General features: G+C 37.3%; 6 protein-coding genes across 18 annotated transcripts in view; 2 read left to right on the forward strand and 4 right to left on the reverse strand.

Moving 5' to 3' along the window:
- LOC139746641 (protein fantom-like) overlaps window positions 1-7,479 on the reverse strand; it is a 30,538-nt gene extending 23,059 nt beyond the window's left edge. For 2 of the 6 annotated variants that reach the window (XM_071658065.1, XM_071658060.1), the window contains exons 1-8: window positions 7,380-7,479; window positions 7,205-7,261; window positions 6,427-6,500; window positions 6,089-6,193; window positions 5,081-5,210; window positions 3,556-3,715; window positions 1,378-1,605; window positions 267-374 (exon numbers count right to left, since the gene is read on the reverse strand). In XM_071658065.1, coding sequence (XP_071514166.1) covers window positions 267-374; window positions 1,378-1,605; window positions 3,556-3,715; window positions 5,081-5,210; window positions 6,089-6,193; window positions 6,427-6,490 — 795 coding nt within the window. In that variant the 5' untranslated portion in view covers window positions 6,491-6,500; window positions 7,205-7,261; window positions 7,380-7,479. The remainder of the gene's footprint in view (window positions 1-266; window positions 375-1,377; window positions 1,606-3,555; window positions 3,716-5,080; window positions 5,211-6,088; window positions 6,194-6,426; window positions 6,501-7,204; window positions 7,262-7,379) is intronic. The other 4 variants (XM_071658061.1, XM_071658062.1, XM_071658063.1 and 1 more) reach the window with 4 other exon arrangements.
- Window positions 7,480-14,102: 6,623 nt separating this feature from the next.
- On the reverse strand, window positions 14,103-29,023 carry LOC139746526 (uncharacterized). Of its 3 annotated transcripts, none has more exons than XM_071657847.1 (7): window positions 28,936-29,023; window positions 26,350-27,175; window positions 25,866-25,971; window positions 24,266-24,803; window positions 21,276-21,372; window positions 18,364-18,695; window positions 14,103-15,377 (listed from the first exon to the last, which is right to left on the reverse strand). In XM_071657847.1, exons 1-7 carry the CDS (start codon window positions 29,007-29,009, stop codon window positions 14,360-14,362), a joined length of 2,991 nt encoding a protein of 996 aa, XP_071513948.1. In that variant the 5' UTR covers window positions 29,010-29,023; the 3' UTR covers window positions 14,103-14,359. The 3 variants fall into 3 exon arrangements, with proteins under 3 accessions (XP_071513948.1, XP_071513949.1, XP_071513950.1); XM_071657848.1 differs by having other exon boundaries at window positions 14,178-15,377; window positions 28,914-29,014; XM_071657849.1 differs by lacking the exon at window positions 28,936-29,023 and adding an exon at window positions 28,648-28,712 and having other exon boundaries at window positions 14,214-15,377.
- Window positions 29,024-33,567: 4,544 nt separating this feature from the next.
- On the reverse strand, window positions 33,568-75,210 carry HBS1 (translation elongation factor EF-1alpha (GTPase) HBS1). 2 transcript variants are annotated; one of them, XM_071657851.1, is made up of 15 exons: window positions 75,151-75,210; window positions 60,232-60,309; window positions 58,825-58,937; window positions 58,561-58,632; window positions 56,918-57,110; window positions 54,550-54,765; window positions 52,282-52,423; window positions 50,585-50,723; window positions 48,189-48,295; window positions 47,144-47,373; window positions 44,932-45,165; window positions 41,499-41,672; window positions 39,893-40,092; window positions 36,721-36,966; window positions 33,568-34,665 (listed from the first exon to the last, which is right to left on the reverse strand). In XM_071657851.1, the coding sequence occupies exons 2-15, from the start codon at window positions 60,233-60,235 to the stop codon at window positions 34,654-34,656; spliced, it is 2,082 nt and encodes a 693-aa protein (XP_071513952.1). In that variant the 5' UTR covers window positions 60,236-60,309; window positions 75,151-75,210; the 3' UTR covers window positions 33,568-34,653. The 2 variants fall into 2 exon arrangements, with proteins under 2 accessions (XP_071513952.1, XP_071513951.1); XM_071657850.1 differs by lacking the exon at window positions 75,151-75,210 and adding an exon at window positions 61,640-61,762.
- On the forward strand, window positions 68,039-78,387 carry LOC139746530 (lathosterol oxidase-like). The gene is made up of 6 exons (XM_071657853.1): window positions 68,039-68,385; window positions 73,471-73,688; window positions 74,114-74,362; window positions 75,492-75,675; window positions 76,537-76,709; window positions 77,103-78,387. Exons 1-6 carry the CDS (start codon window positions 68,193-68,195, stop codon window positions 77,295-77,297), a joined length of 1,212 nt encoding a protein of 403 aa, XP_071513954.1. The 5' UTR covers window positions 68,039-68,192; the 3' UTR covers window positions 77,298-78,387.
- A 3,638-nt stretch (window positions 78,388-82,025) lies between these two features.
- Window positions 82,026-99,653, forward strand: LOC139746529 (28S rRNA (cytosine-C(5))-methyltransferase-like). The gene is made up of 8 exons (XM_071657852.1): window positions 82,026-82,383; window positions 83,649-83,801; window positions 86,079-87,302; window positions 88,344-88,443; window positions 89,671-89,810; window positions 93,373-93,579; window positions 95,166-95,278; window positions 97,094-99,653. The coding sequence occupies exons 1-8, from the start codon at window positions 82,234-82,236 to the stop codon at window positions 97,182-97,184; spliced, it is 2,178 nt and encodes a 725-aa protein (XP_071513953.1). The 5' UTR covers window positions 82,026-82,233; the 3' UTR covers window positions 97,185-99,653.
- Window positions 99,654-112,272: 12,619 nt separating this feature from the next.
- mbc (myoblast city) overlaps window positions 112,273-144,179 on the reverse strand; it is a 99,331-nt gene continuing 67,424 nt past the window's right edge. For 2 of the 5 annotated variants that reach the window (XM_071657890.1, XM_071657892.1), the window contains 7 exons: window positions 143,639-143,748; window positions 139,057-139,203; window positions 119,790-119,942; window positions 119,013-119,139; window positions 116,184-116,313; window positions 115,451-115,575; window positions 112,273-112,425 (listed from right to left, as the gene is read on the reverse strand). In XM_071657890.1, the coding sequence (XP_071513991.1) occupies window positions 112,330-112,425; window positions 115,451-115,575; window positions 116,184-116,313; window positions 119,013-119,139; window positions 119,790-119,942; window positions 139,057-139,203; window positions 143,639-143,748 (888 nt within the window). In that variant the 3' untranslated portion in view covers window positions 112,273-112,329. The remainder of the gene's footprint in view (window positions 112,426-115,450; window positions 115,576-116,183; window positions 116,314-119,012; window positions 119,140-119,789; window positions 119,943-139,056; window positions 139,204-143,638; window positions 143,749-144,179) is intronic. The other 3 variants (XM_071657894.1, XM_071657893.1, XM_071657891.1) reach the window with 2 other exon arrangements.

A 144,179-nucleotide genomic window follows, 5' to 3' on the forward strand; every position in this document is an offset into this window, starting at 1 on the left:
TTTGAGTCATGGATGCAAGAGAAATTCAAGCACTATGGCAACTATGTGAGTCCTCTCTACTTTTCTATTTATTAAGCTTAGAAAATGGTTAAAAACATGAATCATGGAATCAAGAGAAATTCAAGTATCTCACTGTGATATAAGAGAAAACTGGTTTCTAAACTTGCACACTTCAAAGGTCTATCCAGTATGGTTCATAGTATAACCATCCAAACAATGTAATTGCAATGAATGTCTAAAACACACTAATTATTCTATACCCTTACCTGTAGTTTATCATTAAGCTGTTTCTGAAGATTTTCTCTCTCAGCCTCAAGAGCCAGAATTCTTTCTCTAGCTTCTTCTAGAATTTCATTTACTCTTTCTGGTAAGGCCTAAATCAATAAAACAAAAGTCAAAATGAACATCTAATACAACTTGAATTGTATTCATATATCAAACTAAGTATTTTTTGCAAGTTTTTCAACAGCTTTCAAGTGTAAATTTCATACAATTAGTGGTTCCTCTAAATTTCAAAATAAATAATTGTCAATGCATAGCTATAGTCATTCACTCACACTTCCATCTCTTGCACCATGATCCTTTATTCTGTTCTATCACTCAAAAATGAATCTCTCTCTACTACTATTCATCTTAATCATAATTGTTCTTTTAGTCATAAATAATAAACTCTCTACTACTATTCATCTTAATCATAATTGTTCTTTTAGTCATAAATAATAAACTATCTCAGTATGATCATATTAACAAACAACCTCTCTCTCTTCATCATCATATTTCCTTGCTATGCCAAGGTCAACTGTGGGACACTCAATCATTTCTCACAAACATCTGTCTGTGCAACTTAAACCTGGCTATCCATCATCCCTTATCAAGTACAGTATCTTCATTCTCTTTTCTTACCTTCTTTTTCATCACTGTACTAATTATTGATATTATCCTTAGTTTTGTCTACTTTAAATCAATCTGTTAAAGGCAGCAGCTGAAGAGTAAATTATTCTGCCGTACCTCAAATCACCTTTGCATTCCCCATGTAAAAACCTAGCTAGTCAATTGTAAATGAAACTCCATTTTGAATACCTTAAGAAGTGTTATCAAAGAAAAATGCCAAAATAATCTTTTGTGCATCATCTTTTCACCGTTTAATAATATTCTGAAAAGAATCAAATGACTAGCATATTCAGCCTAAACTTTCCAGGCAAAGTACCATAAAGGAGATCTGTTACCAATGACAGAGTTAATCCAGAAGCCTGTACCTACTTATACAACCCATTAAAATATTTCTCAAGATGCAATATCTTATGGTACAGGATTATACAACAGGTGTTAATATTCAGTTTAGAAATTTTTTTGTAACCTGCATAAAAGAAAACTTACATGGTCTCTTTGCTGGTGAGATGTCAATGATGTTGGGGTTGTAGAATCATCTGATGATGAAGGTTTTGGGGGAGATAACTTGGGCTGAACCTGCTGCCGTACCTGAGGGACGACTGATGAGCGTGTTTGCTTCAGTCCACTATCAACTCTTGCTCCAACATGCCGAAACAACAAAGGTTTATTCTTCCTTGCAGTGCTCAACTGAATGTTTGCCAATTTCAGCTTTTTCTGTAAAAAATGCTGATTTGTCAAAATTTATTTAAACCTCTAATCTTCTAAAGAACTGGGGGCCTTAAATCAATTGATACTGATTCTGAACTGAAGATGTAACATCTTAAACTTTTTCTTTTGTATTATCCCTAAGACAAGGAGGCTTTGGCCCTATCCCTAAATAATCTGTAAAGGGAAAGACCACTGTACTTGCAACCCAGTGAGCCTCAGCAATAAAATGTATAACAAAACAATAGAGTATAGATAGTATAGATTTCCCGTGGATCTGCAAGTGAACAAATTTTGCTGCTTCAAACCAATGGATAGGTGCAAGTATGTTTTTTTCCTCATTCTTCGAGTTTTACATAGGGGAGATCCATTTTTCCATTGTGACATTACACAGGTCCAAAAGGCCTTTTTTGGATATCAACAACTGTACTGTGAATCTAAAAATTCCTTAATCATTCATTAACCAACATACAACAGGTACTATGGGCTAATAACAGACTGACATCATGGACTATTACTTACTTTCTTACTTTCCTGCACAAGGAACCCCATCTCTAGAGCTCCTGTAGCTCACAGGTAGCTGGACACATCCACTGGGCAGGATCACAGGTCAAGAAATGTGGTGATATTGTGTTTGTCTGTGTAACTTAAGTACAAGAAAACAAAGGAGTAGTGTTTAATGTCTTCAGAATGAAAGTTATATCCTAGATTTAAAAGGTTTTATATGCTGAATCTGTGTCTGTAGTGGTGAGGTCAGTCATGACCAAAAAACAGTGATTCTTAATTATCATCCACATTTCTTTCTTTCTTTTAAACTATTCGCCATTTCCCGCGTTAGCGAGGTAGCATTAAGAACAGAGGACTGGGCCTTTGAGGGAATACCCTCACCTGGCCCAATTCTCTGTTCCTTCTTTTGGAAAATTAAAAAAAAAAAAAAAAAAAAATCTTGTCCATTACATTTTATTGGTTTTTCATGACAAGCAAAAAAGTCTAATTCTAACATGTCAAATCTTATTACAATACCTGTTTACCTTTTTTTGCCTAAGATTCCACTTTACAGACCAACTCATTTTCCCTCTTCTCTTACTCTAATAGTAATTCTCTTTCTCACACCAAACATATTTCTTCTCGCCATTCAGACTTGTGCAGCATCTAAGATTGAAGAAGTAGTAAGCTGGTTAAATTCAGCATACTAAGATACAACTTCTCCCTCTATCTCTTTCTAAGTGTCACACATTTCCTCATGTTCAATTATAAACACCAGAATTCAACCCTATAATAATATGAAAAAGTTGGGCATCACAATATCCTCCACTTTATCTTGGAAGCCCCATATAATTAACATCACAAAGTCTGCTTCCCCAGATTTAAGGGTGAAGTGTAGGAGCCCCATTATCATCTTTCTTGTAGGTAGCTGTTCCATGTCTATAGGGGCTTCATTTGCCCTAATATGTTTCAGAAGTGAGGGATAGGAAATGGGGGAGACCAAATTAGACACACATGCAATGATCGTTTACATATCTATTTATTTTCTTACACAGTGAAACTGTGGAATTCTCTTCCTCTTTTTTAGAAATTTTCTAACTTTGTGTCAGGTCTACAAACACTTGCAAGACCCTGATTACTTTCTTCATTCTTTTCCTCAAAGTTTTCCTTCTCACCTGAGATGGCCTTGATTGGAGTATGTTTTGCCAGTGCCACATCAATCAGTATAGAAAAAGGTTTAACTGAGCCTTTGAGGTATGAATTGGGACTTCACAACAGTGGACTCTAAGTGCTTAATGACTTGTACTGAGTGGTCTAATGATAACTTTGGCTAGGTTCTATTCTAGTTCAAACACTGTAATACAGAGAAACACAAAGTCTACTATGCTGAAAGAGGAATTACATCTTGTGTAGCCAAGACCAGTCTGTTGATTATAAGGTTTACATGTTTCTTTCAAGGTTCAATGTTTTTACCTCTAAATGTTCATTCTTCAGATGTAGTTCTCTGATGGACTGACGGTGTGTTTCTAGAGCATCCTGATATTCCATCTCTTGAACAGTGAGTGAAGTATTTCCTTTACCGATGCTATCTTTCTTTCGATCTGCTATCAATTTCCGCAATTTAGTTTGAAGCCTGCAACACAAAGTTACAACTTTACAGGATATCCAATATATTACCGACAATTATTTGCTCTTATGTTGTTCCTTTCAAGTTAAGTTGGCAGTTCTCAAGTACTTTTGATCAGAAACTACGGCACTGTATTTTTCAATCCATAAACACTATATATGCATTTCCCTGCATTATGTGCTGGGCAGCAATCAGAAATCTTCACAAGCAATTTAAGAACTTCTGTAACCATGCATTCATATTTTGAACATTAAACAGGGATTCTTGGCATCTGCGCAAAGGAAATTACTACCTTAATCTGAATATCTTGCAAGTGCAGCAAAGGCCAATTATTTAAAAAAAAAGGAAAAAATGATTGTGAAAACTGAAAACTCTTTTCAAGGCAGAATCCCACAGGACAGAGAGATTCCCTGAGACATCATTAGGAATACCAGGGTTAGAACCTTTCTCTCCTAGTATTTATGGTGAAGAACAATTGACCTTCCCACTCTTTCCTGACCAAACATCCCTGGTAACCACAACTTGTTGATTTCAGGTTGACACTAAACCAATAAGAGTGGTGGATGAAAGGAGCAGCTTGAATGAGGAAATGGTTAATGCAGACATCATACATAAATTTAAGAGGTAAAGATGGTTAAAGAGATGGGGCCCTATGAGTGCAAAACTCTCTCCTCATACAGTTCTAATAGGTAATTATCACCAAAGGGGTAACATTACTGACCCACTCACCCAGGGCTGACAGACTGTTGGCATCATCCTAAAAGTGGTCATAGTCAGTATAGAGAAAAGTTACGTAAAGAAAGATAGGGGAATGGGAGGGCAAGGTAAGGAAACCAGGAAATAATGCTAATGGGATATAGGTAAAGCTGAACATCACAACTAAATCTAAAGTTTCCACCATATTGTGGCAAATAATGCAACTGTTATTAACAAAGAAGTACCAATGTCGTTATGAAATGTCAAGGTAAAAAATATAAATAAAAGGCAAAGATATCAATCCAACATCCCTGAAGGCCAGAAACAAAACTGGAGACACCTCAAGCTAATGTCAGGCAAAGGTCAATTTCTGAACAGTGCCAGATGGCATGTAAGTGAGGGGCCACTAGCACCACTTTGCCTCTACATGATGTAACAGGTACAGAAGGGTTGCAGTATGGTTGCTGAGTCCTGCAATTGAGCATCTGCCTTGCTCAAATGTTTCATAATGACAAAAGGGGAAGAATCCTTATAGATATGTCCATATTAAGGAGTAAAATTACATTTCAAATGCACAGTGAATAGGTGCTCTCACACATGATTGTGAAACTCATTAAATAGGTGATAAACAATAATAGGAACTTACTTCTTAAAAAAGAATTATTGGGAACTTACTTTTTTATCTTGTCTTCCTGTTTACAGGTAAATTTCTTTAAGGTGTAAAAATCATCCCTGAGACCAACATATTTCTCAAGGAGTTCTTCCTGGCTCAAATGGCTTAACCAATACATTTCCTCAGGAACAGCTGAAATATTACACAAAAACTAATTTATAAAATCTATATATCAAATCCCATTCTTCACACTACACTACAATGATGCTGCTTTCCATTCCCCTAACTTCTTTCCATTTACTTCTATATCTCTTTGTCTATTTCTACTTATCATTTCTTATTCTCCTCTCTTTTGTATGCTTTCAAAAGATCAATATATTTCATTTCCTTCTAGTGCATGGAAGTACTTGCAGCTTTATGAACCTAACTACCAAATCAATATGCAAAATCTTTCAGCAAAATTTTTAAAGTTCTCTTACTGAATCTTTAACACCTTAGAGAAAGAAGAAATTCATTCACTAAAACGTCTGGGGAAGATCTAGCGAGTTAAAACCATAATACAAATGAAGAAAATACCAACATGATACAAATAAAAATAGAAATAAGTACCGATAGTCAATCTATTATGCCTAGAAGCTTTTCTCGCCTTAAAGCACACACTTAGGTTCTATCTAAGGCCCAAAGGGACTTAAAAGACCAATGTTCCATTGTATCCATGCAAAATAAAAGCTAAGGGTCCAATCTAGCTAAACTTACAACAAAAGCTCAAGGTAAAGCTGAATTTAAAATGAAAATTGAAATTCTGAGGAAGCTTGTTTCAGTCAATTTCATTTGGAAATAAAGGAAAGCTAGGGTTCTGTTTACTACATACTACCAGAGCTCCTATGAAATTCTATACTACTCAGAATCTGTGTTCTCTCCCTAACAACAAATGGCTGCAACAGCATTTTAACAGCATATATCAATGAAACACAACAGAAATGACAACCGAAATAAAGAAGATTTAGTGGAGAGAACCATCACGCAGACAACACTTGCAGGAACTAAACATTTCAGCTACATGAACTTACATCTTAAGATTTCAGGATACCATTTCACATCCCCTTGTAGGCCTATAATATGTTTACTGGGGCTTTCTGAACAAACATCAGCTGGCCTCATATCTATTACAGTGGCTGCAGGTGAAATATTTTGGTTACAATACATTTATGGAAAAAATAAAGAAATGAGTCTTAACTTCTCTGTGATTAAGTCCTCTCTAATGCTTACAGAATTCCGTCCAGCTGTAAGCAGTAGGAAAAACAGGACAAAAGAATAAATACATTCCACTGAAGAACAAAAACAAAATATAAAAGTAATGGCAAGCACATGAAATGCTCACTACAGGTACAATAATGCCAAGACTCACTATGTTTTGGATGTAGGGAATGTCCATCTCGAACAGGAACTTGATAATCATCACTGGTAGACATAATTACAGATCTGGAATGAAGATATTTAATCAGATCACTCATGAGAGTTTATGATAAATTCACAATGAAGATGAACAAATGCTTTATACTATGCATCATAAATCGCACAACCATATGAGTATAATACAAATCTTCATAAATGAACAAACAACTTGAATATCATATCCCAACAATATCAAAAGAATTCATAATCTAATCAGGTGAAGCAAAGTACAGGTATATATCAGTCGTATAATTTGACTATAACAAATATAAAATAAATCTTGGATGCTTCATAAAGTTAGGTGATGTTTTCATTGCACATGTTTATCTTATAAGTGTGTAAGTTACTTTAACGTTCATCAACGCCATTATCTCCATGATCTTCATGACTCTCACAAGTGTCATCTACCATCAAAGGATACAAAGAAATAATCCATATCACATAGCACCAATCTAATTCACTTCTAGTAAGTGTGTGCAGTCCATAAACAATTATTGTTTTCAAATCCAGGCAATTTCTGTGGTCCCGCAAATATCTTCTACAAATATAAATCCGATAAACCTAAACCAACCAACTTACACAGACCTAATAAATCAGTTTAACATAATCTATAATCTTGAATGATCATTAGAGCTGGAATAGCGTTCTACTAATTTTCACAAATCCACTGACCTCTTGCTACATTCACCGCGTCTCTAAAGCAAATAAGAACTCACACAGCCGCAGCTTACCAGCTTGAGGTAGTATCCAGGAGCCACTGCCGTCTACATTTCATTGTCTCATCTACTCTGAAGCAGATCGAGAGAGTTAGATATACAGTTTAACTATTTCTTAAATGGAAAAATATGTTTCTTCAGTTATACGGTATGACAAACAATGAGAATGCAATGAACAAGTTATACTCACATATACACATTTCTAAGTGGTGTCAGGAATTTGTTGACATAAGAAATGAACAAGCAAACACTTCCAACGACTACGTTGGCGACCAAATGTGTTAGAGTGCATTACAAAAAAGAGCAAAACATTTTAGCGAACAAGTAACTGAAGAACATAATCAATCAATATTCTTTTATAAAATGCTTTTACCTCCGATTCTTTAGTACATTTCGTTTAAACTGATATCAAAGTGTTACAGAGATGTACAGAACTACCTTATACAAAGAAAGCACTACAGAATTAAATAAAATTTTTATGTCCATGTGTTATTGCATGAAGATGGAAGAAAATTGCAGAGGTGTCGGGAAACTTTATAGAATCCCGATAGAGAGAGAAACCTATTCATGATAATTCCAATGGAAATAAAGTTCAAATAGCTTCCTTAAGCTATCTTTAACTACATCAAACCTACTTTTCATCTATACATATATCCTGCTTAACATGGTTTTTATAAAGTTAAGTCTTTCTAGTCAATGATCCATCATCTGGGAGTTAAGATAAAGGATGTATATAGTACGATAAAGATAAGCAAACGGGAACTCAAACGGATTTTCCAAAAAACCTGCTAAATGAAAAGAGGTGTAGTTTAGAATAGGATTAAAAGGATACAGAATTACATGAGAAAAACATAAAGATATGACCGACAGTGCTATCATAAATTGGTAAATACATACAAGAAAGGAATACCTGAGAACTGATTAAAAATCACTTAATCGGGCATGGTAAAAATAAGATGTAGAGAAGTACACAATAATGGGGAATACGAGATATAAATATATGATGGAACTCCTTCAGTTGTTCATATTATGAAGAAAATGAGTGCTTAAATACTTTTCTGCAATATATATGAAAGCCTGGATGGATACGTATTCCAAAGTATTGCACAGATCCAATAACAACTGACGTCTATGGATGCTAATTAAATCTTGTGTTGGAGTTAAATGTAAAGATTGTTATGTCTTTATGGGAAGATTTTAAGAAGCATGTACACAGTGTAAAGCACCTGTTAAAGGTTAAAGTGGGCCAACTGACAGATTTAACTTGGAGTTAGAGGCCTTACTGACTAACAGGCATTTAAGTTGTTCTCCACTGCATCACTGAATACTTATTTATCTGGGTATATTACTTTCTATCTACATTCCCTTGTTTAAAACTTTTCTTTATATTCAATCTTCCAATAAATTTTTCCCATTTCTCCATTCTTACAAAAAGTATTTCACAAATCTGCATCATCATCCATCCCCAATTTTGTAAGTTGAATTAAATTTCGTACACCAAGGTATCTATCCCAAACACAAACTCCTTGCTTTCATATATATTTACATTAAAATATATATCAACATACAATAATCTTTATCTCCTACTCTTTACAAAAATATATTACTAGCATACAACATCACTTAACTTCCATTTTAATTTCAAATACTCTGCCCATACTATATAAGCATTCTCTCTCATATTACTGCATCAGAGAGAAATATGAGGAACAGAACAAAACACAAGACCATAACACAGTCTTTCCCAATGTTACCTTCGAAGTTCCTACCACCCATTCAGTTGCACTGAACTTTTAAACATATTATTCTTCCATATCTGTCATACTGCCTTTCAGATAAATAAAAGTTAGTAAACCATTTCCTTTCTGACATTTTCTACACTGATATTTTCATGATCCTCATGTGGATTACATATCTCACTTCATAAGTTACTTCTACCCTCCCCATTAAATAAGGAAAGACGACAATTCACAGTGATGAAGGAATCACGATGGGGCAAACCATAAAACTAAATGCATCTCAAATTATGGGCTGAAAATGTGAAAAAAAAGATATATCAATTACCCACAATTTTTCACGTAAAACTCTTACAAAACTATGGGAATTCAGTAACACCAAAGTAGATTGGGGCTTCACAAACCAACTTCTCTGTTCAATCATATGTGAACACACAATTATCTATTGTACATATGGGGAGGAAGGTTTACAGAATGGGGGCTCATCTTATAACTGTTCTTCCTTTTTTTTTTTTTTTTTTATACTTTGTCGCTGTCTCCGGCGTTTGCGAGGTAGCGCAAGGAAACAGACGAAAGAAATGGCCCAACCCCCCCCCCATACACATGTACATACACACGTCCACACACGCAAATATACATACCTACACAGCTTTCCATGGTTTACCCCGGACGCTTCACATGCCTTGGTTCAATCCACTGACAGCACGTCAACCCCTGTATACCACATCACTCCAATTCGCTCTATTTCTTGCCCTCCTTTCACCCTCCTGCATGTTCAGGCCCCGATCACACAAAATCCTTTTCACTCCATCTTTCCACCTCCAATTTGGTCTCCCTCTTCTCCTCGTTCCCTCCACCTCCGACACATATATCCTCTTGGTCAATCTTTCCTCACTCATTCTCTCCATGTGCCCAAACCATTTCAAAACACCCTCTTCTGCTCTCTCAACCACGCTCTTTTTATTTCCACACATCTCTCTTACCCTTACGTTACTTACTCGATCAAACCACCTCACACCACACATTGTCCTCAAGCATCTCATTTCCAGCACATCCATCCTCCTGCTCACAACTCTATCCATAGCCCACGCCTCGCAACCATACAACATTGTTGGAACCACTATTCCTTCAAACATACCCATTTTTGCTTTCCGGGATAATGTTCTCGACTTCCACACATTTTTCAAGGCTCCCAAAATTTTCGCCCCCTCCCCCACCCTATGATCCACTTCCGCTTCCATGGTTCCATCCGCTGACAGATCCACTCCCAGATATCTAAAACACTTCACTTCCTCCAGTTTTTCTCCATTCAAACTCACCTCCCAATTGACTTGACCCTCAACCCTACTGTACCTAATAACCTTGCTCTTATTCACATTTACTCTTAACTTTCTTCTTCCACACACTTTACCAAACTCAGTCACCAGCTTCTGCAGTTTCTCACATGAATCCGCCACCAGCGCTGTATCATCAGCGAACAACAACTGACTCACTTCCCAAGCTCTCTCATCCCCAACAGACTTCATGTAATTATTTCTTTAACCTTTTATTGACCTTTCAACTCACTGCCTCTTTTCTTAGCTTGTTCCATTCTATCATGCACCACTATTTCTTCACATCTTTTCTGACCTGTTCCTTGTTTACTTTTTTGTCCGATCTTTTACCTGCTATTACCTATTTCAAAAACTGACCATTGTATACAGACAGTCATCTTGACTGGGAAACTTGAAAGTGGTGCTCAAGTCTTCCTTTCACTCATGTAAAAATAAATAAATGAATAAATAAATAATGGTTTATTGGATTCAGACATACAGGTGACACTGTGTGTCCACATATGCCTGTGTATGTGCATGTGTGAATTTAGGTGCACACATACAAATTTTTTGGAAATGAGAAGTTATACTAGAAAGGATCAGCAAGAATGCCAGAATAAGAGGCAAACCAATCCATATGTTTCTTGTAACAAAAGTTTCATCACCCAGCAGGAGATAATGATATTGGATTATGGGAGAGTTAATTAAAGAACAACCTAATTATAAAGAGAAAGTGATCCTGAGAACTTTTTAATCCTAAATTGACATAATGTCAAATGATTTTTTTATATTTTCCCCACCTGTTATATTACTGACCTATGAATGTCTCTTCCATTGACATACAGGCAAGGAAAAAATTCTGCTCTCCTCAGTACCTCTACAATCACCACTATAAGTGCAGGTGAGTCAGTGGAAAATACACAAATCATTGGATACCCTAAACAGTTTAATAAAGAGGAGTACTAATCACATATATCAGTTGGTAAAGAAATTGAAGAATGACGTGAAAAATGGGAAGAAATAAATGAATGATAGAGATATTTACCGGATTACCTATGTTTATGGCCTTGGAATATGTAGCAACTGCACATATTTTCTTTATTTATTCATCATTCATTTATTAAATCATATCTATTCACTGTCTCCAGCATTTGCGAGGAAGCGCAAGGAAACAGACGAAAGAATGGCCCAATCCACCCACATACACATGACATATATACACAGACATATATACACATGCACACACTCAAACTTCCTGCCCCCATCCATTCCCGTCACCACCCCACCACACATGAAACAGCATCCCTCCTACCCCCGCGCGCGTGCGTGAGGTAGCGCCAGGAAAAGACAACAAAGGCCACATTCGTTCACACTCAGTCTCTAGCTGTCATGTGTAATGCACTGAAACCAAAGCTCCCTTTCCACATCCAGGCCCCACAGAACTTTCCATGGTTTACCCCAGACGCTTCACATGCCCTGGTTCAATCCATTGACAGCACACCAACCCCGGTATACCACATAATTCCAATTCTATCTATTCCTTGCACGCCTTTTACCCTCCTGTATGTTCAGGACCCGATCACTCAAAATCTCTTTCACTCCATCCTTCCACCTCCAATTTGGTCTCCCACTTCTCATTCCCTCCACCTCTGACACATGGATCCTCTTTGTCAATCTTTCCTCACTCATTCTCTCCATGTGGCCAAACCATTTCAAAACACCCTCTTCTCCTCCCAATCACACTCTTTTTATTACCACAAAATCTCTCTTACTCTTTCATTACATACTTGATCAAACCACCTTGCACCACATATTGTCCTCAAACATTTCATTTCCAACACATCTACCCTCCTCCACACAACCATATCTATAGCCCATGCCTCACAACCATTCTACAGCCCATGCCTCACAACCATATAACATTGTTGGAACCAAAAATACCCATTTTCACTCTCTGAGATAACGTTCTCACCCTCCACACATTCTTCAACGCTCCCAGTACCTTCACCCCCTCACTTCTGCTTCCATGGTTCTATCCACTGCTAAATCCACTCCCAGATATCTAAAACACTTCACTTCCTCCATTCTAACTTACCTCACAATTAACCTGTCCCTCAACCTTATTTTCTCTTTATATAGTCCTGGGTCATGGGGGGCTTTGGTAACAGATGACGGTAAAGAGCTAGGATATTTTCAAACAAGGCATAATTTGTAGAGTAGTGGATACTGTAACATTTAGAATATGTTGTATAATATTTTTACACATGTCCATGTTATTTTACACCAGCAATGTGTGTGTCCAAGAAATAAGAGTTGCAAAAGATACAAAACAGGAACTCTGTGTCCTTCCCTATTATTTCGAAGGTGATGAAAGATCAAGGATCAGCCTACACCTGCCAGTTACACATCCTCCTCAAAGTAATTTTTGATGTGTGTACTGTAATATTTCTAAGTACATTCATTTATTCACCACAATGCTGTGCCTGTGTATAAAATCACAGCAGTGTGAAATTACATTCAATAGAAAGAAATAACATCTCCATATCCTTCCCTCACATAACAACAACTCCCACTCCTTTCACTAATGTATGAAATATGTGTTCAACGAAAAACCATAGTTCACAAAAAAGAAACTAACACTTCCAAATACCTCCCCCACTTGTGATAGCCACACCCACTCCTTTTTACTGTGAGCAGTGTAATACTTCTCAATATATTCATGTTATTAATCACCAAAACTGTTCGTTTGTGAAAGAGTGAAATGATACCGTTATGTCCTTCCCCATTAGAGTGAAATGATATCATTATGTCCTTCCCCATTAGAGTGAAATGCCATTATGTCCTTCCCCATTAGAGTGAAATGATACCATTATGTCCTTCCCCATTATAGGAAGCTGCCATACATGTGAACACTCACTCATTCTTCCTGTTGTCTTATCACTGAATCAAGCCAGCACACATTCATATTCCTTTTTGATTACTCTCACATTTGTAAGACAGTATTTCATAATTTTTATTTTCATACACTGATGGATTTGCCTGACCTATCCCAATCTCGATGGATTAAGAAGCATCTTAACCAAGCCCCTTGCCTGATATGCTCAAGCCTGAGTTGAGTTTTAAGAGATCTTCCAAGTACATCCACACCAACTTCTATGTTAAATGAAATGCAGAACCTGCTTACTGCCTCTCCTAAGGCGTAAACCTGACTGCAGCAAGATGACACTCATGTTTACTCACCCTCAATCTCAACTGGGCCAGATACCACTTCCTAGTACTTCAACTTATGTGTAACCACTTACTGCCACCTTACTCTACATAAAACTTTAACATATTCATACAATGTGAAAATAAAGCATCACCCATTAGCTTATATTTCATCTGATCTGTTTTCAAGTACCCTTGTCAACACTGATATCCATAATCCAGCAAAATCTACAAATTGGCAACTACTCAGCCTTAGGATTGCCAAATATATAATAGTAGTGTAATAATTCTTGATGTTGAAGCTGTTCCTTATAAACCTAATATTCCTAAATGTATACATTATCTCAGGCTGTCTAAATTTTTATCTTTAGTTTAAAAAAGCAAGAAAGTTTGCTGGTCTTTTATGATATCCAAGCTAGTCATATAAAACTTAGATTATATTATCAGTAGATATTTACTAAATACTCTGATAAAAAAATCAGAAAACTAAAATGAACTTAATATTCCTAAAAATGCAGTGAATGATGATATACCTCTTACAAATGGTTTCTACAAAGTACATACCTGCCCATATTTGTATACACTAATTAACAAAACTCTGCATTTCCTCCAGCATACTGTGTCCAATCATAGCATTCATACACTGAAAATACAATCTTTATTCACATACAAGTTTTTATTCATTCTCATCTATCAGTAACTTTACATGCCTTTCTTTTTCTAACTACAACTTCTATCCTACCTCTAAATGTCCTAAAAGTAATTTCAGTCATCAAACCTTAGGCCATCCAGTTTACTACGTGCTTTCTGTTCTTATTCCTGTTCTTGTCTTACTTTTCTGGCACATCAGTGAATCCACATGATCATCTAAACCTTAACTTAATATGCAATTTAAGGTATCTGTTTTAATCACCTTATTCAAGTTCATCTACACTTTCAAAAGAATTATTTGCCTTTATGGGAACAAATAAGGAGCTTTCATCATCTTTAATGTTAACCTGAAGTTCAGAATTTTCCTGGACCCTTGTAGACTCTAGTGGATTACGCACACCAATAACTGAGTTACTAATGTCTTCAGCATAATCAATTCTACTTTTTTCAGACATTGGGTTTCTACTTTGTCTTGGTGCTTTAATTCCCTCTAAAAAAGACGTTTCATTAGTCACTGAACCATCTTGAATCTGATCACTAACAGTACTAAAGGAAGAGTCTGTCGGGTATTCTAAAGGTACCCATGGCTTTGGACTTAGATCACTAACTCTAACACCCACATCGTTTAAAATTCCTCTGGTCTTTGCTAAGCATGACTTTTGGGTACTAGGTGTTTTGGTTGTCCTTTTCCTTGAGTTTCTGAGAAAATTTTCATGGTCAAATATTTTCTGAGCCTCTGGACTCTGATCACTTGTAGAGGACCTGGTTTCTTCAGATAACTCTTGGGTCTCAGAAGCAAGTTGCTGTTGCATCAATTGACTTGTGGGTATAACTGTAGAATTTTTGAATGCATATGGCATTGTGCTATCTTTATTAATGTGTTTAGTTTGCAGGAGAGCACTGCCAGAAAGAATATCATCTACATTTAGCACTTTCTTATCTCTGTCCACTTCATTTTGCTGTAGCTGTGGAGATGAAACTTTTGCAAGACCAATACCACAGGCTTGCCCTTTCTGTTTATCTGAATGAGGAGAACTAATCTTGGAAGTTAAGTGAGAGCCAGTTTTTTCTTCATATGCAGAATCAGCCTCACTCTCACTGCAATCAGATGGTGCTCCAATATGTGTTGACTTATCATCACGTGTTGTTGTCCTTATCTGATGACCTACTAATTCCAAGTTGGGTGCTGAACCAGAAAGTTTTGAAGCAAAAAGCCTCAATTGTGATCGTCGTTCCAACTCCAGCAAGTACTTTGCTTTTGTTAACTGGATCTCCAAATTCCTGTAAAAAAATAATATGAGTATATATATATATATATATTTCATTTTATTTATTATACTTTGTCGCTGTCTCCCGCGTTAACGAGGTAGTGCAAAGAAACAGACGAAAGAGTATAGAAAGACAGATAGGTAGATAGATATAGATAGATATATAGATAGATAGAGAGAGAGAGAGAGAGAGAGAGAGAGATAGAGAGAGAGAGAGAGAGAGAGAGAGAGAGAGAGAGAGAGAGAGAGAGAGAGAGAGAGAGAAAGAGAGAGAGAGAGAGAGAGAGAGAGAGAGAGAGAGTTGATAGAGATGCTCTGTGGAAGGTATTAAGAGTATATGGTGTGGGAGGTAAGTTGCTAGAAGCACTGAAAAGTTATTCATCGAGGATGTAAGGCATGTGTATGAGTAGGAAGAGAGGAAATCGATTGGTTCCCAGTGAATGTCAGTTTGCAGCAAAGATGCATGATGTCTCCATGGTTGTTTAATTTGTTTATGGATGGGGTTGTTAGGGAGGTGAATGCAAGAGTTTTGGAGAGAGGGGCAAGTATGCAGTCTCTTGTGGATGAGAGGGCTTGGGAAGTGAGTCAGTTGTTGTTCACTGATAATACAATACAGCGCTGGTGGCTGATTCAGGTGAGAAACTGCAAAAGTTGGTGACAGTTTGGTAAAGTGTGAGTAAGAAGAAAGCTGAGAGTAAATGTGAATAAGAGCAAGGTTATTAGGTTCAGTAGGGTTGAGGGACAATTGGGAGGTAAGTTTGAATGGAGAAAAACTGGAGGAAGTGAAGTGTTTTAGATATCTGGGAGTGGATTTAGCAGCGGATGGAAACATGGAAGTGAAAGGGACTCACAGGGTGGGGGAGGGGACAAAGGTTCTGGGAGCACTGAAGAGTGTGTGGAAAGTGAGAATGTTATCTCAGAGCAAAAATGGGTATGTTTGAAAGAATAGTGGTTCCAACAATGTTATATGGTTGTGAGGCATGGGCTATAGATAGGGTTGTGCAGAGGAGGGTGGATGTGTTGGAAATGAGATGTTTGATGACAATATGTGGTGTGAGGTGGTTTGATCGAGTAAGTAATGAAAAGATGTGTGGTAATAAAAAGAGTGGTTGAGAGAGCAGAAGAGGATGTATTGAAATGGTTTGGTCACATGGAGAGAATGAGTGAGGAAAGATTGAGAAAGAGGATATATGTGTCAGAGGTGGAGGGAACGAGGAGAAGTGGGAGACCAAATTGGAGGTGGAAGGATGGAGTGAAAAAGATTTTGAGCGATCAAGGCCTGAACATACGGGAAGGTGAAAGGCAAGCAAGGAATAGAGTGAATTGGAACAATGTGGTATACCAGGGTCGGTGTGCTGTCAATGGATTGAACCAGGGCATGTGAAGCGTCTGGGGTAAACCATGGAAAGTTTTGTGGGGCCTGGATGTGGAAAGGGAGCTGTGGTTTTGGTGCATTACACATAACAGCTAGAGACTGAGTGCGAACGAATGTGGCCTTTGTTGTCTTTTCCTAGCACTACCTCGCACGCATGCGGGGGTAGGAGGGTACCATTTTATGTGTGGCGGAGTGGTGGTGGGAATGGATGAGGGCAGCAAGTATGAATATGTACGTGTATATATGTATATGTTTGTGTATGTATATGTATGTATACGTTGAAATGTATAGGTATGTATATGTGCATGTGTAGGCGTTTATATATGTACATGTGTATGTGGGTGGGTTGGGCCATTCTTTCGTCTGTTTCCTTGCACTACCTCGCTAACGCAGGAGACAGCAACAAAGTATAATAAACATATAAATAATATACATCAACATATACATACACATGCAGACATATGCATATATATACACATGTACATATTCATACTTGCTTGCTTTCATCCATTCCTGGTGCTACCCCATCCCATAGGAAACAGCATCGCTACCCCCCTGCTTCAGTGAGGTTGCACCAGGAAAACAGACAAAAAAGGCCACATTTGTTCACTCTCAGTCTCTTTATATATGCTACATACAACATACAAACAAATCTCTAGCTGTCATGTGTAATGCACCAAAAACACAGCTCCCTATCCACATCCAGGCCCCCAGACATTTTACATGCCCTGGTTCAGCCTACTAACAGCATATCAACCCCAGTATACCACATGGTTCCAATTCACTCTATCCCATGTACACCTTTCACCCTCCTGCAAGTTCAGGCCCTGATCGCTCAAAATCTTTTTTCACTCCATCCTTCCATCTCTAATTTGGTCTCCTTGTTCCCTCCACTTCTGAAACATATACCCTCTTTAACAACCTTTCCTCACCTATTCTTTCTATATGTCCAAACCATTTTAGCACACCCTCTTCTGCTCTGTCAACCACACTCTTTTTTTGTTAACACGCATCTCTCTCACCCTTTCATTACTTACTTGATCAAACGACATATTGTCCTCATATATTTAATTTGGCCATTCTTTCGTCTGTTTCCTTGCGCTACCTTGCTAACGTGGGAGACAGCGACAAAGCAAAATAATAATAATAATATTTAATTTCTAATAAATCCACCTTATTCCGCACAACCCTATCTATAGCCTAAGCCTTGCATTCAGGTAATATTTTTGGGCCTACTTTTCATTCAAACATACACATTTTTGCCCTTCTAGATGTACGTTACTATGATTACTTTTTCCTAAGTCATAGTTAGTCACTGTCCTAAAAGGCTAAATTCTGAAACATTAATTTCATCTTCAGGTCATATGGGGTTACATGCTATGGTGAAATCAATGATACAAAATCCACTACATTAAGCTCCCATTCTAATTTCAGCCTTCTCTAAGACTACATCCTATACTAATGAAAAAGTTTGTTAAAATCTCACAAATACATACAATAAAAGAGAATGACAGAAATGTGTACCAACAATATTTCCTATCTACTTTTTTTATGATAATATTCCTAAATTGTTCAGTGTCAACTGGCTTTCTCATCTGTGCATAAAACATTATGTTTCACTTACACTACAAGTTCACGCTGACTCCTGACTTCTCTCCTTAGGGTCTCATTTTCTGTTTTGAGTAGCATTAAAATGGATTGATATTCTTGTTTAGTATGATTCAATGTAACTGTATCCCTCTCCTTTGAATCTCTGTCTTTATCACTGCATGCAGCTTCTTCTTTTTCACATTCTCCAGACTGTGCGACTTTAGGAACTACTATTGACTCAGATGATTTTTCTCGGCTCTCTATCCCAACTCCACTGTCTCCATCTGTCACAGGATGCTGGGCACGTATGCAACATTTACAGTTCAAAAAGCCAACTTCAGCCTGCTGCATGTTTTTTAAAGCTATCTGAAAAACAATCAACTTTTTAGTTCATCTAAGTTATCCAACTTTCAAAGAAAGCATTAAAAAATAGTGATACTTATGAAGCTACCTAAATTAAAACAAAATAGTTCCCGATCATTAACAATGCAACTTAAACTTAATGATACATGCATTAAAGGACATTCACAATCCTCATGTATAAAAGTTGCTGTAAACTGCCCCATGCATACTACCAAAACACTTTAAATTTCCAGTGCATCATGATCCCATACATCTCACACTCTCAAAAGTCCAGTGCAATTGTTCAGGATTCTGCTCAGAGTGATTAAAAGGGGTAAGGGGATCTTACCTTAAGGTTTCTTCTAACCTCATATCTAGGATGGAAACTACAGCTCTATGTGTGTTCACACCCAAAGCATGATGCATAATTCAAAGGAAGATTTTTACAGGAGTTGTTGGGTTTTTTATGCACCGAGTGATTATGGATGACAGCCAAATAGTTGACTGTGATTCTACAAATGCCATCCTACTGAGAATATACATGGAAGTGACATCTAAGTGCCAAGTTTTCCCTTTTCTACAAAATTTCATCAATTCCTTGATCATTCACATATTGGATTATATTTATTATTATATATTCTTTATTATACTTTGTTGCTGTCTCCCGCGTTTGCGAGGTAGCGCAAGGAAACAGACGAAAGAAATGGCCCAACCCCCCCCATACACATGTATATACATAAGTCCACACACGCAAATATACATACCTACACAGCTTTCCATGGTTTACCCCAGACGCTTCACATGCCTTGATTCAATCCACTGACAGCACGTCAACCCCGGTATATCACATTGCTCCAATTCACTCTATTCCTTGCCCTCCTTTCACCCTCCTGCATGTTCAGGCCCCGATCACACAAAATCTTTTTCACTCCATCTTTCCACCTCCAATTTGGTCTCCCTCTTCTCCTCGTTCCCTCCACCTCCGACACATATATCCTCTTGGTCAATCTTTCCTCACTCATTCTCTCCATGTGCCCAAACCACTTCAAAACACCCTCTTCTGCTCTCTCAACCACGCTCTTTTTATTTCCACACATCTCTCTTACCCTTATGTTACTCACTCGATCAAACCACCTCACACCACACATTGTCCTCAAACATCTCATTTCCAGCACATCCATCCTCCTGCGCACAACTCTATCCATAGCCCACGCCTCGCAACCATACAACATTGTTGGAACCACTATTCCTTCAAACATACCCATTTTTGCTTTCCGAGATAATGTTCTCGACTTCCACACATTCTTCAAGGCCCCCAGAATTTTCGCCCCCTCCCCCACCCTACGATCCACTTCCGCTTCCATGGTTCCATCCACTGCCAGATCCACTCCCAGATATCTAAAACACTTCACTTCCTCCAGTTTTGCTCCATTCAAACTCACCTCCCAATTGACTTGACCCTCAACCCTACTGTACCTAATAACCTTGCTCTTATTCACATTTACTCTTAACTTTCTTCTTCCACACACTTTACCAAACTCAGTCACCAGCTTCTGCAGTTTCTCACATGAATCAGCCACCAGCGCTGTATCATCAGCGAACAACAACTGACTCACTTCCCAAGCTCTCTCATCCCCAACAGACTTCATACTTGCCCCTCTTTCCAAAACTCTTGCATTTACCTCCCTAACAACCCCATCCATAAACAAATTAAACAACCATGGAGACATCACACACCCCTGCCGCAAACCTACATTCACTGAGAACCAATCACTTTCCTCTCTTCCTACACGTACACATGCCTTACATCCTCGATAAAAACTTTTCACTGCTTCTAACAACTTTCCTCCCACACCATATATTCTTAATACCTTCCACAGAGCATCTCTATCAACTCTATCATATGCCTTCTCCAGATCCATAAATGCTACATACAAATCCATTTGCTTTTCTAAGTATTTCTCACATACATTCTTCAAAGCAAACACCTGATCCACACATCCTCTACCACTTCTGAAACCACACTGCTCTTCCCCAATCTGATGCTCTGTACATGCCTTCACCCTCTCAATCAATACCCTCCCATATAATTTACCAGGAATACTCAACAAACTTATACCTCTGTAATTTGAGCACTCACTCTTATCCCCTTTGCCTTTGTACAATGGCACTATGCACGCATTCCGCCAATCCTCAGGCACCTCACCATGAGTCATACATACATCAAATAACCTTACCAACCAGTCCACAATACAGTCACCCCCTTTTTTAATAAAAAATATAGTTTTCATCATTCCTATGCTTTTTGGGCTTCACTAACTGTCCACTTGAAAGACTATGCTATGAATCAAGCAGCATGGAACAAAAGTTTGAATACTGGAACAGGAATTTTCAATACAATAACTGGGGGCGATGTAGTTACACCAATAATTCAAACCTGATCAATAATCAAACACTGTACTCAGTGTAATTTCAATCCAAGAGACGTAAATTTACAGCCTCTGATTTATCAAACCAATTCTATTACCACTACACCAATGTTTATGCTGACATCTTAAAAGAATGGTACTTTCATTATTGGTGTACAGCAAAACAATACATTACCTGCTCCTGCTGAGCTATCAGTTGCGCACAAAGCTTTCGCAGCTCAGTGATGTTCCTTTCTTGATCTGCCATTATTTCCTTTTGTTTTGCTATCTCCCTGACATATCAAAAGAAGTGAAAAGAAAACTTTATATAAAAAATAATAAGCACATGAAGGTATTTCAAATAAAGAGGAAAATATAAACACAAAGAACTAATGGTAAATATGTGGATTGAGGACACTACACAAGTAACTTATGGCTGAGAAAGAAAAGCATATCAATAGACTCCTAATACTCTATAGAAGTAATTTAGAAGGTCCTAACATATTATAATAATAGTACATAATCCTTCAATAGGAAAGATGGTAGTGAGTAGGGCTCTGAGGATCACTGAAAATGTGGGTTCTTTATTAATTTGAAAAGTCAGAGAAAAGTCTAAAACTCAATAACTTACCTTATGTTCACTTAGTCATAATATGCCAACCCTTTCATCTTACCCCCACCTAAACAGCAATGAATATTTGCAGGTAATGGTTATGTGAGGTGGGATGAATTATAAACAAGAGGCACAAAATCTGGACACAAACAGAGAGGATAAGTTGAAAGTAAACATGAAAGACCAAATATCATATATTTTCCAAGAATGTATGTGAGAAATACTTAGAAAAGCAAATGGATTTGTATGTAGCATTTATGGATCTGGAGAGGGCATATGATAGAGTTGATAGAGATGCTCTGCGGAAGGTATTAAGAATATATGGTGTGGGAGGCAAGTTGTTAGAAGCAGTGAAAAGTTTTTATCAAGGATGTAAGGCATGTGTACGTGTAGGAAGAGAGGAAAGTGATTGGTTCTCAGTAAATGTAGGTTTGCGGCAGGGGTGTGTGATGTCTCCATGGTTGTTTAATTTGTTTATGGATGGGGTTGTTAGGGAGGTAAATGCAAGAGTTTTGGAAAGAGGGGCAAGTATGAAGTCTGTTGGGGATGAGAGAGCTTGGGAAGTGAGTCAGTTGTTGTTCGCTGATGATACAGCGCTGGTGGCTGATTCATGTGAGAAACTGCAGAAGCTGGTGACTGAGTTTGGTAAAGTGTGTGAAAGAAGAAAGTTAAGAGTAAATGTGAATAAGAGCAAGGTTATTAGGTACAGTAGGGTTGAGGGTCAATTCAATTGGGAGGTGAGTTTGAATGGAGAAAAACTGGAGGAAGTGAAGTGTTTTAGATATCTGGGAGTGGATCTGGCAGCGGATGGAACCATGGAAGCGGAAGTGGATCATAGGGTGGGGGAGGGGGCAAAAATTCTGGGAGCCTTGAAGAATGTGTGGAAGTCGAGAACATTATCTCGGAAAGCAAAAATGGGTATGTTTGAAGGAATAGTGGTTCCAACAATGTTGTATGGTTGCGAGGTGTGGACTATGGATAGAGTTGTGCGCAGGAGGATGGATGTGCTGGAAATGAGATGTTTGAGGACAATGTGTGGTGTGAGGTGGTTTGATCGAGTAAGTAACATAAGGGTAAGAGAGATGTGTGGAAATAAAAAGAGCGTGGTTGAGAGAGCAGAAGAGGGTGTTTTGAAATGGTTTGGTCACATGGAGAGAATGAGTGAGGAAAGATTGACCAAGAGGATATATGTGTCGGAGGTGGAGGGAATGAGAAGAGGGAGACCAAATTGGAGGTGGAAAGATGGAGTGAAAAAGATTTTGTGTGATCGGGGCCTGAACATGCAGGAGGGTGAAAGGAGGGCAAAGAATAGAGTGAATTGGATCGATGTGGTATACCGGGGTTGACGTGCTGTCAGTGGATTGAATCAAGGCATGTGTATGGGTTGGGCCATTTCTTTCGTCTGTTTCCTTGCGCTACCTCGCAAACGTGGGAGACAGCGGAAAAAAAAAAAAAAAAAAAAAAAAAAAAAAAAAAAAATCAAAACTAATATAAAATTTGGCTGCTGGGGAAAATTGGATGAGATTTTCAAACATTCTGATGATTTCAAAAAGTGTTTCACTAACTTTTATGTTAATTACACATCATTTCCCCTGATCACAGTTCCCCCCACTATCATCTTATTCATTATGTTAAAATTAATAAACGTCATTATGTCTCAACCACTCTTCTAAATCACTTCAATTAAGTTTTAGGAGTCCACTGACATGCTCTTCTTCACTTTTATAAGCTGTGTGGTTTCCTTAAACTTTATCCTTACCGAGTTAATAAACAAAAGTAATCACTTTGTTCACAATAAACATAAAAGTAACACTTTTGTGTCAAACTCAAGATCCACTACAAATACATTCGTCTGATTTCCTACCCAGTTATTCCATCATGCAGAGTTGCACTGCACTACAATACAAAAGAAACCTTCTCAGATGATCAATGTTTAAGGGCAAGCATAATTTGAACAAGTTAATATCCATCTATTGAAAACCAGTGTTACTGATATTAGCTGTAGAATATTCTTTAAAAGAAAAGTATTCCTTTATCATTCATAAATGATTTAATACTGAAATCAAATTTGCAAAAAGCAATTATAAAATGCTCTTAACGAACCTAGTTCATTTCCCTTCTCACTTTACAATTTCTCATGAGTACATTTTAAAACAAGTATTATGAGAAATCCTACTTTGCTTCAGTTTTTGAGACCATGCAGTCATATCATCCATGTAACAGTCCAGCTAAACAATTCCAAAAACATTTCTTTGATACCCTCTGATCATCTGTAGGTGCACATCCAAATACTACTGTAACCTTATTATTCCTAGTTTCATCTCACCTAAAACAACTTAATCTATACTCTCAAAAACAATTCATCAATTATTCTATTCTGCATTAGGCACTCATTGCTTTGTACACAAAGAAAATGAGAACATTCATCTGAAAAAGAAAAAATTCAAAAATATCCAATAATAGTTTTTCTCCAAGAACTTCAAATATATTTATGGAAAGAAAACTAAATAACTGAAAACATAATGGATGAACTGATAGGATTAAACAAATGATTGTACATTCATCGTCCTTACCTGATGAATTTATTGAGGTCATTCACTTCTTGATTCTGAGAGTGAAGATCACTTTGTGTGGTGTGAGGTTCACTAGCTTGATTTAAGTTATGACGATCAGGAAACTGTTGTAAATTGCTTTCACATGGGTATTTCCTTAGGGTGGTTGAATGATCAGGAGATTGCTGAGGATTCTCATTATCCAACTGTTGTTCACCTTGTAAATGTTCTTCCATTTCATCTTTACTTGTCTGCTCTGGATTGGGTTCAGGTGCTATTTCAGCATCAGACTGCTGTGTGATGCTTTGATGGCATTCATTACACAAACATGCAAGGATTCTCTTCTTCGAGCATTTATGCTTGTGATATTGTGGCAATCTATTATGGGGTGAATGAAGAATATTACCTTGGTCTGTGGAGGGAGGAAACACCGGGGGATAGACAGGAGAAATAGCTGATATTAAACGCTGTGGATTACTTGCACCAACACCACCACAGGTGCCCTGTCCACTTATAAAAGCCTCAATTACACCCACGAGGTCAGTACCTTCACTGTCACCTGCAAATGCAAACATTTTCAGAATCACTAATAAAGTAATATATAATTAAAGAAATACATAATTAATATGCCCTTACCTATCAGCCCAAGGATCCACTTCTAAATGAATTTTGCACTGCTCAAGAAACACTACAGTCATCAGACAGAACAAAGGGTCAAAAAGTGTGGTGATGTGTGTGTCTTTACACGATGAGCACAAGAATACAAAATAAGTTTTCTGTCTTCATATGAAAAATGCATCCTAGGCAAGACAGGTCTTAAGACAAATTGAATTAGTCTATAAAGTTAGAAAGGTGGATGGTATCCAGAATGCACATGAAAGTGGATAACTAATATATGTAAGGGGAGTATAGTTTCAGATCAGTGGATGTTTGGTGGAATGGTGATTAAAGCTGGATTGGAAAAGTGAATGTTTAGTGCATGTCAGGTCATTTCACTCTAAAATTTTTTTGTCAATGACAGGTTTGCTGTATCAGGGTGCATCTGTAAGCAATGGTTATTTATATTTGGAGGTTGGCAGTTAGTTATGGAGTGATTTGGGTGGAAAGAGTCTTGTGTTCTATTTGTACTGTAGGGGGATGGAGTTTTACACATGTGGGGCCCCATATCTTGAAAATTCTCTATCATGCAACTTCTTAATTTTCTGTATGCTACCCTATGTGGTGCCCAGCAAACTGAAATTTTGTTGAGCACGAATGCTCAATTATTTAGTGTGATGGGAGGTTAATATTTTTTATAGTAGCTGAGACAGCATAGACCACTGAATGCCTTAATCACAGTCATCTCACATACAATATACATATATATGTTTCTATCTTTAATACTTGTTCACCATTTTCTGTGCGAGTAAATTAGCCTCTAGAACAGATCACTGAGCCATAAAGGAAAAGGATGAGGGTGGGCTTTTATGTAAGTGAGCCACCAAAATCATAAGTGACTGGTTAAATGAAGGCTAGCACATCACCAGAAATACTGAGGGTTAGAGGGGTCCAAAGTGAAAAGAAAGGGACCTTTGAGACCTAAGAAAGACTATATCATTAAAAGGGTTTAATACCAACTTACCTCTACTTTGAAGTCTCTCCCTCAGTTGCTGAAGTAACTGCAGAGCACTTTCTCCAAAGGGTGAAGCATTTACATCATCTGAAAGAAGCCTCTCATTCTCATGTACCTAGAAGCCCACACAAAAGTTTTCAGTTTAACAACATATCTTCTAAATTTTTCATTTCCAAGTCTTGTGTTCATCTACAACAATAATACAATACTGCTTAGCATTCCCAGCCTGAAATAAGCTAAGGTATGCATGTATAATAATAATGATTCTTAATATAACTAATTGCAGCACATGATATATGCCATGTTAATGGAAAAGGAATTAAAAACAACAAATAGAAAGAAAAAAATTAAAGTGGGTTACCTTGGCAAGTACAAAGAGGGTGAATGCAAAGAATAGTCACACTACCATCAAAAGGAGACATCAATCTTGGCTAACTACAGCTACATCTTTTCATGAGCTTAAGTCTCCGGTGAAACTGCAATCATAGCTTACCCTTTCTTGTCCAGACCGAGACTGAAAATGAAGGTTCGGTGGTAGAGATTCAGCATCTTGGTTCTTTGACTTGTTCACTTGTGATTCTCTCACCATATCATTTCTTTTTTGTGATGAAATTCTAGTACCTACCTTTTCAGATATTCTATCAGTTTTTTGTAAATATTCACATTCGTTTAAGGAATTATCACTATGTGGCAGAAGTTGGGTAGGGCTGAATACAAGAGTCTGTACTGAACGATTATGCTGATGGGGGTTTCTTTCTGTCTCTGACTGTCTCTTTCTGGACTCTGAGCATCTGCTTTCCATTCCTTGGGAGGTTCTTTCACATACATTTACTGGAGATTTTTCATTAACTACAATTCTACTGGACTCTGATGATGCATAAAGTGCAGTAGAGTGTGCTGGCATATCACTTTCACTCTGACTAGAAACAGTACTACAACTCTGCAGCACAGCCTCCCATGTGGCATCATGAGGCACAATATTATGCTGCTTTTTAATGGATTTCTTCCTTGAAACTTCATATGTCACTTGACCACCAGATGTCTTAGTGTTTCTATTATTTAGTGGCAGCTTACTTACTTTTTTGGGACCTACATTACAAGTATTGTTATTCTTTTCTTTCATCACATTTTGTATTTCCTTCTTTAAAGCACAGTCTCTGACAAAAGGTGGAGGTATGACAGTAGATGTTAGGTTTTGTAATGCAGACTTTGGAATTGCCCTTAGAGTCATCTCTATTATTTGGCTGCTATTCTGGAAGGTCTGACGACGAACAATTTTAGACTGTCTTGAATCTCTTTTACTGGCCATGGAGATGAAACTGGAAAAAATATCACAATCATTAACCTTCTTATCATTATTACTATCATCATCATCATCAATATTATCAAGCAGTATTGGAGAGTGGTAACTGACAGGGTGGTGGCATACACAGAGCATCAAACAGGGGAGGTACATGGATTTAGGAGTAGAAGAGGATGTGTGGATCAGGTTTTTGCTTTAAAGAATGTATATGATAATTCCTGATAGAACAAGAAAGACTTACATGTAGCATTATTGATCAAGGAATAACGTATGATAAGGTTGAAAGAGATGCTTTGTGAGAGGTGTTATGAATATATGTTGTGGAAGGAACATTACTATTAGTAGTAATAGGTTTATACCAAAATAATTTGGCATGTTTGTGGGTAGCAAGAGATGGTTGCTCATGTGCCCCCCACCATTAGCTACCACACGTTACTCAGGAAGCAGCTGCATCACATAATTATAATGTGGCTATTAGCAACTCAAAGATGGTTCATTTTAATATGTTTCTATCCTTACACCTCAAAGATCTGGAACCCTCTACATGCTTATGTTTTATTCTAAAAAGTATGACAGGCCCTTTTTCAATGGAGAATTGTCAACTTATGCTAAAATTCTTGAAATAGCTTTCTAAATTTCCTATTTATTACAAACCCTCTTCATGTTTCAGTTAAAGTCCAGCCTCGATGTGGGCTTTCATCCATAACAAGAGCATCAAACAAACAAAAATTTATGAAAAATTAACAGAACCTTTGAAAACCTAATGTAACCGCACACTGTATCCAACATTTATTGAAGTTTTCATCACATTCATAATATATTGCATACACCTATAACTGAATATTCCACACGTGCCTACATATTTAAACAAATGAATGACACTGTAGATAACTATTCATTACACTGCTTTACCTCTTCTCAAGCAGCAATTCCATGTGCTTCTCAGCATCAGACCATATTAATCACAAAATGTGTCGACTGTAAAATCAATTTGGTTGCTAGAGGAGGTTTTCATAGAATCGTTTGAAGTTTCATGTATTTTCACATCAAACATCCTAATCTTTTTTCCTGATCTTCAAAACCGTCAAAGCTATTGCCGTGTTTCATATAAAATAAAGTATAATACTTTTACCTTAAAATCTTAATTCTAATACATAGCGTGCAGTCATCAGACATTGTATATATTGCTCAGGGTTTAAATCTCAACAGTGACCAACAGAGTACCTGACCAACCCGAAAGTGGTGGTTATGGTTTAAGGGTCACGGTGCCTATCAGCCTAAGTGGTTCCAGATGCAACGCAACATGACAGCCTGAGTCAAGACTGGCGAGGAAGATATACCTTCGGAATTATTTCAGGTGTAATTATGGACTTTTTCTCAATATTACCTGAAAGTAAACTTACGCATTCTTACTCTTTACATTCCATGCAAATATATACATGCTATGGTGAAAAAACTATCGAGAAAGCGAAGCTCCTCAAAAATTACCATAAATCCAAAGTACATTACTGACAAAAACCTTGAACTTTCTCAGCGTCTCAACTAACTACGAAATACACACGTTTCCAGACGCTCTGCCCTAATAGCCTATAAAATTAGAAATAAAAGAAAAAATAAACCCCGCAAAAGCTGGATAATGCACCGATATGAAAAATGACACAAAATGTAAAGTATTTACTGATAAATCTAACGGGATTATTATGTATTCATACTCTGTGAAAGTAATTCATACACTCCTTTAACACGGAACAAACCCTGACTATGATGTTCACGAACCCTTCTTCCTTCTTTTTTCCATTAAATAAAGGTCCACCTCTGTAGCAAATCGTATTTGACAGTACTTCAGACATAAAGTGGTTTCTTAAAAACAGGTTTCTTTACCTGTTATTCTATTCTTGGTAATCTTATATGGCAATCATGATTAAGAAAACGAATTGCAATAAGTATTCTTAGTATTCATTTTATATGTCTATGCATTAAATGGTAGTACTTCAAATTTTCATCAGTAATATCATGGAATATCGCTATCACATGACTTGGTTCTAATAAGATTTTGCGCGGGTTTAATTTTTTCTCCCAGGATATGCTTTTTGCCTAGATGTCCTTCAAGCTTCATTTCCTCTTTGTCTAACACAAACAACCAAGAATATTCACTGACAGTATATTTTCAAATTATAAAAGCAAAAAATAACACGCACAAAAAAAGGGAAGTTAAAATGGTTGTCTCTTTTCTCCTCATTCCGATTTTATCTAATTACCATATTTGGATTCCTCTTTTAGTTGATCATATAAAATACATAACTATCGTTTATATCTGAGAAAAATTAAAAACAGTCATCTGCCATCTACCTAATCATTATTATTGGAAGCGTTTTACAGCTCCTTCAGATTATTTACTACAGATAAAGACCACAATAAATAGGGATAATGCAACATCCCTTGGAACAATGTTTCGAATACTGGAGTTGGCAGCAATGAAGTAAATAACACTAACACAACCCTTCAGTTCATCTTGCGGAAATTCTTAATTTCCCACTAATAAACCTTCCCTTATTATCATTATTTTTTTTTTTTTATCAAAAACAGTCTCCCTGAAATAGCTCATCTCGTAAAACTGTTTCATCATACAATATCTTCCATAGTATCACAGCCTTTCTCTATATCAAACACTGATAAGCATATCTTTTCATATTTATATCAAGGCGTCTGTAGTAATGGGAACTTTCTGAAACCATGTAGGAATAGAAATATAAGAATTTCTCTCAAAATACTAAACCATTTAATTGTGAATATTATTTTTCGCCATCAGTTTGCAAAGATAACAAGTCAGCACAATAGCTTGTAACATTGATAGGAACTATTGGCTTAAGTATGGTAAGGACATGGCATATCTTCAAATTACACTGAAATACACTAAGCAACCATAATAGGTAAAACAAATTTAGCCTTCTTGGATAAAATTTATCCGAGTCCGCCATTTGAGTACCTTTAGTTGCTGTTAGTAGGACGGGACTGAATTCAGGACATGAACTCAGATTTATCTTGATCGAACAGCATAGATCGCAACTCAAATGTCTACCATAATTGGATATTGTTCAGATACTATTAGTATAACGAAAGTCGGATTTTCTCATTTCCAGGAACTCCAGACTATATTGCTTTGTGAGGATTCAAAGAAAAGTGTGTCCCTATCATTTTCAGGATCCCTGCCTGAGTTGTCCGTCACTTGCTTAATATAAAGCAATTCGTCTCTTGACTTTCAGAGCACTAATAAAACAAAATTCTATTATACATCTTTTCAGTGACCCGGATACTATCGACCCTGAGCTCCGGCCGCCCCTTCATATGCCCTCGTTAAGTTGTTTATAGAGTAAGCTTAGGGTAATTAAGGGTAAGTAAGCGCTTAGTTTCCACGTGGAAGTTAAATTTTGAGCATGAAAAGTCTTGTGGTGTTAAAATTTTGCTCGTAATGTTAGGGTGATGGTTTGCATCTCTATGTAAACGTAAAAAGGTAACTAGTATCTGAGTTTATATTTAGATATCCCTGGGAATAGGGGATTAAGAATACTTCCCACGTATTCCCTGCGTGTCGTAGAAGGCGACTAAAAGGGGAGGGAGTGGGGGGCTGGAAATCCTCCCCTCTCCTTTTTTTTTTTTTTTTAATTTTCCAAAAGAAGGAACAGAGGGGGCCAGGTGAGGATATTCCAAAAAAGGCCCAGTCCTCTGTTCTTAACGCTACCTCGCTAATGCGGGAAATGGCGAATAGTTTAAAAAAAAAAAAAAAATCTAATGGTGTACGTCACGTGGATTGGGAAGGCGGTTGTTTTAGTGTTTGTCAGGTCATTTCAGCGTATCTATAATTTGTCACTGTTGTGTTTGTGGTGGGAAAATAAGTATGGGTTGTTCAAGTGTGAGGGGGGGTAATTTTTTTTCATTCTTAATTTGGCGTTGGAAATTGACTTGGATGAGAAGGGTCTTGCACTGTTGCGAAGAATCAAGTACCAAGCATATCGGAGAAAATTTATTTGGAGTATTTTTATTTCATAATGGATTGTTGGATATTTATGGCTGTAAGGCTGCCGGTGATTATTCTGTGCTTTGTTTTATTAACATGGTAGGTGAAGTTTTCTGTGGTGGAGTGGATTTGTTTGTAAAGAATATTTTCTTTATCCGGTCCAAAACTATAAACAATTATCAGAGGGGTTAGTTTGTTTATGGCCATTGTGTTGAAATTTCTGGTGTGGGAGTTAATGTTGTGTTGTATATGATTACAAATATGATTGGAATTTTATTGTGTGGGAGTGAGTGACCACTCAGGTTGATAGGAGGGTGCAGGTTGTTTGATGTAGCGGTATATTTTTATTGCTATTTGGGAAGTAAGGTTATATGATTACGAGGTCATCTGCATATGACAGAACTTTCAAGCTGTTCTTCGGGAGGTGATGTAGGAAGAGAATGAAGAAGGCTAAAGAAAGAAATGCTCCTTTTGGAGACTCCACCTTACAGTCTATGAGTATGGAGGTGAGACATTTATGGGTGACCCTGGCATGGCATCTAAATATGAAGTTGACTAATCATTTTTTGTTAATGTTGTGGAAAGTGGTGTGGAGGACCTTTGTGTGAGGTTTTGTCAGGTAAAAGTGAAGAAACCTTTGTAGTATCTATTACTTTAAGACTGTGCATGAGTTTTAGTTGGTTCAAGCCATCCAGGATGTGTTGTGAGGTGGTATGTGTCCTGTATGATAGATAAGTGTCTGGGTCTGAAGCCATGTTGTGTTTGAGAGTGGGATGTTCTGATTAATTCAGTTGTAGATCAAGTAGTTTCGGTAATAAAGACAGTGGCGATATTTGGCAGTATGACAAAAGAAAATGAGTGCTTTGGAGGGTTTTAGGGATGTTACCCTGTTAGCAAGCTTCCAATGTTTGGGATTTTACTGTTCAATCAAGAGAAGTTAAAGATATGTGTAAACTTCATTTGCAATAGGGCCAAAGTGCTTTACATGGAAATTTGAAATGTCAAGGTCAGTTGGAGTGAGTTCTTAAGTCTTCATAGTAATATTAGCAAGTGTTATTAGGAGGAAAGGGTGGGTCGGTAGTTTTGATAGATTCTTAAAGGTTTTTCATGATTTTCCTGCGCAGGGTTTTGATTGGTTTGTGGCAGATTTCTGAATATGCTTGTATATTCTGTGGCAGAAGGAATGTTGTTTAATTTTTCATTTTCATGAATTGTATTTCAAGGGTACTGCCACTGTGATCTGATTTGTCCTTTGAGTGGTGTTTGTGAATAATCTGTGGTCCACAAATGTTACAAAAACTCCTTGTCTTTGTTGTCTGTCTTGTCCTAAGTTTGTGCTTTTATTCACCATTACTCTCAACTTTCCTTTCACATACTCTAACAAATTCAGACACCAATTTCTGTGATTTCTTACTAATCTGCCACTTGTGCCTTGTCATCAGCAGGCAACAACCAATTCACCCCTCAATAACTCAAAAGACTGCATATCAGCTGTTATCTCGACCTTTGCATTCGCCATCCTCACCAAAAAATCCATAAACAAATTTGACAGACCAGCATTCACATAGACCACTCACCCTATTCTTTATCTACTTGTTAACATACACTTTACTCTCGATAAAAACTCCTCGCTGCTTCTAATAATTTTTCTGCCACACCATACACTCATAACATCTTCCATAAGGCATCTCTTTCAGCCCCATCATATGATTTCTCAAGTTCCATAAATGCCACATACATATATGTTTCATTATTTCTCATACACACTGTAACAATCAAACGTGATTCACACATCCTCTACCATTTCCAAAACCAAATTGTTCCTCTCCTTTCTGATCCTCTTTGCATGCCACCACCTTCTCAATCATCACTTTTCCGTACAACTTTCCAGGTACACTAAAAAAACATCACTGTAGTTCCACTGTAGTTTAAACACTCATCTTTGTCCCCCTTGTCTATTAATGTATTTTGTCAGTCCTCAGGCATCTTACCTTTGATCCATACACATAATGAAAATCCTCACTAACCAATCAGAAACAGTCACCCTGTTTCTTGAGAAATTCAACTTCAGCCACCTAGCCATATTTCAGCTTAAGCTTTCACATCATCCTTCTTCACCACATTATTTTCTATGACTCACTCGCTATGCATACCTCCCCAACCCAAATACCCTACATTTGCCACCTTATCATCAAATTCATTCGATAATCCTTCAGAGTACTCACTCTGTCTTCTCTTCACCTCATCACTGCCTGTTACCAAGTCATCATATGTCCCCTTCACTGATGTCCCCATGTGTTCTATTTTCTCAGAAATCTAAAAATAAAAAAAATGTTACATTAGCAAATTACTGCTGTCAATAATATATAAATGAAACAGTAAATCACGCCAAAAACGTTTGCAAATATCTTTAATAACATGTACAGATAATGAGGGTCATTAATACAAGGAAAGACAAAACACATACCACTCTCATAATATATTATCATGTTGTTAAACAATAACAACACTACATGAGGATTATCACACAATAAATCTCATATATTAATCTATGATATTTTTCCATCTTTTATAATCAAGATGAATTAATATTGAAGGAAATAAGTTATAAGAAAACTATATTCACTTTTTCCTGTTTAATCTTTCATTCTTAACTATTTATAACTGAATACTTAGAATCTGGCCATGCACACCACTGAAGAGAAAGAATAGTAATAGCCACAAAGTAAACCAGTATTCAAGCTTCATGCTGGAACAGCACTACACCACCACCTATAATATGACTTTAACAAAACTTCCATTATCACTACTGAATCTAAATGCCAAAGCCAGTCATTGCTGTCATCCAATAAACTATATGAGCAAATTACTTCTTTGAAAGTCCAGATGTTTCTATTACATTCATCAAAAATTTCATATATAAGATTCTCTTTGTGATCTTTCACACTATCTGAGAAATATATCAATTTTCATAGTCCTACAAAAAATAAAAGGCAAAGGTAGTTGCACTGATCTAATGATTTTTAATATAAAGTTATCAGTCTTCTTCATATCTATAACATTATCTACTTTAGAATATCCTGAAAACAATAAGCTAAAAAATTATTTAAAACCATTACTAGAAAATCCTAACCCTCCAAATTTATAACAATTGCATGAACAGGCAACAGCAATAAATTTATAAGATAACCCATCATCAAATGAATAAAAAATTTAATGCCAAATTTCAGATACTGAAGAAAAGCCTCGCCTGCAACTTACTGAAGGACATCTTGTCAATTTACCATGGCCACAAGACATAAATAAGGATATTCCTATGTGGGTGCAGTTTAAAATTTCCAAAATGTTGGGTACAGTAAAGGACTGGAAATTAACGTCTTTTGCTGATGGTATGCAAATGTCAACTTTTAAAACCATATTCTTATTCCAAGGAGGTCTTTATCACTTTTGGGTGAATCAGAAAAAGCATTAAACTGTATCTAGGCCAGGATCTGAAAAAAAAAAAAATATACATATATATATATATATATATATATACACACATACACATATAAAAACAAATTAGCAAACACATATTGCTTTAATTCAAACCAAACCTTAATCATGACAGTTCAGATGATATCAATAATGAAATCCTGAGTCCTATGAAATACAAATTTAAACATCTTCTTTCATACTATTCGCCATTTCCCGCATTTGCGAGGTAGTGTTAAGAACAGAGGACTGGGCCTCTGAGGGAATATCCTCACCTGGCCTCGTTCTCTGTTCCTTCTTTTGGAAAAAAAAAAAAAAAAAAAAAAAAAAAGAGGGGAGGATTTCCAGCCCCCTGCTCCCTCCCCTTTTAGTCGCCTTCTACGACATGCAGGGAATACGTGGGAAGTATTCTTTTTCCCCTATCCCCATACAGTAGTTAAATCCTACAGACGATTAAGAAAGATATCTTAAGTAACTCTAGAAAGAAGAGAACTCTTATGACAATACAATGAAAATGTGAATGTTTCAAAAGAACTTAGAATCCCTATCCAATTACCTTGAATGCATGATTTAAATGGCTATTTCAAAATGAAATATAGGTGACAATGATGTTCTTTAAAGGATACGGTAAGATATTAAGAGATTCATCCCTTTGCTATGGTTCACAGCTGCCAAGATCTGCATCCTACAAAATGACCCTAAAAATGACCCCTAAAGCTGAGGCACTGTTTAATATGTATATTTACATTAGCAGATATATGTACCTTAAGAGTAGGAATAAATTGCTAATTTCATAATGTCAAAAATGAATTAAACATAATGTACCCAAAGTCACTGAAGCATGATGTAATAGTCGATTTTTTCAATCTTTTAAACCTAAGACCCTTTTATCAGAGCTGCTGCAGCTTCAAGGATACGCTACATCCAGTAGCAGAGAAATGATGGACTCCACAGGAATGAAATGTTACTAGATGAGATTGTACTCCTTTTTGTCCAATGATAAAACCTTGCTGAAGGTATCTTTTCAACTGTGGCAAAACCACATCTAGGAAAAATCCAGTAGTACATACTGGATATGTTCATCTTCTTTTGTGGTGTTGGCATGACACTGTGAGTATGAAGTCACCTCTGACAAGGTTGCATCATCAACTTCAGAAGGAAAAGAGTAAAGTGTTCTTGAGGCCCACCTTACCCCAGAAGAGCCAAACTAACCCTACTCCTGCATGGACAACAACCCTGAACAGCAGAAGCTCCGTAAAAAGGGTCCAAGGGTTTCATAATAATAATATCACATTTTTAAGCTCCTAAGTATGGGCCCAGTAAGTTTTGTTTCACTCATGCATGTTTTATGTTTCAAAAACATATTTCAGAGTAAGTGGGGTGGGTTTAACCAACATATGGTAAATGCCAGAACAGATAGAGGAGATACGTGTCAGAAGTGGAAGGGACAAGGAGTAGGGGGAGAACAAATTGGATATGGAAGGATGAGGTGAAAAATATTTTCAGTGATCAGGGACTGAGCATGCACAAGGGTTAAAGGCATGCATGAGATAGAATGATCTGGAACAATGTAATACACGGGGGTCAACAAGCTGTCAATGGACTAAACCAAGTTGTGTGAAGTGGCCAGGGAAACTGGAAAAGTCTGAGGCTTGATTGTGGATAAGGGGATGTGGTTTTGGTGCATAGCATATGACAGCTAAAGAACTGATGTAAGTGAATGCTGTGCTTCTTTGTCTACTTCAGGTGCTAACTTGCTATTGCAGAAAACAGTGATCAAGGTTGAAAAATTTCCTCATGACTTCTTTCATAGAAGTCGTCCTGGTGTTATCCAGGAATTCTTCCAATAGCATGGAAGAGTGGACTCCTTTAAGTATGAAGTTCTTTGACAAGTCTGTACTCTCAGTGACAGAGCCTCGCCAAAGGAGACTTTTCACATATAATGTAACCTTGTGCAGACAGTTGGTAATAACTAAAAATAAAATGATTACATAACCCCATGACACTCACAAACTCCTTCATACACCTCTCTTTCCAGCCTCCCGTACCATTTGTAACATGTATTCACTTACTTGTGTAACAAGTCCAGCAGCAATAGTGGAGCCTCCTGTTCGAAGCATAAAACGTCCTAATTCCTTGTTATCTCGGAAAAGCTCTAAACACAGAGGTCGAGTGAATTCCAACTCTATCACAGCAGCAGTGTTCTTAACAAGTGCTCGTGGTTTATTCTTGACAATCTGTCCAGTAGTCTTGTGCAGTTGGGACACTAATTTCCGGATTTTTGCTGGTTCCGTCACTGCTTGATAATGGAAATCAACCTTGAAGGAAAAAAAGAAAGGATTATTTCTTCACTGTATTGTCTAAGACTGCCTGTGTATACCTAATATGGAATTCTAGACAGTGCATCAAATCATGAAAAATTTAACCACACATTAAATTGGATGGCTGCAGTGTTAGCAAGAGGAATAAACTATGTAATGTTAACATGTACAGTACAGGACATATAAGATGTACGAGAAATGAAATAACAAATCGTATGGTGTCATGGAATGGTTTAAACAAAACCTTAAAAAGAATGATTTGGTTACATGGATATGGTGCAGGGTGCAGGGTTTGTCAAGTTAATATACAGTTGTGAGAAAGAGGGAAACGGAGTAAAGAGATAACACTCAGCACCCTAGAATGAAAAAGTGGGGTAATATATCAGGAGAAGACACAAGAAGATGCAAGGAAAATGGAGCATGCTACAAAAGTGAGTTTACACAAGACAGCCAAGAGATTTTGCTACCATGGCCAAAATATCATGGGATTGTTTCCTGGAGGAATGAGGCATCAGAGATACAGACAGATAGATATAATAGCAGAGAATACTTGTCAAAGCCACCTAAACTACTGCACTGATTTAAAACCCTTTCACACCAGCCCACTACTGACAACCTTACCCTTAGTATGACTTAAGATCACACGAGCCTAACAGACAAATGGAGTCAACATACACAAAGTGATTGCAGACACCTTGGCAAAAGTAATAAGTATTTTCTTTATAAAAGCCCTATATGCACTATATTTCCATGCACTTATGGAAATTTCCAAACATTTCTGGTTACACAAAACAATCTCAAACATCTGGAAACTTGCTAACATAGCACCAATTGTGAAATCCTCCAAACCACTTAATTCCCCTCCTCCTACTGCCCAATAATGTATCACTCTTGTCTTCAGTAGCCAAACTCCTAAAAAATTGATCATCATCACTATCAAGCATACTATCCTACTCTCACTAACACAGCACAGCCACAGACACAATTACTCCACCACCACATAACTGAAGATTCACATAACTCATCCTGGATGGCTTAATCAGCCATCCCATTCCAAGCACAGTTAATGGCAATAAGTACCAACAAAGCAATTGAAAACATCCAAACAGACCCTGAAACTCTATAATGGAGTTCTAAAGCATCTTCAATCATTCTTACGTGACCTCCTGCAGGGCCAATGTGAAAGTCCTCTCATATGCAGATGACCTTTAAATCATATCACAGCACCCCAACACTACCCAAGCAACAACAAACATGGAACACTACATTACACAGTTACAACACTAGCTTGCCTACAATAAAATTTCTGCATGACTACAGAAGTCCTCAGTCACCCGTTTAAAATCCCATTCAGACAAATCTAACATGCACTTGTGTCATCCTGAATGGTCAACCAAATGCACTCAAAAAACTACCAAATATATTGGGCATCACACATAACACACATTAAAATCACTTCTCACAACACAAACAAAATAAAGGAGACAGACAAACAAAACTCCCATACAACACTTGCCAGTTGCAAATCTGGCAAGAAAAAGAATTCCTCAGTATACTCTACAAACAATTCATTCACTGTACTCTAAACTATGCATCACCCACCTGATCATCCACCTTGTAAAGAGCAAACATGGTGAAGCTGCAAACTGCACAAAACAGAGCACTCAGAACAATTACTGGCTGCCTTGTAACTACTAGCATTCAACATCTTCACAACAACAAAAAAAAAAGATGCACCAAATACAATCTTGTCTCAATATGCTCAGCACTCAAATCTCCAACTGCTCACATTCGCTCTTTTGTTTTCTGAATACTACACTCTTTCAACATTCTTTTTTTTCTTGAAGTCTGCCGATGCTCTCTCATACTACCTCTCATATTTCCCTTTTCTTGTCAGCTCCCATATCTTCCTCTTGACCTCCTGCTACTTTCACTCTTCTCTTGTAGATACCATTAATCTACCTCTCTTTTCTTTCACAAGCAATCTGAGTTCTTCCCATCACTCACTAACCTTTCTCATATGCTTACATCACATCACTATACCACACACTTCATGTGTAAGGGCTGCTTCCCTAAATACCTCCTTATCTTTTGTTTTATTTACTTTCACCCAATGCAATTCTTCATTAAATCCTTCAATTTCTCTCTCACAGAGGCCTCTCTTCCATGCTCAATCACTTTTACCACTTTTTCCCATATGTCATTTTCTCTTTTCCTAAAACCACTACAAACTTTCACACTCACTTCCACCATGAAATGGTAATACACACCGCATGCTGCCCTTCTCTGCATATTCACATCCAACATTCTCCCTTTCATATATGGTACTTAGCACATAATCCAATAACATCTACTGACCCTAACCCCAATAATTCATGTAAACTTATGTTAGCATCTTTTTAAACAAAGTATTCTCAATTACCAATCCTTTGTCAGCACACAACTCAACAGTGTTTTCAAAGTTGTAGCACTCACCTTCTCTCAAAGCTCCCCTTTCTTTTACACTCCCCTCTGCCAGGTGCATGTGACCAGATAATCCCCTACATTTTGATCTTTTTTTAGGATACTTTCACTTTCATCTACATGACTGATATTTTTGCAATGGACCAATGTTTGTTCATGACACTACCTTGCTAAAGGACAAAGAGTAATGCAGTACTAAACAAAAGGATGAAAAGTTCAAAATATACTGGAAGGAAAAGGAGAAATATGACTAAATAAGTCAAGAAAAGATACTATGCTACGAGGCAAAACTTGTATCATCTAAAGATGATAGTACTCTTTTTGGCAAAAGAATGATCTAGTTTATGTTATGTGCATCCCTTCTTGAATTCAAATCATGAGGGAAAAGACCAACTAACATGGATAATGGTCCTGTCTGAAAGATTTAGTACATACCGTTAAATTAAAATCTATTACCAACCTGTGCTCCTTTAATCAGAGGAACTATGATGTTAAACACAACAATACGAGCCTGCACTCGCGATGCAAGTGGGATAGGATGGGCTGGATCACACAAAAAGTCACCAGTATGAAGCACATTAGGGTCAACACCACTAACTGTCAGTGTTACATGGTCACCAGCAAAAGCTGTAGAAGATGAGCTACTATCTGCCTGCACACCTGCAAAATCATTGATGGAGAAAAATGTGCACTTAATTTTTTCATCAAAGTAATTAAATGAAAAATAAAAGTAACTATCTTCATACAAAAAACACATTATGTAAATGCAATAAACCTATCAGGATGTGAATAAACAAGATTAACAGCTTGGGGTCTGGCATCTTATGATGTACTCATAATATAACAAAGTGAGTAAAGATTCATAGTAATTTTTTTCTGGGGAAAACAAAAAGTTACCTGTAAAGCTGAAATACATTTTTGTTGCATATAGGAGCTGAACACATCAGGAACAATAAATTACCCTAAGTCTTCAAATAAACATTCGCAAACCAAATCTTTGGCAAAGAGAAAATTTTCCTTAGTAGAATACAGAATTTGGGTTAACAAAAGGAAATGCTATGCTTTTAGTGTATGAAGTACACTACACTACTTGACTTGATAATCATGATGTAGTATTTTACATGAAATATGTGCATTAGTCAATCAGATTATTGTAAATGTATATCATTAACACAAAAATGTACATTGATGCATGTGGTATAAATACAGAGAAGACATGGTTCAAAAGAGTAAAGTAGATTGGAATTTGATGAGGAAGAACAGGATAAAGTGTGGGGCCAAGGAGAAAGCAGCATTGTGAAATGAAATACAAAAATGATTCATTTAGCCCTAAGAATCTCACTGCATTTCCATTACCATTCTCAACCAAGTCAAAAGGTGACTCCCTATCTAATGTTGATGCTCACTTTGGTTATATAATTCACTGGAAGTCACATCCACCTCAAACAAGAACAAGGTAATGGATGAAGCTTAACTGATGAATGCCTGTTCAGTGGCAGAATCCTTTATTCTCTTCAGAGATTCATAATTATAAAGTATATAATGTGAACTCTTTGGTGGACAAGAGTGAAGAACCACACGATTTAGTTTACGTCTATCACCAGGCTGCATTTTGTAACAGCTGATGGCAATAACTGTTAGCTTTGAATTCTCTTAAAGCTTTTACACGGCTACTGACCTAAGTAAATTGCTGTATAAGATCAGACTAGTGTCTGCCAGGCAGAAACACCTACAACAAGTTTTACAACTTTCTGGTAGGTTTTGGCAATTCCACAAGTCTTTGGCTAAATAGTGGATAAACAGCTAATGAGTGGAGAGCTTTTTTGCAGTAGTTCTGGGGGAACTTTTAAAATCTTTTAGAAGCATACAAATTCAAAAAGATTTCTGGACTAAACTATCCATGTGAGTAAAAATACTTTCAATTTAGTATCAAGGTAAATAAAATAAATAGGATAGTCATGATTAATTATTCAGAACAGTATGGTAACCAAAACAAAGCACTGATTTATAAAGAGCCACCAACAGAACAGGGAAAAACTTCTGCAATAAAAAAAATAAATACTTACCTTTGACATTAAGTAAATCTCCTTGTGGAAGTAAGAGTAATCGGTCATTACTCTGAATGTACCCAGTTTCTAGTCTTCCACCAACACACATGTTAGACCCCTGACCTTTATATACATCACTCACACACATCCTCACTGGTCGTGAAATACCTCGTTCCGGTACTTTCATTTTATCTGAAAATCAATAGATACGGGAGGAAATGTGCAATCATGCATAAAGTTTCTTTAGAACATTCTGTAAGATGACTAAGAACTTGACTGTCCACAAGAAAATCATCAAAGAACCTGTTTTATATATGTAAATAAAATTTTGTTATTTTCTATCATACTTGATCGCTGTTCCCCATGTTAGTAAGGCAGCGCCAGGAAACAAAGAAAGACCTATCCTCACATATACACACACATATATATATATACCATCCATCCTTGAAATACGGCCGATTTGTTCTGGCTACCAGTTGGATCTCGAAATGGACGTAAGTCGAATATATGTCAGCACGGCATGTAGAATTCATTTACCTGTACAGCGTTCTTTTATCCTACTCAATTTATATCATGATTATCTCATTTTTCTCAACTAGCTTTATTTATAATTCTGTAGTTTCTTTTTAACTTTTATTTATGATTCTTTAGTTCATATTTCAGAATTTTTATTTTTTACTTTATGCAAATTCTACTGAGAATATCTCATTTTTGTTTAACTAGGTGTGTGAACTGACATTTTTTTTAATTCACACTACGGTTTATCAAAAACAAACTCTCTGGTTTATTTTTTATCTTCTCAGCAGCTCTTTTGTCAGCACTTGCTGCTTCACCTGTGACTCTAACACTGTGCAAGCTATTTTTTTTTTTTTTTTTAGCTATATCTTCTTTTAAATCTACTGAACCAACCATTACTTGCTCTGAAGTTGTTTCCTGCGGGGTGGGGTGGTGCCAGGAATGGATGAAGGCAAGCAAGTATGAATATGTACATGTTCATATATGTCTGTATATGTATGTATGTTGGTATGTATATGTATGTATGTATATGTGCATGTATGGGCATTTAAGTGTATATATGTGTATAAAAGTGGTTGGGCCATTCTTCATCTATTTCCTGGTGCTACCTCACTGATGCCGGAAACAGCGATAAAGTATAATCAATAAAAATAATAATAATAAATATTGAGTATTCCTGGTAAATTATAAGGGAGGGTATTGGTTGAGAGGGTGAAGGCATGTACAGAGCATCAGATTGGGGAAGAGCAGTGTGGTTTCAGAAGTGGTAGAGGATGTGTGGATCAGGTGTTTGCTTTGAAGAATGTATATGAGAAATACTTAGAAAAGCAAATGGATTTGTATGTAGCATTTATGGATCTGGAGAAGGCATATGAAAGAGTTGATAGAGATGCTCTGTGGAAGGTATTAAGAATATATGGTGTGGGAGGCAAGTTGTTAGAAGCAGTGAAAAGTTTTTATCGAGGATGTAAGGCATGTGTACGTGTAGGAAGAGAGGAAAGTGATTGGTTCTCAGTGAATGTAGGTTTGCGGCAGGGGTGTGTGATGTCTCCATGGTTGTTTAATTTGTTTATGGATGGGGTTGTTAGGGAGGTGAATGCAAGAGTTTTGGAAAGAGGGGCAAGTATGCAGTCTGTTGTGGATGAGAGAGCTTGGGAAGTGAGTCAGTTGTTGTTCGCTGATGATACAACGCTGGTGGCTGATTCATGTGAGAAACTGCAGAAGCTGGTGACTGAGCTTGGTAAAGTGTGTGAAAAAAGAAAGTTAAGAGTAAATGTGAATAAGAGCAAGGTTATTAGGTACAGTAGGGTTGAGGGTCAAGTCGATTGGGAGGTAAGTTTGAATGGAGAAAAACTGGAGGAACTAAAGTGTTTTAGATATCTGGGAGTGGATCTGGCAGCGGATGGAACCATGGAAGAGGAAATGAATCATAGGGTGGGGGAGGGGGCGAAAATTCTGGGAGCCTTGAAGAATGTTTGGAAGTCGAGAACATTATCTCGGAAAGCAAAAATGGGTATGTTTGAAGGAATAGTGGTTCCAACAATGTTGTATGGTTGCGAGGCGTGGGCTATGGATAGAGTTGTGCACAGGAGGGTGGATGTGCTGGAAATGAGATGTTTGAGGACAATATGTGGTGTGAGGTGGTTTGATCGAGTAAGTAATGTAAGGGTAAGAGAGATGTGTGGAAATAAAATGAGTGTGGTTGAGAGAGCAGAAGAGGGTGTTTTGAAATGGTTTGGTCACATGGAGAGAATGAGTGAGGAAAGATTGACCAAGAGGATATATGTGTCAGAGGTGGAGGGGACGAGGAGAAGTGGGAGACTAAATTGGAGGAGGAAAGATGGAGTGAAAAAGATTTTGAGTGATCGGGGCCTGAACATGCAGGAGGGTGAAAGGCGTGCAAGGAATAGAGTGAATTGGAACGATGTGGTATACCGGGGTCGACGTGCTGTCAATGGATTGAAACAGGGTATGTGAAGCGTCTGGGGTAAACCATGGAAAGTTCTGTGGGGCCTGGATGTGGAAAGGGAGCTGTGGTTTCGGTGCATTATTACATGACAGGTAGAGACTGAGTGTGAACGAATGGGGCCTTTGTTGTCTTTTCCTAGTGCTACCTCGCACACATGAGGAGGGAGGGGGTTGTTATTCCATGTGTGGTGGGGTGGCGATGGGAATAAATAAAGGCAGACAGTATGAGTTATGTACATGTGTATATACGTATATGTCTGTGTGTGTATATATGTACACTGAGTTGTATAGGTATGTATATTTGCGTGTGTGGACGTGTATGTATATACATGTGTATGTGGGTGGGTTGGGCCATTCTTTCATCTGTTTCCTTGCGCTACCTCGCTAACGCTGGAGACAGCGACAAAGCAAAATAAATATATATAAATAAATTAATATATATGGTGTTAATGAGATGGCCTAGAGTAGGGCTTCATTTGTCATGCTGTCTCAGCTACCATAAAAAAGAATTATAAATGGGAAACAGCTTGGGTATAACAGCAAAGGTTGTGTACTACAAACCTTTTGGACTCCTAACACAGAATAACACCCTAATAGAAGAATGGGTGTGTGGCTACAGGAATTATGAAGGGTTCACTTACACAATAACAAGCATTTACGGGAAATCTAACTTCTGGTTATACAGACTGGCTTGTTTGGTGCTCTATCATCTCTCTTAGACTTTAGTTCAATATGTAATCCAATCCTACAAGTGATACAAGAGGGAAGCTACTTTATCGATAACTTCCTATAAAGTGCAAAACAATAAAGAAAATACATACACTGCATGGGATTTTCAAAAATTTCAAAAAAGATTTTACCCACAAGTGATGTGTTCAAGTTCCCTACAAGAAAACTATTCAGGAATACAACATATCTGTACAGCTTACTAGTAATCTATATGACTGGAAAAGACATTGCAACTTACCAATTGCTTGTAGTAATGTTGGGCCAGTATACCAAGAACACAATTTATCTTCTGTACTGGGCTTGGTAAGGTTCTCTCCAGTAAGACCTGAACAAGGAATGTACACCACATCGGCATCTTTGAAACCAACAGTCTTGAGAAACTGCTGCAGATTACGTTTTATATCTTTGAACCGGTCTTCCCTCCATTCAGCTGCATCTAATTTGTTTACTGAAACAACTAACTGTGAAACACCTGAAAAAAAAAAAAAAAACGAGCCATTTAGCCACAAAAAAAATTCCAAAATGTCTCAAGAGTAACCTAAAGAATTGGTTCAAAAGATATGTCAAACAATGATAAATCATGATGGGCATCATTGAAGCCATAAGATACTTCAAACACCTGTCTATCTACCTATTACCATTAACTTTTTCCAATAAATTCATGCACAAATGACAATCATATAAAAGCCATTCTTCTGATGTGGATCATTGCTGCACCTACGTAAGTAAAAAATACTGCTTCAGCATATCTCACTAAATCAAGCACATTTTTTTCAGGTTCTCTTTCACAACTTTTCTGATATAAGATTGATAAACACCTGATTTTTCAAATAATAAAGATGTTCCAAACAATGAATAAATAAATAAAAGGCAAAAAAAAGCAACAAGGTCTTGAGAAGGGCTGAGTATTAAGAAAAAGAATATTAGTTCAGAGGCTTCCAAGAAAAGATTCCTTAGTCTTGGCTGGCAAAACTGGAGGCCCCAGTCTTGGGAGATGTAGGATCCTAATCAATGAAAACATGAAAACTAGCAAAGAGCAAGTTATGTACGTTATGTACAGAGGTAAAATTCATGAACACTGGTTGAAACAGAGAGGACTATGAAATATCTACATGAGACCATGAGGCTGAAAATGGAAGCAAATTTTAAGTAATAAGTAAATTTCTATTAAGAATTTTCAGAAACCATAGATTAAATATACAAAGTAATAATGTTTGATTGACTGACTGATTATTTAGATTAACCTGGAGTATCAACAACAAAGGTCATCATCACCAGATTTTCTTTTCTTTGACAAAATATCTTCATAGAATTAAAAAAAATCAATATTTCAAAAAGTTAAAATAATAAATTCCTTAAATTTACAATCAAAATAATTCAAAACATATCTCTTATAAAATACTGATTTCCTCCAAGAAAACAATGAAATTATAAGCACTGTAATCTATACATTCTTGAGTGTAAGGACGAAGGTTAAAAATGTGATGTAGAATCTGAAAACTAGGCCTCAACTGTCATGTACTCATCCATACAGACATGCATAAAATATCACCTTCCTTCCTGACCTGTGGTCCTGCCCAGTGGATGTGGCTGGCTTTCTGAACAATGCAGGAGCCTCACAGAAGGAGAGGAAAGTAAAAATGTATTCTAAATCTGCTTCTACTGCCTACTGTGGCAGTTCAACAGCTCACTGGCACATATCAAATCTACATGTATGTATATTGTATTGAAAACTAGCACTTACCATCCACATCCAAGCCCCTCAGATTATTCCATGATTTACCTAGACCATTTCCTCTGGCCTAGTTCAGTCCACTACCAGTAAGTCAGCACCCTTATACCACAAAGATATGATTCATTCTATCCTATGCAGCCTCACCCTCATGAATGTTTATTCCCCAATATCCTCGAGACTTCTCCATTCAACTGTTTTATCTCCTACTTCCTTGGTCTCCCTTATCCCTAGCTCACTCCACTTCTGACAAATATATCCCCTTTGTCAGTTTTTCTTCACTTATCCTCTCCAACATTACAAAGCTGTTTTCTCGCGCCCAATGACCTTTTTTTTAAAAGGATCCCAGTGTTACACAAAGACCCTTTTAAATGGGGAATCCTGCACTAAAGGCTGCACTAAATTCAACAGCATTTACAGATGGACTCCTTTAATGCAAGAAATTCTTTCACGAAAGAGTGATCTGTTTCATCAGCTTAGATGATACATCCACTTGGCTTTTCACATACCACTTGGCTTTTCACTTGCGGTGTAATATCATGCAGTCAGAGTTTGAAAACATCTTATAATCCATAAATGCCACAAGCAATTCAGTCTCCAAGTATTTTTCACAGAAATTCTTCAAAGCGAGTTCTAGATCACTTACAGTGACACAGCAGCTTAAATATATCTTTGAAATAAAGCTACTGGCCTCACAGTACCAAAAAATTCAACTTACCAAGAGATCGTATAAGAATGGCATGTTCCCTTGTCTGACCCCCGCTTTCAAATCCTGCTTCAAATTCCCCAGTGGATGCATCAACAACAAGAATGGCAACATCAGCTCTTGCTGCTCCTGTGATCATATTAGGGATAAAGTCTCTATGACCTGGAGCATCAAGGAGTGTTATAATTTTGGTTTCTGACTCAAACATTCTCTGAGCAATATCTACTGTAATTCCACGTGATCTGAAAAAAAAGGGAAATAACCTAGTAAATGAAACAAAATGACCATTCCATGGAATGATAAAATCTTCCACAAAAGCGAAGCAATGAATGCAAAGAAATAATTTCATATACAGAAGTAATACATTAAGATAACATTACAAACTATATATTGTAATACCACAGTCATTTCACTTTTTAAATGGTGACCACCACTGTAGCAAAGCAAAACACTACCAGAGAAAATATACCACAAAATGATCAGCAACTGAAATGGAAAAAATATAAAATAATCTTATTTATGTAATGATCTGCCACATTACTTTTTTTTACCTTTAAAGCTCTAGTACACTGCATTTCATTGTTTTTTATGCAGTTTCTACCAGAATGACATTAGTAATTATCCTTGTCTGACTAGCTAGACTATGATGTATTGTGTAATTAAGTTTTCATTTAACTTGCACGGGGTGTGTGTTCTTGCAGATTGGTTGGAAGGCAGACTTTGGCCAAAGTGCCTAACAGATGGTTAACATGTGAAAACATTTATGCCACCCGTGAAGTTGGGGTTAGAAGGTTTCAAACCAAAAAAAATCCAAGATATTTCTAAGGGTTCCTGGGCTGAAACAACCCTGTGGCAAAATGTAACAAATGCTTCTAACATTCACTCCCTAAATTTATTCTAGCATCTGATGTCATCTCATTACCTGTTCTATATCCCCTCTTCACTGTCTTTATCAAAGGTTTCTGCACATTTGGACATTCCAAGAATAAAGAGTGATGTTGATATAGAAAGGAGATACGAAATACATACCTTTGAGAATAACATATAAGATACCTACCTCTCTTCATCAGTATCATCCAGCACCCATGCATACATGAAGGACTGTTTGCCAACTTTCTTGCTCTCTTGTTCATACTTGTGCATAGTTCTCTGTCCCACACTACCCTGAAAGTGAAAATCTATTTTATGCTGAAGCTTTTCTGAACACAAACAAGAACATGCTGGAGCAATAGCAGCTCTTATACCTTCCCTAGGTGCTTCATTGGAAAGTGTGTCAAAATATCAAGTACATGAATTTTACAATGACCTCCATATTACCCCATACAAACAAATGTCAGTTCATAAATGAATTTTTCCTCCAAACTAGCACTACATGACAGAACATTCAATTTAAGCTGCTCTACCCAAAGTGTAAGGATAAATCTTATGCGTTAGACAGTAGTGCTTCCTCCTACATAAATCATTGAAATGGCTCATCATTCTATCCAGCAACTGTGAAAAAAGTAAAAAAGTAAGATCCTATTTCATGCAGGGAAAGGGAAATCACAATGTCTTATCAGTTTTTATGGTGAAGAACTGGAAACTGAGGATGGGTTTGAGTTCTGGAAGGTAATGGTAAAAAAATAAAAGAAAAGAGGCAAGAGAGAAAATTGAAAACAATGAAACCTCCGCTGAGTGGGAAAAATCTAAATGTAGATTAAAGAAGCTTTCATGATACTCATGCAACTCCAATGCACGGATGTGACACCTAAGTCTATAAACGTTAGGACAAAAAATAAAAGCAACATAGATGGGTAACTTGCATAGTATTGTCGGTATTATGAGGATAAACAGGATAAAGAATGAAGGTTTAAGAAGATTACGTGGTGTAATAAAATCATCAAAGAGGATGTAATGGAATATCATCTAGAATGGTATGGCAATGTAGAATACAGGATAAATGATAGGCTGGTTATGAAAAGATGTAGGAGGACTGAAGAGCAAAACATGCAAGTAGGAGATGTAGCACAGAGAAAAGATGAACAGATGTAGAGAGTGACTGGTGCCAAGGATATCGCAATAAAGATCTCAGAGGATGAGTGGAAATCAAATGTAATGGAACCATTATGCATATAAAGATGACAGATGTTAATTAAACATTATGTATACAGATATGATATGAACTGAGATGCTGGTTTTGCTTTATAAATCAACGAAGTGTTCAAAGTGAAAAAGCATGGAACACATACGTAGGTATGCAAGTCCATCTTCCATTTTAACACACTGGGCATGGGTATGAAAATGTGTTTGATTAATTCTCAAAAGCTACACAGTAACTACCTGATCCATTCAATAAAATCAAGAATGACATATAGGATGAAAAACATGTTTGAAATTATAGAAGTCCCAAAAAATTATATGGATACGAGGCATGGGTTATAAATAAAGCTGTGCAGAGGTGGGTGGATTTGTTGGAAATGAAAAGTATGAGGACAGTATGTGGTGTGAGGTGGCTTGATCGAGTAAGTATAAAAGAGTAAGAGAGATGTGTAGTAATAAAAAAAAGATTTATGATTGAAATAGCTGAAGAGGGCGTGCAGGAATGGTTTGGTAATATGGAGAGAATGAGTGAGGAAAGGTTGACAAAGTTGTGTGTGTCAGAAGTGGAGGGAACAAGAGCTGGAAGGACAAATTCGAGATGGAAGGATGGAGTGAAAAAAATTTTGAGCAATCATGGCCACAAACATGCATGCAATAGAGTGAAATGGAATGATGTTATATGCAGGGGTTGACGGGCTGTGAATGGACTGAGCCAGGGAATGTGTCTGGGGTAGACCACAGAAAGGTCTGTGGGGCCCTGTTGTAAAAAGGAAGCTGTAGATTTTATGCAATATACACAACGCTGTAGATTTTATGCAATATACACAACAGATAGATAAAGGATGTGAGCAGATGAGGTCTCTGTCTGTGTGTTCCGGGTGCTACCTCACTAATTTGGGAAATGGTGATCAAGTATGAAAAAAATATGTTGATAAACATATAGAGAGATAAAGAAAGAAATGAAAACTTGCCTAGAGAATCTGACTTTTACTGGATAGAGTTTGATAAACAACTGAACAAATATCCGGAACTGTAAATATAATACAAACTATATCAGCCATAACATAAGGGTAAAGTTCCCAAGCTAATAAAAATCTTCTGATCATGACACTATCATCAAAGTACAATGTTAAAGCTTTTCAACATCATTAGTATCTAACAGTAAATTTCTAAGTTCCCTAAAATCTTCCCCAATCAGAGATGAAAACCTAAGCAAGGTAATTAAAGGGAGGTGGTTTTAGCATTATTTCAAGACAGATTATACTAAATGAAAGACCCAAAAATCTGAAAAATGCAATTCTAATAATAATTATACATCTTGTATGAATGGCAAGACTGTGGAGGGTATACCTGGAAGTGTGTTGTGATGCTTACCTGAAGATACAAGAGATGACCCATTAGTGTTGACTTGCCAGCATCAACATGACCTACAACTACCAAGTTAAGAAGCTCCTTCGCACTCCCTCTCTGATCCTTGTATTCAGACAAAACATCCACATGCTTGTCCCTGATTCTGTAAAAAATGATAATGATAATATTAATTCTCTTTTTCATACTTGTTCCCCATTTCCCATTTAGTGAGGTTGCATCAGGAACAAAGAATGGCCTCATTCACTCATATTCACTCTCTAGCTGTCATGTTTAATGCACCAAAACCAAAGCCCCCTATCCACAACCAAACCCCACAGACTTTTTTGTCGTTTCTCCTAACTGCTTCATTTGCCCCGGTTTAGTCCACTCACTGAACATCACCCTGTGTACCACATTACTCCAATTCACTCTATCCCATGAGCATTTCACACCCCATCAAGCTTAGACCCTATGCACTCAAAGTATCTTTCACCCTATCCTTCCCCTCCCTCTGGTTTCCTTCCGTGTTCTCTCCTCTACCAACAGGTATTCCCTCTTAGTCATCCTCTTCATATGTCTACACCATTTCAACACACCCTCATCAGCTCTCTCATCCACACTCATCTTATGTCTACATCCCTCCCCTGCCGTATCATTTTTTTAATGTCATCTGTCCTCACAGCACTTATTGTCCTCAAACATTTAATTTCCAACATAACCACTCATTTCTGTACTTTATCATCTAAGGGCCACACCTCGCATGTATACAACACTGTCGAGACTGCTAAACCATCAAACACACACATCTTTGTCGTCACAGTCAGTGACCTTTCTTTCCACATATCCTTTAACACACCTACGACCTCAGCTCCTTCACCAATCCTATGGCTTACTTTAGCTTCCATGCTTATATCCACTGCTGTGTCCATCCCAGTATCATACTTGTTTGCTATTTTCCATGTTGTGAGCTACTACACCAAAATCAGATCCCCTTATCCACAACAAGTCTCATAACATTTCCAAGGTTTTCCTTGACTGCTTTATATGAGACCATACACTACTGAAAATAAGTATGTTTTGTACAATATTACAAATCTACTTTCCATAAATGACTACACATATCACTCTGCATTACACAGTCACTTACAAAGAGAAGAGGATGAAAAAACTGAGCAGTTTTCATGAGTGGAGCACCTATGATTTCTTGATTTTTGTGCAACTAGATTGCACTGGCAAACAATTTTGCAATCAATTGTTAGTAAAGGTAAAGCAACAGACAGTTACACTGGGATTTTATTCCAGATTAAAGATATTTCAGACAATTACACTGGATTTTCATTCCAGATTAAAGATATCTATCACAGCATTCTGCTTGGTTTTCTTGCTGAAATAACCTTAACATGGTTTAGTTTTTTGGTGGTCGTGTGGGTTGGAAGGTTAGCAGTAGAGTTATCAGAATGGGTATGTAATGTGTTCAGTGCTGGTGTAAAAACTAATGACTGGTGAGGATGACAGCTAAAGGTGGTAGATCAGAAATCTGGATGGCTGGTTGCAAAGGATAAGGATGCAGAAGGCATGCAGTTGATTAATATTAGACCACATATGACCATCATAACATCCCAATGGTAAAGGTTAAAAGTACGATGAATTATCTACTTGGAAGTTTTTGCCAGCACTCTATCCTACTGGTAAAGGAATAACAAGTAAAATAAAATATTTACTTAGCAGGAGTTTTTCCCAAAGTAGATGTATCTTTATCCTTATCCTTCTCTCTGTCTTTATATCCACGCACAGGGGTATTAGAACGTGATCGTTTAGAGTCCTGTTCAGGTTGATTAAGGTTGTTTTCTGCTGCTATGCCATCTGGAAGGGGGAATTTAAAGTTACACTACATAGATAATCCCTGATCAGAGAATCAATAGCAAATTAATACACAACTTCCTCCTATACAGCAAGGCAGACTACATAAAATTTACTCCATATATCACAGTCAGATCCATATTTACATATCTCAACCTTCTTATACACATTCTTCCTCTATACCTTCTAGTTTCTTTCTTTCTGTTTCTATTATGTTCTTTGTATAGGCAAATACGAACTCATATCTCTGTTTACCTCAAAGATCGCCTCCTTCATGGAACTGTACCCCCCAGTTTATCTATGCTTTGACAAATGAATCTTTTTACTACTTTTAATAATAAACTTTTTAATTAACCTTCTCATATCTTTCCTAACACATGAACAACTGTAACCTAGCCAATTTTAAGAGATGGGTTTTCAATTTCCTCCAATATTCTCATCATACTTTTCCTAATCTGTTCTTTTCGCACTCGTTAACCCTCTTTTTTTTCAATTAAGGCCCAACTTTGATGTGAACATCTGTCCATGATATGAGCCTCCAAAATCACACCTGATTGTGTTGCTGTTCTAAATGACCAATTATGTAGTGCTACTTACCTAGCTACCTAAGACCACATTAGAAAGCCCACCTGGGCATTCAAGGAATCTTCCACGAAGATATATGCTATTTCAGCAGCTTTTCTTGTTCACTTGTCTAAGTTTTGGTGTAACATCTGAGCTTCACTCCATCTATGGAGATGAAAAGTCCTGTCAATATGCAAATCTAACTTGCAGTTTCAAATCTATGAAACACCAGCTCTCCACTCCCTTCTCTGATCATCTCTCTGGAACCCAGCTGCTACCCCTTAACACTATCAGATCTATCACATTAATATTTAACATCATCTCCGCTCCATGGGTGGCATTTGCAGTTACTGTTTTGTATAAACTCCCACTGCTTGCCTCTTTGCTCTTGAATCTCCAAAATTGGATGCCATTTGGTTCAAGTTTCTCTACCCTTTATAACTTTGCTGTTACGTTTTGCATATTTCCCTGAATTTCAGCAATATGTACAATTTTTTAACTATTTGATTTCCAGCTATAAAGCACTGCTCTCCTCACATCCACACCTTGAATTCCATCAATGTACACCACAAGGACTGATTAAGTCTTTTCTTATTCCCTCCTTTATGATCTGGAAGAGATAATCAAATATCTAACATGAATTCATTACCATAACAAACATTCTTTCAACACACTTTATCTATTTTTTGCTTCTGATCCCTCTCACTATAATTTCACTACTTCTGTCTCTTTTGGGTCCTACGACCACAAACATATTTCAAGCCCTTCTAACTGGGCACATGCATCCTCTCATCCTTCATCAGCCTCTCATATGAGGTGGAAATGGTGCTACCTCCAACATACCTATCAGTTTCTTGCCTCTTCCTGTATTATAAAGTAACATACCTATCAGTTTCTTGCCTCTTTCTGTATTATAAAGTATCTTTCTTGTCTCCCAATTACACCTTCCTGCCTCAACCTAAGTGAATCCAGGGGGTTTTCTCTATGTATATTTCTCATTCAAAAAGTCTATCATCATATTACTGTTATCAATACTGTTCATAACTATGACTCCACTACCATTATCCATCTGTGAGGTCATTTAACTCTTGTCCTTACCTTGTTTTTCAAGACTAAAAAACAGTCTAAATAGGGCATTGGGGTACCCTCATATACCCTTACATTATTCTCTACAGTTCTTCCCAATGACTAAGCTGCTCCTTAACTGACAAGTGACTGTACTTTTCTAAAAATTCTATCAACTAGCCCATCAACTTCCTTAGTTGCAACATCACTAACAGTACAAAATATCCTTTTACAACTTTACTCAATTTCCTGTGTAACCATATTTGCAGGTCGTTGTTCCTCTCCATCAACTTTTGTGCTCTGCATCGTTGATCCATTGATGAAATTGCTCCTTCTAAACTTCCCTGTCCACAAGTCAATGAATTCTCAACCTGGTTCATCTTTCTTTTTAACTGAACAGCTAAACAGTGTGTGTGTGTATATAAGTGTTTTTTTTTTCAGTGAAGGCATGATGTGCCTCCATACCAAGGGTAAAAGCATACAACTTTAACAGTACTGACCTTCTGCATTGTGAACTTCAAAGCCACGCACCACTCGTGGAGTGCCACCACTTCTTGCTGGTGTAGTCACAACCACAGGAGTTGAAATTTTACTTGGTACCTTAGACACTTGTGGTGAAGCTTTATGAAAATTTTGTGCCAATTCATTCTTATATTCTTCATGCTGATTTTGAGACAATGTAAGCTGCTGAACACCTTCTGATGCTGTTAGAGGTCCTGAAAGTAAACAGTGAATGAGATTTTTCTTATTTAGTAAAATAATGGGTATATCTTCCAAAGCATGCAAACTGATTGGATTAAATAAAAGTGATATGATTACTGAGAAAGTTCTTCTTAAATAAACATGAATTATCATGAGTTAATTACCAATGCAAAAGTGAATCAAATCTAGTCATAAACAGCACCAGAGTTTTCACCGTTTCATTTTCTTGGTACTGATGTGTTTTGTGTGCTGTATAAGGTGACTAATGGGTGGGAGTAGGGGGACCTTGACATCCTTTCCTCCTGTAATATCATTTTCTAAAAATGGGAACAAAGTAAGGAGCTATGTGAGGATTCATTCTCAAAGGCTACGTCACCAGTTCCTGGAGGTGACAGGGAAAGTCATTTTTAATATCATACTTAATCGCTGTCTCCCATGTCAGCGAGGTAGCGCAAGGAAATAGACAAAGCATGGCCCAACCCACCCACATACATATGTATATACATAAATGGAGAATATCACCCATATATCTCCTGGGTGTTGCTAAAAGTGACTAAAAAGGGCATGAGCAGAGAGGTGAAAACAGACCTATCTTGCAGTATATAATTTTCAGGAGTACGATTAGAGGAAGGACTTAAGAAAGTTTCCTTTCAGGCTCAGCTGACTATTCATGATGCTATCTATCTACATATACTATCACTATACAGCTTAGGACCTCTTTAATGTGGTTCTTGCAGCATCAAGGCCTGCATTCCACTCAGAAGCAAAGGAAAAGACTGACTCCTCTGGAGCAAGAAGGTCCTTGACAAGTCTGTTCTTTCTGTCTACTGATGATGGTACAACCTTGAAGCAGGCTTCTTGCTTGTGGTATAACTATAAGCAAGTAGAGTCCAATAATGCATATCTATCTATCTATCGAGTAAGTAATGAAAGGGTAAGAGAGATGTGTGGTAATAAAAAGAGTACAGTTGAGAGAGCAGAAGAGAGTGTGGTGAATGGTTTGGACATATGAAGAGAATAGGAGAGGAAAGGTTGACAAAGAGGATATAAGTGTCAAAGGTGGAGGGAACAAGGAGAAGCACGAGACCAAATTGGAGGTGCAAGGATGTTATGAAAAAGATTCCGAGTGGTAGGGGCCTAAGCATTCTGGGGGGTGAAAGGCACGCAACAGAGTGAACTGGAACAACGTGGTATGTTGGGCTCGACATGCTATCAATAGACTGAAACAGGGCATGTGAAAAGTCTGGGTAAACCATGGAATGGTCTGTGGGGCCTGGATGTGGATAAGGAGCTGTGGTTTTGGTGCATTACACATAACAGCTAGAGACTGAGTGTGAATGAAACTGGCCTTTTTTGTCTGTTTTCCTGGCGCTACCTTGCTGAGGAGGGGGCAATGATGCTGTTTCCCGTGGGGTGAATTGGCGCCGGGAATGGACTGAAGGCAAGTATGAACATGTTCATGTGTGTATGTCTGCATATATGTATATATAAATATACACATATGTATTTGCATATGCGCATATATGGGTGTTTGTGTATATATGTGTATATGAGTGGATGGGCCATTCTTTGCCTGTTTCCTGGCACTACCTCGCTGGCACAGGAAATGGCGATCAAATATAATAATAATACATAAAGACCAATTTCTATGAAAGAGTACTAGTTTTACCCAAGACCTTTTTCCATGGACTCCTGTATCCCAAGGCTGCAAAGAACTTACTCCAAAGGAATTCTTCACTTTCCTGCTACTGAAAGAAATGCAGCCTTGGACTGCAGAAGCATCTGGGAGATCCTGGGTCATACAAGGGCCATATTCAAGAAAGTGGTCTGGCAATCATGAATGAATAAAATAATTACATACATACATCTGGGAAATGGCAAATAAGACTGCGGAAAATCTGAAGAAAATCCTATCAAGGTAGTTCTAGTTGAAAGACATGCTGGACAGAAAAGATCAGTGTAAACAGATGGAGAGAGTACACAGAAATGACTTACACAGAATTTACTGTACTAGTATGAAACAAAGAAGAATAACAGTGGGAGGAGTCAAAAGATGAGTTGGTAAGTCAACTGACAGAGGTATGCTTTCTATCAAATTGCATATATTTCTGATGAATACACCAGTGCTACCAAAATAACCAAAGAGCAAGAACTTCCTTTGCTTACCTCTATCTCTAGCCCGTTTCTGTCTCTGTGGTAGAGATTGTGCTGTAGAGGATGATGAGGTTTTGTTCAGTAGAGCATTCACAGATGCATCAAGCTCAAATTTGTGGGTGATAACTGTCTGTGTCAGTTCTCTTTCACTGTACTGGTCACCAAAAATATTTTGAAGCTCATCTAATACTGATGCTAATCGAACCTGCAAATAATGGTCCACTATCTTAATTCAAAACAAGGTAAAAGACACTATCTCTTTTTGCAGTCAATAACACCCTGAATCTGACATAAGCTCTACTAGTTCAATGCTTGCTTTAGATTATCATTTAAGAACGAAGGAAAAACATTAATACATTAATAACACAAATGATTTCACAAACTGAAAATCTATGTACTTCTTAAAAAGAAAATGGAAACAAAATTTTCAAAGGGATATCTAACTACATATGATTACATCATCATAACTAAAAGTTCTCACACAATACATTCATTCAATCTATCCTTCCATCTCATTAAATTACTTCAACTATTTACCTAAATAATGATGTCACTTTTAGTATTTCTTATGATCAAACATAAATAGTCCCACTTAAAGTGGGCTAGTTTGAAGACAGTTGAGAAACTTGGGCACTAATTTGGTTTAGGAAAAATCTGATCCTGTTTAAAGTAGGTGTGCAACACAGTTCAACACTATTTTCTTGTGATGGGGTAGCAATGAATGGAAGGCAATGACTGTTAAATGTAAAGCCCTGAACAGAAGATCATACCGATATAGCAAGAGAGGCCACAAGAGTCTATACATCGTTTCCCCTGCAGATGGAGAGGAGGACGATCCAGCTCTTTCATCTATCTCAAACCACTTCTACAAGTAAGCTTCACAACCATCTCTGGAGAGTGTTCATGCTACTTACACTGAACTCTATGTAAAATAACATTAAATACATGTACATGTGTGTACTGCTTATCAATTCATTTTTTTTTTTTTTTTTTTTTTTATACTTTGTCGCTGTCTCCCGCGTTTGCGAGGTAGCGCAAGGAAACAGACGAAAGAAATGGCCCCCCCCCCATACACATGTACATACACACGTCCACACACGCAAATATACATACCTACACAGCTTTCCATGGTTTACCCCAGACGCTTCACATGCCTTGCTTCAATCCACTGACAGCACGTCAACCCCTGTATACCACATGACTCCAATTCACTCTATTTCTTGCCCTCCTTTCACCCTCCTGCATGTTCAGGCCCCGATCACACAAAATCTTTTTCACTCCATCTTTCCACCTCCAATTTGGTCTCCCTCTTCTCCTCGTTCCCTCCACCTCCGACACATATATCCTCTTGGTCAATCTCTCCTCACTCATTCTCTCCATGTGCCCAAACCATTTCAAAACATTTCAAAATTCATTTTGTCTTTCATTAAACAAAATGCTAAAAGTTAGGTCCCAGAATGTACAATAACTAACATGGGTTTCCACAAGAAAAATGGATATTGCTATTAATTACTTCACTTGAATTTGCACTTTTCAGAAATGCAACCCTGGTGTTCACCAGGGCCAAACTGTACTTCTATTTTACTTTTATGAAGCTTGCAAACAAAAGTCCAGATTATGCATTTGAAAATACACCAATCAGATCCTGTACTTACCTCATCCTCAGGGGATAAAGGTGGCTTCTTATAACTTGAGGAATCATGCCGACTTCTGTCTAAGGCTCCTAACTGAAAAATAAGAAAAACATTCTTTTCTTCAATCTAGACTAGACATCTTATTTCTTACCCTAAACACCTGCACCCATTATGCAACTGGGGCTCAATCAGATGAAAAGTTTCTGCATAGCCAACCAGCTGTACAGTTGAAGACTACTGGAATACTGAATAATTAACTTATTTAATTACACTCTATGCTCTTACCTTTTCAGAGTTTCCATCAACTGCTTCTTCTTCTTCCTTTATATCCTCTCCAGTTGGAAAGTATAAACCAAATCCATGAGCATTGTCTCGGCTTCTGCTATAGAGATACTGTTCTGAAATAATAGATCCCTGTTGATATCACACCTAAAAATCAGTCTTTTAGAACTAGGTTATTAACTACAAAAAAAGAAAGAAATAGCAGCTCTGCATCACTTGCATTCTATAACAATGCTGTAACACGTATACTTAAAAACCACATGAAAACATTGTTAGATATAAAGTGATCAAAGTTCTCCAAAATTACATTTTCACTAAGTAAGCACAGCAATTGTATACAATAAAAATCAATGCATATAAACAACCAGAATTGTCGATAATACCTATCATCCCCTGGGGATGTAATTAAGGGCTACATGACTCATCAATCATTAATGGTTAGTATGGAATGTGACAGAATATCAATAAGAAAGAAAAAGAATAAACAAGAAGCTTCAGATTCATATTTGAAATTTTCTATCTCTATTTTTCAAAATAAAAGATGACTTACTAGAAAGCAAGGATTCACCTTCTTTACAATATCACCTGTGCATCATTAACAAATATATGATAAGCATTTTTTTCTCATATCAATATATGATGTACCTGAGGTGTTTAGCATTTGTTCCATTCTAGAAATAAACACAATGAGGTATTGGTAAAAACCTTGAAAGATAACATCTTAAAATTGTCATCTGCACATGTTGATCTCCAATCCAAGCTCAATCAAAGTTCGAATGATCAATATATGATGTACCTGAGGTACCAAGCATTTGTCCCATTCTAAACAGAATGAGGTAAGGTTAAAAATCTTGAAGCATGACATCTTAAGATTGTCATTTGCACATGTTGACCTCCAGTCCAAATTCTATGGGATCAATCAGTGTTACCATGATTTTTTTCTATGGGTACTGACCTTTCTGGTGAGCCAAGGCGAAGGTCTGAACATTTCACATTAAACTGTGGTATGCAATATGCATTACGGTATGCAATTAGAACTGACACCATAATCTCTGAATCCGAAGAGATTTAAGCCTACACCAAAGAAAGGTTGCTGATTTCAGTGCTATGGAGGATGCACAAGTGATCAACATATGATTGTGGATTTGACTAGGTGGGACCTCAGTTCCTCTAAAAATTCTCCATCTTTCTAAGACTGGTTCTGTCATAAGAAATAGCCAAAATCAGGCTTTTTCCAGGAATCTTAATCAAAACACCATTTAATCAACTATTGGCAAACTGCACTTGGCTTAATTGTTAAAATTTTCAGCATGGTAACAATGGCATTTTAAAATAAACTACAACCACAGATGAAAAGGAAAAAAAACTGTAGAATTCCTTCAAAGGAAAAAGTATTTAAGCTGTTCTTACCCATTCCAGGAGACACTCCATAGTCACTGTCATCGACTGAGTGGCCATAAACATCGTCATCATATGCCTCATCATATTCTGTCAATTCAAAATACCAAATTTACAAATAAAGCAAAAATCAATACCCTACTATAATACATTGCATTTTGGAATTCCATAATGGGGATTAATAAAGAAGAGAACTGATTTATATGTGATTAAGATTTCTTGCTGTAGCAATTTTTCTAAACTTATTTTCATTATGCTTTCTTTATTCTTCGTAAGTGAGAGATTGTCTTTTCCTTAATTGAACACAAAAATTCTTTGAACTGTCAGAAAATCTATATGCCTGCTTAAGGTGTTTATTCATTGTCCAATCAATTCATAACTTTTAAATTCCATAACCGAAAAAGATACAGCATTTAAGTACAATTTCATTATGGAGTCTACAGACAAGCTTTTCTTTCAAATTCCTACGTTATGTCTGTTGTACCTAAACAACATATTTACCCAAACAAAATAGGCTGCTGTTTCTGCTAATGAACTGAAACCACAAGAGTGAACCTGGTGGTACACATCAACCCATTCACTGTGGCTGCGACACAGACATCTGAGGATTTTCTATTCTGTTCAATGCAGCTGGGGCATATAACCTAATCATTCTTGAATGAGCCGTCTCTGCCTCCAGGTAAAATATAGTACTATCCATATGCTTGTCAATCTAACTGAAGATGTCTTGTAGGAGTGCATAAGATTTGCATCATGTTATGTAATAATTTGTGAAGCTCTGATAAATGAAATAAAAGACAATAGTAATGAAAACCCATTGAAAACACGTCTCCAACAAGAGCACTTCCAAATTTTCCACAGATCTCAAAACACATGCAAGACAAAATTACTGGACCACCTGAGATGCCTGGCAGTGAAGCAGCTTCAAGGATAAATGTAGCACAAACAAATGTTGTCTCAGTAGGAATTCATATAAAATTAAGAAATCTACATTCTATGAAATCGTACTAAATTTTTGGAATCTTTATTTTTTTGGGGGAGATACTTGAGACTATTCCACCCACATTGTACAGTTGATCACAAAACTGCCGTAGTGTGATGGGTTAACAATACGACCACATCTAACTACCTATGGACCCAGAGTTGCATGATCTATCATGCCAAACCTTCCAGTCTGGTATCCATGCACAGCACACGATAGCTTGGTAAGACTTATACAGATATGAACTCCAGGTGGCTGAGTATGTCTTAATCGTCCATCACCATCCCTACCACGTGTATTTACATTGCTATTAATCCATTAGCGGACCTGTCAATGTACATTTATTCCTAAGTTATACTGTGGTTGGCTAAGGACGAAATCCTTGATTGCTGGTTAATAAATTGATTGTAGTCTTAATTGCAAAGCATAATTACCCACCTTCATCGTAATCTAATTTCCTAACATCTCTATGCCGCGACATATTGCTTAAGTGTCAAAATGTGTTGCTGCAGTGAACACGGACGAAGCCTGCCACAGACCATGTTGTTGTCTCACCATCATCTGCACAAATGTCGATAAAAACCTTTTTGCATTATGATGAAAGTCAAATTTTCATGTACTAATAGAAATGATCTTAATAAAGGAAAATGTAGTATATCAAATAAACATCCAGATATTAAAGAATTTCATGTAAGTGGGAATGATATGAAGACGAAGACAAAGTTCTATTTCCTATACGGAGTCTGACACAGAGAAGCAAAATAAAGATGGCAGCACAAATTCCCATAGGATTCAACTATAATAGCAAGGTCTAGTCACCGATAACGTTATATTATTTCTGTTTTGTAACTGGTCATTTAGGTTATTAGGGTTTCTTTTCAATTATCAATAAAAAATTGATATATGACAAATATACTACCACATGGCAAGTACACTGAGAATAAAGGAAGTAAGGGTATGCAAAATTTATTTCTATCATAAATTATTTCCATTTAGCCTCCATGTATCAGCCGTTGGTGACTACGTAGGAACCACATCCCTAGGGTACAAAGCTTCACGTACTTAAAAGAATAACACAGGCATTTCGATAAAATCCGGATTCGAATTTATTTATTGTCATCAGCCAAACACATTTTGAATTTGAATACTGAATAAGTGCATCATTGTTAACATACGCTATTGTGTCACATCATACCGTATCATTTTTTCCATAGTGACCGACATCACTCGAGCGAAAATGTTTGCCTTTCAAAGGCTATTTCCGGTCCTTGCAAAAGCTAATAATGTTGAAATTAATCACGATTCTGTTGTTTACTGACTATCCTTAAAGGGGAAAAAGTTACATGAAGAAGGAAAGACGAAATTAGGAAGAGAATGCTACAGCTTACACGTTCTACGAAAAAAAGGCGGTATCAAACGGTCATTTCTAAAGTGGCTTGTCTCCACGCCTCCTCTCTCCTGCAGAGCACGTCACCTTCCCTCGGAAGCACAATTGCTGGACGTCAGTTACACCCACTCTCTACAGCAACACAACCACTGGACTTTGACAACGCGTCCTTCCTCCTGCAGGAGGACCGCGAGACCAAGCAATTTCTAATTTCGACTTCTCATTATAACCAGAATGGGGACTTCGTCTCAAACCCCTTCCCCTTCCCTTCCTCCCCTCATCGCCAACCCTAAACTAACCCTAACCCGACCGGCGGACAATTATAGCATTAGAACATGTGAAAGATATGTAAGTGGCCTGGCTATGGCTATGCCATCATATCTAAGAGTCGCACCGTCGTACTGAAGGGTCTTATCGGACATGTTGACGGGTTTTACCGTCATGCCTAAGTGTCAGATGATCGTGCTCAAGGGACAGAATTTACAAGTGACGTAACGCTGGCGATGGAGGAGTGTTTGACCCTTATGTTCGCAGTGCCGGCCGCGATAACCACCTCACCTGACGCACCTGTCTCGCCATCTTGTACATCTTGTTTAACCATTTGATAAGTTAGGCCCAAGGCCACATTCCCTGTGAGGGAATACACGCAGTGGCATGGAAGAGTAAGAGATGGTGTTATGGTTTGTAAGGTCTGGCTTTAGGGGGTATATGATGTAAGCTTGTTTGGAAATAAGACTGCTTGCTTGCCTCCGATTACGCTTGAATATAAAAGTGTAAGAGCTGTCTTATGTGGAGAGAAAATGTCTTACGAGTCTAAAAAGTGACTTGTGAGAGTATGAAAGATGGAGTATAAGGGCACGACAGCTGAGCTTTAAGTCTTAGCGGGTAAATGATGTCTTAGTGGATACTGGCTAGGAAGTAGGAAGGTGGTGCCAAGCCATGACTGACTGCCTTGAGGACATAAGGTGTGAGTAAAAGATATGATCCTAAAGATTAAGTATAAAAGACAAATTTCATAATGCCATCCATAAGCATTTTTTTTTTGTCCTGATACAGAACGCAACTTGAGTGTAAAATCAAGAATTTTTCTCAAGATAACTCAGCATGCCAGTTGAAACGACAGGAAACATCTAAAAATCCGTCAATGATAACAGGATTTTTATCTTTTCAGAACGTTTCTGAGTCACTCAGTTACTGTACTGTTGTTATAGAAATTAGAATACTATACTCTTATTATAAATTCTTGAAGTGTGATATCTAAAACAAAGTTCAACACAACTAAAGACCAATATGTTCTTGAAATTAATGAATAGCTGTGTTCGAAGCTTCTCAATGACACAGAATGCTTCCGAACAATGACAAAATTGCTTGTAATGGGTGACATCTGAAAGCAATCTTGAAAATTAAAGCAAGCGAAGAAATCTACGAATAAACCAGAGAAAAGACACTTTTTTCACATTACTAAGGGGCAAGGGGTTAGCTTTTTTCTTTTTATGTTGAAGGCTCCAGTCACGGTCAAAAAGCAATATGTTACCGATATTTAGAAATTTCATCAACCTTCTGGATACCCCCAAGGGCCCAAGCCCCGAGGATTTTGCTGTGATATCCCCTTCCTTTCAGTGGACCTGCTTAGGGGCCTCTCAATATGAAGGGCGCTGTAATTGATCCTTCAGGGTCGGGCTGCCCTACCTTCTGCCGCTAACCAACAAATTTCTGGTGTCCGTTGATGTTACTGTGAATGGAGCTTGTTGTCTAGTCGCGATATGAAGTATTGGTGCAGTATGAGAAATGGCGCGTTACAGCGTGACATGAACTGTGCGACAGAATCTCAGCGTGAGAGCTAAGTTTTGATACAAGTATTGGAGTTGACTTGTTTGGAAGTAAGATAACTTATGAGAGATATTCGTGAAAGTGAGGTAACTTATGAGACCACCTTCCCTGGCTTGTGGAAAATGTGAGGGCATGAGAAGTGTAAGAGGATAACATATCTCGATGCTGGGCGCTGATTAGCGGTCACCAAGGGAGATAAGTGTATCCTCGAATAAACAGGATACGTCGCATTATCAATAAAATGTTTTACATAAATTCCTTGAGGTCACGACAATCAATTTTTAGAGGTCAGATTTTTTTTTTATCGCATGGACAGTGATACATTACATGATTACAGTACTCATGCTCAATATATATATATATATATATATATATATATATATATATATATATATATATATATATATATATATATATTTTTTTTTTTTTTTGGGGGGGGGGGAAGCCAATAAAATAGGCTATGCTATCAGATCGAATACAACTTACACAATCCATACATTTATCTACAAGCGTCCGTAACACAATTACACACCTGTCGACATTTGCCAGTAATGGCACTCTGAGACTACATGCTTGACATGAGCCAGTAATGACATCTTGAGAGAATATGTCAAAATTGTGCCAGTAATAGCATCATGCGAAATAGTTATGGCACACCCCAGAACGAACTTTTATTAACAAACAAAATTCGGTTTCTATTTTCCAATATATAGCTTAATTTGACGTGAATACTATTAGTGTGCCTAACTCTTGGGAAAATTATAATCAAAATGATTTGTTTTAAATAACTTACTGGTATATCTCAACAGAATATCAAATAAGGTTAATATTGCTTGTGTTTTCTGTGATATGTTGGTACAAGGCCGAGTTAACGAAACGTGTGATAGATTTTTTTTTTTAACTAATTCACTATTGAGAACAGGGGAGAATAACTGTGTAGAATTAAGAACAGAAAATGTTATGAACCTGTAGCATGAGCACGATGATGCAACATAAATGCACGATCATACGACCTTTGAGCACGGCAATGCAACCCATGGGGTGTGACGGTCTGGCATTTGACCTTGAGAGCGACATAAGGTCACATGACCATAGCTAAGACCGTCGTACTCAACGGTCATACCCTCATGGTTAAGGGCCGTAACATCGTGCTCAAGAGGTAAAACAAACACATAAACAAATTAATTCTACATTAAATGAAACAGTTCCCCCGCAGATAATTCGAGCATATAAGCCGCCTTACATCACTCACGCTACGCCTCTGTATAAAACTGATAATATCATATGTTGTATAATAATTCTGGAGATTACTTTCCTGTTAGATATTTACTATCTTCATTTCCCGCGTTACGTTGTGCCAAAATATTTGTGGGTGTAAAAGGTCTATCTATCTTGACATCAATTACTACTCTCAGATTCACAAAAATTTAGTGTTTGAAATTACCCAGAGTGGAATGTGTATTCCCCCAGTTACGAGCCTGCTTCATACTTCTTAATCTTTTGCACCTTAACTTGATTCGTACCATGCAAATAAGGTAATCATAAACAGACGTGCCTGTTGAAAGCAGGTATGTTCCATGAAGTTTACATGCTTCTGAATGGGTCCTGCTGGGGCCTACTTAATATTAAGTGGCACCTGGCCTCTTCATAATACAGCCATACACACTTTCCAGATTTATTCCATTGCTGTTTGACCACTACTCTTCACCGTCTCGCTCATCAGTCCATCTATTACTCCATCTCTTTAAGAGATTTGCTGTTCTTGTTTCCTCCCTTCTAACGTCAACCTTTCCATATATCTGTTTCTCTTTCTCCTAACTTCTCTAGCTGTTGTCCCAGTAAACTCATCTCTTTATCCACCATCACTTCTCTTCTACTTCCATTTACATCCTTCCAGAGCAAAAGAATATTTATTTACACCAGAAGAAAAGTACCGCATAAAACTTCCTGTCCTAAGGGTTCGGTACACGCCATGCGAATCCATTTTGTTTCCTACATAACTAATGTACGCCACACACATTATGAAAGCCTCAGATTAAGGAGACGTATCCTCTCTACATGTTGAGTCTGTTTATCTGTCCTTATCAGAGTCCAACATCCAAGTGATGTAAGGAAGATAGAGTTGAAATGTGACAACACAAGGATAATTCTTCTTCCTTTCTCTAGGTCTCCTTATTTTCTCTCATTCTAATTCTTTCTTCCTCCTTTTGTTCCGCCCACACACTCTCTTCCTATTAACTTCTTATCCATCCTCCCTCCACCTGAGCTACACACGCAGTTGGTGATAATGCTGACCCTCCGAGAAGACTTAAAAATTTCAGGTTCAGCTTAGGGCCAGCATACCCAGCATGCTTTTTGGTGTTTGTGGCGGGCCAGCTGAGCCTCCCCTACCTGCATCACTCGTCTTTCTCTCGGAGTTCCTTCTGGTCACGTCATGCTGGGGTCAATGACCAGTCTCACTCCTTTCATTGATTACAATTAATCCCTAAGAGAGAAGTCTTCAATCTCCTGCATGCTCTTATCTAACACTTATCAAGCACTTCTTGTGCGACCCGATATATTACAGTGCTTTGATCTTCTTGATGCCATCCGCTTTAACTCTTTCTTCATACAATTTGTTCTATTTAATATTTTCTCTTAGTTTCTTGCCATCTTGTTAGACGGTTCTTTTCTTCCCCATCAAGCATCAGTGGGTGGCACCTGGCAATAGTAGAACGGGATAGTAATGGCGGAGAGTAAGCCAACACTGTTTTGTCTCTCTCCCACCTTCCCAGGCCCAGGTCGCGAGTTCATGCTTTCTTTGCCTTACATGCGCCGAATCCACAGCCTCACACCCTCTCTCGGACGTCATGTTTACTTGGATGTCAACATAGTTCTTTAAATCTATTCAGATCAATGAATTACCATATAATGAAAACTTATGAGAAATTTGAAATCTACATATCTAGATTTTACGCAACACTGCGTGTGCAGAACACGTCAATATTCCGTTCCATTCAGAAGACAGATTAACAAATTTCATTCTGCTATTTATATTAACCTCTGAATGATTAACAAATTTCATTCTGCTATATATATTAACCTGTCACTGACTGGTCCACTTAAAGCAGAAAGCTTTTCAGGTAAAGATGATAGTCACAAGTTTACCAGGAGTGGCGGAGCAAATACCTGAAAGTGGTAAAGATTTGTGAATCTAAGTGGGTAGATCGGTGCTTTGAATTGCAGCCTATCGAAGTTCAAAGATCCGCCAGACCTTAGCCTGTTAGGGGCCCTTGTCTTTAATGAGTCTGTCTCCTTTTGGAGATATATACAATACATCCTCCTCCCTTGATGAGGTGAGGATTTTTAATATTCTAAATTGGTAGCACATATAAAAGGCTCAGGACAAAGGCTTTTACCTATCCAAGAGACGCATCAACAAATACCTTTATACTGAGAAAAGCATAAATTTCACTGAAACACCTTTTCATGAAATGTGGAGTAAGTGATGTCTTAAACACCACCGCAAGATTTGTGAAAAGCTATAACTAAAACGAAATACATGAAGTTGCTTCGTACGACAGATAACTGCGGGTCGGACGATTGTGTAAGACTGCGTGCCGGTAGGCCAGTGTTGACGTGAGGAGGGTCACTCTTCACCCTGCCGTTCTCCGGGAAGGGTCCGACACGGAGGGTCTCTTGGTTCACGCCCAGACTTCTTTCTGTTAAAAATTGTGATGCTCTTTCTAGGCATATAGTATATTATTGTTTAAGCAGTGCTGAACTATATCGAAAATGAATGACACCAACAAATCTACCATGGAAGAAGCATCCAGTAGAGTTTCCAGCACTCCATCCGACCCGATGGCGGTAACGTGGGCAGAAAAATACAGCAAAACTTTAGAAAAGTATTGGAACACATTACCCAACTTCTTAGGATCCTTCATTGCAAGTGTAGCCGTGTTTATCCTGGGATCCACCATCAGAGGTAGGAACATCTATGTGTTTCTTTAAGCATATCACTGCTGGAGCAGCAGAGCGGAACATCCTGTATTTGAGAGTGTGAGCTAAGTCTGTCAGGAGAGTTCATCTCTGCTGTTGTGAGGAATTTTTGGATAATGTAACAATACTTCAGACCAACAGCTTTTACTAAAATCTAGATATTATTGCTTATTTATCTAGGTACCCTTTTCACTTTTTTCAATGAAAAGGATGATAATTTACGTACCCCCAATTTTTTTTTCATAGGTTGCCGGGAATATGAATCTCCCGACTTCTTTTTTCCACTACTCATGCAATGTAATTTGAGATATACCCTAAATTTCCGCTGGTCTTTGTCGGTGAAATTTACACTCAAGGATGGATTTAAAAGACTTTGTGATGTATTTTACGTCCTTGCCAAATGTTCTGACGTGGCTGTGTCAGGCGGGGGGCCCAAACGTGTTGGGCTTCACCTTTGTTATTCTGCCTGGACTATATATTTTTCCATCAGTTTTTAGTACAGAATTTATTCCCAGAAATCCGACCACCTCTCTCCTCCACAAATCTTTCCAGCAGTTCACACATCATTAGAAATAAGCTAATCGTTTTAGCCATCCTTAAAATTAAATGATCACTTCGTTTTCTTGCTAAGTAACAGGACAACAAAAACGTAAATAAAAAAAAAATAGGTACACCCAAACAGGTTTAAGGAGGTTAGAAACCCAGGATGACCTATAGGATGCGAGTCAAGCACGAGGAGAGACAGTAGAAGAATATTCCGCTTGTTATGGAGGAAATTAGGCAATGCCTTTTAAGTAGAAATAAGATTTATACGTGTCAGGCGAGGCGTCGAGGAATAGGAGGAACAGGACTGCGCTTGGCGTTCCTGAAGCAAGACACGTATTAGGGATATAGGTTGCGGGTGTCACTCTGAGTTCATGAACAACTCGAACTCTGACACCTGTCTTTAAGTTGCCAAAGGAATGGTGTCATTACTATTAGTACATTACGAGGAGAGAGTTTTCCACTCCTATTGCCGGTTCACACACACACACCCTAGTCTATGCTAGGTGCTCATTTTTTCGACCAGCCCCTGGGAGAGAAGGAACAGCAGGGTGGACTGTGTACCGGTTGCAACGACCAGGATTCGAATATATATATTATTATTTTCATTTTTATTATACTTTGTCGCTGTCTCCCGCCTTAGCGAGGTAGCGCAAGGAAACACGAAAGAATGGCCCAACCCATCCACATACACATGTATATACATAAACGCCCACACACGCACATATACATACCTATACATTCAACGTATACATACATATACATACACAGACATATACGTATATACACATGTACTTATTCACACATGCTGCCTTTATCCATTCCCGTCGCCACTCCGCCACACATGAAATGGCACCCCCCTCCCCACGCGCGCGCGAGGTAGCGCCAGGAAAAGACAACAAAGGCCACATTCGTTCACACTCAATCTCTAGCTGTCATGTGTAATGCACCGAAACCACAGCTCCCTTTCCACATCCAAGCCCCACAAAACTTTCCATGGTTTACCCCAGACGCTTCACATGTCCTGGTTCAATCTTCGTCGACCCCGGTTTACCACATCATTCCAATTCACTATTCCTTGAATATATATATATATATATATATATATATATATATATATATATATATATATATATATATATATATATATATATATATATATATAAGTATTTAACAGAGACGGCGGCAGCTTCTAAAAAGTATGTGTGTGTGTCTGGAGGGGGGGAGTCACTGGATCAAAAGCCAGTGATCTGAAGGCAGCTCTGCAGCGTACTTCAGTTCTATACAAGTAAATCTTAAACAAAATGGGGAGCTGAGCTCCCCTGCTTTTTAAAGTGGGGGCTGGGGCTTCATCCCCCCCCCCCCTGCCACGGCCACTGTTACACCAAGATCTTCCCCGAAACGGGTAATATCAGAGAGACATCACGTCTGCCTCGGGGTAGCGGACGTCACCGCCACAATGGGAACCCCCGACATCTCCCGGCTCAGGAATTGCATTGTGTGGCGACTCGCCTTGCCTTACCACCCATCTACTCCATACATTAAATTTATATTTTTGTTAAAAGACTCATTACATCTTCCCTACAACGCGTTCTGCATGGTTGGGGATCACAGTGTCAGTGATACTGAATCCATCATAACGATTCATCCGACAATGGATGCTAAGGATTTGACCTTTTAAAATGTTGCCACTCTTGGGAGTTAGGGATGGTGATCTCTGAATATATCCACAGGATGTGAGGGATCTGAACCACAAACGTTGCTAGCACTAATCAAAAGGAATCTTATCTTTAAATGTTATTAGTGCTAAATATTGTTTCTGACCTCTAAGTACACTTAGAACCAAATAATCTACCCGTGTTACCACTAATAAGTCCTTAGAATTAAAGGTCTGACGTCAAATTCAGTATTAGGTATTAAAGGTCTGCTCATTACTGGAATTTAAGAATGTGACCGTTAATTATTGCCACTGTTGGGTTTTAAACGTTTAACAGAAAAAAATAGTGCCAACACTGGTTGTTCCACTACCTAGTGTGATTCTGCTGCTCACACTTGTGACCAGACTGCTGTTATAGACTTCTTCCAAAATTAAAGATGAGTAACGGACTATGCGGCCCAAGAAACCGGAACACCAGACTGGAGGGTATGTGGGTGGGTCCCTGGAAGTGGGGGAGTACGTGGGAGGCCTCAGGTAATGCATCTCTCGCTCGGTCTCAACCGACGGTCAAAATTTCTCGAGGTTTTCGCACAGTGCAGCTGATATATATATATGATAATTTTTTTCGGTATTTTTTTCATGGTAGCCGAGATGACGCAGGCTACTGAATGAGGTAATCACGACAATCTCATTTGTTGTTTCGCTACTTAGGCTTTAAGCTTTTCGACTTGTAAGGTCATTAAGACTATGAACGAGTTATAACCACCACTGAAAACAACTTTAAAAGAAAAACAAGAACACTTTTTAGGTATTTAAGGTAGTTTTAAGTCCGTAAACGCTCTCTGCGTATGCCATTCTTCCATCAATATGGCGCGGTGTTCTCTCGCGTAAGTTTTAACGTTAACTTGAAAACTAAGTTCCCTTAGGTGTATATTGTTTATTGAATAATGCTTTCTAGATATGTTACTTTATCTTTTTTTTATAAGCACCACTGCAAAAGTTCATTTCACTTCGTTTTACGTGTGATACTTCTAATCATAATTTCACTTGTGGAGCGCTTTTGAGGGTGGACGAAGCTGAGTTTATCATCCAGTGATTTATCACTGATGAAGACCGCTGACATGGCAGACTGATCATGTCTGGGGCCAAGCAGACTGTCGTCGGGCAGGGCCTTGAGCACCGGACAATGGTCGTGAGTCACTCTTGGACATCCCTCGTTATACAACAAAGCTACAGCAGCCATATGGAAATCCAAGGCTAAGGGGGACAAACCTTATCGCAGAGAGAATGTTATTCCCGTAACACACCTTCTCCTGCCTTCACATATTCACCGTATATGTAAGCTCTGTAACGTAAAGAACAGGACATTTATATGTCTTCCGTGTTTCAGCCTACAAACAAGATTTATAATTATCGTCTCTAACAATCCGTACAACAAAAAGTTTATATTGTGAAGTAAGCGTATGAGTGAGTTTGGTGATATTTGTGAACTTGGATCCAGTTACTTACTGAAGTAGCAGTTAATGCTTCAGCAAGATTTAAGATATTTCTAAAAAGATTAATTCTAAAAGAATATTTTTGGAATTAGAACGCAAAGATAAAACTAATACTGATCTCAAGCATGGTTTTGTAATCTGTGAACTCTAACAAAATGCTACCACCTTCAAAGGGCTTTGTACAGTTTTTTTTCATAGCTGTCAGGTGACTCATGCTTATTGTATGAAGCGAGTGAAAGTAATCATTTTCCATATTATAAAGTTAACTTTAATTCATATTATAATATTACGGCTGATTAATCAATCATGCAACTGGTAAGGCGTGTCCAGTATGTTATCAAACAACTTGTACGACGACAGGGTGGTGCTGGTTTACCAAGCTATAATCATGCCTGATATGATATTACTTATCTATGATATATATATATATATATATATATATATATATATATATATATATATATATATATATATAAAATGTATATATAATGTCATAATTCTACCTGGCCTATGGTATGCTATAATGCCTTATGCCACCTCCCATCATTCCCCTTTTTTTTCGGTTCATATGAATGATTTTCTATATATATGCGAATATACTTTTGGAAGTATATATTTACTTGATTTTATTGCCAACATCATTGCTTGTGAGAAATATTACACTGGACTATTACGAAGTGTTACTTTCTATCTTCCAAACGGTTATACCCTCAATCATAAGTCAGTATATTGTTGGGCTTTATGTATACAAGTGACACGAGGAGTCCTTAGAGTCAAACTTCAACTCTCCTTAATGGGTTGCCTTCCATGGAGCACTTGTTACGACACCTTGACGGCCCTACGTTCTCTGTGACCTTACCCTGTTGATTCTCATCCTCTGCGGCATCTTTAAAATAAACGATACATTTTTTCTGAAGCCTCACACTCTTCTCAAAAATCAAGAGCAACGAGATCAAAGGAGGTCGACTGAATTACAAATTAAACATGCTGTTTGATTCACTATACCGTTGTATTTTCCCGAACTGGGTTACTAGCTAGGCTTGCGCTTCAGTTTGTACCCAACAACAGTGGCTGATTACGACAAAGCTAAGGTCACTTGCGGGGAATACACCGGATACAACATATTCGACATATCTATGGCCTCTCTTAGTGTGCATCCTCTAAGCATTAATCTCCGGGCCCGGGATCGAGCCCTGTTTTAGTTAGCCAAGATATTCATGCATCCTTTTGGGATTGGCCGATGTGTAGCTAAAGGGCTTTAACTGGGTTTAGGTAAAACTGCAAACAGGCCTAAGTCTGATGTTGGTGCCATTGACAACACTTGCTATTAATGTTTCAGGTGGTGTACAGTAACCAGCGTCTCTTTCTATTGCAGGAGAATGGCTGCACATCCTCGTCCACTTCCTCAAAGCTTTCTATTATGACGAGGGTTCATCTGGTCCAGACACCAACGTCGCCTTCAACAGCACCACTTCGTCAGGGTTCCTTGCTATCGACCTGGGCCCTTACAAGCTCCAAGGGTTGGGTTATTACTGGCTTGCAGCCACTACCATCTCCTACGCCGTCTACTTAGGCATTGGCGGTTTCCTTCACGTCAGTGTCTACTCTGTGTTTAATATATTAACCAGTTCAGTTGTCCAATGTTCACCATACAACCAAGAGCAGCGAATCTCTGTTATAACATGTCGATATAAAAAGAATTTTCGTTAATCGATATAGATTTTGATTCTTTGTGAATATACTGGCCTAGATATTCTCCTTGCTTGGTATCTAATGAACAGCTTCGCGATTGGTAACTCCTCCTCGAGCACGACAGTATGATCCTTAAGCACGATGGTACGGCCCTAGGGTATATTGAACGGCCTGGCTTTGACTTGAACTCTTAAGAGTCAGAGTCGTGCTCGAGGGTAATAGCATCGTGGTTTATAGGCCATAATGTCTTGCTCGAGGGTTAGCACAATCGTAGCCCAGGAACAGCCAACTCCCGCCACAAATGACCTGTGCAACTCACCCACCAGTGGTACTTCTACGTGAGGCAACGTGACCGATCGCACGAATGGAAGTGTCAACCCAACAAGTTCATGTCGCCGGAGCTGGAACGTCACGAGATCCTGCTGGGGTCCTTCTCGCTCCTACTCGGCTCCACAGTGTCCAGCCTCGTATCCTGCTACCTCATGAACGGCGGCACCTCCACCATTTACTACGACGTGTCCGATTATGGCTGGCTGTGGTACTTGGCCTCCTGGCCAGTTGTCTTCATTTGGCAGGTAGGTACTATGTAAGGTCTTACCTCTCGTCCTTTAAGAAATATGGTCTCGTGTTAGAGAATGGTTTACGTAAAGCCACTTGAAAAAAAAAAAAAAAAAAACATATACGCGTAATACGTTAAGTTCAAGTGTCTTGTGCATCTCTGCCAACAGGAAGGTCGACTCAGACTCAGGTCATGTCTGTCCTCTGATTCTTGCCACAGAGGCTTATGGCGTCTGTAAAGGTGGGTCATATAAGACCTTGAAGACTGACGTGTGGGGGGGTTCAGCACCAGAATATGAATTTGCTCTTAAAGTTAAGACAGGCTTATCTTTACCAGCACAGGATGATCAAGTACTGATCAGATGGTTACACTGGGAGAAACAACGCCAGAATAAACCAAGAGAAATTGTAAAGTCAACTACTGTCACTCATAGGAATATATGGACTTGTGGGCAAAAACTTTACTTCGAACGGGGCAATCATTTTTTTCCTTCAACAGGGCTGTTACCACATGGAATGATTTACCAATAACAATAGTTGAAAGTAACACCACTGATGCATTTAAAAAGACAAACAAATTTTTACGTCAACGACTGACAAACATTTGCGCATTTACAGATACTTCGAGTCGTCTGGTATCATTTCTCTTTCAACACTATTTCTTAATCACATCTACCACAAACATTCTCGAAAGGGCCCAGTACTCCGTTGTTGCTCGCATTATCTTAATATTTTGTATTAAGATCAATCCACACTTTGTAGTACACAATAAGCAACATTCGTCATTATTATCGGCCTCACCTACCTGATGCATAGATTAATCCTTATTCAGTCGACCTTGTTGTATGAACACTTGACCTTCCCTAGCGCCACTGTATCTCCAACCGGTTGATCCTCATCACAGCTTGATTTCTGCAAACTGTTGTCTTCCATTAATGTTAAGAACTGTCTAGCCAAATCCTACACCATCTGATATTAAATTACCTAAGATGGAAATGGAGTCTATCCTCTGTATTCATCGGCCACCAGAAGTTCACTGGAAAATCCTTTACCTAAACCAAAAACAGAAATAACGAAAGACATTTTTCAAATCTATAATCTTTTGCTTCCTGTGATAGCTGAGAGTGGTGTTCTTTTTTTTTGCAGGACTACCTGACGTACTGGCACCACCGCGTGTACCACATGCCCTTCCTCTACAAGCATTTCCACAAGCTGCACCACAAGTACAAGCAGCCCACCGCCTTCAGCGTCACCGCTATTCACCCTATTGAGTTTCTCCACATGCAGGCCGTACTCCTCAGTCCTATGGTGGTCTTCCCCGTGCACTGGAGTAAGTCACACAGACACACACACACACACACACACACACACACACACACATTAAGTAATACGCACATAAGCATATTAAGCTAAGAATGAGATTACCTGTAAGATTCTACGTATGTCAGAGGACGAAGCTTAAACCCATTTTATTATCGGATGTTAAAACTAAAGATAGTTTGGTCACATGGAGAAAATGAGTGAGGAAAGATTGACCAAGAGGATATATGTGTCGGAGGTGGAGGGAACGAGGAGAAGAGGGAGACCAAATTGGAGGTGGAAAGATGGAGTGAAAAAGATTTTGTGTGATCGGGGCCTGAACATGCAGGAGGGTGAAAGGAGGGCAAAGAATAGAGTGAATTGGAGCGATGTGGTATACCGGGGTTGACGTGCTGTCAGTGGATTGAATCAAGGCATGTGTATGGGGGTGGGTTGGGCCATTTCTTTCGTCTGTTTCCTTGCGCTACCTCGCAAACGCGGGAGACAGCGACAAAGCAAAAAAAAAAAACAAAAAAACTAAAGATAACAATAATGATAATGACAAAAATTATGTAGTTTACAAGGAAAACTAAGCAAACAACACAAAAACATATGCAAATGTAACATCGTAAAGGAAGAAATAAGAACAGTAGTAAGACATTTCAATAATCTCGAAATCTGTTGGATAACATTGGTGGATCAGAAGGGATACACGTTGGTAAGGTATATCTCTTCGTACGGTAGACAAGCTAACATAACAAACAACACTCTACACCTAGTCTCAGGTATTACGAACCTAACCACCACTCCGTCTCCCTCGTAAGAGACTTATCTAGCGACCTGCCCGTCAGCCCCCTCTCCAGGTGTCTAATGTCTATCGTGCCTCCTACAGCTGTGTTCGTGACTATTATGATGTACCTGTACTACCATGGTATCATCGATCACTCGGGCATCAACTTCAAGGCACAGTGGTGGCAACCGTGGCAGCCAGATTGTATATTCCATGACAACCACCACCAGTACTTCCATGTGAACTTCGGATTCAACTGTACACTCTGGGACAAGGTTTGTTCGACATATTCTCCTTACCCTCTTTATTGTCGTTCCCCCCCCCCCCCTCCCCAAGCAAAGAACCTCATCATCAAAATGTATTCAAGAGTTCACTTAGGGATTTCAAATTACCTATCTTCTTGCAAACAAATCACTGAGAACCTCTTTGATAGATGAAGTAATAAGCTCCTTCTCGTGCTAAATTTAAAGCTGTTTCCTTATACTTTTGCTGCCATGGGATTTCCTTATGAAACATAAAATCCCCTTAGTTCATTATTTTAGGAGTTCTTTGACAAACAATCAAGTAGCAGTGTGTCACACCCTAGTCCTCCAAGCCAAAATGTTTAAACATCCATAATGGTGGCTGATAACGATACGTAATTTATTGCATATCTTTTGCTGCTGCAGATCCATGGCACATACCGGCAGAAGGGAAAAGTTTACCGTGAGGACATCTTCTATGGCAAGGGCAAAGACCTGACCTCGTGCACCAAGGATGAACTTAAGGCCGAGCTGAACGAGAGAGAGTCTGAAAACCAGCTGGCGTACCGAGGCAATCTACGGGACGACCAAGTTTTTGAGATAAAGCACAAACTGAGCTAAACCAATTTAGGTTACGCCACAGGCAAGGATTAAACCACAAGATAGGCTAGACCACAATTTAATCAGTCCTGCAAAGGTGTACCCAATGATCTCATCACAATTCTTAGATTCTTTCAGAGTTATTTGTTAAAATCAGATACTGTAACATTGCTATGGTTCTCTCTGTGCAAACATAATCCTAGATTATGACTGGAGGGAAAGGTTTGTACTGAGTGTGGTCAAGATCACAACCGGATTACACTTCCCAACTCGAGCTATTGCACTACGAATACGTTGTGGTTAGGGGAACGTTGTGATAATACATTGGGAAGTCGTAATTTCATACTTCCACAAAGTTATAACGCTCTAAAGTGACGAGGTACAACCTTGTAACGCTTTGGTGCAACCATGTTTTCATAAAACTAACATCTGTATACAAAAATATAAACTTTTTCATACTATTAATCCAATTTCATCATTCGTGTATGAGTAACATATATAACCTACATTAAATTTTATTCTTGCATCTAAAGGTGCATTACACGGCTACAGCCCTGTATTTGAATGTAATCAATTAATAATGAAAATGTAAGAAAACTAAATGTGTTTGAAAAAGGTAGATATATGGAACTGCTTTGAATATGTTGTTAAAGACTGAAAATATTGATTCATTTTACATTGTGGTATTGTGCGAATTTTTATTATATATTTAACCAGTGTTACACTGGACTGTAAATGTTGATACATTTAAATGTTACACATACACACACACACACACACACACACACATATATATATATATATATATATATATACATATATATATATATATATATATATATATATATATATATATATATATATATATATATATATATAATCACAGTAGTCCTCAGGGGTATTCATCAGCATACTAGCAGAGTTTACCTAGGGGATTTTCCCATTTCAGTGCCTTATAATGGCACCGAAGTAAAATAAAATTTCAATAATATTTATCGTGAATATTAGTTTTTTCAAGATTGTTATATATGCTTATTTTTCCTTATTCACTGCCATGCAGAAAAAAATGAACCGTATTGAATTATGGGAAAATATAATGTTCTACATTGTTTCACTGCTCTGATTTTATCATCCTATTTGTGCCTGCCTGTACAACCTTTTATGAGTTCCTGCTGTTTTGCCTCAAATCTGTGGTGCTTTAAAAACTTAACCCTAGAAACAAAAGCAGCCCAGGGGTGGTAACATATGTTGACAGGGGGATCGCTCTTCACAAATTGATTACCACGGGGATTCATATTTTAATCACTAAAGGACTATGAAGATGAAAGAATGTTTGGTTAATCAAGATATAATTAGGTGAAATACCTCTAGGAAGCAGAATATACGTAAACCTCGTGTAACTTTCCTTCCTTAAGCTATCCCAAAACACTGAAACTACTAGCACGCTCAATTGAAATAGGATGTTGAAAAGTGGTTCCAAATTTTAAGTCCTCATATTTTTGGTACATAACTGGTTGAACTTAATACTCTTGCACACATCATACAGACAGCAAATCTTATGAATTTTTATATCAAAATCAACTACTGTACACATTAGATTCGGAAGCTACAATAGTATTGCAGACTGCTGAAAAACAATTTGTTCCATCTGGGATGCAGTTTTCATATTGGGTAAGTCTCTAGCAGACCATATAAAATCTCTAAACCAGATGAAAAAACAAATTCACTTGAATACATCTCTAACGCATTATAGAAAAAAAAATATATATATATATGAGAAGTTACAGAAGGCAAGATACCTCTGGCTTGCTTCACGCTTCTAGGAGTTGGCGAATGCCAACTACATCAGTGAATTCTTGGCAAATGAGGACAGACCGACTCCCACTACACCCTTTGCTACGTCTATGCAATGAAAAATATCACCTACCTTCCTCAACCAGACCCCAATCATCTTATTATCAATGGTATAGCTGAAATGCACCTACGTTAAAGAATGTTCGCCACATCGCCTGACAACTTCCCAACAGCTGTAATATAAACGCGACCACGTTACATTTTTTCAGATAATGTCGAGTACAGGATAGATCTTACCTTTTATGCTACAAAAATAATATGCTTCACACTTAATCATAGACAAGGGACACGGTGAACGTATTAACAGTTATAAGGAGTAACGGAGCAAGGGAGATGTGATTTCGGTGCATTACACATGACAGGTTGAGACTGCGTAAATGTGGCCCCTTTTGTCTTTTCCTAACGCGACCTCGCTGGGATGAGGGCGAGGATGCTATTTCATGTGTGGCAAGGTGGCGACAGAAATGGATGAAGGCAGCAAGTATGAATATATACATGTGTATAGATGTATGTCTGTGTATGTATACCGTGAAATGTATATGTGCGTGTGTGAGCGTTTATGTATATACATTTGTGGATGGGTTGGGCCATTCCTCGTCTCTTTCCTTGCGCTACCTCGCTGATGCGGAAGAAGGCGATTAAGTACAATAAAAAAAAAAGAAGCAACGGACTCCGAGGCCATGAATAACATTAAAACAGATAAATCTTACATGACGACCGTACAATAACGTCCAAATTAATCATACGTTTTGCTTTTCTACCTTTTTTCTAGTCTCCATACAAACATTACCATCTAAAAAAAAAAATTCATTACACTCCACATTTAGATTCTTAGCAGCTTTAAACTATAACTTGAATAAAGACTAAATTATGGCTTGCATAAAAGGGGTTTCAAAGTTGATGGTGGAAGTTTGTAATCCTGATTTCAGGCCTTATTTACCAAAATCTGTCAGCATTAGCGAGGGGACTTTCTTTTAGGCAAGTCTCAAGTTGACAGACTTTGAGTTAAATATCAAGTAAATGTGAAAATTGTATGAGATAGTATTTACAGTGGTGCAGCGTGAAAATGGGTGGGTATTGGACACCATGGGCATCTGACCACTGGAGTAATGGAGGATTAGAGGATGGTTCTTCTAGCTAAATGGCGTTATGTGACCAAAATGTTTCGTTAACAATTATACATAAGGACACGCACGAACTCACTCAACGAACTTAACCTAAAATAGAAGCTTACCTTTTCCTTATTCACTTAAAAAGAACGCTTCGGGTAATCATACCGGTGAAAGTGGGTCACGGGGCTACTATGTGACATATTTGAACGTTGGTAAGAAGTTCGGCGCATTAAAGATAAGTAGACAAGTAAGATAACGTACTAATGTATGCATGGAGGAGGAAATGACCTGAGTTATGATGGAAGTGACTGAGGAAGAGATTACCAAGGATGGTGTTATGGCAGATGTGCAAATGGGTACGATGGCGCTAAAAAAAAGCAGGTCATCAATCATGGTAGACAAAGTAGTTTATTGAAAGGCTGGTGGGTTGCTTAGTTTAAAGACGGGTGTGAGCTTAACCTTAAGAATGTGGGTATGATGATTGAAATCTAAAACAAGTTGAGCAGTGCGAGTTTTTGTTTCTGTCATGAAATTGGAAAATGCACTTCTTTGCCGGTAATGTATAGTGCGAGACATTAATTTGATAAATGTAAAGAGAAAGTCTACTTTGGCTGTACATTGTGTTAGTTTGCCATGGTTATTGTATCTGTACTGCTCGAGTAGTTTTTTTTTTCATAATATTGTTGCAACTGCAGAGCATGATTCTCAGCATTATGTTCCAATTTAAAATTATGGTAGTTGTGAGGGATGTGTATGCTGGAACAAACAGCAGTTTATTAATGTAAGAGGATGTAATACATATGTAAAAACAATCAACAGAACCTGTAAAACCTCACTAAACCTCCACAGAAGTTGAGACTCATCTTAATTTCTAATATTCTAGTTAGAGTATATCAAGCACATTCGTGATTGAAAACTGACCGTGGCCATATTTTCCAAGACCAATTAAATCTTTTTAATATGTATTTCATACTCCTTCATGTAAACCCACATATTCCCTAGTATACGAAAACATTATTGTTGCCCTATTTGATACTGTACAATAAAGCATAATGCTTGCAATCATACAATGCAACTATTATATTCTCCAAATACTGCATCTGCAGCGCAATGTAAATCATCCTTTATTCAAGCTAATAGCAGTTTGAAGCTACATCAAAATTTTCCAAATATTTGTACATATTTTAAATATTCATGTATGTATATACTCTACACATACAGAATCGGAATGATGGATACTAGAAATGAATTAATAATAAATAAATTACAGCACATGAACAGGGAAGAAAAGTGAAATTACTTTTCACTTGCAAAACAAGGAGAAATTTGTTTTAAGTTGGAGACAACATACAAAGACTTGAAGATCACTGGTACAAATGAAGTTAATGTAAGTCTGCTTCTGTGAAGGACTGGCTGACTGTGGATTAAAGGTCATCCTTGGATTCTCTGACTGGCTCAGAGGCTGCCCTGTTTTTCCCTCAACTCAGAGGGTCTGCTGGTCAAATCAGAGTAGCTGATTTTCATATATTACTGGCAGTCTTGATGGGAATTCCTCCCTTAACATGGCATTTTCCAGGAGAAACCAAGAATTATAAAGTTAAAAAATATTGAGAGATGAAACACAAAACATTAGGTATGAGATCTGAAATTGAAAATGCACTTAGGAAAATTTAAAGTACACAAAGATGGATGGTATTAGATGGAAGGTGATATTAAGTCGTAAGATGATGGTATATATATCAGAAAATGGCTTAGGAATAATTTGTTTTGATATTTGTTTAAGAGGAACATGATGATGGCGGTGATAAGAGTGTGGGACAATGAAAGCTGTTAGTGATGTGGTTACTAGACATCTAAGTAGGAAGTAAGTGGAATCATACTCCTGATGATTGGCTTTTCTTTTAATCCTGAATCATAAGAAGAAGCGGTTTGAGTGATTTATCATAATTTCTTTTCATTCCAAACAGAATGTACCAAGGAAGACTCTTGAAATGCAGGAAATTGCAAAAATTAGTGTCAACCATAACTACCCTATAAATATAATCATAAAATTACGTTCTTTCTTTGGAGAAGAACTTCCTCAGTTTTTTAATAGTACTGCATCACCACAAGAGCTGATGGTTATCACAAACACTCTCAAGGTATGTGCTGTAAGGCTAAGGTCACTCCTGTCCTGCTATCTCATTCTTCCTCACAATCACTGACATGCATTGGAGGGTAGGGACCCAAGTTTTTACCCTCATATGTAGAAATGCCCTTTTTGTGTCATGTTAATGTTTCAAATGTGCTCTTCTTTCTCATGAACTCTACCCCTTTTCCTATTCTCTGCACTGATGTCTTACACAGTACTCAAAGTCATCCCCTAGTATCAGGACAGGCAATATTATCCCCTAGTATCAGGACGGCAGTATTACTAGAAATTTTTAAGAAGTTATTCAAAATTAGACATCATTTACAAATCATTCTTTAACAAAGAGACTGAACAATACTAATGAATATTAATCTTTGAAGGTTGTTCACTGTATACTAAAACGGGAATTTTCATTGTAATTTGAAGGTACTTTTTAGATATTCAGATTCAATAGATAACCATATGTCTTTGTATTCTTATAAGGAGAAAATGTGTGAAGTACTCCTGTACCAGCTTCAGTTAATGCTAATTTATTTTGTAAGTGTCTAGGCTTGTAAGATAGCTTGGTCATCCACCCTGTCTAAGGCAGGGACATAAAACTGCAAACCCCAAACATAGCTCTCGGACAACCAATTCTTTACCTTCCTGCCCAGAAGTACTCCTTTTTTGTGTCATGACAGTCTTTAAAAGTGCTCTTCTTTCTCTCATTTTTCCTAGCCTTTTTATGCTCTCTGCATGGTACTGCTCACATTATTTATGTTTTATACAGGAGTTTCAGTCAGTCACTATAAAGACAGAATTTTGACAGTATATCATGTTTTTATGAGAAACAGGTACCCCATGGAAAGTATCTGAGGTGACATCTGCTTAATACTCCACAGTGATGAAAACTGGAAAATATTTTACTAATATTACAGTGTTACTGTTTGAGGTGATCCACTGCAGCTTTAAATGATGCTGGTTTACTCCGTATTCTTTCTTTCACAAATTTTTGCTGTTTCCTGTGTAAGTGAGGTAGCATCAAGAACATATGACCAATTCTTAGAGTAAAAACTTCTTCAGGAATCATCTTTCCTATTTCTTTAAAGGATCATGTTCAGAAATTCTTTCCATATTTCTTTACCATTGTGTCTTTCCAGCATCCTCTTCCCTGGGCTTAGAATTCTTTTTCTTCACTCTCTATGTAATCCTCTGAGATGGTTCTCCATAGAATTCTCTTCCATGGCTCTTTGTAGGACACTTTACTTTCTGACCCCATGGATATTTTTCCAACAGACAGACAGCAAAAAACTGAAAAAAATCTTTGCAAGCCAGAAGGTTAAAGTGAAGATGGCCTCATGGCCTAAAGATGTTCTTGTTGCTAAGAGAAAACCAAAGGTGGACTTGGAAGCTACTGCTGAACATCGGGCTGGATACTACATGCTCCACGTAAGTCACATTTGTGATCTTACTTGATGCTTTGATGTTGCTGGTTGTATGTGGGTAATACACTCATAAAACAAATGCAAATGTCTCATGAATGAAGTTAATCAGCCAGTATTCATTGTCACAGAACTGTTCCTTTTTCTTGCTGATTGCTCAAGTTCTTGCTTCAGTACTTTAAACGTCCACTGATATATTTTTATGTCCTGCCTTCCTTAACTTACTTCTACATATTCTTTGTGTAAAACAACTATGTATTCTCTCTATCCTTCATTTTTACATTTCATGATCCCTGGGATACTTCTGTCTTCAACTTGTTAGGCTTATGACCACTTTCCCCTCCACCTAACCCACTTCTTTAAGGAAGATTTACAGCCTTATCTAGTAATTATTTTTTTATTTATGCTTGTTGAGATGGCATGACCAACTGAAATGCCTTTTATCACGGCTATCTCATTAATGCTATATATCTGTCCTAGCGTAAACAAGGTCCCCATATTGATCATCCCCAAGGGGAGGACGAACAGCTAAGTTGACCATGGACCAACTCCCATAACCATGATTCCATATATTTATACATGAACTATACTGTGCTGTATATAAACTTAATTTTGTCTTTGTTATTGAAAAATTATAATGAAAAAAAATCCCTGTATTAGATTTTTAAATGGGTTCCTATGGGAAAATGGATTCATTTAAGAGCTGTTTTATTCAGTCACATTTTCTGTAAAGGAAAGCAACCCTAACTTTACCTAAGGCCTTCCTATAACTACAGGTTATAACATGGAAGATAAATACGATACAGCAATGGAAGACATATGCAGAATAATGTGGAATGACATTACTGGTCCATTTGCAAGTGAGAATTGGAATGATGTTTTTAAAGACAATACCATATTATTGACAAAAATGTTTTGTGAGGTTATGTCAAATAGTGAAAAAATTAATCTAAAGCAGAGTATCTGAAACAAGATATCCTTCAATCTATTTTACAGCCCTACTTAATGATCAATACAGAATCTGCTCTCCAAAATGCAATCACCATAATGAAATCAAAGTAATGAGAGAATGAGTGAGGAAAGATTGACAAAGAGGATATATGTGTCAGAGGTGGAGGGAACGAGGAGAAGTGGGAGACTAAATTGGAGGTGGAAGGAAGGAGTGAAAAAGATTTTGAGTGATCGGGGCCTGAACATACAGGAGGGTGAAAGGCGTGCAAGGAATTGAGTGAATTGGAACGATGTGGCATAATGGGGTCGATGCTGTCAATAGATTGAACCAGGGCATGTGAAGCGTCTAGGGTAAACCATGGAAAGTTTTGTGGGGCCTGGATGTGGAAAGGGAGCTGTGGTTTCGGTGCATTACACATGACAGCTAGAGACTGAGTGTGAATGAATGTGGCCTTTGTTGTCTTTTCCTAGCACTACCTTAGTGTGTGCGCGGGGGGAGGGGGGTGCCATTTCATGTGTGGCACGGTGGCGACAGGAATAGGTGGAGGCAGCAAGTGTGGATGTGTACACGTGTATATATGTATATGTCTGTGTATGTATATGTATGTATACGTTGAAATGTATAGGTATGTATATGTGTGTGTGTGGGTGTGTATGTATATACATGTGTGCGTGGGTATGTTGGGACATTCTTCCATCTGTTTCCTTGCGCTACCTCGCTAACGTGGGAGACCGACAAAGTATAATAAATAAAATAAAATGAATAAATGAAATATAAGATACAAGATACTGTAAAGAATTTTTGTGTAATCGTGGTATTGCACTTTTTTTTTTAATGTTGTCCTTGGAATGCTGGACACCATTCTGATGGGTTAATATGTCAGGTTTTGCATTGTAACGACTGCTTTGATTACAGTTAAGTACCATCAGATGTACCTTGGATTATTGGCGTATACACTGGTTGTATCCAGACATATATTATTTTCTCTATCCAAAGATCTAGACGAGTGGGGTATAGATAACCAAGACTGGACTGTAAGGGAAAAGTTCCTCCAGGGCTGAGGTCTTTAATTCTGTTCTGGATTCCCAAGGAAACCTTTTGTTTTCTTCTGTTGTTATCAGTCTTACTACTGAATTATATATTTACTTTCAGATAGGATGCTTGTAAAGTTATCATTATGTGCCATATAAAGTGTCATTAATTTCATCATTGTTATCTTCATATATTCATCTCATCATTGACTATAAAACTGGACTATTTATTGAGTACATGCATAGTTGTTCGGAATTTTTTTTACTTACAAAAAATTCATTACTATTGTTGTCCTTTCAGCTCGAAACTTGGTCAAAACTTGCTTATCATAAGTTGCTTGAATTGCTGATGTCTCCTCAAGCAAAAAAAAAAGTTCCTGCAACAGTTACGGGATGGCCACTCTGTCAACAAGTGATGCCTTCAGAGTCTCAAAACTCAACAGTAAACACAAGATGGCCACTATGTCAGCAAGTTGCTGAAGCTGAAACACAAGTTCCAGCAACAATTACAGGATGGTCGCTTTGTCAGCAAGCGATGCCTACAGAAGCAAAGTCACAGAACTTAACAGTAAAGAAAAGACAGCCATTCTGTCAACATGACCTGCTTACAAAAGAAAAAACACAAGACCCAGCATTAACAATGACAGCAACCATGGGACAGCTGGTCCATCAGAAGGCGATGTGTGTTGAAAGTAAGACACAAGATCCAGAGGCAACTATGATGCATCCACTTTCTAAGAAGGAGGGGTCTACTAAATCCAATATATATGACAGAAAAAGTATAGTAAAATCACCATGTCAGGAAAATCCTGTTAACAAGAAGCAAGACCCAGTAGCAACTAAGAGACATATGAAAATGTTTTCAATGAATTCACTTTGCACACTGAAAAATATGGTAGACAAAACTGCAGATGTGCTGGATGTACAAGACCCAGCAACTCCTTCATATCAGTCGTATTTGGCACTGCTGCTCAAAGATGTGGAAAAAATGGAAATAAGTAAACCCATCCAACCTGAGGACAAGGGAATATTGAGCCCAGATAGGATTTCTGTTACAAAAAAACATAAGAAAACAGAGGGAAAGATTGGTGAATTAAATTGGGAAATGACAATGGCACATTCAGTGATTCCTCAGGAACATAAAAATAAGGAGCCAAAACCAAAATGGCTCATGAAAGCAGAAATCCTTTGGATACTTGGTTTTGACTTTGGTGCTCGCAGAGTAAGTTTCAAGTCTTGCAGAAAAGAATTGAGCTCTAGTACTGCCATCAAAATATGGCTTGAATACAAGCGATTTATGATGAAAAAACTGAGGATGATTTTACAGGTATACAACATCAGAAAATTCGCTTGGTCCTGTATGCTGGATTACCAGAAATGGGACAACTGTTTAAATTTCCTGAAGACAAACTATAACCCTCGAATCCCAAGATTTATTGGTGCCAGGGTGCCCACAAAACCAAAAAAAAAGCCAACACCCATGCATATCAATCTTGAAAATTACTGCATGTTTTATGGTGACCAGGTTAGTTTGCCTTTGTTCATGTATTATCCTGTTTTCCTTTTGTTTGAATGTACAAAATATTCAGACATGTAAAGTGCTAGCAGACAATTTTTTTCACTTGATATGTTTATTCTTGTCATACTTGCATTTCTCATGCATCATACATTTAATTTGCCATTATTTTTAAATCAAGTGGTCCATGCTTAGAGTCATCTTATATGTACCTTTTTCTAGTTTAAATATCTGTTAACTCCCTCCATATCCAGTAAATTAATATCCTAGAATCAAATTATCTTGTAAATAATTTCAAAACAGTTGGATAATCAGCAGTCTTTGCATGTTCACCACCTTTGTAAGTTTATAAGAGAAGACTCCATGTATAAGCTATCTCTTATTTGCCTTGCTTTTGCTCTACTTTCTGTTCATACATGCTTATTGGCCATCAACATACTTTCTTATTTTCAGTCCCTCAGTGAGATTGTACTTCACATTCATTGACAGTGATAGGACATTACTGAAGATGACTTCTTACCTGTAGTTTAACTACATGCAGGTGGAGTCCAGTAATGCTAAATAGTGTGGTTGCTATACTTGTTTTTTTTTATCCCAATATTTTGCATTGAATCTTATCCCTGGGGATGGGAGAAAGAATACTTCCCAAGTATTCCCTGTGTGTCGTAGAAGGTAACTAAAAGAGAGGGAGCAGGGGGCTGGAAATCCTTCCTCTATTTTTGACTTTTCCAGAAAAAAGGAACAGAGAGCGAGGCCAAGTGAGGATATTCTCTTTAAGGCTCAGTCCTCTGTTCTTAATGCTACCTCACAAATGAGGAAAATGGCAAATATGAAAGAAAAAAAATTGAATTGGTTCCAGTATGATATAGTTTCAAAATGGTATTTCCTTTGTCGGTATACCATCACCCTTTCTTGTCTCAGTTTCTTAGCTTTTACTTCAAACCAGCATACCCTGAAGTATTATATATGTGGTCTCTCTGTCAAAATACTTTTAGGTAATCTAAGAATTGGTAAGCTGAGCTTAACTAGTCACATAATTATTATTTTCAGGGCGTATCAGGGATGCTGCCAGTATTGGCTTTGGCACCTTCTGAAGGTGCCAATGTGCTTGATCTCTGCGCTGCTGTGGGACACCATTCAATTCTCATAGGTCTGTTCTTACTTCAGTACACAAATATTCAGTTATATATGCTTTCCTCATCTTTCAATCCCTTATTACACCTTTTCATCTGGTGGCACATCATATGTGTCTTAAATGCTGCTTGGCTTACTCTTCACCTCTGGAGCCCTTATTACATTGCACTAATAAATATTAACACATTTCTCTCACAATGTATCCATGGGATTGATTTGTTTTGTACAAACATCTGAGAGGTTCTTTTGCTGAGGCCACCCCCTTGATGGGAGTTCCTGGAGGGAATGGGTGACAGAGATATAGATATACAAATACATACATCAGGATAACAGGCAAAATTTTCTCCAGACAATGCAGTCATGGCATTTACTGCAGTTCTTTGTGTTGAAAACATCCTCACACTTAAACTCCTTCATGTTGTTTCCTCCTCTTATCATGGGATTCCTCATTCCTTGCTCCTTTTCGCTTCATTTGCATTTACAAGCAGAACTAATCATCCATTTATATTCCCAACAAAGCTAACATTGCTTGTGGCTTTGAATATATTTAACCTTTATAGCCATGAAAGTTTTTAAACCATCCACTAAGGTTTCCTCCCATCACCAACATTATCCATATATCACATTTTGTGGCATCAAGAATGTTAGCTTTCTTTTGATATTACTCATAACCCATTAACATTGCCCTCCACTTTCAGAATTGCCCACTACCACCAACAATATCAACTGCTTGAACAGTATGCGTTAGTTACTCTGTACTATTTCCCCCCAAACCAAAATTAACTTCCACATAATGACAAAGACCTACACCTGTTGTCACTTATCAGAACACTCTCTCCTTACTACCAGCAACATTGCTCACCATCTTGCCACTAACCCATTACTGAACATCATTACCTATAACCTAACCCCAATGTTACTTACCGTACTTCTAACTTGCTTACCACCCACCAACAGTGGTTGCTGTCATCATCATTGCTCACCCACATTACCCACTATGAATACTATACCCTAGCATCATAAGTATTGTACACCATCACTACAAATTACCATAAACACAATTTCCATCAACTGTGAAGGATTGCTTATCACAACCATTGCTATCAGTTACCAAACAAGTATTGACTACCATACTTTCACATCATGAATCAATAGCCTCCCAAAGAGAATCACTAACCAATCTTTAAACTGTCCCTCAAACCACTCATAGGTCAACCAGTCTGATGACTGATAATTGTTAAAGGTATGCTGCTGCAGAACACAGGAATGATAGTGAGCAATGCCCTGAGCACTGATGACTTGCCTCAACTATGGGTCAACCTCCACTGCTTTGGTGTTTCCTGCGTCATCATCACGCATCTCTTGCTGTATGAATTTCCTCAAGTAAGGTGCATGTTTGTTATTACCTCTTTGCATAGTACAAGGAGGAAGTTGAACACTTGTGGGATCTTATCTCGTACACTTTTCCTATCACACAACTTTTTAATTTTCTCTTTACTGTCAGCATTCACAATTTCATCACTGAACTTATTTCATTCACCCACAAATCTAATGATGTAAAAGAGTTTCTTTATAGTTTCCTAAATCCAGTTTCTTACTAAATTTCTTGTGATGTCATCTGGTTAATCCTTTGCATCTTTCAAAGAACTCTTCACTGTTGACATAATTAACTTAAAGGTTGTGAGTCAGATCTCCCATCATTCTTCTCTTTACCATGATGGGTAACTTTCTACCTTCTAATCAATTTCTCCCTGTAATTCAGCTTTCTATTCCATACTTCCCTCCTCTGGACCTTCTTTACTGTCTTTTATTTAACTGTGTGAGGTGATCAAACTTTTAGTGCATATTTTAAATTAGGTCTAATATGATATGTAAACTGTTTTAATAAACAGCTCCTTCTTCATTTATCTAAATTCAATTTTAATATCAGATAGTACACACTTTTTTCTCCTTGGTCAATCTCCTAACGTGTTTTAGTAATAAAGTACAGTGCCAACCTCCTGGCTTGTTTTACGCAGATTTGTTGTTTTATATTTTTTCATTTTAATAAGATTATATTGATGGTGAACCTTCTTTCACACTATCGTATCTTCATTACATTACTTAGCATTGACTTGAATTTAACTTAATCACCCTCGTATCAAAACAACTTTTAGAATTTTTTTGATTTTTCGAAGGTTTATGCAATCCTTATCATTCCAAACATCCTTTGTGACATAATTATCATCCACAAATGATAATGTGGATGTGGAAAGGGAGCTATGGTTTTGGTGCATCAGACATGACAGCTAGAGACTGAGTGTGAATGAATGTGGCCTTCGTTGTCTTTTCCTAGCGCTATCTCCCATGCACGCGGGGGGAGGGGGGTGCCATTTCGTGTGTGGCGGGGTGGTGGCAGGAATGGATGAAGGTAGCATGTATGAATATGTACAGGTGTATATATGTATATGTCTGTGTATGTATATGTACACGTTGAAATGTATAGGTATGTATATGTGCGTGTGTGGGTGTTTATGTACATACATCTGTATGTGGGTGGGTTGGGCCATTCTTTCGTCTGTTTCCTTGTGCTACCTCACTAACGCGGGAGACAGCAACAAAGTATGATAAAAAAAAAATTATCATTATTATTATTATTTCCCAAGATCCCTTCTCCAGGGGCTCCTCCAGCCTTGAAGCTGCACTACAGTCAGTAGTAAGGAAAGGATGGGCTCCATCAGCATGAGACAACTTCATCAATACATCCTTACCAAAGTAACTTTTCACTCTTGGTGTAACTACAGTCAGCCCGAGTCTAATAATGCCTCTGCAAATATATACATGCATGAACACATGCCTTTTGGCATATAATATACATGGGTCAAGAATAGCACAGTGACCTGATTACAACCAAGCTCTTAGAGAAGCGGCTCCTCTGACACGTGCCCCCTTTTCTCTTCCACTACGATAATTTTCAATCCAGTGAAGGATTCTACCACTCATGCAGGCTTGAAAATCCAGCTTTTTTCCCAACCTTCTATTTTAGGCAGTGTCAAATGCTTCTGTGGCTCTTTAAGGACACACAGTCCATCCCTTTTGTTTAAAAGGTTCTATAATAGAAATCAAGAAGATATGCAAAGAACAAAATTTCTTTGAACCTATGTTGCCTCTCATTAGTGTAGTTTCTCCTTTGCAGGTAATCATTCACTTGCATTTTTATTATATTTTCTTAGCATTATGCACTACAGAGATTGTGGTCCTTAGTTCAGAACATTTTTGATGGCTTGGTAAGTGTTCCTGCACTCTCATGAAGCATTTATGGCATAACTTCATCAGGACCATGTGCCTTACATGTCTCAAAAGCCCTCAGTAGTCTGCATAGTCTTTTCAAACACTTATAATATTTTCCTTTTCCTTCTTTCCATCCCATCTTGATTGTGATAAATTTATAGTTTCCTTCACCATAAGTACACTTTTGAACTTATTACCCAGTACCTCATTTATTTTCATGTTATCTTGAACAATGATTCCCTTTGAATTGCTAAGCCTGATTAGCTGCTCTTTTAAGTGGCAGTTTTCTCCTGAGAAATCTGTGGAATAGAATGTCCACAATAGTTTTTTTCCAAGGTTTTTCTACTATTTCTTAATATGTGCGATGAAGGTGTTTCATCAGGAGTTCCTCAGAGAACAGTAGTAGCCACAATACTCTTCATAATAATAATATTTAGCAGAGGTAAAAGTATTATATTTATTTTTCAATTATACAACTCCAGGATTCCTTTCATGAGGCTCCTGCAGCTCAAAGGCTGTGCCATACTCAGTAGCAGGGAAATGATGGACCCCTTAATGAGAAGTTCCTGTACAAGATTGTATATCAGAAACCATACCAAAAGGGTCCCATATGTGTATAGCAAGTAGACTTGTATCTATTTGTATGGGTTTATTTCTCAGTTAAAAAATGGCAGGGAAATCAAACAAGAAGCCAAGTCATACGCAGTGGTGTTAGATGCTCAGGGTAGCCTTCAGGCTAGAATACTTGAGGGATTCTTGCTGGTTCAGCTTGACAAAGGCAGTGACTTGGATTTGTATATTTATGACCGAGTTGTTCCTTCTTGAATCTCTGGCAAGGATGCACATGGAGGCTGCTGAACTTCAACAAGCAGAGACAGTTATCATTAGGCACTTCAAAGAATTAACTTCTAATGAGTTGGATTGCCTGAACAATGAGTATAGTGCTGTCCTCAAAAATAGTGCAATTCATAATTTAGAGCTGTTTAAGGGCCTTAACAGCCTTTTCAGAGTTAGAAGACAACTTTTGAAGACCCCAGTGTCTGATAAGGCAAAACATCCTGTGATTCTAGCAGTGAACCATCAAATTACCAAGAAAACTATGAGACATTTTTACGAGATGCGTCATAACTAAGGAATGTCTTCATTTAAGGCAGTTTGACTGAAAATATAATCCAACAGCTGCTTCTCATTGGAAGGAGAGGGGGAAAGACAGATCAGGATAGTGCAAAAGGTTCTCAAAGCAGATCAGGAGAGTGCAAAAGGTTCTCAAAGCAGTTCTTAATGCTCAGGTTTTAGATGACAAGCAATCTAGATACTGAACACAGAACATTTAATCTTAGTTTGACCCATCACAAAACTGGCACAAACAAAAATTCAACATATTTTCTCTCAGAGATCTCTGGAACTTCCCAAGGGATGTGTAAAACTAAATACCAGTCCCATAAGATCCGCATAAAGGGATCTGGGTCTGCAATAAGAGAAGCTAAAATACCAGTACCAACAGTATATTTAGTGAATATGCTATCTTGGTCTATGTAATTGTACAGACATTTGTTTATCAGTTGTTAATTCAGTCAGATGTGTGCATTAAACCTTTCTGTGGCATATCATTCCAGATCTGATGAGTATTACATATTATTCCAGATCTGATGAGTATTACAAGTTTATGTTTCAGGCCATGGTTGGCAAATTTAGTCACGTGCTAGTGGATGCCCCCTGCTCAGGCACTGGTGTAATTAAGAAACATGAAACATGGCACTTGCAGATAAATGAACTTGAGCAGGTTCATCTGTATACAAAGCTCCAGCAAGCTCTTCTACTGAGGGCAATTGACTCTCTTACCACTGGTGGACATCTTGTTTACTCAACCTCATCTGTGTTGGTAAGTTTGTACATGAAACAAGTTTATCATTATTATTATAAGCATCAACACATTTTATATATGCAACATTTTGCATAAATGCCCCTGTCTAGTTGACAGTTGTGTGTGTGTGTGTGTGTGTGTGTGTGTGTGTGTGTGTGTGTGTGTGGGCTTTGTAACGAGTTATGGAGCACTGTAACATAATAGTGCACTGTATTACTAAATCAAGTATGCAAATGCCAACCTGTCTAACTGAGAAAGCTTTAGTACTATATGCTAATAAGGACATAGTATGATAGATAGTCTTCAGTTTTTCATCTGAGAAATGGTATTAGAGGATTCAAACAGCAAGTAGGATCTTGGATTGGATATTCTATCCACTTTAGCATTAAGGAAACAGATCGAGCAATGTCAAAAAAAAGCACAAATATTCATATCAACTGTAATACTGTTTTTGGCCCTACACTGCCCTTTTTGTATATGCATTTGTTTGTAACTGATTGCTCTATCATATATAAAATAAACTGAATAAGAAATCTTGTACCAACATCACCACAATGAAGAAATAAAATATATAACATTCAATATACATATTGGAATATTAATGATCATTATTTAAACTTGTTTGCAGCCTAGTCATGACAATGAAGAAATAAAATATATAACACGTAATACACATAATGGGATGTTACTAAACAATATTTAAACTCGTTTGCAGCCTAGTTGGTGTATATATTTTGTGCCTACATGCCTCTTTGATTATGAGTTTTGGAGGAGAAAATACTAAAGGACGGAATAATAAAACCTCACTGCAGAGGCTGGTCGCATTCCATGTGGTTACTGAGAGGCCAGCAAAGGGTGGTATGGCCTCAGGGCCAGGCTGGGTTAATTCCCTCTTCTCGTTTGTTCCATTGCAGCTTGACAAGGTCACAAATTATCTTCTTTTTTAATGTTTTTTTTATCATCTTTTCTCATGCATAGTGCTTTTCTTCTAATTATTTCTTCTCCTAGGCCCAGTCTTAGTACTGGATTGTGACTTTTACAAGTCCAAAATAGTTGATGTAGTTATAGACAGAATAGGAATCCAAACATATTTTCATCACCCACCAGAATCATCACTTTTGCTGGATGAAGAGGGCTGGTAGAAATCTAAATCATCATCTCTACCCATTTCTATGGTATCAGAGGTGTTATCATCATCAGAGACATACTTTCTGTTTCTCAATTCTCTCTCAAATCATGCATCCTCACACCACTTTTGCATTGTGATAAACTGATGCATTCTGATGACACATCCCACCTGGTTTGGTGCAATTTACCTTCAAGCAATAGCAGCACCTCCTGTAAGAACGATAAACATAAGCCTGGAAAAGTATCTAGTTCCTTGCATAACTAATAATTAAGTGGGGGATTGAAAACAGACTCACATTCTGCTGACAAAAACAGTGAGTGGGCTAATAATGAATGCTTTATTGTCTGTTTAGACTGGCTTGCTTTCAGGTTTGGAAACTATTTGCTTGGTTTAGATTCTATTTTGAATAGCAGGAACACTGGTGAATGTTATGTGATTGCTGATTGTTTGAAGATGTGCTAATTGTATCCCACAGGTTGAGGAGAATGAGGCAGTAGTAAATTATGCTCTCCATCACAGGAACATAAAGCTAGTCCATATCACTCTTCCTTTTGGTGAGCCCGGCTTTATCAACTACAGGTGTTACAAGTGAGTATGGTGTGGTCACATGTTATTGAAGGTCACTCCAGATTGGCTGCCAGCAGAAGTTACACAGCAGGGTTCTTTCAGGAACACCAGTGAGGATGATAAGTAAGTCTGGGTAAGCTAGGGATTATGAGTGGTTTGGAATGGTCATATCTCAGTAAATAGGCAAGTCAGGATTATTCACCCACAGGAGTTAATAATTTGTCTGCTTTGGTTTGCTACAGACTGTAAGTAACTTCTTCATCACCTACTTGGATTATAGGAGAGGTTTAGGTATATGCGTGAATTTAATCAACCGACAGGGATAATAAGTATATGTTATTTATATTTATTTATTATACTTTGTCATTGTCTCCCGCGTTAGTGCAAGGAAACTGACGAAAGAATAGCCCAACCCACCCACATACATACATACCCACACACGCACATATACATTTCAACGTATACATATATATACATAGAGACATACACAAATATACACATGTACATATTTCATACTTGCTGCTTTTATTCATTCCTGTCGCCACCCCGCCACACATGAAATAACTCCCTTCCCCCGCATGTGTGCGAGGTAGGGCGAGGAAAAGACAACAAAGGCCACATTCGTTCAAACTCAGTCTCAAGCTGTCATGTATAATGCACCCAAACCACAGCTCCCTTTCCACGTCCAGGCCCCACAAAACTTTCCATGGTTTACCCCAGACGCTTCACATGCCCTGGTTCAATCCACTGACAGCACATCGACCCCGGTATACCACATCATTCCAATTCACTGTATTCCTTGCACACCTTTCACTCTCCTGCATGTTCAGGTCCTGATCACTCAAAATCTTTTTCACTCCATCCTTCCACCTCCAATTTGGTCCCCCTCTTCTTCACGTTCCCTCCACCTCTGACACATATATCCTCTTTGTCAATCTTTCCTCACTCATTCTCTCCATGTGATTAAACCATTTCAATACACCCTCTTCTGCTCTCTTAACTACACTCATTTTATTACCACACATCTCTCTTACCCTTTCATTGCTTACTCGACCAACCCATCTCATACCACATACTGCCCTCAAACATCTCATTTCCAACACATCCACCCTCCTCTGCACAACCCTATCTGTAGCCCACACCTCGCAACCATACATATGTTAGTTTAATAGTGTACAGGGATTACAAAAGAATATCAGTTTGGTCACGCTCATGAATTAGAATAGTCTGGATTCATAATCCTCAAGGACTTCTGGTGAATATGGTGAGGTAACCCCTACTGATATTACCTGTTACCTGCTATTACCAATAACCATTTTCCAGGGGCTCCTTCAGCCCAAGGCTACACTGAACTCAGTGACAGAAACAAGATGGATTCCTTTGAAGTAAGAAGTTCTTTGATAAGACAACTGTTTAGTAATCTGATGATGATACAGTCTTGCCAAAGGGAACTTTTTACTTGTGTAACCTCAAGGAGGCAGTCTGATAATGCCAGATTTCTCTCAATACAATGATATATGTAGTCACTTCCTAGATTTCTCTTAATACAATGAAATATGTAGTCACTCAAGCAGCTGTTACATTTACAGGACCCTACTAATTACACTTGTATACCTAATTTTTCACTTGTGAATAAGGATGTGTGAAAGATAAGCATTTCATGCACATACGCAATGCACAGATTTTTGTATTTTTCTGTCCTTTGCAAAAATTGGATCAAAACAATGTTCTTAATGTGTAAAGACATTAATCACACCTGCATATAACAAGATATTTCTTGATATTTTTTCCCTTCCTTGTTTAAGTGAAAAACTAAGACACCTGACTCTACTGCAGATTTAACATGGCCATGAAGGAGTGTCGACGTGTATACCCCTGTCACAACAATGGAGAGGTAATTTTTCTTGCCAAGATTATAAAACTTTAAAGACTGAGCATCCTTCATTTGCACAAAATGTGAAACAGGGGCTAGTAATATAATAAGTAGTCATTGATATTAAGTATCAGTAAATGTCTAGTGTATTTACATTAAAGTTTGTTAAGGTAAAACTACTTGCTTTATTGGTAATTTGTATATTAGCCTTTTCAGTTAGATGGGCTCACACAAGCAAGGACTATGTATGGTGAAAGTGCATATGGTTTTATAATTATCTCTACCACCTACAAAAGATGTTCAAGATTTTTTGGTTTGTGATAATGATAGATGTAATGACCTTGGCAGTTAATAGGCCTGAAGCCCAATTAACCAACCAACCTAGATGATCTTGGACTACAAATGTTGATGAAAAAGCAGGGCAGGTAAAGTGTAAAGGTTAAGGAATATACATGTAAATATGAACTAGGGTAAGTCATTAAGAGACAGATATGCAACAGTGTAATGAGGATAAACTGATATGGAGGCTCCCTTAAGGTAAAAAATAAGCGGGGAAAAAAGGACTAAAACAATGCTATGACAATTTGAGGAAGTTGATCAAGAAGAAAAGGAGGTCTAAAAAGAGAATGCTTTGCATTTATTGTTAATAGATTGAAATAATTAACCCTGGGTGACTTTTTGAAAATATGAGACAGCATAATGTAAATTTTCTTTTAAGTTCTATATTAAGGTTTGTCTTCCACGGTTAACTCAGACAAAAAAGTTTTTTCTGAATATTCTGCCATTGACCAAATTCAGAAGAATATTACAAGGCTTTAGCAATGTAGCATTAGGAGCAGATGAACAACAGTCTAATTTACACACATCCATGGTTTCTTTTTTTCTTCTTCCCGACTTTCCTTCCTCTTTTTACTCTTTCTTTTACTAACTACAAAGTAATTTGGGATTTTGTAGGATGAGATTTAGCAGAAAGGAAGGATACAGTATAGTTTCAGATTTCTGATTTGGCCATTCAGCTTTATGGGAAAGTGACAATTAGTAGTTTTGCCTTCATGAGTAAATGATAGGCAAATCACCTAAGATTTATTAGTATATATACATTTTATGGTGTCAAACTCTTGCTGTTTGAGATTACACTGCAAATGACAAGTCACCTAAAGCAAGGCTGTATCATCATTAAGTGATGCAAGGGAGTACAGTTTTGTCAAATAACCTCTTACTTCAAAGAAGTCTATCTATGCTACAGTGTGTGCCACAGCCTTAGAGCTGCAGGAGATCCTGGAATTGCTTAATGATGGTAATTTCTTTCTTTTTTTTCATACTAGTTCACTGTTGCCTGCACTAGAAAGGTAGTGTCAGGACAGATGTAGAAAAGGTCTCTCACTCACATCCTTTCTCCAGCTGTCATGTTTAAGATAGTAATATCCATATCATCTATCTAAAAAAGGAGTGGTACTTTCTCACTTCCCTCACTTTATAACTTCCTCTATTGGCAGAAAGAACTGTTCTTAAGTTCAGCATCATTTTACTTATTTTTTTGCCCCAAGAACCCCTTTTATGGAGCTCCAATGGCACACAAAAAAGCTGGCTGTATCTATCTGATGAGACAGGTCAAGAAGTGTGGTGATTTTTTATTTCATGTTCTTATCCTTTATTTGTAACATCTTGAGTTTGCATACTCATGTTCTTTTCAGGGGACATTACTTCATTTGATATGTAAGATTATGATGCATGAAAATATTTTTCATAAAGGATTATAATCTTCCTCTTTTCCTGTTTCATTTCTAATTTTAAATATTTTAATGTGGGAGTTATATTTCAACTTTTATTACTTTTCTTTTCAAAATCGTTTTTGGTCAGGATTTTGAAGATACAGTGCTGTCACTATTGTATTTTACAAATTCAAAGGACTCAGTGTAATCACTATGTCTGTTATGCCACAGTTTATGCAAACTGCTTCTTTTCTGGTCTTTTCTTACATTCAAAACCTTGAGAATGAAAACACCAGAGTGAAGTACGGAAATTTTCATGTTCAAAAAAGCACTTCCGAGGTAAAATTTCTGTCGGAACTGCTTTGTTAAATATATTTGTAATCTTGATGTAGGTGCCCAGATACCATTAGTTTTCTCTAAGCATCAAGTATGAATTATACCTTTTTCATTTAATTCATTCAGTGGTTTCTCAGAAAATTTCATTGTTATTTACATTTGTTTACAAGATTCCATATATTTAGTATGAAAATCTGAATAAATGTGTTTTAAGCCAAACAGCATTTTCCACAACTAAAAATTTTCATCTTCAGAATAAGTGTTAAATCAAAAAGCCTTTATTAAAAATAAGCTTAGCACGGTTTCTTGTAATTTCAGTAATCATAAACTTCTGTGTACAGTAAAAACATGGTATTCCTTACTACCTTAACTATATAAGACCTCTCCCTTTAAAAATTCACAGTAATCAGTCTGATTTGATCTTTAGACATTTTTTCGATCAGCATTTGCTTACAATTCATGGAGCTGTCTTATCTATATTTTCATATGCTACAGTAGTGCCTTCCACTGATATAGATCTAATCATAAATAACCTAAAATATGCAAAAAATGCACAGCTGTGTATAATAGAGCAAACAGAATATGTTCCATAGCGTGAAATACAGGGTAATGCACTCAATTTAACAGCCTAGTCAGACTTCATTTAAAGTATGTTTACCCTTGCTTTAAACGAGCAAAAAGATCTGGTTTTTAACACCATAAGTTCAACATAAACGGTGGAATTTAGTTAATTGATTTAACAAGAAAATAGTGAATGTGCCATTTCAGACTTCCTACTACTTATCACAGATGATTAGCAGGATCACATTATCTGAAGTTAATGAGAATGGCTAGATTACACAACCTAAATCTGTTAGGCTGCCAGGTATGCTACATTTGGAAGCCTGCCATACGTGATGAAAATCCAGTTCACTGATAGTACCTATTCCTTTAGAGCAACAAGCTAAAATATAAGACTAACGAACCATTAACCTGCTCTTTAAAAACACTACATATGTACAGTACAGCTGTATAATAGTGCAGCCAAGATTATGGAAACTGTGAGCCAATCAATTTCACATGAACTCACCAAAAACAATCAGAGTAAGTAATTTAATTGATCAAATTGAGAAAATGGCTCTGCCTTTGGTAGATAATGACCCTAATATTCCATGCACCTCATTCTATGTGACAATTAACATTCATCTGTTACAAGGGAAAGCCAATCTCTTTGGTGAGTATCCATTTATACTTTATTCATTATGAACTGTGTTACATAATACTGAAGTATTATTTATGTCTATTATGTTCTTTAATGAGAAAAGTTCAGTGTTGGGTTTTGGACAGTCTCCTGACTGCCTTTCATTTCATTTTTACCATTTGATTCTCATATCACCACCTTCCCCTTCCTCCTATGTAATACTAGCATTTATAGTTTTTATATTCTGTTAGAGGGTTACTTTTGCATGACTTGCATACACATTCTAGGACTAACCTGACATCAATCTATCGACTTTTAGTCAGCCATGCATTGCATGGAGCATTTTAAACAAGGGTTGCCCTATCTGCTTTCTGTGCACCATTTATTTCAATAAACACATTTATTAGCAGTGCTTCTTTGTTCACTAGCATTCCACCACACCATCTCTCATATATTTGCTTTGCTATAAAAAAAAAATTCCCTTTTATAACCAAAACCACTTATACTTATTTACCTGTCCTTCTGTTTACCGTGTCTTCTATAGGTTTGTTTACCCCTGGCCAATAGCACTTGACTCTATCTTTTCCATCATTACTCAATCTATCAATGATCTCTATTTCCCTTTGCCTCTCTCTAAAACATATTTATGTCTTCATCAAAGAGCTTGTTGCATGGTTTGAGACGGAACTTTCTGAGCTCATATGTCCAAACTTTAGCTTTCATAATTCACTCTTCTGCAAAACAGATGTAGTATAGTATTGATATCAAATGGTTGTCTGAAACATTTAAAGAACAAAATAAGTCTGATCATTTGAAGCTGGAGTGCTTATGGCTGTCTGAATCTTCACGTTAACTTTATTGGGTCCAGTATGGGGTGAACACTAATAGCATACTCCCATTAAGTTTTGTATCACTCAAATCTTGTGGTCTTGCATTCTTGAGACTCTCATGATGGGTAAACTGCAGGATTTGTCTTAGGTATACGTTCTAATTAAACTAGTTCAACTGCTTGGGAACAAGATATTTTCTTGTATCTGACTACACTAATCTACGTTTTTTTTGCTGTTGCAAAATTGTGACAAAGGTTAGAATCAGACGAGTTCCTCAACAGGATGCACACTCAAGTTGCTTTTTCACCCTTTGTACAATCTATTTCATTATGATTCCCTGAGCATTTTGAGCCTTTCATTACATTTGACTTCAAGTATGCAGTCTCGTGGCCAAATATCTGACAAGAGAAGCTTAGCAAGGCGTTATGGTAATACTTTGGATGGAATTCATAACTTACAGCCATTTCATTAGGAAAAAGATTCAAAAGTAAGAATTCAACACTAACATATGGGCATTTTTGCTTCCAGTCATAAATCTATGATGTTTGATGAGTGGTTCAAAAGGCAGATCTGCAGCTTTTAAACGTTCCATTACATCCCCCCTGATCTAACAGTGGATGTACACCTTGTGGCACTCCGTGTTCTACTCTTATGTTATATGGTTGCAATCACTCGACAGTCAAGCGTTTTGCATAATTCATCAACCATTGCAACTGTGATCAGAACCAATATTCTAGCTGCAAATTACATGTCACTTTGATAATATACTCCTTATATTTATCCAAGAAAAGACTCTTGGCCTTGCTTCTATTAAGTTACAAATTCGGAATTACTGCAGCCCGGTTTAACTACAATTATTTCATTACCATCAGCGTTACCACGGATCCCTCCACTTACACAACCGCTTACCTCATTCACGAAAATTTTCCGCTCTTTATGCTCTCCCTTCTCGGCCTCTGACTATTTGAAAACCGTGGAAATTCAACACACATGACACACCCAACATGTTGACATTGTCCGAATCCTTGGTCGAATCTTGCTGCTCGTGAACCACCTTCACTCCCTAGCGGGAAGTTCAAAGCCGGCCAGATTTCCAGACCTTATTTTGTCTCTCGTAATTTGCTCAGTGTAAATATCACCCAGTCTCTTCTGACATAAGTCTTAAGAAGGATTTGTGTACTGAAAAGGTGGGTTACTTTGCCCAAAACTCAGTGAAGGCTGTAAGGAAGATCACTTCGATGACTCGTCCGGCTCTCATGAAACGGCTAACGAGTCTCATTCTTTTCTCATCGACATCCATAATTGTCCTGCTTTTTAGTCTTTGATTTGTGGTCCCAGCTGATGCATTTTGCGAAGGTTCTCTTATAATACAACTTATGGTCAGATAAAGTGTTTTCTTTCACAGTCACTATAATAATTATCGTAACTACTTTTCCGTAATTTAGTATCGGACCAATCTTTTTTTATAGTATGCTAGTTACCGCTACTCATATAATCATCCAGTCATGCCCACACATTCACATACCTATCTTCCATGAAACTGTTCACTTACAACATACTATTCTACTTCCATGTGTTGTTTTCTAGCGCTAGATGTGTTTATATAAGACCACTCTAACCCTTTAAACTATTACCCAATTGATCTCGCTTTTGCGATGTTCAAAGTCTTTGAAACTCTCTTTAACTCTCACTCTATCAAGCACTTTGTTTCATTCCCTTCCTGCTGACCACCAACATGAACTTTGCAGAGCTAGGTGATCTACGAGATTCATCTCTGGTCTTCCTCTCCAACAGTTTTAATGAAATCTTGTTGCAGCAAAAGTTTTTGATAAGGTATAGCATCTTTCTTTCTGAACTAATTTCTGTCGTTTTTTTCTGCTGCTTTTTGTTTCCTAATGCACAGCTTCCTCACAGAGTGTTCAATTGCAGTACTCATTGATAATGCATCTTCCATAGTATTATACCAACATTGGGGTTTCTCATGGTTCTGTTTTATTGCATACTTTCTTCTCTCCATAGGGGTCTCTTTTTAACTTCTTACGTTGATGATTCCACTTTACACGCTTTCCCTCCCCTTTTCCTTATATTTGTTTTACTTCTCATAAACATATTTCCTGTATTAGTTCAGACCTGTGACACACTCACATGGAGAAGCGTTAACCAAGCAAAATTTCGTAATGCTAAACGCAGTTTCTCCCTACGTTTCTTTTCAAGAAACATTAGTTTTCCTTTGTTCAGTTTCAAAACACCACAATTCAACCTTGTAATAGCATATACATGGGCATAACCATATCCTCCACTCTGTCTTGGAAAACTTGCATAATCATTAGTACAAAGTTTTCTTGTAAGCAGCTATTTCATCATATTCATGAGTTTTATTAACCCTGTTATGTCATACTGCTCACATCTCTGGGATGGTTTATCCTCCACCTCTCTTCTAATAACAATGGAATAAGAAGCCTTGCACCTCATTGATTCTCCTGCTATCACCTTTCTTCATCTGTCCCTTTTTCTGTGCTGCATAGTTGCTGCTCTTTGTTCTACAGGTATTCTCTATATTCTGGCTATTGTTTCCATGTGCTCTGTGCATGTCTCTACTACCATGGTTTGGACCCAAAGCATCTGTTTTACTGCTGCTTTCCTCTCAAAAGATTGAATGTTATACCTTCATTTTTCTTGAATAGCTGAGCTGTGCCCTTTTCTTTCCCTCTTTATATAACCTTTCTGCCTCTGAGTCAAGTTTAGAAACACATACAGAGCTCTCATTAATTACTGTATTCTTCCCCTCTTACATATTGCCTTCACCTCTGGTGACCTTTAATAGGGAAATGTTTTTTCTGAACTTTGTAAAAAAAGCTTCAACTCTCAACACCTTGTGTTGTCACTCATTTGAAAATTCATTTGATCTACTCTTCTCTATTGCTGTCAATATATCAAGAGGAGTAAAGAATTGAAACTACAGTTAATACAAGTAAATGTCTTTGTATTTGAAAATTGTAATTACAGAAATGAAGCAATGAGAAGACAAACATATGGATCTTCATTTATAAAACTGATTGTTTTATACATCACAGGGATAAGTACAGTACCATTATATGAAAGACATGATTACATCAAGATCAGGTCCATTAATATTAGCTTAAAAGGAAAAACAATGAAATTTCATTCTTTTTATACTTTATTGTAAATCAAAATTGTTTATGATAATTACATATTGATCTTAACTCTGTCAAAGCATAAAAGTAAGTGAAGAAATTACCTAAAGATCATATACAGTGGTATAAATGGTCTATGAAATTTATATCTGGTGTTCATGAGGTAAAACTGATTAAAGAAATTAATATAACAAGCAATTTGCTAATGATCTCAAGTAATGCAAATATGCGGTAACTGTTAACAGGCAGTTCAGTTACTTACTGGTAAGCTAATGAGGCCTTTGTGGAACAGATCATCAACCATTGCTATATCTAGTTCCCTTAACTCTAAATAATGACTGTTGTATATATAAATCTAGTTTAGTCTGACCAGAACATAAGCTTGTACTTGCAAGCTCCTTACAGTGACTAGACACAAAGTTAAGGCTTGCAGTGTTCATAATAAATGTTTAAAATGGACACTGTTAAGACTTACAATGTGTACCAATGTCTTTCTTTTAACTTAAAATTCTATAGGTACCAAATAATCCTATAGAATATTCATTTTACTTGAAAGGTATTAAAATTTATTCAATTTTATCTCAAAACTCAGGGAACCATACTGGGTACACATGTATCTTCATACTGTTAAATATTTATAAACTGAATATAACATACTTGTATCTGTAAACTAAAACATACCCATAAATGGTATAATGCTAATTAACAAGTCATGGTATGTAATATTTTCTATACAGGTTAATTCTCTATTGGTTGAAGGATTCCTGTGTCTCAACATCAATGTCTACATCATTCAGAACTCAGCTAAACAAGAAACATCATTATTCTATGCATTATAACAAAATTTAATACTGTATATGCACAAAGTCAGCATGCCTTGATAGTAGATTTTTCTATCAACTTACAATGAAATCTTTGATTAACAAGATCTATCATAATGCAGATACTGATGTACAATGATAGTCCTTCATACTATAATGTCAAGACCAACAATGTGCTATTTCCGCAAACACATACACATCTCCTTTGGTCCTACAGCACCATACAAAAATACCAACTTCCTCTATTCCTAGAAAATATTCTATGGCACTCTTCATTTGTGCATCTTCCAAGCCTTTGTACTTTTTCTACAAAAATGCTGGTGATTAATGCCATGCACCATTTAAACTATTAATTACTGCAACATTACAAGCATAAATTTAAGATATTACATCTTCACTTATACTGTAAACCATATTAAATTATAGGCTGGTAAAAAAGAAAAATTAAAACAAGACATTTGATGGACTTGCAATGAGAAAGATGAGCATTTCTACTTTCCATGCCAATGGTACAACAACATGGCACTATAAAGAAAAATCCTTCACTAAAATTCACCCTACAGAAAACATGGAGAACTCTCTCAATTTACTGAAAGCTCTTTCTTCTCATTATATCCAATAATGACAATGAAAGCTAATGAAAAAGTAACAATTCTGGGAAGTCTCATTATCACAGCTTGTCAATGAACACAAAATGAAAAGGAAGGGATTAACCTAGTTTGTGACAATGAGGTTTGATCTTAGGATGAAAGTGTAGATACTTATCTCTAAAGCATTCAAGTATGTGTAAATTCATTAAGTGCAAACATCAACTCTGTGATACACATATTTTCACCAATATACAATAACGGTACATCCCAAACTTGAAGTATGAAACTAAATATGAGAAAATTATCACATGAATTCGTGCATTAAAGTCTCTACACTTAGTAAATGGAGAATCTGCCATATCAAGACATACAGTGCTGTTATTTGTATAATGAGGCACAAGCAAAATATCATAAGTTTAACTCCTCATGTTGTAACAAGTAAAAGATTTTGTATAAGGGATAATAATGGTTTAAAGTCTGAATTACACCACATTTAAAACAAAATATCAGACTGACATTTTCTTCAAACTTCTTTATTTCAAATGTTATAATGTTTCAATATATTGTTACAAGGTTTGATTACAATGACAAGGTCCTCTTCCAAATAAAGAAACTGAGGTAAGAAGTTTTCATAACTGTTGAATTAAAGCAAGAAGCTACTATTCTAAATACTAAAAACTGAGATCAGAAATTTCCATAACCTTTGAATTAGAGAGAGCATGATTTATTATAACTGGATTTTACTAAAGATGCTAATTCTGTACAATGGTCTTAATGAAGGCAAGTCTAAAATTACTCCAATAAATGCAAGGCAAAGGATCTAAAGTACATCAAATATTTTGAAGACTTTGTTGCTGTTGTCAGCTGTAGAGGCATGTTAAGGTCCTGGCTAAGATTAACCACATTTCCTACTTCCCCTAGTCTGGTTGATGGATTAACATCATGGTACATCTAAACCAAATTACAAGTCAATCTGGCTGATAATCTTAAAAGGGTTAATGAGGCATAAGGACTTGGATTAACTGATATCTTTAACTGAAATTACATCAGGAAAACAAGCTACAAGTAAAAACTGGACTGGTCATTGTTATCTTATTGCTGCAAAAGAGTTTCACAATTAATGAGGGAGGGAATTTAAGTTTAACATAATACTGATCTGGAAAATCTGAGTAATCATCAAGAGTAAAGTATCTTTTGGTCATTATCATATCAGGATTGCCTTAGAGTACATGGACAGTGAAATGTATGTAATGTTAAATGACCAGAGGTGCATCATGCTTCAGGAGTTTGATTAACTTGCTTAGGGAAACACTCATGGTTAAGAGACCTAACAAGTGGGATGAAGAAGTAGCGGGAATGAAGTGAAATGACTTCTGAAGAGGAGGGATTAAAGGGAAACATTATGAACACCTTTAAATTCCAGGAGGACCATGGCAATAACACAGGCTAATTCTTTGACATTAGAAGGGACTACAAACAAAAGACAAAATGAAATTTGGCAAAAAATCACCAGGAAAGAAGAGGAAACATTTCATTAACACCAAATATGTAGATACATGAAACATTTTATTAAAGCAAAGATGAAGTGAAAGCAAATGTTAAAAAATATAAAAGTATTTTATGACAGAACTAGTGAAATTAAGAGGTGAGGCCTCTTGAGTGCAAAGCACCCTTTCCAGATAAACAAACAAATAATTGCACATAGGCCCAAATTAAAATCCCACACAGGGTAGCTGGCTCACAACTAACTCATTCTCCACTTTTGTAAGTGTGTATGTAAACAAAAGGTTATACAGAAGGATATGATACCGTAAATTACAAAAGATGAGATGGCATGAGTATGTAAAACTTTCCCTTTAACACATATAGTAACCACACACACATACAAGACCAAGATTCCAAGAAAGAAATCACATATGTTCATACGAAGTTAACAGTTAATAATATGTGCTGCAAGATGGAAAAATGTTGATGGAAGATAGAAAGATAAGTCAAAGCATCAGTTCCCAAGCAAGTGTATGACTTGTTACCAAGGTAAAGCTTTACAAGTAATATCATCAGTTCTCCTAAAATTTGAAAAGATTCTTAGTAATATGATATTTATCTATTCATTTTTAGTAATACAAATTTTATGTTAAATCATACACACAATGACCTATTTCCCTTTACTTCTGTGAAAATCATTAGTTAAACTAATAAGCAGAATATATGTCCACATATGCTATTGATCTACCTTGTAAAGGATCTTTAAACTTCAAATTATCTACTCAAATACTGAAGTCTTTGACCTCTTTCAACAAATAATAAATTTTCTGGTGAGTAAAGGTATGGTTGTAACAAGAACTAATCCCCAGGAAGAGAAGTACTAATACTTAATCCCTCATTGACTATCTGTCAATTGCTTACAGGAACCTGAAAATGAATAAGGACTATCTCTCTTATGATCTTAAAAGTCCAATTCATCTTCAGTATCTGCAATAAAGTAAGCATCCTTGCCTATTGTAGTAGTTTACTTCTTAATGACAGTGTTCCATGCTGCATTCTATCCCTGAAAGTAGCTAGTGCTACTATCTTTTTCTTTTATATATCCCTAAAATTAAGGACACCAGAATGAATATTTCAAACATCACCAAAGTATACTACACACACAACCAAGTAATGACAGAATAATTTCTCACTGAAGAGGTCTTGGGGGTTCTTAGAATGATACCCTAAAGAATATCTCTTCTCTAAACCAACCACTGAAATTCAAGGTTTTAATGGATAAAGCTAATTTAGAATAACAACAATACTCATTAACAGTTATTCAATGAATACAGGCAGCATGTGGCAATGATATCTATCATTTCTCATCATACAAGAACTGTACACGAACAACTATAGAATAATTTTCTGACATTCATGTGGTGATTATTATGCTCTGTGATGCACACTGAAGATAAATAAAATGGATGTGGGTAGAGATGAGGTATATGAACCATATATGTGGTCCTTATTGTAAAGCTGCCTCACCTGAGGTAGCAAACAAGATCTTTTATTTATTTGGCTACATACTTACAGGTTTTGTTTTTATTTGGTATCAAACCTGCAAGTCTGAACAACTGAATAAAAAAAAAGGACTACCAGTGTGTTTGTGTGGGCCCCCAATAATTCCTGACTTATACAAGCTGCTTTAAATGCTTAACTCTGTTACATAAAAAGTACTCTTCTGAAGAACCACTGCCTCTAAATCATATTACCAGTTTGTTTCTTCTGTGGTTACCATTTAAACTCACTAGATCAGCCAGGAACCTTAGAGAATACAAGGGGCATGAATGTTAAGCTGCCCTTTTTAACCAAAATTTTGAAAAAACTGATGCTACACTAGTCACATTGTGAAAAGTGGCATTCTTATTTTCTCATTCTAAAGCATTCAAATGCAGTAAGATTTTATGAAGATACTACTCGCCAGCTATTGGATCAGTCTTACTTATACATCTCTGATTTTTGTTTTCCTCCCTTACACCCGATTCCATAAGATTTCAATGACATTACTTCACTAGCACAAAATCAGTTAGGCTACAGACAGCTGTAACTTCAACTTATCAGAAATGCCCCCATCAGCCTTTTCTCCCATCATAATTCAAACCTTTACCCTAAAGCGACGAGTCAGGTTAATAAAAAATGTGTATGAAATTACAAAAGATGCGACTAAAAACTTACAAACCACTCTTTTGCATTTGCATCCTAAAGGACACTATCTATAAATCTATATCTGTGACACCTGTTCCCTTTTGGAACTCCCTTGAAGAGTGGCCATGGCAAAAGAATCTGTATAACTGGTGAACTATAGTGCCACTTCTCAGCTTGTGGTGCAATACCCTTAACAGGCCACTGGCAGTGGGCAACTTTAGCACAGTGTTTTCAGAGGTTCCTACCTAATGTTCCCAACAACAACCATTACCTACTACTAATGCTTCCAGCTAATGTTAATACCTACTACTTATATCTGTTCCTCCTACCTACTACTATCTATTCCTCCTACCATTTTGCCATAAGGCAGGGCTAGTGCATAGCACTCACTGCAGAAATTTCTAGAGTTAGGAAGAATGAGTCATGTGAGTTAAGTGTTGTCAAGAGTTATGTGTGCCAAGGAGCGATTGTATGTATGTGAACAGAATGCCAGCAGTTCACTTAACGGTGAGGCAGAAAGAAAAGATAGCTACCTGGGTCAAAGGAGTGCAACTTGACTACCACAGAAGTGCTGGCTCACTACACAGCTGTCACTGACCCTCCCAATACCCAGGCAGGTAGCACCAGTAATATACCTTCCTAGTTGGAGACTGCATACTAACAACTACCTAAAGGATACAACTAAAGATTTCCTACCTTGAAGTACACAAATAACAAGTCTCCATTATGACCTTGATAGAAACAAAATTTGTGGCCTCAGTGATAAGCAAGCGGAAAGTCTGAGGCAATTCTGTCTTTACCTGAGCTTGGGATGACTCTGACAGGATAACAGTTTTGATGGTAATGAAGTACTTGAATGGACTGTCTTGGTCAACACAAAGTCTGACAAGAAAATTTCAGTAAATGGTTATATGAGAGGGACCATCACCATTTCTGAAGCCTGGCACATGTTTAACAGTTGTCTAACTCCTATTATTCTTCAGTTATAAACAGTACATATTAAATAGAGAAACAAGCTTGAAAACGACTTAAAAAAACCTGTCATACTTCATTAAAAGGTATAGTAAGATAAATTTCACCGAGTACTAAGAGATATATATATACATATTCAATCCAATGGCAATGTTTTCTCTCTATTTTGACAATATATGCCTCACACAATAAAAATATTGGACCCTCATTCTTTGGCTAGTTTCATTTCAATTAGAATTCTTACAAAAGTGATTTGCTTTATTTTGATTAACATTGGCCATCAACCAAAGTTAAATTAAATGGCACCTTCCAAAATTTGGATTTATATATAATTCAAGATATATATAATTTAAGTTTAGCCTCTTCATGTCAGCAACCTATGGGACTTAAAAAAAGGTTAGTGATGACAAATTACCGTTTAAGCCTACAAAGTTTTCACATCAAGTACAGAAGATTTTCTTCAGAATGTGCAGATGAAGTTCAATAATACATTAAACAATCTATGCCATTTCACAAATTAAGAGCTAAAAATCTTAAGTGATATCTGCACTTCAAAATCATTCATGGGAGGACTGAATGAAATGATTTTTTTCCTTATATTCCTTACAACTAAGTACCGAGAGAACAGTTAAAATGAGGTGACAGTCTTCATAATGTCACCAGCATTAAGCATACACATGTATTTTACAAAGTGTTAAGTCTTTAAATCTAGATAAGTTTACGATTAACAAAGGATCTCATCACAGTAAAGCAGCTGAAAGCTATAAAAAGAGCACTGTTTATTAAGGCAACCCCCTATGTACTTAATAATAATAATGACAGAGTGGGTATTTGGATTTTTATGATAAAACCAAAAGATGCGTGAAATTACTGAAATATCAAAATTGACAAATATACCCCATGATGTTACCTTGAGCATTAAAAAGATTATGACTTTGTAAAGTCATAAACAACAAATCATTCCGTGTGCATAAATCATCTGATTTATCTTTTTTCTAAATATCTAGTACATCTTAATGAATGCTGAATTCTAGATTACTAACTTGTAGTAATCTGGTTTCTTTCAATATATAAGAAAGCACACAAATTATACAAAATACCAAAGCATATAAAATATAGAAAATATATATCAATTAATTACTCTAACAGCATAAAGACACATAAATTAAAATAATGCCTGTTATCTAAGCAATAGCTGAAACCCACCCACTGGACTAATATTTGGTTAATAGTAAAGACTTTGCAACCATAAGTTAATGAAACTGGAGGGATCAAACTGGCCAACTTCAAACTTGAGTCATAATATGGAATGCTCATATACCTAAAATGTATTATTCTTGGCTTGTACAGTATCTCATGTTTTTGCATTTTTCATCCACAAGGATTTTTTAAAAAAATGCAGTAATATATACCTGATCATTTGAAGCCATTTGAGTTACTATGGAAGAATATAACCTAAAATGTTCAGTCACATTGTGATAACCTCTAATGTGTATAAACTCTCAAGTAGTGAGTTATATGGAAAATGAACAATGTCTATGCAGTTCTTTTAACTTTATATATTCACTTCTAAAAGTTAATAAATTTTTGAAAGTGTTTCTGCAACAAGCTTTCCTACTGGTTTTGTGGCAGTGATTTGCATAAAACTGACATGGTACATACATAGCATGAAACAGTCCATGAGTCCAGTGCTTGAATATGTACACACAGTGGTGAAGTTTTTTCTTCATGACTGCATTTTTGCTTAGCATCGCATCACTAAAACCACCCTTTATAAGACATGCATTAACCCTTACAGTAAGCTTGCAAAATTGCTCCCTGTTCAAGGTATAGGTTTCACATTCTTACACTAATTCTTATTCTTTGCTTTTCACTTAATCAAAATATTTTATACCTTTAGTACCTGCAACTTTTGCATGTGGTTTATATTCTCAGGGTGGGGATGGGTCTTCTTGACTGTAACTCTTGTCAGGTCTTGGTGGCTTCTGTGGTGGTTCAGGTGATATATCCGAGATGATACATGAAGGCTGTAGAGACATACCACCAGTTAGGACAGCTATAATTAATTTTTCATATTCACACGTCAAAGACTATGAGTGTTATGGAGTGCAGTGCACAATTTTACATAAGTAGCAAAACAATCATCCAGGAATTTGAGCAAGAGTTGAATACTACCACACTATGGATAAGTTTTCAGAACTTACCGAATTCATGAAAGCATTCCCATATATATAAATATATTGTTTCTGGGAAACATTTCTTCTGTTTGTCTAAACAGGAAATGGATTTTTTACCTGGAAGTAACGCTTTGCATAAAGAACAATAAAAAGTACGTGTCTCATTATTTGTTTCAAGTAAACTTCTGCTAACTGGTGAACAGTTTTTGATATTGAGACTTAATAACTATTCCACAATATCTGGCCTGCTCACTTCCTACACTCCACCTGAGGTTGTCATATGTATCACAAAATAAAACACTTTTCTTTAAAAGTGCTATTATTATATCTGGTTCCTTCCCTACTCAAGAGCCATTTCTCTTGATCACCATACAAAACAAAGGGAAGATTGAGAAGTATGCAAGGAATGAAAGGAATGTGGCATCACAAACAGTTGGTTACATCATGATAAAAAGAAAAAGGGGTGAGGGGAGAAAGAATACTTCCCACGTATTCCCTGCGTGTCGTAGAAGGCGACTAAAAGGGGAGGGAGCGGGTGGCTGGAAATCCTCCCCTCTCTTTTTTTTTTTTTCTCCAAAAGAAGGAACAGAGAAGGGGGCCAGGTTAGGATGTTCCCTCAAAGGCCCAGTCCTCTGTTCTTAACGCTACCTCGCTAACGCGGGAAATGGCGAATAGTTTGAAAAAAAAAAAGAAAAAAAAAGAAAAAGGCTTTTGAAGAATGGAAATAACTTTCCTCTACAGGTGCTGATTGTAATCTGTGCCCTTCCAGGATCATAAAAGTAATGTGTGTCCTTCCAGTATCCAAAAGTCTACACAGCAGGATATTAATGATGAAATGGTGTATCAAACATTTATGGATTAATGTCAATTTACCTGGTTAAACTTCAAATATGAATTCAGTTCCCACAACCCTAATACGGGTTCTATATCTCTGATGCCGGTTCCTTTCTGGAACTCCCTCAAGGAGATGGCAATAGAGTCTCTATAACTAGTGAACTCCTTTAGTGCCCCACCCTTAACAGGTCACTTACAGAGGACAAGTCTAGCGCAGTGTCTGCAGAGGCTCCTACCTAATGTTTCAGCCTAATGCTCCTACCTAAATGTTCCTGCCTGCTACTTCTATCTACTGCAAAACCATTTTGCTATAAGCAGGAATAGCACATAATAATTAATTTATTAATGTGCTACTGGCATCAATCAGTCAGATACGATTAGTTTAAGCACATACATTACTTGATCTCATTTGCAATGTTAAAAATTCTAAGCTTTTAATCCACAAAAAGGGAAAGTTTAACAGAGAGTAAGAATTCTCATTCATGAACACTACTATATATTGCAAAAAAAAATTTCTTTTTTCTTTCGTACTATTCGCCATTTCCCGCATTAGCGAGGTAGCGTTATCAACAGAGGACTGGGCCTTAGAGGGAATATCCTCACCTGGCCCCCTTCTCTGTTCCTTCTTTTGGAAAATTAAAAAAAAAAAACGAGAGGGGAGGATTTCCAGCCACCCGCTCCCTTCCCTTTTAGTCGCCTTCTACGACACGCAGGGAATACGTGGGAAGTATTCTTTCTCCCCTATCCCCAGGGATAAATTCTGATTTTCTTTATTTGAGGACAGATTATGTGTTGTCAAGGCCTGGAATATATCAGGATTCCCCAGAATATTCTCCTATGGAAGAAGGTGGTATGGAAGGCTGGAGGAAAGACTTTCTTTCAGGAGGAAGACTGTGTAAAGAAATATCTGAGATTAACCAAAACCCAGCTCCTGTAAGAGATTTACCTTATATGAACATCAGGCAGAAGGGGGTCTCCATGAAAAAATAGCCTGGACTGAACCTCAAATGTAATGGAAGATGGAAATTCAACTCTCTAATTCAAACAGATTCTGCTGATGCTACCTCATTCATAGAAGCTTTAGAGTCAGTCAGGGTCCTCCGATCAATAGGGAGAGTAAGGGATCCGTTACTTACTAGGACCTGGCAGAAATTCTTGACCCACAAAAGGAGCCCCAAAATTTCCTCAAAAGATAAAAAAGAAGAGTGAGGAACATAAGCAAGTACTTGCAGATATGAGGCAAGATTCCACCATGATTCAAAATGATTCTTAAGAAGAACTGCATCCAAATTAATATCTCATTTGAACAAAAAACTACCAAAACTATCATTTTTCTTTTGAATTAACAGTCAAGCATTCCTAATTAATGAAATAATTATTTACTGGGCTGGCTAATCCTAAGTACAGTTGGCAGGGGTGTTGCACTAGGTGCAATGGGCAGAAACCTAAGAGAATGTAAACAACCCTCCACTATGGTCACTAATGGGTTACTGAGGCCTCCATGCATATCCAGTGATTCACTATTTGCTCCCACTGCCATCTATGGCTGGCCAAGAGAGTCTATAATTTGTGTGAAACCTAACTAGTGGGAAATTCCTTGTGTAGACTGATGCCACTAGCACCTTGCTAAATCAAGCATCAAATGACGCCCATAGCATGGAGAGGGTTAGTAAACTAAATGATAATCAAAAAATAGGTAAAAAGGAATAATAATTTATGATAAAGAAAAAAGCCCGTCTAGTAGATGTTTGGTCAACATGCACACCAAGAGAATTTTGAGCTGCCTGGTGGCCAGGAGTAAGTCAATGAAGTCATCTTTGTAAAGGTCGCTGACCAAAGATAGGCCTGAAATGAGCAAGCTTCGGCCGCCTAATTGGGAGGATTGTAACAGGTGGGGAAAGCCAGTGTTTTCCTATTATGAAGACAGACAGTTAAAGATCCTAATTCCAATACTCCTAGAGAATCTCTCCTGCTCATGGGACGGACTGCAGAAAGGGGAACTTTATCATTTTGGGAAAAATATAAGCAGTACAGTACTCACATTAGCAGCTTGTAAGGAAATGGCACTTAGCCTCTGGGATACACTGTCACTATCCTGATCACGCATCTTGACAGGCAATGGTGGTGGAGCCTCCTCTTCACAAATTGAACCAGTTGGTGTACTCACTGTAAGGTAGCAATAAAAAAATTTAATTTACATTTGAAATTCTTCTAATATGTATAAACAAGTACATGAATATAAACAATTACTCGTATCTTACATTAAATTTCCTATACTCTGGGTTGCTGGGTTACCATTAGGAGAGATTTTCATAATACTACAATAATGACCATGTAAGTTTTCCTCAAATGTCTCATTTCTGCTATGGAACTCCTAATGGACTCCTCTGCACTCACCATGAACAAAGAATATGTTTGGTTTATAGTTTTCATTGCACTGTAGTTTTATTTATGTATGACTGATTTGTTAAATAAGTTCTAGTGCATTTATTTCTTAGGAGTTATTATTTTTTTGAGTCTTTGTGCAACTGTTTCACACCATGCATAAGGTAATAAAATTATGTTGAAACGGAGAGAATTCATTGATTCCACTTCAACAGTCTAAAAGTGAGGACTGTTGAAATAATTATGACAAACCTCAGATTTGATCCCTCTGAACAGTAGCTTTACAAGATCATATGTGATTCAAACTAACCATCACAAACTACCACCAAAAATTTGATGACCAATAATAATGTAAAAGAACTTGTTGCATTTCACCGTAAAATACTTACTAAGACTCTCTCTGGAACCCAAAGATGGTGAAGGAGTGGGTGATAATGAGGAGCTCATGGTTAGGGATCGTGGTCGAATTAGCAGTCTCTCTGGTTCCAGTTCTGTTCTCTTAGGGCGTTCACGTGTCAGCTGAAAATGAAGAGCAATCAGTAATTAAAAAGAATAATGAATATGTTCATGATGGAAGTAATACTATCACATAAGTACAATACTTTCCTGTGCCTGCAATTAAATGAGCTATGGGAACATTATACTTACATAATCTGTCAGTGAGGCACTTGGATTACCTATTAAATGCATGCCTATATTTGGGTTACTGCCTAATTACCCAAAAATGAATAGTTTTCTTCAAGTGTTTGCTATTTCTAAACAATGCAAATAAAAACATTGTATCTAAACTGCTATTAACTGACAACCAACATCATTTCAGGCTTCCCTACTTTTCTCTAACTATTCATTTATCTATCAATTAATTCGCAATGAGGACTCACCTATTGCAGAGGCAAAATGGATAGGGAAAACTCATGTGCAGCTGAAGTGAAATGGGGAGAAATGTGTCTGTCTCATGTTTTGATAAAAAGCAGCAGAGTGACTACCATTGGTGCTGAAATTGTTCAATAAACACTGACTTTTCTTTCAGTAAACCAGCTTAATAGCAGCATAAAGAGCTTGTCATGGCTGTTACTTGTGGAAGGTGGTCTCCTTTAGTGAATTATGTTGCATTTGCATAAAACTTATGATTCAAAAGGTAGACTGATTTTTAATAAGAATTTCTTGTCTTAGGAAATGAACAAATCATCAGCTTTACTAGAGCCTGGAAACTTTTGAGTTTTTCACAAAATACCAGAACATACTCTAAAAACATATACTAAAAATCAGATTAATTTTAAACAAAAACAGCAGAATAGTGAATGCTTATCAACATGCCACCAGGCTGCTTAGCATCCACAAACATTTAACAAAACTCAATACGAAAGCAAAAATACTTCCAATATAATCATCTAAACATGCTTGGTACTCATTTCTTTGCACGAGCACTAGACCCCTTCCACCAAATCACTTCATAATCAATCATGAACCCCCAAGTAAATCAAAACGTTCACCCAAACTTTACACTTCAGCAACCGATACTTGAAGAGTCCCCTCTAACATACACAACAATGACTAATCATATTCACACTGTAATGAAGTGACAACTCACACCTCCCCAACCTAATCTCACTGCACACTCCATCATACCTACACTCATCTGCAACTACAATCCCCAGACATGTATGAGGATCCCTTTCTAGTCTGCACTATGAACATCACCCACCACTCAATTGTAAATGCCATTTCACTATATCAAAAAATTCCACATGCTCAAGATGCAACCTCCACACAGAAGATACTGAAAACTTACTTCTCAATAATCCTGTACTCATCCCACAAACAAACTTCATACCTCTTAACCTGTACTCTCACCCAGTGGATATGGTTGGCCTACTGAGTGCTCCAGAAGCCCCACAGGAAGGGTCCTGGGGCAGGAAAGGAATGGAAGGTAAGGTGGATACTAGAAATTGAGATGGGGAATGGAGGAGACAAGAAGAATAAGTGACATATATTTACTTCTTTTCTTTCTTTTAAACTATTCGCCATTTCCCGTGTTAGCGAGGTAGCGTTAAGAACAGAGGACTGGGCCTTTGTGGAATATCCTCACCTGGCCCCCCTCTGTTCCTTCTTTTGGAAAATTAAAAAAAAACGAGAGGGGAGGATTTCCAGCCTCCCGCTCCCTCCCCTTTTAGTCGCCTTCTACGACACGCAGGGAATACGTGGGAAGTATTCTTAATCCCCCATCCCCAGGGATATTTACTACTAATTCTAAATCTACAAAGTACATTAAAAAGTAGTGAACAAGGCCAGCTAATGTCTTCTGCACGAGTAGTGGCTGGTGATGGTCTGGAATACAAGTATCCATTAAACTGTTTGACACAACTTGAATGACACAAATCTCTTTAGCTAATAATCATGTCAACATAAATGGGGTAACTCTTGCATAACACTGAATATCTACCCGCACTCACATATTAGTTTACTAGCTACCTATACAAATATATGGAAGATTATTATTAGCATGACAAATCCGTGCCACTGTTCAATTTACGAGGCTGCAATATAGAGATTACATAAAAGGTTTCTGGAAGAATGGAAGAACATGCATTACACCAAACAGAAACATTCTTTCTTTTATGTACCACTGCATTTAACCACTACTTTGTTGTAAAGATGCTCACATAATCATAAACAAATATACCATCATTATACATCTTTATTATTTTTTCTCATTCTGATATTAGTCTCAGTGTCATATTCCTTACTTTCATCTTCCTCTTAGTTTCTTCCAGTCACAAGTAACTTCACCAGTATTTTCATATACCAAGAGGTAATTCAAAGACTGTTCTTTCTCATACAAAATACCTGTCTCAGGTCTACATATTTCTAAAACATTAGAGATATTCTTTTCAAGTCTCTGTATCATCCTATCCATCCTAGTTCCTCTATATATAACATTCCTTTTATCTTACAAACAATTCTCAACAAAAAATTTCTTTTTAAGCTCCTAACCATTCTCAACTTTTTTATCAAAGCTTTTTAAAATCTTGCTTGCTGAGAACTTTCCATACATGCTTGTCAAATGGCACACCAATACTTCCATTACATGTTACAAAAGAACAGCACAAAGTTATAGCTGCATGCAATGACAAGCTCAGGCGGCAAGCATCAATAGCCAGGTCAGCATCTGAAGATGCATCATGCAGCTATGACAAAAAATTGAACTGGACACCTACTGGGATTGTTACCTGCTCAGTCAACTCAAATATTGGCTGAGGTGGGGCTAACTGTGAGTCGGATCGGTCAAACCACTGAGTTGAAGGTTCACGCTGTGAGGTGAAACTTTCACGCCGTAACAGCCGGCTGAAGCATGAATAAATATACCATGTTATCAAAATCAGAGCATTAATCAATACATATATTTAAGAAATATATCCATCCTGTTTTGCATTTATTTAACTGCAGCCATGACATAAAAAATGGTACATTCTACGATAAATCAACCTAAACTGATTTATCAGAAAGAAATGAGCATCTGAAGCAAAGCATCAAATTCTGTTGATCATATCCATACAAACATTAATAAAATGCTGTAAGGTATAAGAGAGTGAGTATCTATTAATACATAAAATGTGATTCTGCCATAAGACAGTACTGACACACAGCACTCACCACAAGAGTTATTTGTTTCACAATACTGTTGTTCTCTGCTGCCAAACATATTGTACAAATGTTTCAAAAGAGAGCTTTCAGCAGAATCATATTTCACTGCAGTTTCAAAACTGAAGTAATAACAAATGCCCTTAATACAAACTAAACATAAAATTACTTGATATTTCAACATTAAATTCATAATTAATACAACTATCATAATTCATACAAATAATGTTTTTCTAATAAACTTACAAACATACAAGATATAATAGTATAATTGAGTTTAACTTGTAATAATCTACATCCTATTTCAGTGGAATAAACTTTAGAAAATAGTGATGAAATGGCAATATGTATACCTGAAACTTTTCTCCTTTTTTGCAGATTTTGATGGTGTTCCATTCATGAAATTTGAAGAGATTTTATGGTGACGAGGCAATGTACCTCCACATACCTTCCCTGAAGTGCTAAGTCTTGATAAGGATGACTGGGAAGTTGATAATGACATGCTCCTGAAATGATCATGAAGTTAACAATAATGCATAATACTTTAAAAGCATATGTTATAACAAGATTACCAAACACAAAAAGTAGGAAACACCATGATAAGACATACAGGGCCAGATTAAACTTGGAGGAAACCTGGGATAACATTTTGTGGAACACATTTTCCTATGGCCAGAAAAAGATTGCTGGGTAGGGGTATACATTCATAAAGTCCTCTTTATCCAAGAAAAGATATTTCTCATATCTAAGCCAGAACAATGGAACAAAAACAAATGACTATGAGACAGACAGGATTTGGAAAAACACCGAATAAGTTAGTAAACATTCATAAAGACCTCTTTATATAAAAAAGACAATCATTATAAAACTAAAATTTCACTGAAAAAAATCAATATATAACTGACATGATTTGAATAAGAAAACATTGAATGAGTTGGTAGTCATTCTTAGTGTCCTCTTTATCAATGAAAACACATTTAGTTTAAAACTTAAATTAAAACAACTGAACAAAAACAAATTAACTTATGATTAGCATGATAAAAAAATATGCTGAGTAACTCTTGCTGAGGTCAGATAACAATCTCCATAAGTGAAGTTACTTGAGAAATCTCTTTCACATTCTATTACTCGGGAGAATCTCAGTAAGATTCACTGGATGCAAAATATTGCATTCTGGGATGAGAACTGCAAGGCTTATGGGCATTGACTATCTGATGGCACATCTCAGATGATCCTTTAGCAATTCACTTTGGAAAACAAACTCTTCCCACTACAGTTTGACACCATCAATGAGAGAGAAATTTTCAGGGCAAATATCTGGACTGATTCAAAGAGCACAATATAGTACTAGAAGTAGAGCCAGCACATATAAATTTTCAGCCACTGTCACAACTTTTACTGTCAAATCATTCTACCTCACTCATCACTCTCACACATGATCATTTCTCAAAATATGATTGACTTTTGTGTGAGGCCCAGGGCACATGCCTCGCATGCTCATGCGTCAATCTCCCTCTGAAGGCATATCCCCATTAAAAGAGTAGAAATTCCTGGCAGTACAAATAGTATGTTCAAAGCAAATGAGAATCTAAACAGTTACCCCTAAACTTATCAATATAGCAATATAAGTCAAGAGTGAAACAATTTCAATTTTTTAGTTCCTTCATAGATTTGAGGTTAATACTAAGCAATTCTTAAATGCTAGAATGAACCAATCATCTTAAAAGAAATGACAAGATATTAAGTAAAAGAAGAGCCAGAAAATACTTAGAAAGAGATAAAGTTGGTGCAAGTTGAACTAAGTGAAGAGGAAGTAAATGCATGAACATTACAAAAAAAAAATCAATGATTAAATGAGAGGCAAACAGAGATTCCTGGGTGCAAAACTTTCTACCTGTGCACAGAAATAGGTAACTACAAATACATAATTACACAAATACATTATATGTATGGGGGACTCCAAAGTATACAAAATCCCCATTCTTAATATATAAGTCATTATATACACACATGCTTTGCCTTCAACCTTCACTGGTATAGAATGTACCTAGTGATCCATAGCAGCCTAAGATCAGCCTGCTGACCATTCTCTTCACCCATCTTTAACCCATGATGTACCAGAAAACACTCCCTATGCAACCAGAGTGTTAATGGCATCTCATATGCATGTATCTGTAAACACTTCCTATGCAAACAGTATTAACTGCATCTCATATGCATGTACCTGTAATCTTTCTAAGATAAGATGAATGAAAGTTGAAATGGAAGTAAACAGAGTACAACAATTGTGTCCTATCTAAATTGTGTACATTTTCTCTGTAATTTTGAGCATTTAGCTGTAGACAATAAACTACTACTAATAACTGCAAAAAACAGATGCACACACATCACAACACTTTATGACCTGTGGTTCTGAGCAGTGGATGTGACCAGTTTCCTGAGTGCTGCAGGAGCCTCAATAAGATAGAAGGGACTCCTGGGCCAGGAGGTAAGTATTATAATTATAATACTACTACTGCTGCTGCTACTACTACTACTACTACTAATTTTTTTTTTCATACATATTCACCTTTTCCCGCATTAGCGAGGTAGTGTTAGGAACAAAGGACTGAGCCTTAGAGGGAATATCCTCACTTGGCCCCCTTCTCTGTTCCTTTTGGAAAATTAAAAATGGGAGGGGAAGATTTCCAGCCTCCTGCTCCTTCCCTTTTTAATTGCCTCCTACAACACAGGGAATACATGGGAAGTATTCTTCCTCCCCTATCCCTAGAGATAAATAATAATACTGTAATAATAATAATAATGATAATAATAATATAATAATAATAATAATAATGATAATAATATTATTCACTGGCTACCATACATTACCTCACCACTACTCATCCTCCCTCCTAGGCCAACACACACTAGCCACAATCACCCCCTCTAGCCTCCAAAACCTTCTCCTTTCTGGATACATATTCTCCCTCATCATCACCACTTCCTCCTTCTCTGGCTACCTCACCCAACTTGACCACCATTGCTACTTCCCTTCCAGGTTACCACATCCTTCCTCACCACCACTCCCTTCCTTCTTCCCTGACCACAGCACCCTCTCTCACCACTGCCATTCCTTCCCTCCCTGGCCACAGCCATTTTCCCTTCTTCATACCTTCTATATTGCCAAAATAACCTTCTCTCTTAACATCAGAGATATTTACCTGAGAACATATCACCCCAGCACCCAACAATATCCATCCTTTCAAAAAATTGGATGAATTATTGGCAACTACTTATGGGATTAGCCATAATGCATCTGAGAAATTCTAGTGTGCCCACACACAGACAGAAGACTGGAACACCAATTCTCTGACTTATAAAATTGCTCTTTCTGGAATTTGATCTCCTTAAATTGGACTCTGGATGATTAAACATCTATGACTCCTCCAATATCTTCCCATTCTGAACCAATACCACCTCCAAATTTTCTTTGTACAGGGTCTTCCAAGTACTTTCCCATCTCCAGGGAAACAAGGCTCATGGCCCTTCTAGCATATCTCTTTGAGTCCTATGGGAGTGTGCCTCTGAGCTAGATATGATCCAAGCTTGCCTATTTTGTTTCTATCTAAATACCCAGACTCTTCTTAGAAGCATGCCTTGATACAGCCCATCCCTGACAGATGATTGTTTTAAGCCTTCCATTTTTGGCCTCACATCAGCTATATCTAAAGTCTTTAACAATGACCTTTCTTTGTGACTGGCTTGGTGGCCAGCTAATAGAGTTAGTCAACCACTTTTTGTTTTTAATGTGGAGGACAGTGTCAGGTATATATCACGTGAAGATTTCAATCAACTGTCTATACCTTTGTTGATATCTCCTTAGCTCTCACTTTCTCAGACACTTTGACCCCATTCCTTTCTCTCTGATTAGCAGTATGGCTTTCACAGTGTAAGGTTTAAAGATGATATCTCCTGTAAGACTCATCTCTGGTCTTCCTCTACCAAGGATTTGGTGAAATTTCTGTTGTGGCTCTTGACATCTCCAAAGCCAATGACACGCTGTGGCATAAGTATTTGCTTTTTAAACTTCATCCCTTTGTTTTTCCTACTCTCTCTTCCCATAATTCTGATTGCTCAGTTTTGTGTGGTTTGTATTTCTGTTATGACTGTTTTTGACAATGTGGATGACCAGATACGTGAGGCATAGTTTAAGACTGAGGGAATGAACTGTTTGATGAATATACAAAGGGATGTTTTTTCTTGTCCCAATCTGGGAGCATTAAGTGTTTTAAGGACATGTAGTTTGTTGATGTTTGTGATGTGGAGTGTAAATGTCATGTCTGTGTCATATGTGGTGCAGAGTGTGGTTGGAGTTCTGTTAAGTGGGAGTGAGTGATCATTCAAGGTGATGGGAGGGTGCAGGATGGATTCATGTCTATCAGAGGTTAAGAGGGTGACAGTAGATTTCTGTAATTATGCAAAAATTGTTTTGAATGAGCCAGTGTTGTCATTACTGTGGCAGGTGATGTCAAGTAATTATCATGTGAAGGTGTCAAAGATCTGTCTATAGTTTTGCTGATATTTACAGTTATACAGAAAGTGTGAATGTCACCGAACTCTGCCTGTATGTGGTCATATCACAAGCAAAAAGTCACCTTTGGTGAAGCTAATACCATCAACATTACTACTGTTACCATAAATCTTGCTAATTCTCTTCTTATCAACATATCAAACAATTCATCTTATCATGATTATTATTATCATCATCATCATCATAATAATAATAATAATAATAATAATAATAATAATAATAATAATAATAATAATCATTATTATCATTTATCATTATTATCATTATTATCATAAATTCTGATAATTCCAGAGTTATCAACACATTCTGCAGATACAACAGAATCTTTAATTTCAAATCCTTTACACTGACTATACTTCCAATCAAAGCCTCACTCCCACTAACTTGTCATTGAATAAACACTACAGCTACAGAAACAGGAAATGCTCCTTGTGTCTGTATCCATAGCTCAATCCTGAAAAAAAGAAAAGGAAAGAAAAAAAGCCATGCATCTATAAAGGATTTTCAGTTAAACCTAGCATTTCAACTCATGATTTCTCACTACACGAAAATCTGAGATACAGGAAATAATCTAACAGGAACATTCTGCTCATGATTATGCAATGATCATGCATATATATATTTAGAAAAACTGTGAGCTAGAAGAAAATATCTATGAAGATAGTGATATGTCTCTCAGTTGAACTGAATTCTTGATAATGGTGGTGACCCAAAATTAATTTAGTATCACCATAAATATGAACTGTCTCTAGATCTCCAATACTAAAGAAATGAATACAGTGCATCAAAAGACTGTATTCTGGGGTATTCCCAACTTTTAACTGCAATGATGATCACTCTCCTTGTGTGTAGGATGATCAAAGAAAATGTATCTTTAAATACAGTGGCTCCAGCCCCTGTACCTGCCTTACTCACAATTTTCTCTTTCTCATGCTAAACATCTGAAACATTTCTACTGAATCTGTAACTCCTTATAACCTATTTCATTAACATACACAAGCCTATTTCTGAACTACACAAGTAATTCAGCATGCACCAAACAGTCATGCACTGTGGTGAAAACTATGGCTTTACCTGTCATGTCAGAAGATGTCACTCCAGTGGTGTTAGCCAGGGGGGGCCTGAAGGAGGATACAGGAAAAGGGATGTGGCAAGAAAGGACAGAGATAATGAAAAAAGAGAATGCTGAGAAGTGGAGAGAAAATCTGAGACAGAGTTTCATAAGAAGATAAGAAGCATATGAGAAAATATGTGCTCCAATCAATATCAGCCATGGCAATTGTATACATCTGTACCTCTAAGAACCTGCAGTAATTTCTCTACACTGCCAAGAAGGATGAAATTTTACATAGAGGAAAGTTGCCTAGACACAAGAAATAATATTAAGGGGTCCTATATCTACAAGTGTTATTCTCAAAACATCGAATAAATACAAAATTAGGGAATGAAGCATCATGTAAACTTTATTTTGGCATTCACCAACAGGTATTAAGTATTCTCTTTTTCATAATGAATCAGATGTCTCAGACTCCTAGCATTGAGTATCACACACAAGTAATCAGTCTTGCTATAAACACAATGAAAATGTTCACAAAAATATTATCTGTAGAATCATCATGAATAGATCTTGAAGTCCCCATCTTTCAAAGTCAGTCATGGAGGTCTCTGGAGTGAGTCAAATTTTCAGTGTTAAAGTACTCTAACAGTACAGCTTACTGAGTAATGAAATTTTCATCTATGAATTAAAATGACAAAGGAATTTATCTTCAAGTTTTCTCTGAAAAGATTAAGAGCCTACCCTCTCAGTCTTTGCTGTTTCTTAGCCGATAATCGATTTAACAACCACTGTGCAAAATACAAGACTCAGTTAGTTGCCACAAAACAACAGGATGAAAATAACACTTAGTGGGGCTCTGGGCTTTTTGCATATGAAGCTGAATTAAAATGAACCATGACCATAAACATAAGCCACTCCAATGCCATATATCAAAGTGTTAATCCTCTCTTTCCCACAACAGTATGGAAAAAAAATTAAGTATTATTTTGTCAATAAGTCTTAGGGATACTCACATCTTCACCATATCCCAAAAAAGCCATTTTGAAAAAAAATTGAGGAAAGCAGCATGTTGGGATATCTAACTTTTCTATATCCTTTTCTATCTCTACAATCTCAGTTTAAATCTTTGAAATTTTCTTTTTGGTGCTAACCCAACTAAATAAGAAAAGTCTTCCTTCAAATATATATGCTTTCATGTAAATGATTTCAATAAATGCTCATCTATAAAAATAAACTCTTTCAGTCTGCCATGAACAAGTGAGGTAATTGTATGTTCAAGTTCTGTGGTCAAGCAAACTGAAGTAGATACTAACATTTAGCTACTTTTAGCTTTTGACATATTCAGAAAATCTAAAGAAAATTCCTTTATACAACCATAAAATGTTAAGCCAGTGACCCTTTCAGAGACAATAAAAAACAAAGTCAACAGTTACTAAGAGGGAATAATGTCTCCTCTATAATCTGAGCTTATTCAAATATACATGCAAGAGAAGAGTGGAAAAAAGGATGGGATGGGAGAGAGGGATACATGTATAAGGTGGGAAGAAATGAAAGTGTGGTGACCTCTACATCTATCTATCTATATTTTTGACACTCATTCTCTCTGGGAACTCCCATCAACATAGTGGCCACAGCAAAATTACTTCTGTGGAAGGTGTTATGAATGTATGGTAGAAGGATGGGAAGAAAGCAAATAAAAGCAGCGAGGAGTTTTTATTAAGAGTGTGTGTGTATTTGAGTAGGTTGAGAGGAGGGTTAGTGGTTCCAGGTGAAACTGAGTCTGCACCAGGGGTGTGGCTGTTTATGGAGGGGTTGGTGAAAGAGGTAAATTCAAGAGTCTAGGAGATGGACAGGTATGCGTATTCTGGAGGGGTTACGGAGTTTAAGATTGGTGAAAGAGGTAAATTCAAGAGTCTCAGAGATGGGCAGGTATGCATATTCTGGAGGGGTTACAGAGTTTAAGAATTAAGTCAGCTGTTTGCTGACGATATGGTGCTGAAGGCAGATTCAAGTGATAAACTGTAGAAATTAATGTATGAGTTTGGGAGTGTGTGATAGGAGAAATATGAGAGTAAATGTGAATAAAAGCATGATAATTGTGTTTAGCAGCACAAAGAGATGGGTTAGCTGGGGTGTGAGACTGAATGGAGAAATCTTTGAGGAAGTGAAGAGTTTTAGATACTTAGGAGTGGGCTTAACAGTGAATGGAACAATGGAAGCAGAGGTTCACTTGTAAAGTGGGTGCAGGAACAATGATTCTGGGAGCTTTGAGGAACATGTGGAAAGAGAAGTCACCATCAAGGAGTGCAAAAATGAGTGTGTTTGAAGGTATTGTAGTCCTAACAATGTGGTATGGATGAGGCATGAGCTATAGATAAGAATGTACAAAAGTGTTGGAAACTAAATATTTGAGGACAATATGTGACACAAGAAGGGTTGACTGAGAAAGTAATGATAGGGTAAGAGAGAGGTGTGGTAATGAGAAGAATAAGGTTGAAAGAAATGAAGGAGTTGTGCTGAAATGGTTTAGAATTAAGGAAAGAATGGGTGAGAAGAAGTTGACAATGAGGATTTATCTATCAGAAGGGGTAAACCAAACTGGAGATGGAAGGATAGAGCAAATAATATTCTAAGTACTTGGGACCTGAACATGTAGATGGGTGGATGATATGCAGAGGATTGAGTGAAATGGATCAATGTGGCATACAGGGGAAAATGTGCTGCCAATGGATTGAACCAGAGCATGTGAAACAGCCAAGGAAAACTACAGAAAGGTTTGTAGGGCCTGGTCGTGGATAGTGGTGCCATGGTTTTGGAGTATCACGAAGGACAGCTAGAAAATGGATTTGAACGAATGAGACATTTTTCTTTTCTATTCCTGACACTACCTCACAAGTGTGGGACATGGCAAACAAGTATGGAAAAAACATCTATCTATATTCATCCCAATACAATTTCTGTAAAAAAGTTCTGGTGTTACCCAGGACCTCTTTATAAAGGAACCTGTGGCCCAAGGGCACACTTCTTCCAGTAGCAGAGTTAGGAGTAGTAGAGTTAGAAGTTCTTTCATGAGACTCTGCTCCTAAAGATACTGCCTTGCCATAGATGACTTTTCATTTGTGGTGTAAACTCTTGAGGCAGAGTCTGGTGACAACTATACATACATACATATATATATATTTTTCTTCTTTTCTTTTAAACTATTTGCCATTTCCCGCGTTAGCGAGGTAGCGTTAAGAACAGAGGACTGGGCCCCTTTTGGAATATCCTCACCTGGCCCCCTCTGTTCCTTCTTTTGGAAAAATTAAAAAAAAAAAAACGAGAGGGGAGGATTTCCAGCCCCCCGCTCCCTCCCCTTTTAGTCGCCTTCTATGACACGCAGGGAATACGTGGGAAGTATTCTTAATCCCCTATCCCCAGGGATAATATATATATATATAAATTTTTCTCTTTTTTTTTCTTCAAAAGAAGAATATATATATATATATATATATATATATATATATATATATATATATATATTTTTTTTTTCATACTATTCGCCATTTCCCGCATTAGCGAGGTAGTTTTAAGAACAGAGGACTGGGCCTTTGAGGGAATATCCTCATATGGCCCCCTTCTCTGTTCCTTCTTTTGGAAAATTTAAAAAAAAATGAGAGGGGAGGATTTCCAGCCCCCCGCTACATATATATATATATATATATATATATATATATATATATATATATATATATATATATATATATATATATTTTTTTTTTTTTTTTTCAAACTATTTGCCATTTCCCATGTTAGCGAGGTAGCGTTAAGAACAAAGTACTGGGCCTTTGAGGGAATATCCTCACCTGGTCCCCTTCTCTGTTCCTTCTTTTGGAAAATTAAAAAAAAACAAGAGGGGAGGATTTCCAGCCCCCCCCAGCTCCCTTCCCTTTAGCCGCCTTCTATGACACGCAGGGAACACGTGGGAAGCTTTCTCCCCTATCCCCAGGCATTCGCAAGGTAGCCTTGAGAACAGAGGAATGAGCTTTTGAGGGGATATCTTCACTTGGCCCCCTTCTCTGTTCCTTTGTTTGGAAAATTAAAACGAGAGGGGAGGATTTCCAGCCACCTGCTCCCTCCCCTTTTAGTTGCCTTCTACGACATGCACAAGGCAACTAAAAGGGGAGGGAGCAGGGGGCTGGAAATCCTCCCCTTCCAATTTTACTTTTTCCAAAAGAAGTAAGAGAGAAGGGAAGGGGGCAAAGTGAGGATATTCCCTCTAAAGCTCAGTCCTTTGTTCTTAACACTACCTCACTAACAAGGGAAATGGCAAATATGTATGAAAAGAAAAAAAAATATATACATATACATATATCATCATTATCATTATACTTAATCACTGTTTCCCACATCAGCGAGGCAGTGTGCCAGGAAACAAACAAAGAATGGCCCAACCACTCATATACACATCTATATACGTAAATGCCCATACACGCACATATACATAACAACATGTATATACATAAACATTATTTTGTTTTATATATTATACTTTGTCGCTGTCTCCCGTGTTAGCAAGGTAGCGCAAGGAAACAGATGAAAGAATGGCCCAACCCACCCACATACACATGTATATACATAAACACCCACACACGCACACATACATACGTATACATTTCAATGTATATAAACATATAGATACACAGACATATACATATATATACATGTACATATTCATACATGCTAGCTTCATCCATTCCTGCTGCCACCCTGCCACACATGAAATGGCACCCCCTTCCCCCGCGTGCATGTGAGATAGCGCTATGGAAAGACTATAAAGGCCACATTCGTTCACACTCAGCCTCTAGCTGTCATGTGTAATGCATCAAAACCACAGCTCCCTTTCCAAATCCAGGCCACACAAAACTTTCCATGCCTTACCCCAGACACTTCACATGACCTGGTACAATCCACTGACATACATATACATACACAGACATAATTCATGCTTGTCTTCATCCATTCCTGTTGCTGCCCTGCCACACAGGATATGGCATTGCTCCACCTGCCTGTAGCTACATCATCACAAGAGAAAAGTTATCTTCAGAATGGGTGTATCTTATCAAGAAACTTTACTCTAAAAAGTCCATGCTTTTCCTCCTTCTGATTGCAGTAGAGCCCTTAAGCTGCAAAAACCTTTTAACAGTGGTCTGGAGTTCTAATGATTAATGAAAACAGTCGGATAAAACAGAATGGTATGGGTAAATAAGGAGATTTTTGGGTGACAATGGTGGACTCTAACAGTTTGGGATAAGTTGAAGGTTTCAGGAATGAAAGAGAGAGAGAGAGAGAGAGAAGAGAGAGAAAAAAAAGACCCACAACAGTAAGAGCCTAGTACATAAAAAGATGATGGGGGTGGTCAGGAAAGGAGGAGGAAGTGTGAGACACTGGTGGAAGAAATGGAGATACTGGAGCAATGAGAGATATTCCACAGTTACTAATGTCCCTTGACTTATAGGCAATAAGTTCTATAATAGGGAAGCCTATGTCTATCCTACAGAAGAGGAAGAAACAAGGATTAAAATCATACTATGCAAGGAAGAGTGAAAAACAAAGAATTCATAAGACAAAGCTTGGTTAAGATTAAACAAGGTGGTGAGATGCAGTAGCAGTGAAACGCGACAGAAGATTGGCAGAGGTCATTTTAAGCTGTGTCAAGGAGGAAGACTTGGATATTCTTGTTAAAGTGCTATGTACTCTGTCATTTATATGTCAGTATAAACAAACCAAACATATCAAGTTATACAGCATGGTGGAAGAAACAATAATTGATGTGATATGCAGTGCATACAATGTTTCATGTGATTATAAAGGAAATAAGGGGAACAATGAGATGCAAAGAAAACAGTACATTGTATCAAGATAATAGCATCAGTGATAAAACAGAGTCAAAGGAGGAGGGAGAGGTGTGGAAAGAAAAAACAAGCAACATGGTTAGTATTAGTACTTAGCAATAATAAATCTTAGCAAGTTAGTGCAGTTAGTGCAAAATTGTACCAGGGCTGAATGTTCTATGGTACCTACTACTATGACACAGTTAGCAAGTATCTGTTGTGAGGCAATAGTATAGCAAAGAAAAATAACTAAGCGCAACACCCCATATGTATACAAAGCACTAAAACATACACAATACTTACAATTTACTACATGAACTACGGCTAACTTCTTTTGCCTTCAGTGAAAGAACTATGGTTATAAAAATTTTTTTGTATAACTGATTAATTTCATGCACAATTCAGCCATATATCAAACAATAAGGATGTCTTTCAGCAGCATTATGAAGATCACTGGTTCTTGATATTTGGATATGAAAGTTTAAGCTGTGTAAATGATTTTTCTTTCAAAAGCAGTATGATCACTATACCTCATATCTGTACCATAACAAAGTTAAGTGATGTACTACCTACGTAATCCTAAGGTTCTTTTAACTTGACTCAGAGTTAAGTAATATGTGTAATATTTTTCAAATTCAGTTACTGTATTAATAATAAAAAATACAAAAGACTGTAAAAAAGATGATCTGATGATCTGAACAAGTCAATACACTTTATCTGTATTCTCAAATCTCTATACAGCATTTCTTGGTATTACTAGTTACTCATTCAATTAGTACATGATTCACTTTAAAATTTAGTGTTTTTACCCCATGAATGCTTTTAATCTGATTCCCACACATAAACCCAAAATATGACAATATATATATATATATATATATATATATATATATATATATATATATATATATATATATTTTTTTTTTTTTACCAAAGGACTTTTAAAACTAATCTTATTCCTGCACATAAACCCAAAATATGACAATATGTATTTCTTTTTACACTTAAGGACTTCTAAAAACTTCCTTTGAATAACTTAAGTAAAAAAAAAAAATACAGCTTAAATGGCAAGAATCACCCATAGATGTATTGGGCAACACTCAAAGTTCATGAACTATTCTTAAATTACATGAGGCACTCTCAACTGCAATGGACTACTCTCAAAGTCATTTTATAGATACTGAATTCCTCTCATATAAGATTGCCCTTCCACTGTCAGATCCACTGTAGGGGAAACATTTTTCATGAAAAGAACAACTGTTGACCTGAAAAGAATGTCAGGTGACTTATAACTCATGAAAGAAATCAACTGTTCTCAAAACCAATATAAATCATTCTCATGAAACAATCTTTTAGAAAGGAAATACACTGCTTTTCTGATAAAAACTAATGATTGGCATATCTCATATGAACATAACACTGAATGAAATTATGTAGTGCAGCAGTTAACTCTTACATGATATATACCGCTGTTAAAACAGTGCATTACTTTCACATGAGATAAAGACTAAATGAAAATAGGGAAAAATTTCCTGCGGAAAAAGGTGCTTTATGATGTTATATAAACATGAGCTAATGACAAATAAGTGGTTTTCAATTTTTTCAATTTTCTTCTACTGAGTCAAAACGTGTGTCATTATACATTATTATTTTTTTTTCATTTTGCTTTGTCGCTGTCCCCCGTGTTTGCGAGGTAGCGCAAGGAAACAGACGAAAGAAATGGCCCAACCCACCCCCATACACAGTGTATATACATACACGTCCACACACGCAAATATACATACCTATACATCTCAATGTACACATATATATACACACACAGACACATACATATATACTCATGCACACAATTCACACTGTCTGCCTTTATTCATTCCCATCGCCACCCCGCCACACATAAAATAACAACCCCCTCCCCCCTGCATGTGTGCAAGGTAGCATTAGGAAAAGACAACAAAGGCCACATTCGTTCACACTCAGTCTCTAGCTGTCATGTAATAATGCACCGAAACCACAGCTCCCTTCCCACATCCAGGCCCCACAGAACTTTCCATGGTTTACCCCAGGCTTCACATGCCCTCATTCAATCCATTGACAGCACGTCAACCCCGGTATACCACATCATTCCAATTCACTCTATTCCTTGCATGCCTTTCACCCTCCTGCTTGTTCAGGCCCCGATCACTCAAAATCTTTTTCACTCCATCTTTCCACCTCCAATTTGGTCTCCCACTTCTCCTTCCCTCCACCTCTGACACATATATCCTCTTGGTCAATCTTTCCTCACTCATTCTCTCCATGTGACCAAACCATTTCAAAACACCCTCTTCTGCTCTCTCAACCACACTTTTTATTACCACACATCTCTCTTACCCTTACAATACTTACTCGATCAAACCACCTCATACCACATATTGTCCTCAAACATCTCATTTCCAGCACATCCACCCTCCTGCACACAACTCTATCCATAGCCCATGCCTCGCAATCATATAACATTGTTGGAACCACTATTCCTTCAAACATACCCATTTTTGCTTTCCGAGATAATGTTCTTGACTTCCACACATTCTTCAACGCTCTTAGAACTTTCGCCCCCTCCCCCACCCTATGATTCACTTCCGCTTCCATGGTTCCATCCGCTGCTAAATCCACTCCCAGATATCTAAAACACTTAACTTCCTCCAGTTTTTCTCCATTCAAACTTACCTCCCAGTTGACTTGTCCCTCAACCCTACTGTACCTAATAACCTTGCTCTTATTCACACTTACTCTCAGCTTCCTTCTTTCACACACTTTACCAAACTCAGTCACCAGCTTCTGCAGTTTCTCACATGAATCAGCCACCAGCGCTGTATCATCAGCGAACAACTACTGACTCACTTCCCAAGCTCTCTCATCCACAACAGACTGCATACTTGCCCCTCTTTCCAAAACTCTTGCATTCACCTCCCTAACAACCCCATCCATAAACAAATTAAACATCCATGCAGACATCACACACCCCTACCGCAAACCTACATTCACTGAGAACCAATCACTTTCCTCTCTTCCTACATGTACACATGCCTTACATCCTTGATAAAAACTTTTCACTGCTTCCAACAACTTGCCTCCCACACCATATATTTTTAATTCCTTCCACAGAGCATCTCTATAAACTCTATCATATGCCTTCTCCAGATCCATAAATGCTACATACAAATCCATTTGCTTTTCTAAGTATTTCTCACATACATTCTTCAAAGCAAACACCTGATCCACACATCCTCTACCACTTCTGAAACCACACTGCTCTTCCCCAATCTGATGCTCTGTAAATGCCTTCAACCTCTCAATCGATACCCTCCCATATAATATCCCAGGAATACTCAACAAACTTATACCTCTGTAATTTGAGCACTCACGCCTCCCCTCTCGTTTTTTTTAATTTTCCAAAAGAAGGAACAGAGAAGGGGGTCGAGTGAGGATATTCCCTCAAAGGCCCAGTCCTCTGTTCTTAACGCTACCTCGCCTATGCGGGAAATGGCGAATAGTTTGAATATATATATATATATATATATATATATATATATATATATATATATTTTTTTTTTTTTCTTTTTTCTTTTAAACTATTCGCCATTTCCCGCGTTAGCGAGCTAGCGTTAACAACAGAGGACTGGGCCTTTTGTGGAATATCCTCACCTGGCCCCCTCTGTTCCTTCTTTTGGAAAATTACAAAAAAAAAAAAAAAAAAAAAAAAAAAAAAAAAAAAACGAGAGGGGAGGATTTCCAGCCCCCCCGCTCCCTCCCCTTTTAGTCGCCTTCTACGACACGCAGGGAATACGTGGGAAGTACTCTTAATCCCCTATCCCAAGGGATATATATATATATATATATATATATATATATATATATATATATATATATATATATACATATATATATATATATATATATTTTTTTTTTTTTATACTTTGTCGCTGTCTCGCGCGTTTGCGAGGTAGCACAAGGAAACAGACGAAAGAAATGGCCCAACCCCCCCATACACATGTACATACACACGTCCACACACGCAAATATACATACCTACACAGCTTTCCATGGTTTACCCCGGACGCTTCACATGCCTTGATTCAATCCACTGACAGCACGTCAACCCCTGTATACCACATCGCTCCAATTCACTCTATTCCTTGCCCTCCTTTCACCCTCCTGCATGTTCAGGCCCCGATCACACAAAATCCTTTTCACTCCATCTTTCCACCTCCAATTTGGTCTCCCTCTTCTCCTCGTTCCCTCCACCTCCGACACATATATCCTCTTGGTCAATCTTTCCTCACTCATTCTCTCCATGTGCCCAAACCATTTCAAAACACCCTCTTCTGCTCTCTCAACCACGCTCTTTTTATTTCCACACATCTCTCTTACCCTTACGTTACTTACTCGATCAAACCACCTCACACCACACATTGTCCTCAAACATCTCATTTCCAGCACATCCATCCTCCTGCGCACAACTCTATCCATAGCCCACGCCTCGCAACCATACAACATTGTTGGAACTACTATTCCTTCAAACATACCCATTTTTGCTTTCCGGGATAATGTTCTCGACTTCCACACATTTTTCAAGGCTCCCAAAATTTTTGCCCCCTCCCCCACCCTATGATCCACTTCCGCTTCCATGGTTCCATCCGCTGACAGATCCACTCCCAGATATCTAAAACACTTCACTTCCTCCAGTTTTTCTCCATTCAAACTCACCTCCCAATTGACTTGACCCTCAACCCTACTGTACCTAATAACCTTGCTCTTATTCACATTTATATATATATATATATATATATATATATATATATATATATATATATATATATATATATAAATATATATATATATATATATATATATATATATATATATATATATATATATATATATATATATATATATATATGGCCCAATCACTCATATACAAATATATACACACAAATGCCCATACATGCACATATACATGCATAGACATATATACACATGTACATAATTATACTTGCTTGCCTTCATTCATTCCTGGCACTATCCCGCCCCACAGGAAACAGCATCACTACCCCTTGCTTCAGCGAGGTAGCGCCAAAAAACAGGCAAAAAAGGCCACATTTGTTCAGTCTCTAGCTGTCATGCGTAGCATATATATGATTTTTTTCCCTCTATGGCTCATTCATCTTGTTCTTGATACTATCTTGATAATGCAGGAAATGGCAAATATATATGAAGAAAATGTGTGTGTGTGTGTGTGTGTGTGCATCTAGGCAGGAAATCTCTCAAACATATCTTATTGAATATGACTGCTAATTCAGCATTTATTGATTTCTTGCTATTGTTCTGAATTTGTTTAATGATTCTCTTATACTGCTTTTGTACTGAGCAGTATAAGAGAATTGTTTGACAAGTTGAGAACATAAGCAAGAAACTGATAAACACTGAATTAGCAGTCACATCAAATGAAAAATATTTTCTTTTCATACATGTTCGCCATTTCCTGCATGAGCGAGGTAACATCAAGAACAGATGACAGAGCCTTAGAGGAAAAAATTCCTCACTTGGCTCCTTGCTCTGTTCCTTCTTTCATAAAATATCACAGGAAGGGAAGATTTCCAGCCATCTACTCCCATCCCTCTTAGTCAGCTTCTATGCCATGCAAGGAATACGTGGGCAGTGTTCTTTCTTCCCTATCCCAAGTGATAACATTTGTGTAAGTGTGTGTGTTTAAAGTATACAGTAAACATGTTATTTCTATGTGAAATGTTACAAGCAATTATCATCTGACATAGTAGAATAATCTTGGAATAACATTCCAGATGGAAAGTCTACACTGCAAATTATATAAGCCAGATGTAAAGAGGGAATAATTGCAGTAAGTTATCAATGTATCACCTTCAAATCCAATCCTATATACATGAGGTGGATCAGATGTATGCATCCTCTAGGCTAACTCACAGATACAGTACCTATAGTTTGTGTCTGGTGCATTAAACTGAACAAAGATTTCCATACTGCCGGTATAGCAGTAGTAAAATAAATAGCTTACTTCTTCAGAGAATGAAAATTTTCCATATCAATAAACACAGGAGCTAAATGTTTCATTTCTCATGAAAAGGGTGAAATTAAAAGCACAAATTCAAAAATATAAATGGAGGTGATACGTTAAAAAAACAACCAGTGAACCAACAAGCCAAAAGTGTGGCCCTGCCTCTGTGTGATGTATGAAAAGGACAAACAATCAGTAATACACTCGTACATGCTACCTTACTCAACACATCCATTTTTCCATTTTTCACAGCCAAATGTGTACATAGTGAAAATTAAAACTCACAGCACATGCTAATAATATTAGCAAAATATGTTACGATTTCATGCAAGTAAAGAGTAAAACAGAATCGATGGATTCTGCAGATTTTACTAGTAAAATTGTGGTGTTCAGTTAAGATGCAGAAATTCAACAAGGTACTGAAAAATGCTGTACATTTATAAATCATAAACACCCTAATTTGTGGCATGATGCTACACCAAGCTTCAGAATATCTATGATCAGTTCAATTATTACCTTTCTAAGCCTTCAAACAACTATCCATTGCTATAAGCACTAATGTCTCCAAAGTTTTCAAATTTCTAAAATCTAATTTACTAAAGCATTTAGAATCTTAAGTCATCCTTCTAACTACCAATATGGTTTTAGTAAGGAGAGATCCAAGGGTGATACACTTCCTGTGCTTCTGGTGTCGGGTCATTTTCTTAGAGAGACAAAGAAATCCTAAGTCATAACTCTAAATATCCTAGAAGCTTCTGATAAGGTGTGGCAGCAATGTCTGATCTTTCAGCTCCCTTCTTTAATGTTTCTTTGCTAACTCTGCTTTCTGATAATTAGCTTTTTCCCTGTTTTTTCTGCTTTAGTTATGTTTAAGGTGGTCTGCCTCCAACCTTCATCCTCATTTCAAAAAGTGATCTTTTTTTAACATATAATTCACTCATAAGCTGAAGACTTAATTATGCTTTCCTCATATCTTTCAAATCTGTTCCTTCCTTTCTTGCGTAATCTATATCTTATCTTTCACAGTTTTGGCAAATTCAAATCTAGTAAGATTTCCCTGAGGTGAAGTAATCATGCTAAACTAAAAGCCATTACGAATCTAATTTTTCCCCTTTATCAACCAAAACCTCTCCACAACTTTTCCATCACTTTAGATGCCCATATCATTGCAACACTCAATACAACAAGCTTTCTTGATATCATTATAACTAACTGATCAGGAAACCCCCTCTTATCTAATACCTACATAACTGTGATCAACTTGGATACCATCTTTTTTTTTATTAACTAAGACTGCCTCCAAAATTTTGGAAGTATTGTTCAGATAGGAAACATATTCTTCATCTCAGTTACTCTGATTATAAGGACTGATCTGTTCTTTGTAAAGAATACTGCTCTTAAATCTTGTTTAAAATAATTTTGCAAAAGAGTTGAGCTTACAGCAACATGATGGATTAATATTTCCTATCTGTTTTCAAAACATGAGCCATTCTACTCTTTGCTGACTAATGTTTTGAGTCATTCTACTCTTTACTGACTAGTTAGTTCTCTTACTTTCATCAACAAAATGACTGCTTTTTATTCCTATGAGCTGGCTGTCACCAAGCTTTCATCATCAACTTGGCAATCCATTATGCATTGTCCCATAAATACTGTGGGGCCATGGGCAACTCATGATTAACTAAGACCAATCTTCTTTCACAAAAAAATCATACAATTAGTTCTCTTTTTCACTATCTTTTGCCTTTTTTTCTTCTTTCAATGCTTGATATTGGTGAAGGCTTCTATCTACTTGCATGCAAAATTAAGACACACTGACTTAAAAGACTAAAATGCAAGATATCAAATACTTTCAAAGTGCTAATCACATATTTGAAACTTAGTAGCAAACCAAAGCATAACAAGAAGCACCAGCAAATATTTAGTTAAGCTAGAAGATAGCATACACCCAAAGTCACACTAGACTGCCTGAGGATCCTTTCAGACCAGTATTCTTATAACATACCAAAAAGATAGAGTAGCGAAGCATTCAACATGAACTTACATAAACATGAATTCAGAGGAGAGGCTAGAGATAGCATGCAGGCCACGGGTGAAGCTCAAGCGGGATTTGTCTTGCCTAGGTTCCTCTCTCGGGGGTCTTAGCTCCTCACTGTCCATCTCTATACTACTGCAAGGCAGCCACTTCGTGCTGTGACTCAGAAGGTATAGCATAATGCAGTCATGCAAGATTTGACTTATTTCAGCTCAATAACAGCCTCTTCAGTTGAAAACAAACATAAAGGTATTAAGGAACTCGCATTATCACGAGGAAACAATAATGTGAAAAGATTCAAGTATCCTGAAACAAATTCTTTCTGCTATGAAAGCATAAATGCTTCAACATTAATATTACACAATACTGAGCTTCAAGCAGGAAAGATGAAATACATTTAGGGATGCTTTCACTAAAGATAATCTTATGGTAACATAAAAAACTTGTCTTACAAATATGTCTTAATTTTTGAGGAACAGCATTGCTTTGCATGAGAATCAAAGAAATGATACATCAATGATGTATTCATCATATCTCTCCTGAAAAAAGAGGTGAGACAGTACTAACCATGTATCTCCTATGTGTCTCTGGAGTGGAGGACTGGAAATCTTTCTCTCCTATATGACTATTTTTCTTAATGAAGGAAAAGAGGATGGAACAAAGGATAGTCTTTCTTTGAAAGCACAAATTGGAGTGTTTGAATGTGCACTGTTGTAAACAAAAAGAAGAGATGCTGTGTTTCAAGAGAGAAACAAAACTGAGGAGTATTGGGGTACAGTGGTTTGGGAATGTTTTGGGAATATGGTCTACAGTTAATCAGATGGACAAGAGTAAAAGTGGGAAAATTCTGGTGTGGGATGAGTTGTGGAACTGTGTTAAAGAGTGCAGAGAATGAGTTCTAAGATGATGTGGATTACCCTAAAAGTAGACAATGAATGGTGCATGACTGATAGTGCTTAAGTACAAAGTGGTAAAGGAAGATAAGGAAGACAAACAATTTTGAAGGAGCTGAATGAGAACTCTGGCAGTCATAATGCAAGGGTATGATTACAGTATACAGGATCTGGATGACTGACATGGTAAATGGGAGACATGGTCCCTGGTGAAAATGAAAGTGGAAAAAACTTGTCAACCTGTGTGCCGAAAGAGAAATGGTGATCAGGAATCAATGGTTTAGGAAAAGGGGCGTACATATATTCTAATGGGTGAGTGGGGTTGATATCAACACTTTTAATGGATTACATGTTAAGTGACAGGTATGCAAAAGAGTGTTGGATGTAAACATGCACAGAGGGTTGGAATGGAATGTCAGATCATTTCTCAGTGCACAGGTATAAATTTGTTGGCTGGTGTAGATTACTATGTATCTTTCTCTTCTTTCTAGGCTGTGAAGTTTGGGTCCTTTCAATATATCATGATCATTTAAATGCTCCATTCCTCAATTCTGTTGTTGTTTCTGAAGTCTTTTTAACTTCCCCATTTTAGTTTGTTTTGATGGCAAAGGTAAAGGAAGCTTTGGGATACTGGAGACTGGAGCTTGAACTTTTTGCAGGGCAAAATATACATTACAAAGAGATCTGAAGCAATATGGCATATGAAGGGTACTGTGTTGTGAATGGGGAGAATTAGGGCACATGTAGTGGAACAAGTAAACCACAGTGTAGTCTGTGGGATTTGGCTGTGGATAGTGGAAAGACAGAAACTATGTAAAAATGAGCCTGTTGTCTGGCTGCTCCTGATGTGACAATGAGAGGGACAGGAATGAAAATTAGGTATGCAGGAAAAACAGAGTTCATTATAGACAAACTTACATTGTAGTTATGTGATCTGGCTGTACTGTCTTTGTAGGAGAATACTGTAATAAGTGATACTAAAGATTCCAGCATGCACACACTTAAGTTTGTTGCCAGTTCACCTGAATTTTATTGCCGTTTCACATTTTTAATAAAGAGCTAGGTCAAAGGTGTATGAGCAAATTTCTCTAGCATTGTTCACTTGACTGTTGCAAACTTTCCAGCACTGCGAATATTTGTTTACCCCTCTTTACATCTGTTTGTTTGTCTCTCTCTTTTCAGTCTTTCTGCAGATGCATGTCTGCCACTAGTGCTTTCTTTCTCCCTTGAAGTTTCAGTTCCAAGGTGGTAAAAAAAAGCCACATTAAACCACAGAATGAGTGATATAAAGTCTCCTTAAATATTAAACTCTTAAGAGAAAAAGCTAGGTTTTAAAAGATGAAAAAACATTTTCTCTCTAAGGTGGTATCCCATGCAAATGAGATAAATTTCACGGGAATAAATGGTGTGGACCTTCTACTCCTAACCTCCAGTGAGGGGGCACTAGCCTTTCTCACCCTTTGTGAACCACTTAAATGTGATTATAGCTGCTTAACCCCATTCAGCCCAGCTCTTGGCCAATTAGCAACCTCCACTAGGCTGACATCTTCAACCCACTTATTGCTGGCCTCCTGGCACTCACAGTTCATGAATCAAGGCTGCTAACAAAAGGTTGGTCGCAATAGGTAGCGAGAGAGAGAGGTAAAAGAAAAAAAAGAAAAAAAAGGAAGGCAGTGTAATGTAAGAAAAACAGAAAAAATTGCTAATGGGACACTGCCTGAGAGATTTTTTTAATTTTCAAAACATATTTCTCTCTTCTGCAGTCTGTTCCACAAGCATGACAGCATACACATATGAAAATGAAGGGTTAGGAGGTAATAAAAAATATCAACATGAATTGGAGGTGCACTGGATAATGACTCTTATGAAGAAGGAAACTCCAGAGTCATACAATGTACAACATACAAGATCTAAACTAAGGTGCAATCTGATGAAGGATGAAGAGGAGTGCCAAAGACTCCATCCTTATTCCTCTGTGAAAGGTTCTGAAGAAGGATAAGGCAGAGGACACCTTTCTTACCGAGCCAAAGACATGAGTTTCTTAATATAAGTGGAGATCCCTCTAACTGCAGGAAGTTTCATGGTTCCAAGGTGTACAAAATCAATATTCCCCTCAGTTCTTGCAGGGGAAGTCCAAAAGGATGCCAAGAGATTCATCCAGGTATAAGGCATTCTGCTCTTCACCTGGCAAGAAGCTATGTTGTGGGAACATAACTGAAGACTTAGCATGATGCCCTTGAAAGATCTGCCTTAGAAAGGCCTCTGCCTCTGGCAAAGTTGGACATCAATGCACCTAGGGTCTTCCTTTTCAGAGGAGTGTGAAACAAATGGCAAAACCATCTAGAGCTTTTCCTTTCAAGAATGGGAGTAAGAGTACTAAACTCTTTCTCCTCCAATCACTTTCCTTTAAGCAAATAAGGCTAATAACAGCAGCTTTCTTCATACTGAATGTTCCAAAAAATTTACTTTTAAGAACCTTCTAAATGGACTCATGGTGAACATGGTCACAGAAGGGTGTGGATGAAACAATTCTAACTGCTCTCCTTTATCAAAACAGGACAGTCTATTGTATGTACTGTAGCTCTGATATAAGAGAATGCATAAAAGTCACTTTGCATGAAATGGAAAGGCAAGTCCAAAGACTTCTAATGAGCCCTAATTTAATCAAATGCTCTGTTAGTGAGGACCAGGATTCACATATGGCAGAAGAATCTGCAGATAATTTTAGTAAACCTTCAGGATGATATAAAGTATATATGATGAATTAAACAACACTCAGGTTAAACATCTCATCCCATTTGATTTGGCAAGGCCTGAGGAAACGTCGATCAGTAATTAAAAAGGGAACTCCCTTCTTCCTTTACCTATGGGACTGCTCTGGAGAAAGTTCAAGAAATACTGATTATTCTCATTCATAATCATTAATGTATTGTATATTCAAGGAGTGATTCCACATCCTCTAGATTCTAGAACATATCATGAAGACCCTCCAAAAGAAAAAAGATGGTCTGGGAGGCCAAAGAAATGCTTTTTTCCCCATAAAAGCAGTATTGCAGACATTATAGACATCAGAAATATCTTCAAAGAATAATGAGACTAGCAGTCTCATCTCAGGGTTTGCTTAGCATTGTTCTGTTCTTCAGGGAGTGAGTGTGTGCATTTAAGTAGGAGCTTTGGGTGTCTGTTTCAGGTTTAATGTTTCATTTTCATAACTCTGAGTAATCCTATGTAAAGGGTAGAGATGTGTAGGGGAGTTGATACCACAGATGTTGCATCTTAAGGAGTAGCATTTTGGTGATGCGAGTTTGGCACCGTAGTCAAATGTACTTTGGGGGCCCTGGGCTGGGGTTAATGTCGCCAAGATGCATTAGTAGTTGGGGAATGATAGTAGGGATATCCTCCCCTTATGCTGAAAAAATTAAAGTGGGTACACAAATTGTTTGGCTTTGACCCATGGCCTGGCACAACTGCCTGGGACAGCCTGAGGCTGCACTCCACACTGGAGGAGGAATAGTTAGATAGGGTTCCTTTGGTGCCCTTCTGAAGTAATGAAACAAAGTTATACCAATACATATCAAAAGAAACAATATAAAGATTTAGGCATATACTTATAATCATAAATATAATTAAAAGAAATAATTTTTTCTTAAAGAACTACCATTAGAATAAAGATATTACTGGTCATTTCAAAAACTCACTCTTGAGTGCTGTAGAGATAGGAAGAGCGTGCTGATTGTTCACTATTCATACTCAGTAGAGAATGGATCCTTAATGGACAAACCTCATTTCGCAAATCTTCTGGCATTTCCTGTTCCGAGAACGAAAAGTAAAATAATTCAAATATATTCATGAGCTACGATTCTGTTGATTATTGCAAATCACAATTGGGTACAATCATACTACTAAGAAAACCTAGTCAATATCAATCAATCCTTTCCTTATCTGAATGTGAAAAATATATGTTTTGGATTAAGGAGGACCGTTTCACTACCACAGGGAAAGTCCTATGGGTAAATACCTCTTTGTACTCTATGGGGAGAGAGCTTTACATCTGCAGCACCCCATCTCAAAAATCCCTCCTTCTTATGTGAAAGCACATGCTTGGTAGGGGCTTAAAACACTGTTTCACTCCAAAAACAGGATATATCCATTTGTATGTCCATACTTTAGGAGAAGCTTGAGTGAGAAGATTCCAGGAGACTGGGTGAAAATGGTAAAAGGTGAGAGTAAATGATACTT

This window comes from Panulirus ornatus, chromosome 65 (assembly GCF_036320965.1).
Source record: "Panulirus ornatus isolate Po-2019 chromosome 65, ASM3632096v1, whole genome shotgun sequence".
Taxonomy (NCBI): domain Eukaryota; kingdom Metazoa; phylum Arthropoda; class Malacostraca; order Decapoda; family Palinuridae; genus Panulirus; species Panulirus ornatus.

Bases quoted from the DNA above. Each gene is read 5' to 3' on its own strand.
- HBS1 (XM_071657850.1), bottom strand. From the start codon at position 61,682: ATGTCGCGGCATAGAGATGTTAGGAAATTAGATTACGATGAAG. The intron at 57,111-58,560 runs GTAAGTACAGGA...CATTATTTGCAG, and splicing joins CTTTATCCCCTGAGGATGAG to GTTCGATTAGCATCAGTATT. The intron at 45,166-47,143 runs GTAAGTTGAATT...TTTTTTTTTCAG, and splicing joins CATTCTTATACGATCTCTTG to GTGTTTCACAGTTAGTTGTT.
- LOC139746530 (XM_071657853.1), top strand. From the start codon at position 68,193: ATGAATGACACCAACAAATCTACCATGGAAGAAGCATCCAGTAGAGTT. The intron at 73,689-74,113 runs GTCAGTGTCTAC...CTCACCCACCAG, and splicing joins GCATTGGCGGTTTCCTTCAC to TGGTACTTCTACGTGAGGCA. The intron at 76,710-77,102 runs GTTTGTTCGACA...TTGCTGCTGCAG, and splicing joins ACTGTACACTCTGGGACAAG to ATCCATGGCACATACCGGCA.
- LOC139746526 (XM_071657847.1), bottom strand. From the start codon at position 29,009: ATGTCTGAAGTACTGTCAAATACGATTTGCTACAGAGGTGGACCTTTA. The intron at 25,972-26,349 runs GTAAGCTATGAT...GTGGGCTTCTAG, and splicing joins CTCGGTCTGGACAAGAAAGG to GTACATGAGAATGAGAGGCT. The intron at 18,696-21,275 runs GTAATGTATTGT...ATTGTTTTTCAG, and splicing joins TGATAGCTCAGCAGGAGCAG to ATAGCTTTAAAAAACATGCA.
- LOC139746529 (XM_071657852.1), top strand. From the start codon at position 82,234: ATGCAGGAAATTGCAAAAATTAGTGTCAACCATAACTACCCTATAAAT. The intron at 88,444-89,670 runs GTCTGTTCTTAC...TAATTGTTAAAG, and splicing joins ACACCATTCAATTCTCATAG to GTATGCTGCTGCAGAACACA. The intron at 93,580-95,165 runs GTAAGTTTGTAC...TGTATCCCACAG, and splicing joins ACTCAACCTCATCTGTGTTG to GTTGAGGAGAATGAGGCAGT.